The sequence below is a fragment of the Orbicella franksi genome, chromosome 9, assembly GCF_964199315.1.
Source record: "Orbicella franksi chromosome 9, jaOrbFran1.1, whole genome shotgun sequence".
Lineage (NCBI taxonomy): Eukaryota > Metazoa > Cnidaria > Anthozoa > Scleractinia > Merulinidae > Orbicella > Orbicella franksi.
Genome location: NC_138153.1, coordinates 9,383,028 through 9,525,882, shown reverse-complemented (window position 1 = coordinate 9,525,882; position 142,855 = coordinate 9,383,028). Strand labels below are relative to the sequence as shown.

At 38.5% G+C, this 142,855-nt stretch overlaps 11 protein-coding genes across 19 annotated transcripts in view; 2 read left to right on the top strand and 9 right to left on the bottom strand.

The window, feature by feature from the left end:
- The window catches only part of LOC145497129 (biotin biosynthesis bifunctional protein BioHC-like), a 9,576-nt gene extending 3,210 nt beyond the window's left edge, over positions 1-6,366 (top strand). For 2 of the 3 annotated variants that reach the window (XM_081476925.1, XM_081476923.1), the window contains one exon: positions 1,163-6,366. In XM_081476925.1, the coding sequence (XP_081333051.1) occupies positions 4,956-5,762 (807 nt within the window). In that variant the 5' untranslated portion in view covers positions 1,163-4,955 and the 3' untranslated portion in view covers positions 5,763-6,366. The remainder of the gene's footprint in view (positions 1-1,162) is intronic. The other variant, XM_081476924.1, reaches the window with a different exon arrangement.
- A 745-nt stretch (positions 6,367-7,111) lies between these two features.
- On the bottom strand, positions 7,112-10,932 carry LOC145497249 (uncharacterized). Its single transcript, XM_081477071.1, has 2 exons — positions 10,630-10,932; positions 7,112-9,221 (listed from the first exon to the last, which is right to left on the bottom strand). Exons 1-2 carry the CDS (start codon positions 10,777-10,779, stop codon positions 8,553-8,555), a joined length of 819 nt encoding a protein of 272 aa, XP_081333197.1. The 5' UTR covers positions 10,780-10,932; the 3' UTR covers positions 7,112-8,552.
- A 7,578-nt stretch (positions 10,933-18,510) lies between these two features.
- LOC145498407 (uncharacterized) lies at positions 18,511-27,622 on the bottom strand. Of its 5 annotated transcripts, none has more exons than XR_014050851.1 (6): positions 27,395-27,622; positions 25,901-25,998; positions 25,381-25,450; positions 25,133-25,197; positions 20,457-20,489; positions 18,511-19,961 (listed from the first exon to the last, which is right to left on the bottom strand). XR_014050851.1 is itself a non-coding variant. In XM_081478338.1 (6 exons), the coding sequence occupies exons 4-6, from the start codon at positions 24,818-24,820 to the stop codon at positions 19,837-19,839; spliced, it is 408 nt and encodes a 135-aa protein (XP_081334464.1). In that variant the 5' UTR covers positions 24,821-25,197; positions 25,381-25,450; positions 25,901-25,998; positions 27,395-27,622; the 3' UTR covers positions 18,511-19,836. The 5 variants fall into 5 exon arrangements, 3 of the variants coding, with proteins under 3 accessions (XP_081334464.1, XP_081334466.1, XP_081334465.1); XM_081478338.1 differs by having other exon boundaries at positions 24,571-25,197; XR_014050850.1 differs by lacking the exon at positions 20,457-20,489.
- Positions 27,623-37,487: 9,865 nt separating this feature from the next.
- LOC145497255 (uncharacterized) lies at positions 37,488-40,158 on the bottom strand. The gene has a single exon (XM_081477079.1). The coding sequence runs from the start codon at positions 39,958-39,960 to the stop codon at positions 39,142-39,144; it is 819 nt and encodes a 272-aa protein (XP_081333205.1). The 5' UTR covers positions 39,961-40,158; the 3' UTR covers positions 37,488-39,141.
- Positions 40,159-43,299: 3,141 nt separating this feature from the next.
- LOC145498363 (peroxidasin homolog) lies at positions 43,300-46,057 on the top strand. Its single transcript, XM_081478288.1, has 3 exons — positions 43,300-43,811; positions 44,193-44,480; positions 44,919-46,057. Exons 1-3 carry the CDS (start codon positions 43,691-43,693, stop codon positions 46,055-46,057), a joined length of 1,548 nt encoding a protein of 515 aa, XP_081334414.1. The 5' UTR covers positions 43,300-43,690.
- Positions 46,058-47,990: 1,933 nt separating this feature from the next.
- On the bottom strand, positions 47,991-68,729 carry LOC145498355 (gelsolin, cytoplasmic-like). The gene is made up of 27 exons (XM_081478278.1): positions 67,997-68,729; positions 65,527-65,601; positions 65,360-65,425; positions 64,735-64,812; positions 63,820-63,872; positions 63,216-63,321; positions 62,574-62,684; positions 61,876-61,942; positions 61,375-61,510; positions 60,646-60,724; positions 59,576-59,674; positions 58,988-59,141; positions 57,781-57,884; positions 57,103-57,240; positions 56,835-56,921; positions 56,087-56,158; positions 55,430-55,543; positions 54,891-54,974; positions 54,391-54,452; positions 53,740-53,833; positions 53,428-53,520; positions 53,294-53,338; positions 52,126-52,191; positions 51,322-51,447; positions 50,368-50,451; positions 49,629-49,757; positions 47,991-48,104 (listed from the first exon to the last, which is right to left on the bottom strand). Exons 1-27 carry the CDS (start codon positions 68,060-68,062, stop codon positions 47,991-47,993), a joined length of 2,502 nt encoding a protein of 833 aa, XP_081334404.1. The 5' UTR covers positions 68,063-68,729.
- A 1,578-nt stretch (positions 68,730-70,307) lies between these two features.
- LOC145496632 (transmembrane 9 superfamily member 3-like) lies at positions 70,308-85,049 on the bottom strand. The gene is made up of 16 exons (XM_081476340.1): positions 84,833-85,049; positions 82,801-82,996; positions 81,447-81,551; positions 81,102-81,119; positions 80,273-80,433; positions 79,933-80,010; positions 79,271-79,402; positions 78,901-79,067; positions 78,622-78,716; positions 77,846-77,976; positions 76,941-77,080; positions 76,012-76,080; positions 75,742-75,888; positions 75,113-75,196; positions 74,894-74,970; positions 70,308-74,068 (listed from the first exon to the last, which is right to left on the bottom strand). Exons 1-16 carry the CDS (start codon positions 84,914-84,916, stop codon positions 74,001-74,003), a joined length of 1,752 nt encoding a protein of 583 aa, XP_081332466.1. The 5' UTR covers positions 84,917-85,049; the 3' UTR covers positions 70,308-74,000.
- Positions 85,050-88,226: 3,177 nt separating this feature from the next.
- Positions 88,227-102,147, bottom strand: LOC145496839 (p21-activated protein kinase-interacting protein 1-like). The gene is made up of 12 exons (XM_081476595.1): positions 102,058-102,147; positions 101,872-101,978; positions 94,260-94,312; positions 93,940-94,060; positions 93,153-93,227; positions 92,999-93,051; positions 92,427-92,509; positions 91,804-91,866; positions 91,340-91,437; positions 90,736-90,850; positions 89,837-90,035; positions 88,227-89,554 (listed from the first exon to the last, which is right to left on the bottom strand). The coding sequence occupies exons 1-12, from the start codon at positions 102,130-102,132 to the stop codon at positions 89,337-89,339; spliced, it is 1,260 nt and encodes a 419-aa protein (XP_081332721.1). The 5' UTR covers positions 102,133-102,147; the 3' UTR covers positions 88,227-89,336.
- Positions 102,148-102,836: 689 nt separating this feature from the next.
- On the bottom strand, positions 102,837-111,507 carry LOC145497388 (paired box protein Pax-6-like). 3 transcript variants are annotated; one of them, XR_014050690.1, is made up of 5 exons: positions 110,564-111,507; positions 106,454-107,107; positions 105,618-106,108; positions 103,972-105,288; positions 102,837-103,196 (listed from the first exon to the last, which is right to left on the bottom strand). XR_014050690.1 is itself a non-coding variant. In XM_081477204.1 (5 exons), the coding sequence occupies exons 2-5, from the start codon at positions 110,574-110,576 to the stop codon at positions 105,004-105,006; spliced, it is 1,443 nt and encodes a 480-aa protein (XP_081333330.1). In that variant the 5' UTR covers positions 110,577-110,645; positions 110,726-111,507; the 3' UTR covers positions 102,837-105,003. The 3 variants fall into 3 exon arrangements, 2 of the variants coding, with proteins under 2 accessions (XP_081333330.1, XP_081333329.1); XM_081477204.1 differs by having other exon boundaries at positions 102,837-105,288; positions 110,564-110,645; positions 110,726-111,507; XM_081477203.1 differs by having other exon boundaries at positions 102,837-105,288.
- A 14,106-nt stretch (positions 111,508-125,613) lies between these two features.
- LOC145497195 (paired box protein Pax-6-like) lies at positions 125,614-135,967 on the bottom strand. Its single transcript, XM_081477004.1, has 3 exons — positions 135,454-135,967; positions 129,540-129,718; positions 125,614-128,943 (listed from the first exon to the last, which is right to left on the bottom strand). The coding sequence occupies exons 1-3, from the start codon at positions 135,599-135,601 to the stop codon at positions 128,545-128,547; spliced, it is 726 nt and encodes a 241-aa protein (XP_081333130.1). The 5' UTR covers positions 135,602-135,967; the 3' UTR covers positions 125,614-128,544.
- Positions 135,968-141,978: 6,011 nt separating this feature from the next.
- The window catches only part of LOC145497692 (uncharacterized), a 7,750-nt gene continuing 6,873 nt past the window's right edge, over positions 141,979-142,855 (bottom strand). Inside the window, exon 4 of the mRNA XM_081477523.1 lies at positions 141,979-142,855. This exon is cut by the window's right edge and continues 97 nt beyond it. Within this exon, the coding sequence (XP_081333649.1) occupies positions 142,395-142,855 (461 nt within the window). The 3' untranslated portion in view covers positions 141,979-142,394.

Sequence of the window (142,855 nt, the reverse complement as noted above, 5' to 3'; positions counted from 1 at the left end):
GTAAGCGACCACTTGACAGAAAACAAAAGAAAAAAAATGGGATAATAAGATGTTATTCTGATCAACCTATAAACATGTATATGTACATGTAGGTAGTTTATCAGAAGCAAACCATGATATTCTGAATAAATACTTAGGAAAGATGAGATATTTTTGTGGCTACTAAAATTACAAGGGTTTAGATGGGCATTGGCGCATGGGGTACATGTAAGTCCTTACTGTTAACCATAAGCTAATGAGGCAAAATGTTGACCCAATATGGTCTAAGCTCTCGTAAGCGACCACCTCCTGTAAGCAACACGTGGGCTTCAAATTTTGGATAGTTGTCGTTTACAGGAAGTTCGACTGTGTGTCAAGTTAACAAATACAGTCAAACCCATATTATGCCGCCACCTATTAAACACACCCCAATTAGGCAGCCAGTTATCAAAGTCTTGATGAGGGCTTTTCTATTGTTTTCACCTCTATTAAGTGGTCAGCCCCCTTTAAGTGGAAACTATCCATTTCCTAGAGGTTGGCTGTTTAACAGAGGTCAAAATGCAGTTGCTGTGCATCTGTCCAGTGATTTATCACACCAAAATGTGGTAAGAACAAAAACATGACACACAATGTGATAGCCGAGTGTGTCACTGATGTTCTTTCCACATTTTGTCATGTCTTGTGTGATCAATTACTGAACAGATGCACAGCAACATGGAATCTATCTGTTTTATACATGTATAATAAAGAAACCAAAAAAATGTTGATAGTGTCATCTATTCAATGTAGGTCTATTCTTACTAATTGATCATAAATAAGAATCAACTGGAATTTGACAATAATTTGAAAGATGATCTGTGAGGACACTTAATTGTATCCCTTAGCCAAACCAATATAATGGTATTGCAGCTGTCAATTAAAATGCACATTGCTCCTTGATATTCATATGCACAATATTCAGCAATTACCTAGGCAACTATTGTTAGTAAAGTACTGTACATAAACATTTGGTCTTCCATACTAATTTAGAAAATAATGGATTGTTAGACTGGCCATCTACACTGTTAAGCAGTTCGACAGCACATGCACTTGTTGTTGTGATTTACATGCATCTTTTGTTACGAATGTTGGGCATTTATGTAGTAGTGATAACTTTGCTTTCTGTCCTTTCTTTCACATGTAGAACAGAAAGAACAACATTACAAGAAATGTGGAAATACTGTCAAGCTTCAGGAGGCTATTCCATTGTTATAAATGTATATTATATTTAAATGTATGTGCATATAGTGCTGCCAAGATTAACTAATTTTATTTGATAACACTGCTTGACAATTAGATTATGAGCTTGAGATTTCTATGAGGTGATAGTTGATGAGGCCGAAGACCAAATCAACTATCACCTCATAGAAATCGAGAATTCTAACTGAAATTTGCTTCAAGTAACGATTCCAAATCTGTCTGGTCTTATATTGAACTTCACACTTTCGAGAATTCGTGCGGACTGAATTGTCAATTTGACATTTTTAGCTGGGGGCACACGCTTATCAGTTTCTTTCAAAAAATTGAAGTCTTTTTTAATTCAAGAAACTGTGAATGTCCTTCTTCAGTCTTCTCAGGAATTTAATTATCCATTTGTTCCCAAATGCTCTTTCAAAACTTTGGAGAAACGAGAAAACGTTGAAATTTTATCAACCACACCAAGCCACTGAGCACTAATGGCTGATAGTGTGCAATGATTCAGCCAATCAGATTACAGCATTTGCATTAGCATACTAGTAGAATTCTACTAGATGTTAGTAGTTAGGAATAAATCATTTAATGAATGTTTGTTGGTTAAGCCCTGGCCGGGGACATTGTGTTGTGTTCTTGGGCAAGACACTTTACTCTCACAGTGCCTCTCTCCACCCAGGTGTATAAATGGGTACCGGCGAACTTAATGCTGGGGGTAACCCTGCGATGGACTAGCATCCCATCCAGGGGGGAGTAGAAATACTCCTAGTCGCTTCATGCTACAGAAACCAGGATAAGCTTCGGCCTGATGGGCCACTTGGCTCGCATGCAGATTTTACCTTTTACCTTTTTGTTGGTTAAGCATTAAGAAAGCTCCTCTTGAGTCACTCAGATGACACAAATATTCAGCCGAATTAATTTTTTACATGTTAATTGATTCTATGCACTGTACATATGTACAATCTCGAAGCATTTTCAATTTATATTGGACCCTCCTAAATATGGAGACCATAGGGCCAGAGTTGAGTGTACATATTATGGAGGTGTCCATAATTATTGTAGAGGTACTGTTTATAGTAATTCTGGTTTTTCTGGGACCAAATAAGCTGTCTTTATTGTTGAGGTGTCCTTAGTGAGAGGTTAAAGTGTATTTTACAGTTATGCAAACATTTTTTGCATAACTGTAACTGTTTCTGACCCATGGGTTCATGTAGTTACAACCATATTTTGACCCCCTTTTGAATTGAACCCTCACACAAACCCTGTAATCAAAAGCTCTCATAAGGATCTTCTCCCTTAGCAACCATGACCACCTTTGGGAAGTACCAGCTAATCTAATTGTTTATAAGTTATTTTAAAACTCTTTCAAGCAGCCATTAAAGGAGTGCAATATTTGTATCATCCAAATAAGAGATTTGCAGTTTTTAATCTGAAACTTGTACATGTAGCTACCTTACAATGTACCTGTTAATCCAAGAATCTCTTTCATGTATCAAGGGCAATTATTTTTAGAATATAATAATTATGCAACTGCTGAGAATACTACAAATGAATATTTACATGCTCCAGGCTAACTGAATGCTAAAAGCTCACACAAGAGAGGGATCATTTACATGTACACGTCCCAGGCATTATGCTGAAAGTTCACATAAAAAACCAGGTTACATTTTTTCAATCCCTGGTTGTTTATAAGTGCTCTTTTTTGAATTCTCGTGATGGCTGCAGGGAGAGCTTTGACTGGATTATTGATTGCTGATATTGCAGATTGAATTTTTCTTATTGCTATGATAATATATCTTTAGACAAGTGTTCTGAATCAGCTATTATTAATAATGTAGTATTAACAATAGTAGTATTAGTGATGGTTTTGAACAGTACTGTAAAAAAATTAACATCAAGGTGGACTCATTAGTTTAATTTCTGACGAGCAGTTTTCAATTGAGTGTCGAATTAAGTAATCAGACAAGTACTTTGGTTTTGGTTTTGGTTTTGGTTTAACTATGGTTTGAGATTGGCTGAGCAGTCTAGTTGTGTTTGGTTTTACAACACTCAATTTAAAACTGCTCTGATATGCCTTCATTGATGGGAAGATATTACCAGGTTGCAGTGCTGTCAATTATCTTGGGAATATCTCAGGAAACAAAACTTTTCTGATGGTTAAAAAGGTCATGCCACCAGTTTGATCCAGTTTGTTTAAATATGTATCTTCTTTCCCAAGGTCCTTTCATTTGTGTCATAATTTTGATATGTGCAGCATAAATCTCAATTGTTAGTTACATAACTTTGAACTTCAGAATTTATTTGTTATTGAAAGGCACAAAGGTTATTATATTTTGTGTGTGCCTGCCACAATCCTTAGATAATGTTCTGGTTCTCGATAACTTCCTATTGATTTTACAGAGATTATGTGTACTTTTGTTTGACCTGTTGTGTAGTTTATTTGTGTACATTATACTAAGATTTTATGCAATGTTCAGTTCACTTTTTACATAGATTTTATTGAGATTATGTCTTATGGCTTTTGTACCATTTCCTTTTGTACAGGCTGATTTTACAGAGAAAATGTGGACGTTTTGCAGAGATTTATACCAATAAAATGCTTACATTTTACAGACATTATGTGTACTTTTGTGTGGCATTACGTGTAGTTTATTTGTGTAGATTTTACTAACATTTTATGACATTATTTTAGCTTAAATTTTACAGACATATTATGGAGATTTTATGCTTTCGATTTTACAGAGATTTTTTCTCCTGCCCTTTTTACAGAGAAAATGTGGAGATTTTACAAAGATTTCTTTATATGCTATAAAATCTCTGTAAATTTTACAAAAATTTACAAGAAAAATAGCTACATTTCACGGACATTTTATGCGATCTGAAAGCGAAACACGTACTGAAATTTACAGACTTTTTATAGAGATTACAAAATCTCTGTAAGTGTGCAAATTTACAGACATTGAAATTTACAAAGGAAATGTGAACATTTTACAGAGATTTAACAAACTTTCCAGAAGTCTGTAAATGGTTCAACTTTTCCAGTGATACTGATCTCCGTTGCTTTATTCTGTTTCGTGTTTCGCTTCGTTTCCTTTTAAATCAAACGTATGATCGCTTTAGCATAAGTGGTGAACCATTCGATTATTGACGGGCAAGTTGGACAACTCGCCCCCAAAACCTCGAGAAGTCGCTCATAGATGATACAAAAATATCGAAGAGTGAACAAAATCTCTGCGGAGCGGTAAGGAGGCGAGGACAGAACAAACGAGCAGCTTAAGTTTATGCAACCTCTTATAGTCTAATTTTCCACGCCAGAAGTGACACGAAAGTTTGTGCATAAAATAAATGACTGGCGGTAATGATTAAAAGCCAGAGTGGAATGTAAGATTGCTAAACACTTTATATCTTAGATTTTGAACAAAATGGACTATCAAATATCAAGCATTACTTATGACGGAGAATAGCAACGCTATATGCGTTTGTTCAATTGATTTCATGCATGCATCAATAACGGCTACGGTTGCTAAGCAGAAATGAGGCAACAAACCACCCACGCTAAAAGGTCTATTGCTCAAATTGTAAGTGCCAATTGCTATCTAACAGGTAACCGCTTTAAAACGGACACCAGGGGGTCTGTAGGTTCACTGTATAAATGTGGCCAGTAAGATCAACCAAACCCACAAAGATCGGTAGCCATACAAGAATTTGAAGCGCGTAAAAGCTCATTGTTTGATTTGGTATAAGAGATGGCAAATTCCTCTAGCAATAGTGCAGCGAAGGGATACAAACAGAGCTCGCTTTCCGTACAAAAAGTGGACGGTGAAATGTTCATTCAAACGGATGTTTGTCCTCAAGCTGGAGACACCATCTTGGATTTAGGCTGCGGTACTGGAGAGCTGTCTGCATATCTCGCTGAGCTTGTAGGACCCGAGGGAAAGGTTGTAGCTGTTGACCCTGACAAGGAGCGAATTCTCCTGGCTCAGCAGTCTTATGATGAGGTCAAAAATCTCTCATTCGTGGAAGGAAGCGCTTCAAACTTCCCAGGGATTGGTTCGGAGTCATACGACATTATTTTCAGTAATCATGTCATCCACTGGATTCCAGACAAACAAGAAGTCTTCAATATTATGTTTGCAAGTCTAAAACGTGGGGGAAAATTAGCCATTCAGTACAATGATTGTTTTCTGTCGTTTGAAATGAGCGCTTACAAGGTTCTCAATCCTGAGAACGCGCCACGTTTTCTTGAAATGTGTCAATTCGAACATAGGGCCAAGATAGAGGAATACTGCTCCACCGCAGGATTTCATATTGTTACGAGTTATGATACATTTAGCAAGCAGCTGGTTTTCGAAAGCATCGAGAGTCTTCTAAATTGGATATTTTCTTGCTCACACGGTATCTTTGATCCTACCTTGGTCACTGAAGAGCGTTTACAGAGATATTATCCGTACTCAAGCCGAGATGGTAAACAACCTTTTGACTTTAGGGGAATCAAAGAGGAATCGAGTGTGTCTCGACTGATAGCTGGAAAGCAAGTAGGAGAGGAACGATGAATACTTGCATTCATTAAGACCTTACATATAAACTTAGACTGCAGGTAGTCCCTCTTTCGCTTAGTCCGTCGTACGTGACGCGAAAGAAAACCGCGAGAAAAAAATGGCCGCGTGAAATCCTGGGGGCGAGACCTGCGTGCATCTCAACCCCAGGAGTTCGCGCGGCCATTTTTTTCTCGCGGTTTTCTTTCGCGTCACGCACGACGGACTAAGCGAAAGAGGAACTACTCGTGGTCTAATATAAACCTAGCATTGTGAACCGTGTCGAAGGTTAGAGGCTCACGTCACATGTTGCACGGTGGGACTTCCAAAACAAAGCAACTCGTACCAGTCCACTTTGACCTGCCTTTGTTTTGGAATTCCCACCGTGCAAGTTGTGTCTTAGCATGTATATTTTGTACCATGTGACCGGATCGCGCGAAGGGCCCACTAGCTGATTTGGGGTTCAGACATCGTTCAGCTATTTGCATGAGTATGCATGTTTGAATTATCATGCATGTTCAAACAAATACGTCAACACACTTGAAAATTTACAAGAAGTAAACCTCTGACTTTAGACGCTAGAAATTACACTCAGCGCCGAAAATATGACCAAGCCACAATTTGAAGTTTGAATTAAATTGCAAATGTCATAGTTGCTTTTACACACCGAAGAAATATGAGAAAAATGAGTTAAAAAATCATGGATTTATGCTTGAAATATGGTTAACAGTTGACCATATTTCGGCGTCTCGAGAAAAAAAATAAATTACAGCCATAACATCATACTGTTACCTTAGTCATCCGTGTGTGGCTTGGGCGGGTTGGCTCGGGCAAAAAAGAAAATAAGGCAATTAAATACTTACCAAAGTGTTGCAACTAACCAAAACACAAAAACTCGAGGGAACAATAGTAAATTTTCCTATACTTACGCCATTTTCACGCCATTTTCTACGTCATGAATTTCCACCAGACTCCATCATTTTCAAATATGCCCTTAGCCAATCAATGTGTTCAATACACTACACGTGACCTATAGTTTCCTATCCAGTCTCTTCTACTATCCATACTCTGTTTCAAAACGAATCCTCATGCAAAACCTAATTTCATGTAAAGACGAGTTTCATTTGCATTATATGAAAAAGAACCTTTAGGGGGATCGCTTACTTGAGCACGCCACTAATAAATCACGATATTTTGCTCAACTTCGTCGAAAAATTGTTAATTATTTTAGTCAGAGTACTTATATTTATTCCCAGTAGAGTTGTGTATATTTATCGTAGGCGACTGTGTTTCAGTAGGCTTTCATTTTATATGCGTTCAGTTCATTATCGCTCATAAATAAATAGCCCCAATAACAGATTCACGTTAGAACATTTCATTTTCTTTAATGGTAACAGTTCGTTTGACGATCTGTCTCAGTTGCACATTACCTTACTGTTTTAAAATTCGTTATTTATCTCAATTTGAAAGATAATTCAGTATTTTTAATTTCTTCGGACGACCTAATTACAACTTAACTTCAGTCCAGTTGCTAAAATTCTTTAGCTAAACATTTCTCTAAATGAGTATTTTTGTCATTTCTTTTACATTTTTTCCTTCCTTTTTATTGGCCGAGAGCTCATCATGTAACCTGCAAATAACTGCTTACAAACAATGTCTGCTCATGCGTAATACCTTTTAAAAGGCCCCATTAGGGGTTTTCAGGACACGGGATATTTGGATAAAACAATTAACTGGATACAGGATAATTTTGGGGAAAACTTATGGGATATGGGATATTTAGATCAGATAAAACGGGAAGTAAGTAGGAAAACCGTTAATTTTTTTTTTCTGCAAAATTTTGGAATTAAAGGAACACGGCATATTTAGACCAAACATTAACGGGATGTGGGACACTCAGACACTCCCCCCCCTCTTTCCCCCCCCCCCCAACTCCTAAAGGGGTCTCAAATCTGTTCAATAGATTCTGCTCATACATAATGTTAACCAAGCTCTTGTGTAAAAAAATTGGCAGATCGCCTGTCAGAGAGTGATTCAAATATCAAAACAAACTTGGTGATAGAATGTTAAAACAATTCTCGGACTCGGTTATCGCAAAATGTCGTGATTTGGGAGTGTCTCACAGATCAATTATTTGCCTCAACCGGATAACTTGACCTGCTCGCCACTGATAAATCACGATATTTGCTCAACCTGGTCTAATAATTATCTCCTTAGTTGCCTTTTACTTTCATGATCGAACCGTGGGTCAATCAGTGTGTGCAGGAGCCCATGACCAGGAGCCTTCATCTCCTATACTAACCCTTGGAGTCAATCCTTTCCCGTATTAATCTATTTTTAGAACACCGCGGGGCTCTCGTGTTCCCGCAAATTGTTTAGAATGCCCAATCAGAGGGAAGCTATTGTATACGTCACGCGCCCGTCACACGCCGCTGGTCACAGCTTACAGCGAAATAATAACAGTAATGGCGGAATGCGTGGAAAATGCGGGAAACCTGTGGGAGATCAATTCTAAAAATAAATTAATACGGGAAAGGGTTGACTCAAGGGTACAGTACGTATGGAGGCTCCTGGTCATGGGCTCCTGGTGTGTGTGATTTTAACTGAGGATGAAAACCTAGCTTGGAATATTTACATAAAAGCCATCAAGCAGTCCTCTCCTATGCTATTGTTTCTTTTCATGTTTTCACTGTATCATAAAAAATGAAATTTAGATTATCTTTTTTTTTTCAATTTTCAAATATGACGGTCTTGGCGGTGCAGGAGTTAAGACCAATATCCTTGCGAAAGCATGCAGAAAAGCATTTTCTATGGGATTATTTCACTTCCAGAACCTTTCTCACTGAAAGATTTATTAAGTACGTCATCGACTTTGCAAATGACTACGTCCCTTGCCACTTCAGACATCTTGCTTGGTACTACGTACTTAATTCCGGCCAGCTCAAATCGCGGCAAACATTTCCGTAGGTCTTTTATCAGCGACGACAGCTCTGTGACCTTAAAACAACTGGTCAGCGGATTTTTTAGAAGACTCCAGATGTGTGCATAATTGCCTTGGTTCTTGGACGATTCCTCTCCATTCACCTCCAGAATTTCGCCGATTTTGCAAATGACTAAGTCTCTTTTGATACTTTCGACGTCGGTTGGAAACTCGTATGTATGTTGCGCGTCACCCAGTTTGCATTGCTCCAGTTCAGTCAGCAATTCTTCCACTTTTCGCGGTTTCATTACATTCGTCAGCGGTTCTCTCAGCTCTTGCCACAGCTGATTGAAGGAAGCTGACTTAAACTGAGGTTCCATGCCTTCGATGTGTTTTGCAAGAACTCGAGCAATTTCAGGGATAACCTTGCTGGCAACACTCTTTCTTTTGTGGAAATAAGAAATTCTTGGAGCAACTTTCTTGCTTTTGCGTTTTGTTTCATGGAGAAGTGAGTCCACAAAGGAATTGTAAGTTGTATCTTCTGATCGCAAATCTTCCTGTTTTGAACAAAAGAAGATAGTGCAAAGTACGAGGATATCTATAATTCAGTGAAGGCTAAAGGGATTAATTGACTTATAACAAATCCTTTTCTAACCACCCTACCAGACAACCAGTGCGCCTAAAATCTTGATCGACTATTCGGTCAAGTTCATAGTTAGTAGAGGAGACTGGTTATGAAACCCGGCGAACTTCAGAGAGCGAAACAATAGATTTGTGTCTGATGTTGAGCCTGCGCATCACGTGATACTGACTCTGCACACGTTGTAAACAAAATGGAGGGCGAAGAAGACGGACTTACGATACTTGGAGATGATATGGATGCGATTTTGGATGTCTTGGAACAGGACGAATTTTTACAAGAGGAATTTTCAGCGGCAGTGAATAGTGTATGTGCAGAAAATCTGATTTTTTTACCCGAATTCGCGACCGAACAGTTTTAAAAACGTGTACGATCTCGATGACAGCGAATTGAAACCCTCTCGTCGTGCATTGTGTGCCATGTGTGATCGTGCTTGTTATGTGTATATATAGTCCGTGAAACGGCAAACAATATATAGTTTGCAAGAAAGTAGTTTGTATTAGTAGATTATCAACTGTGTTACAAATAAAAAGTTAGGAATCTGACTTAGATTGATCGCTAAACCTCGATCTTTCTGTGGTTCTCTGAGCTCGTGTTCGGCTGTAAAGCCGTCGATACAGTTTCATAGCTCTTGGTTTTCATAAGCTTGAAGTTTCTTAAGCATCCAGCGGTCCTTCAACTCTTACATACTAACTATGATCAAGTTGGTCAACCGATAAGGCGTAGCAACGCGCCTCCAACGATTGATTGGTTGAGTGATTTCTGGAGTTCAAAAAATGAAAAGATTGTGATATGTTTTTCTATTCGCTGTTGCGTGATCAAAACATCTCATGAAGCGTATACAACCGCGGCGATGTTCAAGCAAAAGCTATCTACTGTATAAGGAAATCAAAAACTCGATTGTCGTGTTTCGTTAAAATAGTGTATGGTAATTTCTCAATTTTGTGTACAACCTACAGTTCCTTTAAGAAAAATCTGAGAGTGGTATATTATTCAGCCTATTTCCACCTTTGAAATTTCGACGAAAGAAATAATTATTATTTTCTATATCACTGCTTGTCATGATTGTAATTCTGCAGTCAGTAAATTTTACACTGATCACGAAAATACTACTCTTACTAAATTTTGTAGTTTCATCCAAATTCAAAGAAAATATGTAGCGTGTATACGGTTCATGGTGATCTCGCCTCTTAGCTTTCACCATTCAGGCTGAAATTTTGGCCACTGGAACTAAAAATGACAAGTACGTTTACCCCGGGATCATTATTATAAGAAACGCCCAACTATTTCAAAACAAACAATTAGGACAAAAAGCATTTTCCTACCTCTTTTTGTTCAGTTTTGACTTTTTCTCGTTTCCAAACAGCTGAGTCTTGTATGTCCGTGGACTGTTCGTCACTAAAATTCCCCGAAACCAATTTTGCAAAAAGAAATAACATGAAAAAACGTGCCATTCCAACTTTGTTTCCATCCATTTCTGCTTCTTGAGCAGTGCTAAATGCTCCCAGAATTCAGGAGCGATTAATTTTGCTAAGATTTTCCCGAGTAACACGTTTTAAAAGTACTTATCTATTCAACCATGAAGGGCCACTTTCGTATACCTGTCATATGCCAGTAGACCATTCATTGCAAGCACCGACCTTTTTCTACATGGTCTGTAGAACACCAAACATCTCTGAAACAAATGTGACTTGATCACCTGTTTTTATTCATCAGTATGTTTAAAAAAACTCCCATAGCTTGGTTGAGACAGGCACAGGGGCGAAACGTTTAATGAAATGACCGGGATGAGACTAGAGACAAAGAAAAAGTACGATGTTATAGTAAAACAACTGAGTCGATAAATATGTGACCTGTTTGCTTAGATTCATTTTCACAAACAAAATCGATACCCTCCGGCAATCGCTTCTATCTTATTCAATCATGATACTTAACAAACAATCAAAACTCTTCTTTCCTTACACTAGCAAGTTGAATTAAAGCTGTATTCTTAATATGAATACCTATTTACCAAAGAACTCATTGTTAAGGGTGGTGATATCCACAATCAAAAGTACTGAACCCGCGTTTAAACGCTCATTGATTAACGACCCTTCAATTGTGGAATTTTCGTAATTTTTACAATATTCAAGAACTCAATCTCGAGTGGACATAGCAATGGAGCTTTTTTGAGTGGCGGAGCTTTTCAAAGCGCCTCATTCAATTCATTGCTACTGTCGTTTAAAGAGTGGATAACCGTATCTTCCGAATATTGTTGGCAAAACAAACCGTACGCTGTCCAGTGGAGAGTAATTTGTTCGATGGATAGGGTTACCCACTCCTTGAACCACGTGGCCCTGTTTGCTAGATCTTGCGTTCAGTGAATTAAGGTAAAATGAATTTCTCTTCATACTTCAAGCATGTTAACCCATAAGTGTTTAAAACTTTCTGTCTATCCTAATTCAGTCAGCGTGACGTTTCCGTTCAGATCAGTGTTCTCGGGTAACCGTATTTTCGCGATTGAACGTCAAGTCCCTTATATTAAACGTATAAAAATAGGGTTTGCATACATCATGCCCCGACTTAATTAATTTCGCGAATTGCGTAATTAACAGGCAAGATCGTCCTAAACAGGAAAATTAACGCTGGTGGGTGCACACAAAAATATCAGTTTGCGGAGAGAATTGTTAGGACAGGATTTATAATTATTTTTGTCAAAATAATAGAACTTACTGTCGTGAAAAATTTAACGCCGAAATTAACGTTCCATGAAATTAACACGAGTTAATTAGCGCGAGAATTTTTGAACTTGCGTTAATTTAATAGAGCGTTCATTTCCAATGCTACTTTCAACGCTAGGCTCAAATAAATGCTCGCTTCATGAGGTCGAGTTTTGAATTAATTACCAACCAGCGCGGTTATTTGAGAAATAAGGCTGGTATCTCGATCTTTGCATGAACCTATTCTCAGCTCAACTTGCTTCGGTAGTCCAGCAGGCTTTGTCAAACTCACTTATGTTATGTCATTAAAAAAGCTCAGGCACAGCATTTTGAGTTAATTTGACCACGTACAAAATTACCTGTAATAAACTGGAAACCTGTAAATAGTAGTTTATTAAGATAGAAAAACACCAGAGATCGTAATGAACCACGAAGGAACAAGGATGGTTAAGGATGAAGAAGATTGACACGGATTGTAAACGACGAACTTGAAAAATTTAAGCTAAACTTTTCATGATGCCGAAACCGTGACTTATCTCTTTTAAGTATCGAAATTTTTCATATCAATTGACGTTGGTATTTACAGTCAGCGAGTTTGCCTTTCTGTTAAACTTAATGTTTCGGATGTATCTTGTGGCTTATTCAACTGGAATATGCTCGATAGTTGATTGTGAACGGATCTTTTTTTTGCATTTCAGTGAACCGGTTTGCGTAACCGGACAAAGTCATCCGCCGATGTCAGTTAAAAGGCCCTAAACCAAACCAAGCACAGCACAACACCTCATTGGACAAAAGCTCTCTCCTCGGAAGAGGATCACAAGCACTCGTGGCTCCCATCCGACTCTGCGCCTGCTAACTCGCCCAGCGAATTTCTATAAGAGAGTCTCAATGTGGTAAGCCTTTAGTCCCAAGTGAGTCCCAAGATCTCTTGTCAAGACTTCTTTGTGTTGTGTCTTGCTATATTAGCAGGCTGTATTACTCTATAATTCTTGTAATAATACTTTTTTCCATCCCGAAACTGGGTCTTATACTTCATATAAAATTCAAAAAATTCCAAGATGAAGCTGGTATAACTTTATCTGAAAGTGGAACGAACAACTCTTTCTACTCCTCCATTACACCGCGTTGCGTTCCCTGTCTATTTCCAAGTGTGTTCTTCTATGCGCAATTCTGTGCGTCCCCCACTGGTTTACCCGGGGTTTCTCTGCCCACGTTACCCGTGAATAAGCCGTATGTTCTCCCAGTGGCTGTTCTTCCGTTGCAACTTGCGCTCCCTCGAGCATATTCTATCCGTGCCTTTGCGCTTCTGTCCGTTCTGGTGTACATTGCCCTATGCGTTCCCCCATAGATTACTGCATGATTAGCTCCCGAATTCACTGTGGTTTTCTCTCGGTACAAATATGAACCTAGCAAATAGCCTAGTTGATCATAAATCCTCCCTATCCAGGTGGTTTTTGTCATTTCATCCAATAAAAGCCCCTGTGCGAAGGATTTCAGGGGGGGGGGGGGGGTGGGTGGGTTCAACGTCCGTCAGCGAACTACTAGATTTTATTTTCCTTATTCCATGCTCGGGTTAAACTCATTTGTTGTTGTTGTTGTTGTTGTTGTTGCTTTTCTTTAAATTTTAATTTATTTCGTATTAAAAACAAATTTTAAGATTAGGGATCAAAGCTGAGTTACTGTAAAATTTTCCTTGAGCATATCTTTTTTGATCAAGCCCCGTTTTTTAAGCGAGTAAACAATATGCGAAGACTTTAAAAAAAGAGTGGACCACTTTATGCAAACAAGAGCACAATAAACACAAATTTCTGTAAAGATAAGAAAGAGGCAACAATGCACTTAAGAAACAAATTTTATAAAGACGTAAGGCTAATCAAAAGCCCTAGCCTGATTTTTTAATGTTTTAATTCTGGCTCACAACAAACGTCATCAACTATTAAAGCTTTTATGAAAGCTTTTCCCTGTTGAGTTCCTTCCAATCAAAGAGGTACGGTGATGGGGAAAGTAGAAGCTTTATTTTCATCAACATTGTGTGTAATTTCACCGCAAGTGCGACTCTCTAAACCTGGGACTGGCACTAGTTGCCCAAGAACTGACAATCTCACGTGACAACCTCTCATAGACGAAACACAACTAGCTGAAGCTAAATTTAAAACAACGATTTTTCGTTGAGACTCTTGCCTTGTCAATGACTTAGACAACCTTGCTTTTGGCCAGTTTTCCTGAACTCAAGTTGTACTGGGTCTTACCATGTGTGTTACGAGGACGAATAGATCGTAGGACAGAAAAAACGTGTCATGGTTAATCAGTTTTTGTATCTTTGAATGTCAAAATGATAATCCGTGATAGTCCGTTACGAAAACGGAGCTTTTCGCGATCGAAAACGCTCTACAAGCTGGAGGAATTTGAAAACGCCGGCTTTTCGTTTTCGCGCGGACGGCAAACATTTGAAAACGAAGCTTTTCGAAAACGATGTAATCACGATAATCATTTGATTGCTCTGACGTAGTTTTCCTCAAATACAAATCCAAAATGGCCGATGATTGTTGCGTTTTTATACTCCTCCGGCGTAGTGTGGACAGAAACCATTTGATGCGCTTTCATAGTGAAACCTCCGTTGTCAAATTCCTCCGGCGTATTGTGGACGGGGCATTAATTATATTTGAAAAATGACCTTTTGTGTCTGCAGTCCATACGGGCGCACGTGGGCTCCATATGAACAAAGGTAATGCAAAGTTTAGCAGAAGAAAGCGTGCAAAGGGTGTTGTCTTTAAAGATTTGTGACGTGCCGGCGTTAGCTGATTGGTCTTATGTCGCTTTCCATATTCATGATGACTATTGCTGATCTGAAGTGCTTGTTTGTCAAATTGAGATGTTTGCCGTCGGAGTAAGATGTTTACTGTTCCCTTCTACAGGAGAAGCGAATTCTTACTTTGATGAACAGATGGCGTCGACGTTTGGGGGAAAAGAAGTCGGTTGACACCCATTTCTACTAATGGTTAATATCAATTTCTTTGCATTCTACCTTCTAAGGTAATGTTTCAACCAAAAAATACCGGCTCCAAGTCATTCTGCCACCACGTGCGCTTGCCGGACTAGGTTTAGATTTCGTGTTGACCTTCAAAACAACCGTATGGCTTTAGTAAGAAAGTAAATTGTACGTTAGAGGCTAGTTCTGAACCATACGAGACGATAGGTTCTTAGTGGTCTTTTCGACGAGAATTTGGCTTTTGTTATGAAAACTACCTTTCTTTGTCAAACTTTGTCTTGTATTCGTCAACGCGCACTCGTGTTTAGCAATTCACTTTTAGTTCTTTACTCCTCGTTTACTCGTGTTTCCACACTTGTTTGTTCCTTATCCAATTTTCATTCATTTTATTTTCAGGGAGTAAACGAATGAAGGAAAGTCAGGAAAACACAAGGATTCAAGCAGGGAGGATGAAGACAAAGTTAAGAATAGCATTTGAGAACTTGGTTGAATTGAAATATCCGATAAGAAATGGCAGTCTCGAAACTAGAGAAGATTCAATGGAGTACCAAATCGTTTTCACTGATAAAAGTTTTTTTTTTCTCGGCTGAAATATTTGCTTTGGAGTGATGTTCGGGCGCGAAAAAAATCAAATTCGTTAGTGATTGTTAATGACCTCTGCCATTTTTCACGGAAAGGTTACTCAACAGCCTTAGAGCAATCATTTACTACATGTTTTCAAATTACGGGGAGTTTTATTTCTTTGCTTGAGTGATCAGCAGCTTGACTAAATTATATTTTATCGGTTCGGCATTTGCATGCTTTACTATGTGTACTTTGACAAAGTCGAGTATTGTTATTTATTTTTTTGAAAATTCCAAATTGTTTTACAATCGCTCAACTCTCCTAACCTTGAAAACTTGTTACTAGACGATGACCTTGGTAGAGTGTTTTAAGGTGGCGCTGTATGTTGAAATCAAACCGTGGTGGTAACTCTTGTTTACGTGATCATGGCAATCATTCTAGCAAATTCGTTTTTCATACAAAATGGGCAAACAATTCAACGCTGAGCATTTTTAAAAGTTGTCTTGTTCTCCAAAATCGCAACACTAATTAATATAAGTTTCTACGAAGGCGTAGCTTCAATATAAAATGTGAAATTGCAATTGTATGTCACAGGGCAATGCCCTTGCTCAAAAACAATATTAAATGACTACATGGTCGTAGAAAATTCGGTTTCAGTTGAGCTCCTTGTGTTGTCGGAGAATTATTTCTACTTTTCAAATCTTAGCATGTTCAGATACGAAATTAAAGAACTGTCTTGACCGATTCTTTGATTTGCAGTCGAATAGACGTGATCATTTATATTGTTTTCCTTATTTTCCCAGAACGTTCGCGGAAATTTATTTACCTGTGTAAATTGTGTATGTTGAAAAAGCAAATTAGAATTAATTAATGACCCAAATGATCTGAAAATGCTGCAGTTTGTACTCAAGTTAATTATAAGTGTTAAGCATGACTATCAAACAAATTACATCGTTTCTTGAAATTATGAAAGATTTCAAATTATTCCAAGAATCGTTAACGATTCATTTGTAAATCTGAATTTGTTCGCAACTTTATTCAAGTAAATGTTTGACTATTTGAAATATTTGTTGACATGATCACGGCATATTATTGAATGCTTTCTTCGTTGTTCCGTTCGTATTTGTTTTTTTTTTTTCCTTTTATGCGCTGTAGTAAAAAGCTTGACCATTTTTTGACGTTTATTGTGTATTGACATGCTGAGCCACCTTGAAAATAAATAATTCTAGAGGAGGATATTGGGTTTCTGGATTGATCTTCGTTGCCTGAAAATACTAGATTTATCGGCAGACATTATTTCATACATTCCCGTACGGAAAACGTCCGGTTTATATTTTGTTTCTTCGGAAGGGGACTAAGCGCTGGAAGGTCAACCATGAACCAAATATATCCTCTTGTTTAACTTTCAGCGAGGCTGTATTGAATTATGTCTGGTATCGAGCAACTCTGCCATTATCGCTTTTCAAAAATGCAGGTCTAATTGTCTGATTTTTCAAATTGTTTTGGCTTTCATTTGTACTTTCAGATATTTTGGGTTTCAGAAATGTAACTTCAATTGTTTGAATATTCTAAAATGTTACAAAGCTACTATTTTAACCATTTTTGTACCGAAAACGAGTATTTACGAGCAGGTTTTGCTGCTTTTCAAAACTTATAGCTCCAATTGTTTGATTGTTCTAAATGATATGACTTTCGTCCTCAACTGACAGATATATTTACTAAGAGTACTTAATATTACATCTTTGATTTTTAACACATCCAATTGTGATTCTTCTAAAATTTACCAAACATTTGCTATCAGCACTATTGCTTTTCAATGCTGTAGGTTCAATTTTCTGATTCTTGAAAATGTTATTGCTTTCGTTCGGAAAGGACAGTTTTAATAACAAATATTCAAGAGGCCATTGGATTTATAGTATAGTGATTCATTTTGAAGCTTGATAACCAGACATTAACCTTTATCACCTCGCTGGAAGTAATTTTTAGAAGATAACGAAGTAAGCCATGAACATTTCTTTCAAATTGGCCTACAATTTGTCGGGTTTTGCTTTTTCATCTCGGCTGAAAGTGACGGAAGCTCTAAATTTTATAAACGTTAAGACTTGATTGACATTTTCGCGTTTTTTTTTAATATTATTATTATTGTTTTATTATTTCGTCGGAGTAATCGAGTTCATGGCTTGCCTTAACTATCTTCTTGAAATGTATTGCATGATGGTTTCACGTTAAATAGTTAAACTGTAAATGACGGACAGCTAGAAATCTATATACAGAAATGAGACGAGCAAGTTAAAATGTCTACAAGTGCAACGTTTCTGCACAACATTGAGAACGTGGCGACGTTTTAAGGACCGCTGTAGTTAAGAAAATTTAGGTAGTTAAGGCGCAAATTACCCAGCTATGTAACTTTCTTATATATTTCGATTTACATATGCATGTAGAAATGTTTTCACCTTCTCAATGTTGTGTTAAAACGTTGCAGTTGTAGAAATTTTAACTTGCTCCTCTCAATTTTGTAAAGAAGTTTCTAGACGCTCGTTTCACGGCTGACTATTTAACAAAATATCATCATGGAATATACCATCTTGAGCACAAATAGTTATTGGAATTAAAATCTTAGTTTTTGAAAAATTCGAATGAAAATTTTTTGTTAGTTTGTGTTCAAGATGGTATATGTTGATTTTTTTTCTGGCGGGAAAAATTATAGGGGGTACCCCCTTAACATTTTTGTCAAAAAAGTTGTCAGGGGAAACGCTGTGCAAATTTTTTCCAATTTTCCCGCCAAAAGTCTTAGTATATATAGGGGAATTTTTTTGGTGACACCTTTGTAATTAATTTAATTGAATTTTAATAAAAGTAGTTAAAGAATGCTTGTGAGTTATTGATTTGTCATTGTTTAATTAAAGTTATTTGATGTCAATTAAAGAAACAAAAGAAGACAACAAGTTTGAGAATTGTATTTATTACTTTTATTATTACTTTTACTGAGTGGATGAAAAAATACTTTAATAAACAGTTAAGAGTAATAACAATACACAGTAATTAAAAATATTACCAAAAGGAAAAAAAAATTAAAAAACCGGCGCATGCGTATTTTAGGCGTCCGTATTTTTTCTAAGTTTCTTGGCGGGAAAACAAAAATTTTCAACAACGGTTGACAAAGAAATTAAGGAAAAATGGCGCATGCGTATTTTAGGCGCCGTATTTTTTCTAAGTTTTTTGGCGGGAAAATAAAAATTTTTATCAAGGGTTGACACTGAAAATAAGGGGAAAAAATGGCGCATGTGCATTTTAGGCGCCCGTATTTTTCCTAAGTTTTTTGGTGGGAAAATTAAAATTTTGACATGGGTTACCCTAAAAAATTGGGCAGTCGAGACAATTTGTAGAAAACATTTAATAAACGAGAACTATTGATTTAGTACAAAACTAACTCGACGGAACACGCTTGAAATAACTCGACAAAAACTTTTGACATTTTTGATAAATTCTGGTTGAGTGATTCGCGACAAACAAGACAATCCATTCTGAAATTGGTCCGTCGGAGAAAACTAGCAAAACGTTGCGATTCTAAACACGAAGGCTATCTATAAAAATTTGCTTCTCAAGGAAAATCAAAGACTTTCGAAGCTCACGATACGAGAACTCCCAGTCGGTGAATCATATGACAGAAACGTACGTAACCATTGAACAACAGAGCTGTTGTGTTACACGAACGACTGTTGATAAACATGTTACTAAAGTTTTGCACGGGAATTAATCAAAGTCAGGAAATGTTGCCGTATTTTAACTGCTAACTCGGAAAATAAAGAAAATAAAGTTTCCTATGGTATCCTGCTGCCTTGCCGTTTGTCTAAACAAGCCAACAAAATATCAAAACGCACTTCACAATCTTTATTTGCTAAATTAACAGTTAAATCTCCTGTTGCCATGCAGTGTATTGAAATTCCCGTACAAAGCCTTACTAACATATTCTCAACGGCCGCTAGTGTAACGCAACAACACTGATGTTCAACAGTCACGTACGCGTCAGTCACATAATCCACCAAGCTCTCGCATCGTGAACAAAGACAAAAAGATTAAAGCTGGATTAAAATTTGTAAAGCAAAGCTGACGACACGTTTCCTGCAAAACCTAACTATGAATCATTTTTCGAGTTAGTCCATTGTTATAGATAGCGTTCGTGTTTTGTTTAATTGTAAGGAAAACATGGCAGATCCTAACGTTAAGTCCAGGAAAAAATCCGAACGTTCACGTCCTGCTTTTTGGTTTGAAAAAATCTCTTACTTTTGTCTCTTGCATACTATGTCTTGTCTCAAGGGTCCTTGTCTTCTTAATAGTTCTTCCTGGCAGTGCCGTGTCTTGTCTTTACTTTTATCTGCTTCAGTCGTCTGATCACTGAGATATCCTGAAAGAAAAAAGAAACACAAATATTTATCAATATACACCATACTGAAGCTTTGTGCTGTATTTGCACTTCTTTTGCAACTACGTGAAGCTTTCTTCACCCTATCTCATATACACCGACTACGGAACTCCCGAAATACAACACGATTGGCCAAGCTGTTTGCTTGACAAATTACCGATTTTGTAGGGAGGAATTGGACTTCGATCACTGTTGTAAGCTAATGGATCAGAAAACCTCAACATTATTTGTAGACTGGGTAGCAAAACATAGAAACGTATTAAAAACGTCAGGGTGAACTTAATGATAACATGCACCTGTGACACTTTGATTCGATAACTGATTCTGCTGCCAAACTAACAAAACAAACTATCAGGTGACGAAGACAACACTTCTCAACTGACTCCAAATTTTACTGACAAATCATGCTTTTACCTCGGCATCCTTTTTACATCCAACAGATGACCTCAAATTATAAGTGAGAAATCATTTACTGACCTAAACATGTTTCTCTCATCAACTGACGGCTCACTGAAATCAGAGAAAAAGCATAGCTTTCTTTACATATTCGCAAGTGAGTAAACAGAAAGGGTTTTTTTGTATTGTGAAAGACAAACTGGTTGGCAAGTATCGGCTGAAATATGTAATCCAGGAGACAATTAGAACTAGATAAATACTGATTTAAAACGATAAAACAAGATTTCTCAATTACAATTATTTCGAGACACACATGTACAGTGGAACCTCGATTTAACGAAGTCGCTGGGGACTGGCCAAATTTGTTCGTTAAATCGAGGGTTCGTTATATCAAAAACCTCGATATAACGAATTTGAGGGGAAACGATCAAAATGTTCGTTATATCGAGGTCATAGTTAATGATTGATTTGTAACACAGGTGACTTCTGTCACGCAATTCAAAGCAATTTTCGTCACCCAGAAGTGCCGCGTTTTGAGATGCAATTCATTAAGCATGGTGGCTTTCAGTATCAATCATTTTCACTTTTGAGCAGACGCGCAGCTTTTGTTTACAAAAAAACGACACTTTCAGAGTAGCGATTTAAAAATGTTGCAACATAGAGGTTATACAGAAAATTGTCTATGTAAACAAGGAAACGGACTTTAGTGTTGTTATGATGCACTACCCAACATTTCCGGATTTCAAAGAAGATAGAGCAGAAGTTAATTGATGTCGAAATACTATAGTGCTAATGTCTATGACATATAATAAGCCGTTGACTGAAAGACTGCTGTCTCTTTACCATAACGATTACACGGATTTGTTGACTGTTGATCTGTTCAGCGTTTATCTTCTGTCGCGTGTTGACATTGTAATTCGTTATATCGAGGTAGATTTTACGTTTGGGCTTCCGGATTATGTTCGTTATATCGAAGAATTCGTTATATCGAGGTTCGTTATATCGAGGTTCTATTCCATACATTTTACTGTAACTTTGGCCGGGACATAGAATATCGTTCGTTATATCGAGGACTTCGTTAAATAGAGGTTCGTTAAATCGAGGTTCCACTGTATACAAGTTGTCAGCATGCATGTCAAGATCAAAACGGTATACGTTAAAACTTGGAGTAATCTGTCATTTAAAAATTGGTAAAAAAGGAAAGGAATTAAATGGTTGTCACTGGCTAAAAAATATGGTTATCGGACGTTTCGGCCACTACTGTTGCCTTCTTCAGCAAAAGATGGAAAATGCAAATGTTAAACGGCGTCCTGGTAAAATATGTAATAGATGTGTGATAAAACTAAATGAGCAATAGTCTCTAGAGTATTCTTAATGAGTGTAAAAATTCTTAATGCCATTGTACACGTTCGGTAGCGCTATGTGTTCGTTTATAGCGTTCCTGTCTCGCACGGAATGCCAAGCTTCAAGAATTAGTCTTTGTTTCCATACTGATGATCTGTCGACAATTTCAACGTTCTCCAAATCTATTTGGTGACCGTTGAGCATATGGTGTTTGGCCAATAAAGAGTTTTTGTCCAATGTTGCTATAGCCTTTGCGTGTTCTTTCATACGTGTTTTTAACGCGCGTGATGACTGACCAACATAAACACAGTCACAATCTTTACATTTGATCTTGTAAACAATGCCTCTGGAAGCCTCTTTCTCGATCTTGTCTTTAGGTTTTTTGAGTATGTTCGAGATGGTACGAATAGGTTTATGGGCGACCTTGATATTGAAACCTCGAAGAACGTTTGCGACTCTTTCGGAAAAACCTTTGGCGTAGGGGAGGATGACAAAACCACGATGGTCGGTATCATTCGTTTCTTGTTGTCTACTCAGTTGGCGGCCATTGTGAATGAAATTTGCAGGGTAGTTATTAGTGGCAAGGGCTTTCGTTACTCGTTTAGTTTCCCGTGAAACTTCCTCCTCCGTGGAAGGAATGTTCCTTGCGCGATCCATGAGAGTGCGCACGACCGAGTGTTTATGCTGAGGATGGTGGTGTGATTTGAAATCAAGGTAACGGTCGGTGTTAGTAGCTTTCCTGTAAACAGACACAGCGATCGAGCCATCTTCTTGTCTGGTTGTTTTTGTGTCGAGAAAGGCAATGGAACCTTCTGATTCTATCTCGATTGTAAATTTGATGTGAGGGTTGATGGAATTGAGATGTGAGTGGAATTCATCTACGTGCTCTCTTTTAATACATACGAGGCTGTCATCTACGTATCTAAACCACCATTTAGGAGGGTTAGGGGTCGATGAGAGAGCCTTTTCTTCGACACGTTCCATGACGAGATTGGCCAAGATGGCGGTGACTGGGGATCCCATCGGACAACCAAAAATTTGTTGGTAATGGTTGCCTTGGAATATGAAGAAATTGTTGTCGAGGACAAACTGTAGAAGTGTCATGATATTTTGGATAGACAAGTTGGTTCTTTCCGGTAGTGATTGGTCAAAGTCCAGTCTCTCTTTAACCACTTCGATTGCTAGGTGGGTTGGAATGCAAGTAAACAGTTTACACTCATTAAGAATACTCTAGAGACTATTGCTCATTTAGTTTTATCACACATCTATTACATATTTTACCAGGACGCCGTTTAACATTTGCATTTTCCATCTTTTGCTGAAGAAGGTAACAGTAGTGGCCGAAACGTCCGATAACCATATTTTTAGCCAGTGACAACCATTTAATTTCTTTCCTTTTTTACCAATTTTTAACATGCCTGGCTACACACCGAACATTTTTAATCTGTCATTTGTTAGTACGGATGTTGTGGTTGAGACAAGTCATCTGACAGTTGTAGACTACAATGCTGAGATCAAAACATGACTAGCCTATCAGTGACTTTCCAGTCATAAGTCAGGTCCCAGTAAGGATATGGCAAACGAAATATGAATGGTCACTTAAATTTAAATCCATCAGTGGTCAATATGGATCAGTTATGAGTAAGGATGTATAGATCAAAACAAGACTTGTCTCAGTTAAAAATTTGAAATCATCTGTCATTAAAAATTTGAAATCATCTGTCAATTATCAGTAAGGATATTGAGATCAAACATGATCGTCAGTTAAAAATTTGGAATCATCTATCACTGTTGTCAGTGGGAACGTTCAACATCAAAATATGATTTGTCAATAAAATTTGGAAGTTGTTAGTTGTCAGTATGGATACTAAGATCAAAATTTCGTTTTCACAGTTTAATTTTTGAATCATCTGTAAGTTGTCACAGATGGATAAATCATTTCACATAAATTTGGCCAGTATGATATTGAGAAACATGACCTGCCTGATAAAATTTGGAATTATCATTCAGTTTTCAATAGGGACATTGCGATCAAAACATTGTATGTCGGTTAAAATGTGGAATAGTCTGTCAGCTGTCAAGTGTTGAGATCAAAACATGATTTGCCAGAGTTAAACTTTGGAATCATCTGTGAGTGTCTAATATGGGTGCTCAAATAAAAGCATGTCCGATAAAATTTGGAATCAGAGGGGTGGTGGGGAGAGCAAGGAAATGCTTTCCTACAAACCCTCAATTTTGAAAAACTCATTTGCCCACAAGCTGGGCTCCTGATTGGTGCAGCATGGACTTGTTGATTGACAGCTGAATCAAATTTGCGTGTAATAATTGACTCCAGGAATAACTCGAGAGTGAAAGATTTTTAAATGGTCCTCGCCTCAGCAGAAATTTATTAGGCTTGAGCTCAATGGTATTGTTTTAATTATCAATAGTGCATGAGCATCAAATGTACAGGAACAAGGGAAGGAGTTCCAGGGTTTGATAGTCTTATTTGGCAACCTTGCTTACAATATAACTTATCTGAGTCGTTTTTCATGTCCAGAGAACAAGGGGCTGAAATTTAGAAGTCAACAACTGGTGATTTCCCCTCCCCCCCCCCTGCAAAAGCGAATTTACTCGGGCTGACAATTTTAATTTTCTTTTCAGCAGCAAGAGATCAAGAATAAAATAACCGCCAAGCTAGTGAATGGTAAAAGGTAAACCACAGGAAAGAGGTCTTCTTGCTGAACATTTGACTTATTGCAATACAAAGGTGTACATGTACGTGAATGTAGATACCACTATTGTGATTTTAGCAAGTTTGCTGACCAGTCAGAAGAAAAATATAATAGCAAGCGATAAGTTGTTCCATTACTTGATTTTACAAAGAGCTTGCGGTCAATCTTGTTGACACTAGGACTTAATCCAAACAGAAAGCACTTTCTTTTTTTGAACACTTGGGGTATTCTCACTTTAAGGAGGCTGGACACAGTTTCCTGCACTTTTCTAACAGCTGCATCGAGAGATGAATACTGCCACTGTTTATCAAGTGACGCTACAATAATGGTATCACACAAATGCCCAATTATCGGTAAACAAGTTGCAGACATTCTTTTATATAACATGTTACCAAAGCAACAATACAACTTGTTAAAAACACACTTAACTTTAGCTTTAAGCTCTTATACTGTAGCTCAAAACTGAGCTCAGTGAGCCCCATTTTGTTGTTATTGAATTGTGATAGGAATGATAAGATGCAACTTTTTCCACTAAACATTTCCCAAAATTTCAGTTGAAAATTCCTTGCTGGATTTCTCAAGACTGAATTTCATCCTATAGTACACTGTACCAGTTCCTCAAAATGACTAAAATTATAATTATATTGATACACTAGTCCACTACATTTACAATGAATAGAAAAACTTTGACTGGCCTACCATGTCTGATGTATTTCACTTCCTTCACTGGTCTTTTGGTGTTTAATATGCGATTCTTGTTTGCCCTATTAAGAGATAAAAACATATTCTCAAATTACTTAATACGATTTCTAACTGTTGGTATGCTTTAGTGTTGTAAACTACTGTAACTAGTGGAATTAGAATTAATAAGAGTAGTAACTATGTTATACAGGTGTAGACCTGAACATTTGCGGACAACATTACAGATACCAGAAATATAAACTGACCTGATCTAGCTGTACACTGACTCCTCCATAGCTCTTAGTTGTCCCATGTTGTTGTTTGCTTCTTGTTTGACTGATAATAAATGAAAATATTTCAATGAGAGACTTATCGGTTACTGTTTACCTTTGAAAAGAAGGAAACTATTACATCCAACATTGAAAATTGTATTAAAAGTGCTATCAATAAAAGTGATTGGTTCAACAGCAGCTTTGTTTAAATTTTTCCAGTAATCCACAATGCATATTACTAAACCCTAATCCTAAGAGCAACTTCCCACAGTTGATATTTTGCCACTAAGAACTGTCTTGGAGATTTCCAGGACTAAAGAAGCTCTTGGTTTAACCCTCTTAACACATCAACACTTAAGATAAAGGAGTACAGACAAGTCTACAATAAGATACATGTACAGTGTATTTCATGTGCAATAATGGCATCATCCCCTTCATCAATTCTCAGGAGACTGATACTACACATGGTAGCTGCTATGTAGAGTTCACAATAGCCTTATACACCAGAAATTACCTTTAAATAATACATGTAGCTGTATCTGAAGTCCACCATAAGTCTCTCTGTCAGCACTCCAATATCATCATATTATGTTCATGTGCTTCATGTTTTGCCTGATACAATGTGAGTAATACAGACACTTTGATAAGCGATTTAATATCTACTTTTTCAAGCACAATTATTAACATCATGTTCCAACAGTCACTCCAAATAACTTACTACAAACAAGCCAAATGTAAGGGATCGTCCATTGGATTATTGTTGGGGGAGGGAGAGAAATTTCAAAAAGAAAAAAAAAAACAGTCGATGAGGAAGGAAGATCAAAAAGGTACGGAAAAAATTTCCCACACAGCTAGAAGGAAAAAAAATAATATTGTGGGAGAAATTCATCTAAACCTCCTCCCCCACCCTTCCACACAATTATCAACTGGTCCATTCCTAACTGTGTTTAAAAGTCAAGAGCCCAATTACTCGGGTTACATGTATAAGCAATTTCCGATCATTTTCTGTTACCAATAAGTACTGTATCAAAAATATATAATCCTTAGATATAATTTCTGGGGCTAAAAACAAGCCTGACAGTCAAAATAAGCACACTTGTGTAGATTTAAGCTTAGCTTATAAGTTTTCCACTAAAACATACAAACTTACTGTATGGCTCTGTCAATTCCAAGCCCACTTATCCCTTCCACGAATCCCCCCCTCCCACCCTTTGGACATTTGACGAGTATTTGAGTAGTTGCTGGTCCCCACCACAGGGCATTTGTTTGCTAGGGGCTGCCTGGGGATGGGGCATTTGGCAATTTAGTCAAAAACAAAGAATTACACATTTTGTCAGTCTAAACATGGCTAGAACATCTAAAACAAATTTAACATAACCAAAAGAGAGGAACTGAGAAAATTAAATACAAATGTCAAACTCATGAATAGACTGTGAAGATATCCCATTCATGTATTGTTTTTGTCTTAATAATGTAAAGTTATTAGGATTTTGCTGAAAACATGTCACAGACATTTGCACTTTTCTCACCACCGCACCATCCAGATTTTGTATGTACCAGGTGCCCCATGGTGGGGTATTTGCCACCTTATGAAATGCAAGTCAAAATCCCGGGGGGGGGGAGGGGGTGACAGAGCAATTCTATACCACTGGACTGGTAATGATCTTATCCCAGGTAATGTGATTATGTCGAAGAATTTCGCCTTTATGTTGTTTACACGGAACACCAGTTTGAAGAAGAAAAGTTGGTAGCCATCAAATTAAGTTGACAATAGTGAAATTATGGAATTATAAACTGGAACTTTCTAAGATTTTCATTTCCTTAGTTTCTCGTGCGTTTGCAAAACTACCTCGAAACACCTCTGTCTAACATTCGATTTACCGAGCTGTAATTCACGAGATAGATGTATTTTGACTGAATAAATGTCTCAAAGCATGTTAAATCTTTTCAAACCATCAAGTACTCAAAAGTAGCAAAAACACAAAAGTTTCATTACATATGTACATACCTAGCATGGTCGAAGACAGTCGACACAATATAGCATCTTGAGGTCGCTTTGCTGCCTCAGGCATCTTCTCTAAAAGAGCGAAATTCCCTCCAGAAAGTTCCTCCAGCCGAAGTTTGTGTCTGGAACACATTTGGGAGCATTTCTTGTGGTAAAGACACGATATTAGGCAATTTCCAAGTACGACAAAGTACGACCAAGTACCTTCTATACCTCGTCCAGTGAAATATTTGTAATATTTAAGTTGAGTCCCAGGGCCTCCGGTCCTGCCGGCGGGGCCTTGGCGCGAGGAAATCGTCAGGCAACTCTGGTTTCATTCCTTGAAATCCACTTGTTGTTCTTTAACTAATTTCTACAGCTTCTTACACACGTTAACGGAGCAATGGGAGCATGTAGAATTATGTTTTTTTTGTTTTTTGTTTATGAGCTGTTATGGAGAAATTCACCACAAATCTTCCCCGTAATTCAGGCAATCAGGTAAACTTCTAGAGGGGCTGTTGTTGTTGTAATCAAACGGTTTTAGTCAGAGACCAGCCAGTGGATATTTTTGGTTCTTGGGAAGGAAACCGACGTTGAATAAGGGAAATTCATTATCCAAGAGTCTACCGAATCACCTCATTCATCCTCAGAGCCACCTTTTTCTCCCGCCAAGGCCCCGCTGGCCAAAGAAGGACAAAAATGCGGATGTTCGCGCCACTAAGGCCATTGCTATCCCGGGCAATTACTGGTTCGCTGTTACTTAAAATCTTTACTAGGTTAAGTAGTTCTCGTTTCTTTACAAACGTCACTTCATATTCGTCTTTCTTCATGCGCGACTTCCGTAAAAGAAGAGAGAATCTCGTGAGCCAAAAATTGAACGGAAATAACAGCAAATCATATTGGAACTCATCGCTCATTGATGCCAAAAATAAAATGCAAAAAAAGAGAGAAAGTTTTGAATGATAAAAGAAAGAGGGATGTAACAGGGGAGACGCTAGTGTTCGAGCCCTGGTGGGGAATGTCAAAAAGAAATAACCTAAAAAAAAAATCAGGGAGTCTGGGTAAATTAGGGATTAACAATGGGGAGGGAAAGGAATACACGGAATGTTAGGGGGGCTAGAAAGAGGGATATATCAAGGGAGAAGCTAGGAATACAGTGGAACCTCGATTTAACGATCCTCTATTTAACGAAGTCCTCGATATAACGAACGATATTCTATGTCCCGGTCAAAGTTACAGTAAAATGTAAGGAATTAAACCTAGATATAACGAACCTCGATATAACGAATTCTTCGATATAACGAACATAATCCGGAAGCCCAAACGTAAAATCTACCTCGATAAAACGAATTACAATGTCAACACAAGACAGAAGTTAAAACGCTGAACAGATCAACAGTCAACAAATCCTTGTAATCCTTATGGTAAAGAGACAGCAACCTTTCAGTCAACAGCTTATTATATGTCATAGACATTGGCACTATAGCATTTCGACATCAATTAACTTCTGCTCTATCTCCTTTGAAATCCGGAAATGTTGGGTAGTGCAACATAACAACACTAAAGCCCGTTTCCTTGTTCACACAGACAATTTTCTGTATAACCTCTATGTTGCAACATTTTTAAATCGACACTCTGAAAGTATCATTCTTTTGTAAACAAAAGCTGCGCGTCTACTCAAAAGTGAAAATAATTGATACTGAAAGCCACCATGCGTAAAAAAAACGCGGCACTTCTGGGCGACGAAAATTGCATTGAATTGTGTGACAGAAGTCACAAATCAATCATTAACTATGACCTCGATATAACGAACATTTTGGTCGTTCCCCTCAAATTCGTTATATCGACGTTTTCGATATAACGAACCCTCGATTTAACGAACACATTTGGCCGGTCCCAAGCGACTTTGTTAAATCGAGGTTCCACTGTAGTCAACACACGGAGTTCTAGAGGAACGGGGTAAAATTTGAGGATGCGAGGAAAAAGAGAAAAACAAGAAAAACAAGCAGTGAAATTCCAAAAGCAAGGAGTGGGAATGCTAGGGGAAGGGTTTTGAATTAAGAGGAAGAATAGCCTGTAAAAAGGAAAAGATGTCAGGCGCAAGACACAGTCAAAAGGGGTTTTGCAGTAGGAAGTAATCATTCTCTTCTTTATATAAAAAATAAGGACTCTACCGGGCAACATACAATAGCTACTTTTTTAACTACTCTATTTTCTTCCATATTTTTATGCGCACAACACAATATGAGAATCTCACGGAAATTTAGGCCTGCTTGGTGCCCTTCAGGTCCATCTCGGGTGAAAAAAAAAAACTTCAAAGAGAAAATTGTTCTTGCCTTCACAGTTTCGTTCGTTATAGATTAAACTTAATTGAAGTAAGACATATGATCTTTCATATATTCACTTGTATTATTTAAAGTATATTATCTATGTGTTAGCTAACCTCTTATCTTCAGACTGACTTCTAAGTCCAACTCCATTTTTAGCATCAGCTGATAAGAGAGGAATATCTCAAGTACCGTAATCTTACGTCAAATTTAATTTCCGTTTGTGACCTACATCGTAACACCACTGTGTCGCGAGTCATTTTTCTCAGCTGAATATTTATGTCTCAAAATGTATGCCTCCACTGTCAGTTTTTCACTGTTAGTAAAACATGTTCTCATCAGTTATATAATCGTGTGTGGAACAACACATCCGAGAATGGTTTTCACTCGCTCCAATTTATTTGAAACATCAACAGCGTGAAATACTATCGTTTTTCCTGTCTGGTAATAATAAAAACTACATTTCCGTTTATTTCTGTGCTAATCAGATGCTTTATCAAGGATCACGACTCTCATTTGCGCGGCTTAAACGAATTAAAGTAATGCGCTCTTAGACTGTCGACTTTTCCTTGTTTTTGACTGAAATTTGCATGTCGTTTCTCTGATATTGAATACACCCTCCTCCCATTTTTTTCCCTCGCCTTTTTTCGCGCTATTAACCAAAGGCCTGGAACAGGCTACTTATCAAATAAACGTATGTATAAACGTATGTATGTATGTGAATGGAGCAGACTTGCGGAGCAGCCCAGATCAGATTGTTCTCATCACACTAAATCTCTAGATCGGCATCGAATACTGACGAAGCTCTTTCTTTACTGAGGTCATCTCTTGATCTTCAGAGAAGCTTCTCTGGCAAAACTCCATAATTCACAGCATCTGATCGATAGGTGAAAAACATCTAAAGTACATCACACCTTTACTTAATTTTAATTTCCTTGTAGCATGAATATTTGGAGGCGCTCTCTCTGACAGTCACATTCTCCAACAATCCTCAGCTCGTCCATGCCGGTCATCATGTAAGGCATGCGTCCTTAGGCAGTCTAGCTAGCTACGCCGACCTCCGATGCTGTCAACATCTAACTCTGGTTGAAAAGAAGAAAAAAGCACTTCACCAACCGATAACCTAAGCGATAGTAAAAATATGTCTAAACGCTCGAAGATTAGTCCGGCAGAGCTGAGAACCTGTTTAAACGATATTTAACCAGCTCCCGGTAAGCCACGGCCATATACAGACTATAGGGTAATTTTCGTATTATCATGTAATGTTCCGCAGTGGTAACAACACTCCGGTGGGATTAAAATCCCCCTCTACCGTTATAAGCTATCAGAAGTACCTACCACAACGTCTTAGAATAATGTAGGTCCGTTATGCGTGCAGTGAGGGTGATCGGGTATGCATGATTTCTAGTATTATTTGTTGTTCTGTCGCAAACTTTGCCTATAACTGTCATCGTCTTCACGTATTAAATGAGTGAATATTACTTTTGGTTAACAAAAGAAGACAACCGTGATACGTGTTTCGTTGCACATCAATGTTTGGGCGCACTGGATTCTATTTATATGTACATGTACCTCCTTTATTTGATTAACTCTTCGATCGATCAGCAATTATACAACTTTCCATTGCTGCATGCCTCATTTGCCGTTTATTCGCTCCCCACCCTCGTAAAATCTATCACTCCAGTCAGAAACAACGATGTCTCCAGAAGAATTTAATTATTTGAAAACATTCTAAATTCCCTGATGCTAAAAACATTCATCTGAATTACGCATCAAGAGATTATGATAATCTCTTGCTTAAATCAAATTTAATTTCCGTTTGCCACCCTAAGAAGCCTGATCTCCACTGTATCGATCATTTTTCTTAGCAATATACATCTGTCAAAATGTATGCCTCCTTTTTCAGTTTTTGTCTGTTAGTAAACCATGTTCTCATCAGTTCCATATAACTGTTTGTGGAACAACCCACCCGATAGTGTTTTTACTCGCTCCAGTCCATTTGAAACATCAACAGCATGCAATACTATATTTTTTCCTGTCTGGTAATGATAAAAAAACCATCTCCGTTTTTTTCTATTTTAATCAGTTTAGATGCTCTATCAAGGATCAAGACTCCTGTTTGCGCGGCTTAAATGAAGTAATGCTTTCTTAGATCCTCTACTTTTACTTGTTTTTAACGGAAATTCGTCGTTTCTCTGACATTGAATAAGCACGTACAGTTCCCCAGTTTTTCTCGCGCCTTTTTTTTCGCGCTATTCCCCATCTCACCAAAGGACAGGCTACGTGTGTGGAGCAGCATTGAGGAGCAGCCTAGAACAGATTGTTCTCACAAGAAATCTCTAGATCGCGGCATCAAACATTGGCGTATCCCTTTCTTCCTTGAGGTCATCTCTTGATCTTCAGAGTAGCTTCTCTGGCGTAACTCCGTAATTGACGTCCAGCTGCATCTAATAAGTGAAGAGCATCTAAAGTACATCTTAACTTAATTTTAATTTCCGTACAGGATAAATATTTGCGGCGTTCTGTCTGATTGTCACATTTTCGAACAACCTTATCCTCATCCGATGCCCGTGCCATGAGGCATGCGTCCTTCGGCAGTCTAGCTACTGTAGCTTCGTGGACCTCCAATTCTGTTAACGTCTAACTCTAAAGAAAAACTTTGCACCAAGTAACTGCAAACCTAACCCATAGTAAATACATTTCCAAACGTTTAATGTCCCATAGTGATAACAACACTCCCGTGGAATTTAAATCCCCCTCTACGGTTATAAGCTGTCAGAAGTACCCATCACAAACGTCTTAAATATTGATTAGTAGACAACAATTTAGTTCGCTTATTATGATCTTCCTACTTGATGTTAAATAGACTAACTATATTTTCACACTTTCAAATTGTAACATAATCAATGAATGTCAATAAACGGGAGGAGCAGTTGCCCCTCTCTTTGCAAAAAAAAAAAAAAAAATAAATAATAATAATAATAATAGTAATAGTAATGATAATAATTTTGAAATAAAAACTAGCGCTAAAAAGTCACGACGTTTCGATCTCTCCGAGGTCATTCTGAAGTGAGTAAAATTTTCTAAATTAGCATAAATATGTTAAAAACAAGTTATAATAGATAAAAATGTGGCGAACGCTAAAATGTGATAAAATATGTGAAAAAGTGTTAAAAATATACAATGGAAAAATAAAATAATCTTAGCAAGAATTGTTCCGTGAACAAATAATTTGGCGCGAATTGAATCGCACTGTTTGTTTAGCATTGGTTTCAGTTCTTTGAAAAATAAGGCAGTCAAATTTGTTCTGACACTTTCTTAAGATTCGAAAACTCTGTGCGATGTCTCCTGGCTCCATACCGTGCTGCTCTCTGAGGTGGTTTCCGATTGCCGATCCTTCGTGTTCTTCAATTCGTTGGTGTAGGTGTCGGCACGTGTAGCCGACATAGCCTCCACAACACAGGCCACACTGAAATGAATACACCACGCATTGTTGACTCACAAGAGGCGGTTTGTCTTCCCTGACCTTAATTTCATCCTTGTTCTTTCTACTTGTGTAAACTGGGCTAATATCTGCGTTGGTCTTCCGACTGAGGTCAGCCAGTGTTTACGAACTACGTTTGCAGATCTTTTTATTTCAAAATCGATTTCTAAGAAACTACTTAATAATAATAATAATAATAATAATAATAATAATAATAATAATAATAATAATAATAATAATAATAATAATAATAACAAGGGGTGTTTCTTGGCCTCCCTAGGCAACTTGTTGTTGCCCGGAGCCAATGACGAAACCAGCTTCAATATCATCAATAGCTGTGCGAATCTTTAATAATAATAATAATAATAATAATAATAATAATAATAATAATAATAATAACAATAATGTAGGTCCGTTATACGTGCATACATGAAGTGCTTTCCGGCTTGGACGAGAGGCTTGATCGGCACGTAGTTCACGATAATTGCATGTAGAATGCATGGGAGTTGCGGGGCACTCTTAATTGACAGCGAACTCTCGCCAAGGCTCGAAACTGTGTGAATAATCTGTCAACTGTAGATATCTTCAGGCTTTCTTTCTTTCTGGAGATTCCTTTGCTCCTTAGTGCGAGGCGAGGGCGATGGAGCTTTGTTTGTTGTTCTGTCGCAAACTTTGCCCCTGTCATCGTCTTCACCCACGAAATGACCCTGCGTGAATATTACTTTTTCATAAAATTAAAAGAAAACAACAATGCGTGCTTCGTTGCACATCAATATTTGGGCGCACTTATAGGCTATTTATTCTTAAACATGTCCCTCCTTTATTTTCATGTAAATTATTAACTCTTCGATCGATCAGCAATTATACAACGTTATATTTCTGTATGCGCCCTTTGCTAGTAACTCACTCACCACCCTGGTAAAATCTATCATTTCAGTCGGAAACAATGACGTCTTGAGAAAAGTTCTATTTTTGAGAACATTCTAAATTTCCTGATGCCGAAAAATGTCACCCCGGCCAAAGTACACTTTTTTGGGACAAGTGCGTGGGAAGTCACGATCAAAATAATACTTTGGGTCAAGGATCATAATTATAAGCGTTCCAGATCATGGAGATCTATTCAATTCTTTTAAGAATTAGTAAAGTAGACGCTAAGCCATCTCGTTACGCTGCCTTTTTAGCCTTAGTTGGCTGATGGATTTATTGCCGGGTCTTTAGACAGGGTCGTGAATTGTTTATATTCCATTTAACGATGTTTATTCAAGTTCCACCTTACTATTATGAGTCACACTAAGCTACTCTGCAGACCATTTTTGCCATACTTGATCTAAATCGAAAAAATAATACCAAGTGTATTGTAATACTGGGACAGAAGGGAACCAGACAAATTAAGCTGGATTACAGTCTTTCTCCTGGTAATAGCCAAACTACTTTTTTTCATCATCTTTGCAATAGGCATTATTATTCTTTCAAGTACAGTATGGTGAGCGTTTCTAATTGTGAGAACCGAAATATTAGTTGGTCGAAGCTGTGCTCACCTGGTGCTTTCAGCCGTTCATCATGTATCATGGGACAACGCCGAATTCTCCGATGTCCTCACTGAGGAGTTCGATGGAGGGAAGACAGTCTGGCTTGTCAGTGATCATTCAGTGTTCTTTGCCTTGGTCTGTTCGTTCATGTCACATAGATCATGATCTTGACTCAAATCAAATTGATTACCACACGGGACCCGTTATTGAGATTCTAGTAACCGGGATGCATGGTATTAAAGAAAAATTAAAGAAGCCGCAAAGCTCTCGTGATTGAATGCTAAATAGAAAAATAACTACCCTAGGTATAATCCAGAACACTAATGATAGGCATTCGTTGTAGTTCTACTGTGAATTGTCCTCAAAAACTAATCAAGAGACGATACTACCGACAAACGCTCCATGTAGAGGTTTTTATGAACCTTCCTTTTAAGCACTATCAAAGAAATACATGTTGTCGGTACACCTTAGTTTGTCCTTCAAATTCTGATGAACGAAAAGATTTGATAATTTTCTAAATCCTCATTACCGTTTAAATGCTAAAATAATTCAAAATGGCCAGTCATGATTATTGATATTCTGATCATCTCGAGAAATTTTCAAAAGGAAAATTAATAGTAGAAAATATATCATAATTAGTGAGGAAATGCTTAGATGGTTAAATATAAATGTGATGTTACGGTAAGTCCCTCCGAAGAAGCCCCATACAAACTTATTAAATATGTATAGCAACAAATATTTTAATTGAGACCTTAATTAATAGAAAGAAAAATAACCGCATACACTGGCCACCAGAGAAACTGCGCGTAGCAATTTTCAACCCACTGTACAGCCTATTCAGAAACTAGGTCGTTGGGCTGTGACGAGTCTTTTTGACCACGGTCAAATGGCAGTTGTTGATTTGAGTCACGACCCAAAACAGGGTATAGAGGTCCACTCACGTTAACGTAAATGCGACTAATTAAATTTAACCGCTCTGTTTATCCTTGTGCCTCAAGTTTATGAAAAAAAGACACAAATTCAAGTTCAACTGAATAATCACACACTAGAGTTTACGCCACAAGGTTTGAACACCCTTGTTCTTTTATTAAAGTATGCTGTGCAGTTCAAAATACAATACATCATTTGATAGGATAAACATGCATTTACCGTCTAAATCATAGAACAATTAACGACGAACAGCACCAGATGAAAATACTATTCGGTAACTTTCTTTTGAATGACTTCACACACAACGTTTCTTGCTCAGACTGTCACGGTTTTGAAAAGCTAAGTGCTAACAAAATTTGGGCTGGATCGTTGCAGAATCCAGTCTGACCTTGTATGAAAATTAAGCCGAACAAACATACCGAGAGGGATGAGGTGATCTTCATTCAACGAACTGTTTTCCCGAGGAGTATATTATAATAGCAATTTTAAAGAGTCAAGCTACTGAATTCACTCGGTACTAAACAAGTTGATCACCTGATTGATCGAAATAATGTTTCCTCCTCTAACAGGTGCAAACGCTTGTAACTTCAGCAAGATCAGTGTCCGCCATAATTATTATAATTTCTAGCCTCTGAAATTTCACTGCTTTTGTCTTAACTTGCAAGAAGAAACTTTTCGTAAACTTTAACACACACCCACTGCGAAAATATGGGGAAAATTTGTGGAAGTGTTTGTTTGGAAGAAGGGGATTGTCATCTAGAGATATTAATGGAGCAATAATCGAGGTGGATCGCTATAAGGCAAGGTGTTGGTGGTTGCTGTCTGTCGACTCCCGTATGTCAGGAACATCACGGCCTAAGACCATGTTCAGATTAATTGCGATAACAAAGTGTAGTTTAATTTAGCTAAACTGTGCAAAAATTGATGATTAAAGAAATTAAAGCTTAACTTGCTTAAATTGCTGTGACGTGTCGTTCAGCATGGTTTGCGATGGAAATACTGAGCAGACCTAAAGCGCAAGAAATTTCACTTTTAACCACAAAAGAAGCCCAATTAATTCGAGTGCATGCTTGTATCCGTAAAATGTTTTAAAAATTAGACACTCGAATCGAGTGGTTGACTAATTAACCAATTAGTCACCTCTCAGACTTATATACCACGTTGAAAAATCGCGAATTCAGAAGGACAGGCGCAAGTGTAGGTTCTCGCACGAAGCCAAGAGTTCGGCGATTTACATGTTTGTACCCATTTGATATGTCTTGTTACGTAATCACTCCGTCTGTTCGTCTGTCTGTCTTGCGTTAATTCTAAGGAGGCTTATGGCCATGGGTGATTGACCCGCCGTTAGAAGTCTAAGACACATGAGCTGATTAAATCTCCTTTCCGGTCCTTTTTTGTTCTTTCTGATCGAAGCTGATCTCGAACAAGTGCACACTGTGATCTAGATCAGTCTGTTGTCTCCAATTAGTGAAGTACAATGGGTTCGTGTAATCCCCTTTGTGGGACCGAATGTTCTCAGCTTTACTTTTCTCCCATGATAATGAAACCGGTCTTGGAGGCAACAGATGCAAGCACTCTGTCAAGGAGTGTTCCATTTAGATTTCATCTTCCGTTGTTGACAAATCAGTCTTCAAGGATTTTCGCGTTCAAAGATGATCAATATTTACATTGCCTCAACATGTGCAGAATCCATTAAGAACGATTTCTAAATAATTTTAGCTTTTGCTAAGCCAGGGATAAAATTCAGGACTCTTTAATGTTATCACGGAACCGTAGTTGTATTGGCCGAATGGTTAATCGCACAAAAGCATGTCTTTGTCGGTCTATTGTTGTGTACCTCAGTACGGAGACTAGAGTAGCTTTCACAACAGTGATAGCGAGTGAAAAGATTAACAACCACAATGCCAATCAATCTATCCATATTCGCTAGTAATACCCGGTAGGGATTGTAATTCGACTTCAACAGTAAAGAAACATAACGATTGAAACGCTTTCTGAACGGAAGTAATACTTCACTAAGCTCATCCGAGCAGCGTGTAATTCCACTTTGTTCTTCTCTTTTTTACGACCAAATCAAGGGACTGGCCATGTAAGTTAACTTCGAAAAGAGGCCCACAGTGCAAGCCTTGACTTATAACAGCACTGATTACACACAAAATCCCCCTGGAAATAATTTGAGCAAAAAGTATGACAAGCATTCTAATCCAAAAAGTTGGCCTGTTTACTTGGGGTAACCATGCATTCTTTTCGCAAAAACAAAAATTGTGTCGGAAGAGCTTTTGCCGCAAGACTGTACTATTTATATTTTGTCACTGTCAAACTCAATTCTACTTTAAGAACTAACACCCGAAATCAACAGACAAAGTCTGACCTTGATTAATGCTTTTTTATTTGCTAATTTCCCTGCCGACCTTAATGCACAAACAACTGAGCCTAAAAGTCAATAAAGTTTCTCAATTTTGAATAAACACAAGCGTAATTATCCCAGTCATTTCTGAATCTTCTTGACGTCCTGGAGAACAAAAGATAAAAAGGTTGTTAAAGTATTCTTTTCCAGTCGCCTTTCGAGACAATACGAACAAAAACGAATTCACTCAATATGTTATTACTTGCACAAAACAGATAAAGCTAGATAACCAGACTCTTTTCACCCTGTTTCACCTTTGATGGCCGAGCCATTTAAATAGTTCAGCTGATAAAAGAATCTTGGCACAAAAGCTGCTCAACGATGAATTACTTGAATACACAAGCCTTTCACTGCTTATTCTCTGCGAAACTGAACCAAAAACGAAGGGTTGATTGGTGGAACTATACCAATGACTTGTTTCATAAGAAAGATCTATCCGTAGTTTGTTTTCCTTTCGTCCGTCTTTAATTGCGGCGCCGAGCTTTGTGTAAACAAGCTTAAAAGTGACCTTCTCTACTAAAGTTCAACGCTATTTATTGCAGTTGACATATCGCAAATATTTAGTGATTCCTTTACAGGCACGTGAGCCATTAAAGGTTGACCTTTCTGCTTGAAGCCAACTGCGCTCAAGCGTAGAATCAACCCAAGCAGGAGCTAAACGATTCCCCCGGCGGGTTTTCACAGCAGAGGTTGATTAAATGCACATTGAAAGTCTTTTAGTTCGTGTAAATCCTTTTTACTGTGCAAATAAAAGTCTCATTACCAAACCAGATGCTAATTTAACCACGCCAGGAATGTTTAGTGCGGCTTTTACAAGACAAAAGCATATCACAAGACTAAGCTATACAAATAAATCCGTGAGGCATGAGCAACGAAAAAAGAAGATTAAAAATTGACTTGTGGTCTGTTGGATACTTCATTAAAATCGTCTGATCCATCCTTTAAAATTCCAAGCGTATGTATTGGCCATGTGGGCTAAAGTTTATTTTTAGATCTACCAATACGATGAGAGATAGGGTTTTAAGTTGTGAACAATTAACACACAGCATTCTTTTGATTACAACATGGTGCAATCAATGTTCCACTTTCAGCCATCACAAACCATTTACAATCTTCTTGATTTCGGCTCCAGCTTTGATAAGGAATGATGCGCAGTCGAAATGCCCCCCGCGCACCGCGAAATCCAGCGCGGAGCACCCTTGCGAGTCCAGTAGCTCCACTTCAGCCCCGCAATCGAGCAGAAGTTGAAGGCATTCGAAACTTCCTTCAGCGGCTGCGTAATGCAACGCTGTCAGTCCAGACGGACTCTGGTGGTTCACATCGATTTCCTCTTTATGCATGAGTCTCGTTAACTCTGCCACATCGTTGTCGGCCACCGCAGTGAAGAATACAACTTCAGGAGCGAACGAGACGCTTCTGGTTCTCTTGACCCCTGCTGGGGGATCCGAGAACACTTCCTTGCTGCGCGTTGGCCTTTTCGAGTGCATCCTTGCCATTTCTTGACAATCCGGTAGAGACACAGTTCTCCTCAAGACACCCAGGTCTTTTTCGCTCGGCGGCCAGTTTATTTTATGCGTAATACTGGCCTCGGAGTATTTCCTTGCCTTGACCCGGCCGTATCTTTCATCCTTCAGCCTCTCTACAGAAGGCGCAAAACCACAAAAAGATTGTCGACGATAGCCGTTCATCGTGGAAGAGCTCTGGAAGCCCTCGTGAGCAAACACGTCAATTATAAACCACCTGAGGCGTTCGTGTAAGGCTATTTCGATTCCACTTGATCTTAGAGTTTCTTGATGACAGAAATCCTTGAGAAGGAGCTCTGAGCTACAGCAAAGTTGATTCCAGGCCAAAAATGCGGCTTGAGCTATCTCATCGTCTGATAATCGTCTGGTGGACAATATCAAAGAACACATCAACTTGCCTTTTCCTCATGCGCTCTGTCTAGTTGACATCATTTGTCAACCGCAGTATTTTAGGCTACATCAGTGGTGCGTGACGTCATTGGCGCTAAACAATACGTGTGTTCCTGGGTCAAACACTATTTATACCGCGGCCGCTTCATTAATTGGCGGGGTTTTCCCTCCCACGTGGCTTGCAAATACTTACTTAAGCTGAACATGACTGACCAATGCATTGTGAAACCGCTTTTCACCAGACTCACCAAAGTACACATAAGCGAAAAGAATAATCAGAAATATTGGCTTAAGCGGAAATCGCAGGCAAAGGCTAAATGCAGATGATTTAAGGATCATTATTTTCTACAGAAGCCGCGGATAAAAAGCGAGAGAAGTTTGTTTTTCACGGCATTTGTCTAAATCTCCCAGCCCGCGGGAGGCCGAGGGGGATCAGTATATCTGCGTTGCAATATGTAGACTAAACAGGTATGTGCCACGCTGAAAGGGTGCAGATTTTGAATGTGTAGTAGTGTGAAAATGCTGCTCAAGATTTATCTATTACTGGTATTATAATGCTTCCAGCTGAGGTGTAATATAGGGTGCAGACTACTGAGGTCTGATCTGAAGTAGGACGTGGAAAAAGATCTATTTTTGCAAAACGATCCGACAAGTTATGATGAAACACGAGCACACACCATTCCGCCTCCTCCCCACCCGATAATGAAGAACTAATCAGGAGGTTGTCTTGCTTAGCCAGTTGGCCTTTATTCTCTGACACTCACTGTCTGTCTGTCGTAACATCTTTCTGGGTACTTTGTGGTTTGATAAATAACCTCAAAATTTGTTTGGCAATCGCTGCTTGGTGAACCCTTGGTCGTAGTATACAGTTAGACTATCTACATTCATTTTTCCACACTTCCAGTGTTAATAATACTAACTAATAAATAGCTAGTTCTCCAATGTTAACTAATGTTAAGTGTTAACTAATACTCCAATAGATAAGATACAGGTTGCGTTGTTCAACCGTCACAGTAACCCGTAGATGATATCCAATGCATACATGCATGTATAAATACATAATCTCCTTTCGGGCCTAATTGACACATGAGGCCGTCACCAATACGGTCCAATGTTGCTTCCAGCTGCCCATCTCTGAATGTGGCTGTAGGTCCAGCCAGCCTCTCTCATTTCTTTTGCCACTGATCTTCTCCACGTCAGTTTCGGCCGTCCTAGTGATACCCAATAGTGTCTGATAAACATGTCGTTTCTCTTTACAATGCCAGTACGCTCTCAAGTAGACAGGTACTGACAATAAAGAATAGAGTTAATTACTAAAGGGGATTATAGTTTGGAGCTTAGCCGTACAACCTTTTCTCCTATCGTGCTTTTCTCCTTATGTGTTGCCAGCAGGATGATTTTGAGATTGACACAAAGGATGGAGATGTTATATGAGCTATTTTTGCCATTTGTAATTGTCCTAATGTAAACCTCTTAACTTTGTGATATGACTATTTCTAATAACAGATAAGGTCCAGGTTGTCTATTTAACAATTAGACTATCCGATATAGATTTCTATCGCGTGATAGTTGAAGAGGGTGCAGCTGACCCGAGTCAACTATCACGCATAGAAATCGAGAGTGAATAATCTTATTGTTTTAGCAGTTAGATCTACTAGTCGTTCAAAACTTCAAAATCCTCTTCACATGCAGACACTTCGAAAACATAAAGAAGCGGCCGCCATTTTATTAACAACCGCACACACTGGTAGTAATGATAATAAATTTAGTCTTATATAGCGCTACTTCTTCAGAATTACAAAACTATATATGAATCAACTAGATATACATGTAAACTAAAGGAACTAAAGGGACTAAATATAATCGTAATTACAGTTTATAGATACGTTTAACAAGATGCGCTTTGACTTTTGACTTAAATGAAGTGAACGAACTGCATGTCCTTAGTTGATCTGGTAGGGTATTCCACAGTCTGGGTGCAATGTGCGAAAATGCTCTATATTCATAGGATTTAGGATAGAATATAGGCTGGACGAGAAGTCCCTTATTTGCAGATCACAATGTTCTAGATGGATTGTAAGGTGCTGCTCATTATCTACAACAGAACAGATAATGAGTAGCGTAGCCAATCAGAGAGCAGAATTCGTGATAAAACCCCAGCGAGTAGCGTATAGCTAATAAGAGGACGGCATTCGTGATAGAACCCAAGTAGATTTATACTAATGCTTTTTAGATAAAATGAATCTCGCTCCAGATTTTTCTTTTCTTTGATACACCTTTTTTTTAGCTTCACACGCCATATAGTTAGCATAAAACGGTAGACGTAAACGAACGAATCCGTCCGATTCGGAATTCAGAGCGGAAAATAAGAGAATAACGTGGAAATTAATTCAATTTTTCCGTTGTATAACAAACATAGGTATTCCAGTGTCTCATTGGGACTGTAGAAATGCATCATACTTCTTCAATTCAGTGCCAGTAAAGTGTTACATAACGACAACAGCTATACTTAGAGAAGATTTCCTATTGTAATCTTGATAATGCAGGAACAAGATGTTAATCTCTCGATTGCAAATTAAAATTACTATAGGTTAATAAAAAACAAGTTAAGAATGTGCTGTGACAACAAGAATTTCTCTTCTCAAGTTTCAACTTCCTCTTCGTCCCGAGCTCAATAGAGTCTCAATACATGCCACTGCTGATAAATTTGCGCCAATTCCCCCAACAAATCATTGTTTGAAAGGATTTCGCTCCTTTCCGCGATGTCTAACAAAACAACGTTGAGTTTTTCTTGCATCCTTGGTACATCACTATCCGTCCTGTGTCTCATTGTGTTGTCGGCTTGGATAATACGAAATGAAACGAGGCACTCGGCGCTCGAGTATCGCGTCATGTCTGTAGAAACAGCTTTAGATGATCTAAGGAAGAAGCTAACTCATGTATCCGTGACAGAAGGGTTAAAAAAGAGTAAAAAAGGTAAGCATAGCATTTCTTGACTATTTCAGATCAAAAACAACGAACTGTGTAACTTTTCATCGCGATATATCTGATTATATACGTGACTTTTCATTTTTTTTATTATCGACTGTGGTCTGGCATACTGCCTGCGTTTGATTTAACACGAGGAAGTTCTTTCAGACTTAGCTTTCACAGAAGAGGGTATATATATTTAGCATTCCAAGTGGGAATGAATATAAACAGACTAAACAATTTAAAATCAGCTTTCGGCTTCACTAGCTCTTTCCTGATACGGAATCTCAGGCAATAACGAGCTGTCGGGAAATGCCTGAGACATTTTGATTGGTGTTACACAAGGTACGTTATAATTATGGTCTGCACTGTAATATGAAATGATCGAAGTTCGGCAAGTAAAGAAAAACGTTCAATATGAAGTTCGGGTAAAGAAATATTGTGACTCAGTATATTTCTGATTTTGACGCAGCTGAAATCCAAATAAAGCTTACCAGAACTGAAAACTACACTTTTTCAATTACGATATAATTATAAATTCTTGTTTACAGATGTAGGTTTCGATGACCTCAAAAGTCACCTTTTGCGTCAACGGAAAAGCTTGTCTTCACCAGCCAACGATCCTTCAGTTCAAAACGAGGTCACCACACAAATCAGAGAAGTGTTTTCAACAATAATAAACACATTCTGTGCCCGAGATGAGAAACTCTGTTTGCAGGGTCCTAAGGGCGACAATGGAACTCCTGGGCTGCCAGGACCCATGGGAGGGCCAGGGGCGAAAGGGGACAAGGGAAGGCAAGGGAACCATGGCAAACCAGGACGAATAGGTCCCAGGGGAGGTAGGGGCGAGACGGGAAGACACGGAACAAAAGGAGAAAAAGGTAAGTCAAGAGAGAAATCATATCTATAGTTACTTCAAATCCTTCTTAATCGACAACCAGCGCGGGACCAAAATTTTACCTCACCCTAACAAACAGAGATTTTAAAATATTAATGACAACTAATTTTCAATGCCCATTTAGATCTTCTAGCAATAAGAGAAAAATTGAAGATATTAGGAATTCGGAGTCTTTGTAACTTTTAGGTATTATATTAGAGAAGGGTCCAACTAGATGGGACCTTCAGTTCCCAGTAGAAGGTTATATATCCCACGGCACAACCCTCTGTGATCTTTCGTTGAGAAAATTTATAATCCTGTTTATGATGTTTTATCCTAACCATTCTGTAGAAACCCTTGATTCATTTCATTTCATTTTTCCCAGGTGACCCTGGTCAGTCGGTTTTTGCTCCCAAAATGACAACTTCACCAACCTCGTTAACAGTTCGTGAACACACGCCAGCCTCGTTTCAATGCAAGGCCGAGGGGCTTCCCACACCTGTAATAGAATGGACGCGTACTGGAGGCTTACTGACGAGTGACCGCCACGTAATTCAATCCGATGACACATTGCTGCTAACGCATGTGACGTATACGGATCACGGGACTTACACGTGCTCAGCTGTCAACGTTCTTGGCAACGACAGTGCCACAGCCTATCTAACAGTACAAGGTGAATGTTAACTACTCAAAAATAATATTTCCACGGCACTTTCAAGTTGTACCAAATTTCCAAAAGTAATAAGTACTATGTAATGTTTGTGCGAAACTTTATGGTGCCTCATCTAGGGGTATTTCAACATTTGAAAGGGTGAAAAGATGGTCAGCCCCTTTCAGTATGCAGTGATTCAACGGCAGTGTCCAGTTGGGACACCTCGTAGATAATCTGCCTAATTTCATTGTAAGAACACCCAAGTTCCAATGAAGAGGCCTGTTCCTATTTGCACATAGGAAAGAACGGCTCTCCAGTTTTTAACTAAATGGTGACATGCTCCATCTCAAAAGCTAGCCAGAAACACATTTTAATGTGTTTCAAATGTTTTAAAACATTTGGTGAAACAAACTTCGCCATTGCTCTCTGTTCACCCAACTCTATCATGGTCTTTTGCAGTTTCAGTCAAAATAACTCAAGGACCAAACTCGCAGGTGGTAGAAGAAAGCGGTAATCTACGATTAACATGTACAGCGACGGGTCATCCTCGACCGAGTATTAGCTGGGAGAGACTGGGATCCAGATTGGATACCAAGAAGTTCATTGTCGACGGCAACAACTTCATGATAAATTCCGCAAAAGTATCGGACACCGGAACGTACTCGTGTAGGGCTGAGAATGTAATTAATTTCGATACTGCTTCGGCCAGTGTCATTGTGGTTCCCAAGCTTCGTTTCACTGCAAGACCGCCAGTAAATGTCACGGTATTGACGGAAAATACACTTATTCTTCCTTGTCAGGCCGACAGTACAAATGTTCCTGTGGTGGTCACCTGGTCACGAGCAAACGATCAGCAACTGACGGCAAGGCACCGAACGCTGGCAAACGGCTCGCTCGTTATCGAGAAAGCATATCATGTCGATCAAGGTATTTATACCTGTTATGCACGAAATTTGGTAGCTGTGCGGACAATCAATGTTACCGTCCGAGTTATATTACCGGGGTCATGCAGTGACATAAGGCAAGCGGGCTTTTCAGTTAGCAAAACTTATTACATCAGCCCGGGTGGGTTGGCACCATTCGCTGTTTACTGCGACATGCGTGACAAAAATGGAGTCGGCGTGACAGCTATCAGTCACGACAGTGAGGAGCGAGCTTTGGTTAGTGGGACCGAAAGTCCAGGTAGTTTTCAACGAAAAATAAAGTACAATGGCTATAGCAAACAACAGCTGGTCAGCCTTATCGACGCGTCTACAAACTGTGAACAATTTATAAAGTACGAGTGTTATGGATCAGTGTTGTTAGACAGCAATAAAAACGATTATGGCTGGTGGGTGTCACGTGACGGCGCCAAGATGAATTACCGGGGAGGGGCACCCCCGGGAAGTCAAAAGTGTGCATGTGGAGTCAGCAAGTCTTGTTCGTCGTCAAGATATCCTTGTAACTGTGATGCGAATGAAAATGTGTGGAGAGAAGACAGCGGGATTCTGACAGATAAGTCAACTCTTCCCGTAACCGAACTCAGGTTTGGAGATACTGGGGGCAGCGGAGAAAGAGGATATTATACACTTGGTAAACTAAAATGTTACAACGCATAGTTTATCCAAAACGCGTTGTTCACCAAAGTGAAGATTCTTGAATGAATTGAATATTTACCAGGTCCTACATTGGTTTTCGGCCTTATGCGCCTACTGGCGCGTAGGGACTTGATGATGATGACAACGATAATCGCTTTTTGTGATATGGCATATTTAGATACAAAATTAGCGGGATACAGGATCATTGGGGAAAAAAATTAATGGGATATTTAGATCAGATAATACGGGATATCGAGTAGGAAAATCGTTAATTCTTGCAACTGGAATAAACGGGGTACGGGATGTTAAGGCCAAAAATTAACAAAATGTGTGATACTAGCGCGGGCTCCTTTCCTGAACAGCAGAGGCCTGTTCCATTTTAAGTGATACCTTTTAGGGGTCAAATAAAGCTTGAACCACACCCACATTGGTCTGCTTTAGGGGTTTAATTCAAATTTTTCAACGAGTATCCCAGACGTTTTTATATGCAAGACCCCCAGGGATTGGCAGCTATTCCTAGACACTCCTGGGATTTCCGAAACCGTGAGGGATCTCAAAATAACTTGAGCTGGATTTCCCTAGGAATAACGCTTATAAGGTCTCTCTTGGTAATAAGTACAAACAACTAATTAAATTAATTGAATAGACATATGAGAGATTCCAACTTGAAAAGTCTCTTGTGATCAATTGAATCCTAATTCAATCATTGGTGTAAAGGTTACATAAACTGGAATTTTACTGAATTAATGATCAAAAGTTATGTATTCAGTAACCTCATTTCGATATGTTGCTTGATAGCAAGTTATGTACTACAAGGCTCGCGGAAATTAATGTAATTTCTATTTTATTTCAAGTTCTGTTTATAAATCTAGCTTTCTGTAATTATCAGGTCAAAATGGGATTATGTAAGCATGTCAAGCAATTTGTTAAAATGCATGTCTTACTGAAATCGTTTGGTCGATATTGTAGAAAATTCAAATTGATCAGATAACCTCGATTGAATTGACTAAAAGCTGTCATTGTTCATTCAACCTAAGCCCGGGTTACCCCTCGAGGGGGCCCGCATGTAAAAAGGACGGGGGGGGGGGTGCTCTTCGTACCATTTAGGGGATACAGAAGTAGTCTTGGTACCTCTTAGGTTGTTCAGCCTCAAGAGGTCCATAGCGGGAGCTTTCGCGGTACCAACTGGATTTTAATTTTGTCTCAGAATTGGTACCTCTTAGAAGTGAAAAAAAAAAGAAAAAAAAGCCGCGCCCACAAAGCAGGATCAGGAGTTCTCTTCAAAATTTTGGTCGAGCACCCACGTCGGTTTCCCCCGAGATTATCGCGCTGAAAATTTGAAACCTCTGCAGCTATAAATGTATAAAAATGAAATGCCTACTAGCGAAAAATTTGTTAGATTAAGATACGCCAGCTTTTATATGCAAAGTTGCGTACTAAAAAAGCGATGTAGTAGCCGCATAGAAAACCTTATAAATAAATGCTAAGCAACTAATTTTCTTTTATGTGCATTCATTACTCCGATCCCTTCGTGCAATTTATCATTTCATCGGAAAGTCTTCGTAAACTAAGTGCTAATTTATGCCTGTCACTGCATTCTCTTAAACGACCATGACAAAGTTAAAGCCCCGTCCACACCACGAAGGAGGAATTGAAAATGGAAGAATTCACACTGATTCACCTGATTATCGTGACACCATCGTTTTCAAAATGTTTTCCGTCCACACGAAAACGAAAAGCCGGCGTCTTCAAATTCCTCCGGTTTCAAGAGCGTTTTCGAAAAGCTCCGTTTTCACGACGGATTAGTCTGAACGGTGGGCCTGACTGAATAAAATAAAGCTGCGTTTTCAAATTTCTCCTGCGTAGTGTGGACACTGCCTAAGACCATTTTCCTCTGAATCAGCTCAAGTGTTTTACGTCGAGCTGTACGCCTCGTGTCATTCATTAGAGCGAACTAAAACAAGCCCTTTTCCTTCTTAAGCTGCACTTGTTTCCATCTTGGTAGAGACTCGAACTCAGTCCTCTCCATGTCGAATACCAAGAAAAACTCCTCATTTGACAAGTAACGCTATAAGAAAGAGGAAAAAAAACGCAACATCGCCTTATTCGCGGTTCGGTCATTCTTATCGGCTGGAGAATTTGTACGAGTTTATTTCACAACCAACTCAGTACAGAGGGTCAATGACCAAATAAACTTAACCAATCATATTGATATATTGTCGGTCCAATTGTTTTCCAAGTATTCTGTCAAGCACTGTCGAGTTGATCCCGCAGAGCCAATGTAAATGTTTCTTGTAGTTTCATGGGCTTACTCTTCTAAAATAATTTACCTACACAAGGTACTTTTTCTCTAACTTCCAACTCAGTGTTCCGTTTTGTTTTGTTTTGTTTTGTTTTGTTTTTCTCAAAAAACTTTTATTAAATGCCTTCCATGAGTAAACGGAACCGCGCTTGAAGTTTATGGAGTCTTTCCAGTCACGCAGTTGTGGAATTTTTTCTAAACAATTTCAATTCAGCAAGCTTGCTAGGGGCTGCACCGGAAGAAATTTGGCCGTTGATCTTTTTTGTACGGACCTCGATGTACTCGGTCCATATTACCCGATATTTCCCCAGAACGACCCTCGCGCGTGATTAATATACCCTATGCAAATATGGCGGACCACTCGGTCGTCGCTCGGGACGAGTTGCGTACGTGAAAGCGAGGCCAGTTGGGCCTCGGTGTTATGTTTTGACAATGCTTCCCCAAAACAATCTTGCTTCTTCGACAATCTGCTTTGTTTTATTTCGCTATGCCTACGAGTTTTTGTGTTGCTGAATACTATCAGAAGGGAGTGAAATCTTCCACAGGAGAGAAAGTTTTTTTTTAGTTTCCCTGTTCGCCCCTGAGGGGAAAACAGACGAAGGAAAGGAGTTCACGATCGCTGAGGGAACTGTAAAAGTTTGTTTCCTACATTTCAAGCTAGAAGATCTTAGAATATGTGTCACCGATCGCATTTAGCTCCAAGTCGTTGTCATTTGGCGCAATGTTTCAATGACGGGAGCAGTTGAAGTTCATTCCCTTGGTGATTCCACCGTAATATTTGTTTCGTGCAATTCGGTCTGAGTAAAGTGGTGGCGGACGTAGACAACTAATTGTCTTCTTCTTTTGAGACAGAGAATGTATTTCAAGAGGAGCTTTTCTTTACCGTGGGGAAAGTGCTGGCCAAGCAAATCGTGTTGGAACACCACCAGACACCGCATAAGCTCGTCATTTAAACGATTTTCTAAGATCTTCCAACCTGAAAATGTAGTGAACAAACTTCACTTTCCACGGCGATCGTGAACTCACTTCCTTCGTCACAACGAATTGCATGGATCCACTATTTTTCCTTAGACTGAAGCGAACGTTGGACAATTTCTGTCCCTTCTGGTGACATTCAGGAACACAAAAACTCGAAGGCATAGCGAAATAAAACAGACCAGATCGTCGACGAGGCAAGACTTTTCTGGGGAAGCATTGTCAAAACTAGTCTCGCTTTTATGCAACTCGTCCCGGACGACGAGCGAGTGGTCCGCCATATTTGCATAGGGTGTATAAGACATGATGTAATACCTCTCTGTTTGTCTTATCGATTCCTCCAGGGAGAAGATGAGATGGCTGCGCCAAGACTTCATACGAGTAGCTAGAACCATCTGTTTCAGTGAAGTCGCCACTGTTATTGTTATTCATTGCTTTCACAGTCTACAACAAAGTAATGAAGATCAGAAAACATTAATCACTTAATAACTGGCCCTCAGTTTTTTCCCCAGAACATTGAGGTCGAGGAGAAATAAAACTCAGTTTCCCTTGGGGTCAGTCATTAAGTGTTTTGTGATATTTCCCAACTCAAAAATAGAAAAAAATCTGCAAAAAAATTTTGACTTAAGCCAGCACAAAAAAAATTGGCCGCGGTTTCAAGGTGAACGACCTGATCACGCGCCAGTCGAAAGTTCAAGTTGTTGTTTCTCTAGGGAGTTATTGAGTTTTGTTCGTTCAAGGAAGTTAGTGACCTTTGACCCACGACACGTAAAACGTTCTCCTCCATTCGGAAAATCGTATTTGAGTTGCGAGGTATAACCATTTTTTTCCCCACGATGTTAATGTTGTACAGATGAAGTCCATCAAATAGAGCGGTTTCGATGTACATACAAATTCTCGAAACCGATACTAAAAGAGGTATACGGTACTCACTGTACGAAATTGATATATTGAGTTTAGAGATTAAAAGCGTTCGGAACTGAGAGCTAATTGAACAATTTAGAAAACGAAACAAAGAAAAGAAACGGTTGTTATTTTTGCACTGCGAGCCTACCTGTGTAGTTATTCGTATCTCGGACACTTTTTTGATGCCTTCCTCTCCCATTTCTTGTTTTATCTCTTCATATGTCTTTCCTTCCTGAAAGTGGAGATGAGAAGTAGAGGACTCAATACCGCGAGGTCTCACTGAGTTAGACCAAAAATATCTACCTTGGGAACGACTGGGTTAAGTGACAAATCACCGATTCTTTCACTGACAATAATGAAAAATTCAAACAAACAAAAAAAGTTACAAATAGTGTCGACATTTTAAGCCATTTCCAGTTGTATCTTGTAATTGTTGGATTCTATTAGACCATTATCGTATTCTCGGTATTGGACTGGAACTAGCTTGAAATGGAGGCTCATGCGGGGGAATATCATGAAAAAGAGGTCAAAGTCATTTGCATTTGAAAAGACTCCCCGCATTAGCCTCAGTTGCAAGCTAGTTCCAGTCCAATACGGTCTAAGAGACCGTTTTCGTATTTTCAAAACCTTGCTAATCGCATTCACCAGAGCCCTCTGACTTCTGCATTTTTCGTGAAGTGATGTTTACCAAATGCCGTCATTCAGCGATACCGTGACGTTCCTGTCAGAGTAGATTCATTCCGAGGGGGGTGCTCTATAAATCATTGGGTAGGGTGTGCCGCTGGGACACTGACACCCTCAACCTACCCATGATCATCTTGATTTTGCAACCCTTTTGTAGACTAGGCACCAAAAACTCCTTCCCTATCCCAGACTAAATTATCTATACACCGACCACTTTTCCGCTAAATCATACTCTATACTAGACCAAAAACTGTCTGATTTCTATACCCTATCCCTGACTAAACTTCTTGAAAACCATTCCCGCTCGCTCGCTTCCTTCACAACCAATTTTGGCCAGTCGATCTAAACCTAGTCTATCTTAACTCATTATGGAGCAACTAGGCCAAAGAACAGTTTTATATAAAATAAGCATACTTACGCTCCATTTGTCTCGGTCCCAGGCCTGGAAGTGTCCAGTGAAATTCAGAGGCTCGTATCCCTGTTTAACCTGTATTATCATCGTATCATCCAAGGTTCGACCAGAAGGGTCAGATCGTACATAGTCCTTCAGAAAGAGGAAAAAAAAAAAAACAGAGGACGCTCATAAAACCATTGCATTAGCTGCTATCGCACTTCCCAAATGTTACAAAGGATATTAACGGACTGACGCAGTCGAGACATGATAAAGGGAACACTTACGAGAAATATCACCTCTATTGCCCCAATTTCACGCTCGATCGTGAAATTTCAAAGACATTTCGCACAAAACTCATCAACTGACTTTCAACTGTTCCATGAGAAGATGCAATCAATTGGGCAAACTTTATAGTTTGAACATGCGCCTAAGCGTGAAACCATCCATTTAAGACCAACCAGCGCCAGAGGCGTACCTTCGAACCTTTGACCAATCAGGGTGAGCAGAGCATTTTCAGTTGCTTTGTGAAATATATCATCAAAAACTTGATTATTGTATGATGCAATTCAAGAGTTTTCATTGGCTTAGCCATCATGGTATGTGAACGAGCAATTATGCCATGCATTACAATTACGGTAAGCGTGGGCGTAAGTTTTTGGGGCGTTTTTGTTTTTTTCATTTTAGTTTTCTTACATATTTTGCAGGCGTTTTTGATAAGACAGTTACTCCACTCGCAGTTGTTGGATATGAGATGATATAGCTAACGCCTCGTTGGCTATTTATAATCTCATATCCAACGCGCGCTCGTGGAATAATTTTTAATTTTACCATGGCCACGGTGACAGCTTCAGCTTTCTCGACTTCGTTTGCTCCATCTCCAATCCAGACGAACACCTGAGGAGAATAAAGGATCGAATCAGTAATAGACAAAACTTATTTCATGCATTTTTCAGAAAACAATTCACTTCATTTACTGCAATATCTGGCAGAAATCTCATGCGTCTGTTAGTCGCGAGAGCTATGATCCACTGATAAACGAACAAACGGTAGAAAAATGTCAACTTTTACACAGAACTTTATTTTTCTCTATAATACATATAGGACCCTGCGCGCGCTCTGATTGTTAAAAAAAACCCATGTTTTAACAGAGTATAAAACATAGAAAAAGCGTGTTATATTGTTTTTTGCCACATTACCTCTACATCATAAAGCAAATGAAGAAGCCTAAGCCATGTATTACACTATGATAAAACACTCCAGATATTTGAGAACACTCGAGAAATGTAGAGAACACTCGCCTACGGCTCGTTTTTTCTACATTTCGCTCGTGTTCTCAAATGCCCGAATTGTTTATCACAGTGTAATAGACGGCTTAGGCTTCTTTATTTGTTAAATAATCTCATTTTCCACTCAAAATTCCGCACTCAACGTTTAGACGAAAGTCAATTTCCACAGTGAAAACTGAGCTTAAACACTTTTAAATAACGAACGTGACTTCGGTATCTTCTTAGATCAAGACATGATCTACCCCTTTTTATCTGACCAGCTGACACACATCTTTTACAGTAACTGCAGAAGTTTTCGTGCGCTCATTGGCTAATTTTCATTGTTAATAAGTGGACAGACACATGAATTTATAACTTCTACCTTTTTGTTACTGTAAAAAAAAAAAAAAACAAATTGAGGTCAGTTTTTTATATGTCTGTCCTGTTACTGATCATAAATTTCGTCATACTACTATCGAAGTAGTCTGCGGATCCACTCGACTATCGCATCGTGGCCTGATCAACAGCTACTTTGACAATGTTATGACGAAATTCATGATCAATAACAGGACAGACGCATGAAAAACTGATGTTAATTTGTTGAACCCCATTACTAGAAATCTCAAACATGGTTGTTTGAAAACACGGCTTTTTTATGAAGGATAGAGGAAAGCGCCTTTTTCTGTTACCTGTTTAGACACTTTTGCACTGAACATTCTTTACTACTGTACCTCATCATAGGTGTCCAGGAACATAACATCGTCCTCAATAAGGTCCTTCAAGAAAATCATGCAACACTTATCATTAGAGCCAAGTAAATAAACGTGATATGAAATCGAAGTAAAAAACAAATCGACATGTTTACCTCTTGACAAAATTCAAATATCTCTTCCACTCTAAACGCGCCGGAAGCGTTGGAACATTGAAACAAACGAGGTGGGTAGCTGGGCTTTTCTTCCTGGGAAACGAATAAAAAGGTAAGCTCATTATTTTTATTAATGTCACTGAAAAAAAGCTTCCAAGTGAAAAAAAAGTGTACAACTTGCTGAAATAAATAATACTGATCAAACAAGAAAAAGTATTTTACGGCATATCGCGTGCACAAATGAACCACACGTCCGTATTTGGCAGGAAATCACTGTTGCATTCGAATCTACCTCTATCAGTTTGCTGTTACCTCCATACGTTTCCCTGTAGAGTATTCTTCGTATCCACCAATAGCTTCCCAAAATGTCTTCGGTTCCTTCCCTTCTCGAATTGGCTCCACCTCCCTAAAGAAGTTACAAATCGGGTGGTAATAGCTTTGTAATTAAGTTTGCGACTGACGGTTTCGGCCCGGTTCGCGATTCTAAGGACTAATATTAAGCCAATAAAGTACCAAGAGACTAAATTATAGTCTCTTAAAAGTATCAAACAAATATGCCGAATCATTTCTGAACAAGTTATAACAAGAGATGTCATGGGATAACATGAGATATCATATGGTCACATTTCTCGACCTAAAACAGTACTATTGATAGCAACAGTTTAACCTGCAAAAACCCAAATTTTTAACGCATGTCCGCTTTAAAACGAGCAGATGACTAAAAGAGCAGCTTGGCGATTCTTTTTACTGCTGAAAAATCTTTGTAGGTTACGTGCAATGAGGAACGATCTGCAACGTTGAAAAACGTAGGAAATTAGGGGCGCCTTAAAATCTGGGGGAAAAAAATGTGCTCTTGTACCTATAGCTATCCCGTAACCTGCCTTACCAACAAGCAATCAGCGAACAGTACATCGACTTAATAAAAGTGCAAAACCGTAGTTTTTCAAAAGGCTAGCATTGTACCTTCCAACCATAAGGTAATCGATTAGCTGTCTGGCATTCCTCCTTTCAGCCGCGCATGCTCCCTATAGAAAAATGAAACGAACCACTCAATCAACCGAATGGGCTGCAAAAAGTACAGTGTTGCTCAATAAAGAAACGTTCGGTAGAGTTTTCCACACTACATGGAGACCATATCAAGTAGTTTTGCCAGTATTTTTATTTTTGTTTGCTTGTTTGTTTGTTTTTGTTGTTGTTTTCACTGAGGAAATAAAAGATCAGTATCGTAAGAAATAAAAACCAGAGGCAGTTGTCTAATTCCTTGTTTACAACTCGGGTTTAAGGTGGCTTCTTCCTCTCTGCTCCTTCCACCTTGCATTTTCTGTTGCTTACTCAGAACGCAGAATTTCCACGGACGTTATAGTAAGTCCACACCATTATAACAAGGAAACATTGTTACAGCGGTAAGCTAACTAGAGGAAAATTGAAAACACTTTCAAAGAACGACTTTATAGAGTAATAACCTTTCCTCTCCACAAGAAGGCCACGAAAGGAGTCTCCAACACAAACATGTCTCCTGAATTCAGCGAGGCAGCTCTTCGAGGCACCTGAAATGTTTAGAAGCAAACACATGAAAGTAAAGGTGTAAAAGAGTTTCGTCGCTTTAATGTACGTAGCAACAATCGCCGGCTTTCTACATCTTGGAAACTCTTCGTTTTAAGTTAAGATAGTTAGAACAATAAAAATTATATTAACAAAACCACTTGCTTGTTGGAATAAGAAATGTTCCTAATCCTAAAAATAAATTAATAAGTCAATTATTACTAAAATAAGAAACTGCCTAGTTTGTTCGTCAATGTTGAGCTGATAATGGTTAAGTGACGGTCGGTGTGTCGACTGAAACAATGGACGCTCCCAGTGTTAGCCCTCGTGTAGCACGAGCTTCTAGCTTGATAATGAACTTAATGTTAGTTCCGGTACGGTTGCGCAGTTGAAAACATTTAAAGTAGAACACCAATTCAACAGATGAACTGTCAGATTTTGCGTTGGAGTTATTACAGACCTGCATTGCTTTAGCATTCATGTCCGACGAACCACGAACATGAAACATTCTCTTGCCTTCGTGGTCGTATGTATCCTCCTCTGAACCAGCACGGTATCCAGCTCCTCTGCCACCCTGTAAATTAAGTTAATCGCTATTAAATATACTGATAATGTTAAACAACTCGTGAAGCACAGCAGGTGGACACGAGGATCCTCTTTTAATGTATCGTAACGGAAATGTTCTGAAGCTACTATGATGGGAAAGGCCGTAGCCAGCCAGTATAAGGCAAACCGAGGCACTTACCTCAGCCATTTTTTTTTTCGATTTTGTTGGTGTTTTTTTTTTTTTTTAAGGGGTAAAATAAAACACTGTCAAATACCTTGGAATAGAATTTAACCATGGACATTGCATGCCTCAGTCATACTTTTTCTGGCTACGACCCTGATATGCTCTTTACATGTAACTTACTGCTTTTTGTGATAAAAGCAATAATGCAGATGTGCAATGCGTTCAATTTATTCATGACTGAACCTTGAATGGTCGTCTTTTACATCACATGAACGACCATAGTGCTAAAACCTTGAGCGACTAGCTACAAGTTACTCTCTCACATTTGCTTGTTGATCATTGATTTTTACCTTGATAAAACTTGGTAATATCTAAATGAATACTTACTTCAAGAATTATGAAACGTCCTCGAAACATTCTCAGGAAGTGTTCTGGTTCTTTGTTTTGTACAACTCGTATCTGCAACACAAAGTAAAGAGCTTTTATTATTTTGATCAGTTAGGACTGAAAATCAGTTATTATATGGCTAGCTCCGCGAGCAGTTAAGATGAACTAAATCTTGTGCTGTGATTGGCTACCGGAGAGGACTTTATGGTAACATCTTGCCCGCCATATCACGCAAGAACATGGCTTTCTTTATGCCATATAATAAATCCTTTATTGACCAAGCGTGTTCGCGGAAGATGGCTGTACATACGCCGGATTGCATCGTTCCGTCTCGGTCCATAAACACACAAAAAAACTGGCGGCTAATATCCAGCCATCTTCACCTCACGCTCGGTCAATAACCCATGAGTACTTCCCTACTTCCTTACTTCCTTACTCGTCTCCTGATCGAGCGGTCCGGGTTCGAGCCCTGGCCGGGGACATTGTGTTGTGTTCTTGGGCAAGACACTTTACTCTCACAGTGCCTCTCTCCACCCAGATGTAAAAATGGGTACCGGCGAACTTAATGCTGGGGGTAACCCTGCGATGGACTAGCATCCCATCCAGGGGGGAGTAGAAATACTCCTAGTCGCTTCATGCTACAGAAACCGGGATAAGCTCCGGCCTGATGGGCCACTTGGCTCGTATGCAGACTTTATCTTTACCTTTACCTTTACCTACTTCCTTACTTAACTCCTCCCAGGCTAACCTGTGTTGCTATTCCTCCTAGTTTTTTGTCCATTTGATCAGCTAACATTGCCGATGCTGCTTTTTCGTCAATACTGCTTTTTGTTCCCTAACAAAAGTAAGGAAAAAACGGTGGTCAGCAAAAACGAGTTTCAATAAACTTGTATCTGTTTTGTCTGGGAATCCAACTCTGGCTTCATTGCTGCTGGGCGTCGAAATGCGGCCTGTGTCCTTTACCTGTAAATTACCTTGCCTAATTTATTTATTAAACTAAATAATTAAATTACTACCTGCCAAAAGTAGATTATTATTTGCCTCTTCCAATTAGCCATGAAGCTATACTTGATGACGTAAGAGTCACCACTGAAGAACACTCCATGTAAGTTTGGCTCCAGGGGATAGAGGTCATGGTCTTCAACGCGCCAGATCTGGGAACGAGCGAAGATTGGTCAGTTAAGTAAAAGCACGTGCCGTTCCCAGATCTCCTTTTGGTAAAGAGATCTCGGAAGTATTTTAGCTGTGGTTGGTTCGCTGCTAATATTTTTACCTGTGTGGTGTCACATTGAAAGTTATAACCGTGAATGGATAGGTGGGCAGGTAGGAAGTGTAGCTAGAAGATCGGTCGGTCGGTGGGTCGGTCGAGGGGCAGGCAAGCAGGTAGGTAAGTAGGTAGGTAGGGAGGAAGAAAGGGAGGGAGAGAGAGAGAGAGAGGCTGGGGGGGGGCGAGGTAGGTAGGTAGTTAGGTAGGTATACAGAGAGAGGTAAGTAAACAAACGAAAGTAAACAAATTCAATAAGAAAATATCAATAGAGTTAAATTACTAAAATCAGTATTCAAGGCAATGATAAAAATGAGAACAATAAATGTAAAAATGTCAGCAAATGCATGAAGATCCGCCACTGAGCTGAGATCCTAAACAAAAGAAGATAAATATAAAGTATAAAAACATCAAATGAACTGGTGTCTACCTCCACGTCTCCTGTTCCATCGTCTGGCAGGATTTCTGTTTTGTGTTTCTGTTTTTCTCGATCGTGCAGCTGACTGGCATCAAACTTTTCATTGCTTTGTTTAGCTTTGCGTAAGAAAATGAATCAACCAGTAAGTAAATTGAAACTATTTTAGAGCAAATTACAAACTTGTATCAAACTTTTGTTTGAAATACGTCCGTTTCGAATTTCTTGTAAAAGATCAAGAAATTACTTTGTCGCAAATTTTGGAGTGTTTATCTGGTGTTCCTCTCGTAATCATTGAACACGTACCGTTTAGCCTAAAATCATCCTCGTCCTTTTCAACTCGTGAATTGCGATACCTGGTTACGGGTTGTTGGTGGTGTGAAGATTTTTTCCCTGCCTTAAAAGACTGCTATTTTGAGGTTCTTCTATTTATAGACAGTTTCACTACGGTTGTGTATATTCATCAATGATCTTGCGCAACCTTGCCTCACAGAATACCCGCTGGCGAATGTACTTAACCGGTGAGACCTTAGACCATGGCTAAAAGAGGACAGTTTTTCACAAGATTAAGCGTACTTGCGGATAGTTTTTTCCGAGATTAAACGTACTTCCAGATATAGTTATGTATATTTAATTATATCTGTCATGTACGGATGACAGATAACACAGGGGCGGATACAGGATTTTTCAAGGGGGAGGGGGAGGGTACCTTTGGGTTGCGGAGTCAATGTTGCATGTCACCAAAATGTAGACTTGCCATAAGTTAACCTCATGAATTTCATGGTAGAATATGTTAGGCCGCGAAGCGGCCGAGCGATCGAAGAAGTCGCGAGAGGTCCGGCGGGTACTGAATAAACAAGACGAAGGACTTTTCAGAAAGTCTAATCAAAATGTTCCAATTTGAAAACTGGAACCTAATTAAAACAATTACACTAGATATACTAGCAATGCCACAAAGGCAAAATTACGATGAGTTACCTGTCAAGAGTGTATGCCTTTATTTCTGCCATAATATTCACATCAATCTTTTTAAAAAAAAATTTTTTTTTTGACTTTTGCTTCTCCGAAAAGGGGGGTGGCTAGTCCATCAATCCCCTCCCCTCTCCCCTCCGCTCTAAATTTCTGTCCCTGATTACAAAGACAAAGCATCGAGACATTTTATCCAATATGGGATATAGAACTTCAAACTTCAAGTATTATTTAACTGTCAGGCTAAACATACCTAAGGCTCCTTGTCGGAACACTTTGCCCATTCCTACTTGCTCTCCCTCGTCCCTCCACCCTGAGAAGAATTGTTTGAAGATCGGTGTCTCCCCTCCCTCCACCACACGGGTGACTTGTGTCCACTGAGGGTAGCCTTTCTTGCTAATAAATTCCTTGGAAAAGAAAAAAAAAATGCACAAATTAAAGACCCCAAGCATGATCAGATATCGTGGGTATTTTTCCTTAGGGTTGGAATAAGAGTGTATAGATGATTATAGTCGATGGTCGATCGGAACTTTTAAATGACAAATTTTGTTTAGCTTGTCCTTAGAAAAGTCCTTAGTCGTAACTAACACACGTGCATATGTTGTCAAACTGCAAAAATGTTAATTGAGACAAATAAACCGGCAAACCTTAACAGACATATCTTATTATGATACGTGCTCTCAATCAATCACCAAATTGAAAAAAAGGCTAAACATGTCTGTTTCAATTATTACTGTTACACAGAAAAGAGACGAACACTAAAAGAGTAGCTGGAATTGAAGTACGTCAGAGAACTGTTATGGGTTTGAGTTTTGAAATTCAAACACATGTCGAGGCTTACCATCCCATTCTTCATTCCTGCTTTCTTTTCGGCATCAGTGCATTTCTTCCCAACCCAGACAAAGATTCCACTGCTACCGCAGTCCAGAATAAAACAATCCTGCAGGGAAACTGTTTATTAATACAGTGGAATCACGATTTTTCGAACCTCCAAGAGAACGAAAATTGATGTAAAAAAATCGGGGGTACAATTATAATGTTTGACTGAGGGGAGGGAAACGACGTTTAGTTCGAGTTGTCGGGAGATTTGAAAAAAGTGAGGCTTCGAGAAATCGGGACTCCACAATGTAAATATATTTTCGCTCCTCTTTTTATTTCTGTGCCCAATACATTGCTTAATACAATAGCGTCAGCATTGACTCTGAGAAAAATCAAATGACAGTCGAGGTTCAAAACAACGAAGTTGTTCTCGATCGTCTCTAGAAACAGCAAAAAAAACTTGTTCAAATCCAAAACTAATTAAAAATAACATTATTATGCTGGTTTAATGACGAGACTCAACCTCTTCATAGCCAACCAGCTATAGAGCACTAAAGCGAATTAGTGTAAATCTACTAGTGATTAATGACGAAGCCGTTCTCTTATTGGCTACGCTACTCACTATCTATTCTGTTGTAAATAGTAAGTAGCCTAGCAGTGTGTGGTTGTTAACAAAATGGCGGCCGCTTCTTTGCTTTTTCGAGATTTCTAGAGTGAAGAGGATTTAGATAAAGTTTTGAACGATTAATAGATTTATACTAAAACAATTAGATTACGTGCGCGATATTTCTATGCGTGATAATAATTGAGAACACCTAGTTATTAAAACTAGTTATAAAATTGAACTGAGGTTGTTCCAGTGGTGATCATGAACTTTAAAATGAAGCAGAATAAGGGATTTTAATTTGAAGCGGGCTTAATACTTGATCAAGGAGCGACAACAAGTAGATTACAATAGGGAGGCTTTCCTTAAGCTAGCATTAGCTTCACTAAAATACAAATCGTGGGTTTTATTTTCTTGTTTATATAATTGTCTGGCACTACCTACATCACTATGATAAAACCAAAAGTATGAAAGGCATAGCTACTAACATATGAATCCAGATGCTCTTTCTTCAGAGGCATTTCATTTACAGGTGTCATTTCCAAGGTTCCGCTTTCGTCGGATACCCTGCAAAAGATACAACAAACAGAATACGAAAATTAATCACTTGAAAGAAAGCTTTTTCCTCTTACATTCAGCGACAGAATGCACAGCGTCGTAACTTTTCAGTTACCACTGCATGCACCCTCTCTCTCCAATATACGTTTATTATATATATTGTTCACAGATGGTGAGTGAAATAAAACATGGAATGGCGACTTTGCGGAGATTCAAAAGTTTCATCATTGGGGGTGTACTATCTTCACATTATCTTCATGTATGGTGTATCTATATCTCCCTGACCACAGCAAAAAAGTAATGTCATTACGCTCCCCTTCGCGATCTCAGAGTCACCGATTTTTCAGCACCTTCAGTCACCAGTAACCTTGAATGAACTTCAGCTCCAAGTTGAGGACCTTTGCCCCGACCGTGCTGTAATTCATACCCTTGAACGTCATTGAAAATTCCGTACAAAGGACACCTCTCCCTCTCTACAACAGTCGGTTTATTCTGTCCCAGCTCAGGATCTCCCAGGGTCACTGTGGTAGAGATGTTCAATTTCAAGCGTTTTAAGAAGGCTTAATGTACCGGTAAAGTAGCAGCATCTTTTGCACTTTTTACAAAACCTCTGAGCGTGCAGTAGGTTTAATGGAAAGCATTTCTATGGCAACACGTACCTGTACAGTGTCACACTTGTTTGATTGTGCTTCTCAAATGCTACATCGTCACCTCCCTCGCTAGCGTCCTTAATGTCACCACGTGACCCGAGGGCTTCAAAAAATTTGTTTTCGTCCCGGTGATCTTTTCCTTCATCTAATGGTAAAGATTACGCGTTACAGTTTAAAAAGTGGAGTGTGGGTTATTCATGAAAAAAAAAAAACCTAACAAGTTTTTGTGGTACACGTTTTGTGTTGAGTGAGGAGGAAACGGTGTTGTTCTTCTCTTACCAACTGCAACACTCCATATCAACAAAACACATGGTTGGATTTAGCTTTTACTCAAGACATTTTTCTCGAGTTTATCAGGTCCTGAATTCCTATGGTTTTCAGCTTGAATAAATAACAATTTAGAAGAAATCAGAGGCACCACTTGAAACTCATTGAAATGTTCAGAGCTAGGGATGTTACTAGTGCAAACTTGAAATGATTAAGATCAATATGATGGCACATTTATTTTACCTATGATGACAAGTTTTGCTTTTCCTCCTCTCTCTTCGTCCCTTATTCGTCTCGCCACTTCAACTCCCTTAAAATAAAATGAATAAGTGACAAAACTGAACCTTAAATGGCCCGGCACTCCTTATCTAAAGAGAAAACAAAGGAGTGGCGTCTTACCCCCCCCCCCCCCCCGCACCCCTAGTTTCCCTTTGCTACGGTTCGATTTATTAGATTCCAAATGGGTACAAGTCTATCCAATTCAGCGTTAACGAAAAATGAGGATTTGAGGCACAATCCGATAAAAAAAATCGAGCAATTTCAGGTTTTAGTGGACGAACAATCTGGTACCAGAATAATTTTATGTATTTTACAGTCATTTTTACATGTTCTTAAAGCTAAATACATAAATAATTGCCTGAAATAACACCGAAAACAATTTCCCATGGGACCAAGAGAAAATAAGTTTCAAAGTTCAGAGAACTTGTGCAAACACAGGCAAAATTTCATCACCAGTTTCATTTCACCAATACTTCCAAGTGTTTCATACGAAGTTTAACATTCGTTTTCGACGTTTGATGTTGCTAGAAATGAGTTTTTTTGAGAAGATATTTAAACAGTCGTACAGAAGTTTGCAATACAGTGTAAATAATCTTGGTACTAGGTTTGTCCACTTCTTACTCGAACTTCTGGTGGATCCCATCTTAATAGTTTCTTTTTACCTTCATTCGCTCCGTTCTGCTGCACTGAGACCCGTTCCAACAATGGATGGTCATTCCTTCGTCCAGAATAAACACATCTCCTTTGTTAAGTGAGGTGTAATGTAGTTCAACCTACGAGAGAAAATCAACTACGCATTGCATTGATGAACCCTTCATTGTCTCCGTGCCCTGAAAGCCTTAAATGTAATCTACAATGTCATCTGTTTCAAAATAGGAGGTTAAAGCATTGCTGGAAGACTCTGAAACAATTAGCGACGGGGGTGACGGAACTCCTTATTTCAGGGGTTGTTCAATTTTTAATTAACATTCGTGTTGCTTGGGCGAAATCTACTTTCTTCCCCATGCAACAAACATTGGCAATCATTTGCCAGAGAGACGTTGATACCGGCATAACATCGAAAAGGGGAATGAGGGAGCCAAAGAATCATCCGTAGATACATTTGAAGCAGTAGAGAGAGACAAAATTTGGTAAAGTGACGTTTTATACAGTGTCTCATCAACATTTGTCGCCGATTGAGTCCTATGAATCTCAATTTGACCGGAATGAACTCCAGTGCCTGAACCACTTGGTCGCGCATGCCTAACGATAGCGTGGATGGAAATAGATTACAACAAGGAGCGAGTTGACACTCGTCCACTAACCTGTGATACTCGCACGTTTCTTTTGCCCTTGACATGAAAAAGTCGCTTCTCGTACACGCCTCGCTGGACTTTTCTGAAGCCAGAATCTACACCACCTTCCAGGTATCTACAAGTGAAGTAATAAATTGTATTACATGTAATTAATTGGCCAGTCACCACGTGGTTATAACTTCAAAACCCTTCTGTAGAATTCGCGGGTCGTTATCGGAAACTTTAATCTCATAGTGTTTCACTCCACCCAGGCGTGCAAATGAGTACTGGCGAATAGACCATTTTAAAGTTACCCCGTGCTTTTGTTTCAAAATGAGTCCTCGTGCAAAACCTTTCATGTGAAAATGAGTTTGATTCGCATGAAAAAGAACCTGCATGTAGAAGAAACACATTTTCATATGATTGGTTTTGCTCGAAGACTAGTTTTGACACAGAGGCCCACAGAGTAGTACAGGCAGCCCAAATACTATTTGGGCTGCTTGTACGACCTGTGCTAGCAACTCCCCATCAAGGGGAGAAGTTACACTCCTATTCAACGCAATGGGCAACAGATACCGCAGTTTAGTACTGCACATTGATAAATATTGTTACTATAGTTAAACAGCGCACATACCTTATTCCTTTCGGAAAATAGTTCAAAAATTTCCTTGATTCGTGATCTTGAACCTTAGTGGAAAATTAAAGAAGCGAAAGTGATTTTAATACTTTTGCGGGCATGTTAATATAGAATCCAACGGTTTGCTTTCAGCTAGACAGATTGATCTGTATATAAGTGCGAACCCGATTTTTCCAACCCTAGGTTTTTCGAACTTCTCACTTATTAAAGTTATTGGAAGCAAGTTTTTGCTCTCTTTCAAAAAAACTTTCGAGAATTTTATTGTCGAATTTTTGCTCCTCCTGAGTTCTTGTGATGGACATCCTCGCCTGTTCAATGCGTTCATTTAGTTGGAAACAGTGAAAAAAGCTACGCTCCTCTCTCCCCTCCACGCCGATTTTTGAATTGATCTCTAACTAATCTAGAACAAGTTATGGACAAGAAGATTACTCCTCGTCGTTTTCGTGCTCCAGAAATTAAGATAATTCCTGCGCGGGTTGTGTGCCACTATATGTTCCTGCTGAACATTTTACCGATTTTACGTTGATTTATATCAAACTTAACTAAAACCGTGTGGTAGGACTCTGCAGTAGTATACACTGATTAACTGCATCTCTATCAAAACGGAGTGCCGATACACCTTTCCAATTGTAACAGGTCCCAGTTGTTTCAAGGGTGGACGATGCAGTTCATCGGATAAATCACTATCCAGTGGATACTGAGGTGTTAACACTGAAATTCAACCATACTCTACTGAACAGCGATTTATCCGTTGGATACTGTATCCACCTTTTGGGCACAGTCGGACGCTTGACGAAGATCATCTTACAGTGGACAGTTAAGTCTGCTTTACACCGTGTTCTCTTAGCTAGAAAGGGTTGATTGCACAGAAGACAGAGAATACCTCTAGGTTCTCGATATCAATATTCATACCTCCCTGTACTGTACCGGTCCACCCCCGAGATGATCATCCAATTCTACTGTCTTATAAGCAGCCACACCTTGCTCGTCCTGTCAGAAAGCAGTGTTAACCAAATGAGCAGAGATGTTCTAATGTCTTGGGAAACCTCAATTCAAAGATTTTCACCCAGGTATTCACCGGCAGAAATATTTACAGTTTGGTTTTATCATAGATGAGAGATCTGTATTACACAAATGCTAAGAGAGGATAAAGAGTAAGAGAGTAAATTCTCCATATACGCATAGTCCTCATGGCAATCCCTCTCAAGTTATTTTTAGATATGCGCGGATGATGTTGTCACGTAGGTGATGGAAATGTGTCTAGAGCCGCTTGGGCTGTTCACGTAAGCAAAAGGTGGCTGTTGCAACAATTTCCCGAGTTTTTCGAAACCTGGAGTGTCGAAAAGATTACCTTAGAAATAAGGCCTATATATATGGTGATTAACTCTGTTATGTTTGTTCTCTCTAGCTCTTGACCGATGAATTCTCTCGTGTTTTCAAACTATCCATTCACTAACCACACAAAAAATATTGATAAAAGAAATATATATATAAAAGAAACTACACACAAACAACAAAAATAAAAAAAAGAAAGTACCTGGGAAGTGTTAGTACCAAGCCAGAAATGAATATCCCACTCAAGATGAGATTCAACTTTTCTGGTCTAAAAATAAACAACTGAATAAACAAATAAAAACAAACAAATAGTATAAAATAAGCCATAAAAATCATAGTAGAGGGGTACTAAATTCATATGAACCTCACCGATAGGCAAATATACGAATCTCCTGAGTAAAAGGTGCCATATGTTTTAACGTCTTGAGCGACGACTTTCAATTTCTGTGGGGAAAAAAAAGGCGGCCAAGAACGACTTTGAAGCTAAGACAACCAATTACATTATTAACAAATATTTCTGTTCATTTACAAAGATGAATGCAACCTGCAAGGCGTACGGGTTGAACGGAAATTCACGCCTGCATCTCGCGCTTATTGTTGGCTGCGCGTGCGAGAGCCTAAGGCAGCGTCCACACTAGGCCGGCGGAATTTTAAAACGTAGTTTACTACGGTTAGGCTTACCGTCCACACTAATCCGTCACGAAAATGGAACTTTTCAAACCGGAGGAATTTGAAAACGCCGGCTTTCTGTTTTAGTGTGGAGGGAAAACATTTTGAAAACGGAGCTTTTCGAAAACTATGGCGTCGCGATTATCACGTGATTTCCCTGACCGAGTTTTCCTCAAACACAAATTCAAAATGAGCAGTGATTGTTGTGTTTGTAAATTTTTCCGGCGTAGTGTAGACCGAAAAAATTTGATGTGTTTTCAGAGTGAAACTTCCGTTTTCAAATTTCTCCGGCGTAGTACAGTGTGGACGGAGCCTAAGCCATCCAAAACCACGTACCGAATAACTATGTTAGTCACGAGCTTACATGAGGCGCGGTGGCCTAATGGTAAGCGCGCTGGACTCCGGATTGAGCGGTCCGCGGGCTCAACCTCTCGCCAGGGTCGTTACGATTTGTCAGTTGTCGTACATGTTAACTGTTGGTTTTCATTGGCTCATGAGACCGAGTAGCGTCTGCATTTGTGTATTTCGCAAGAGTGTTTCTAATTAACGCCATTTGTTGGGAAATTTCCCTAACAAAGGGTGCTAGTTATCAATAACTTACTGCGTCTGTTTATGTCGGATTATGCTAATGACTCCGCGCTAGTGAAAACCAGCCTTTAAGGGGGTCACACAATGCTATCGGATTCATTGGTGAATCATTGGAGTAACAGACCGTTGCATAGCTGAGTATAAAAAGTTACATTTAAACAGTCAATTCCACTTTTCTATCACAATACCTGCTCCGCAAAGAAAATGGAAATTATGAGGTTTTCATCACTTGCTGGCAAACTGCCTCAGGTTCTTTAGGGAATTATTGTAGTTGCGGCCTGCTGCCCGAGTAAGAGCTTAACTGTGATAAATAAGCCATCATTTTGACTTTTCTGTCAGAAGTTGTCTCACTTCAAACGCGAAATAGATCTCACTGGCAGATGATATTGCAACCCTCCCTCGCATTTCAGGGTTGCTTTTCTTTTCTCGGCAAAACGCGGGTGCATGCAATTAGCTTACTTTTCTCATAGCTTCACCAAATAGATTCCGTCATTCTTTGAAAATAATCTTAAGGGTGTATCTATCCCATTGCTGTTGAAATTCGAAAACGGTTCTCTTTCATGGGAGGTATAAATATTTTATACGCAAAGGACAATGGAAGCTGGCTGTCGTTGCATCTTTAAGTATAAACAAACGGTTTCAACATTAAAACGCTTTTTCACAATGTTCTGCCAGTACCTGTTGAGCATCCCAAATAAAAGCTAACAAAACAGTTTTTCAAGTTATGCTTTGCACTTGACAACAACACGCTAAAACCTAAGATGTCAATGCATTCAAAAATTTGATCTTGCAACAATTTCCTAGCTTTAATATCAATTCTGTCATCTATACGTTGACTTCGCGTTGCAAGTTATAGGGGGTCCACGTTCAGGACAAAAATAAATGAATGATATTTATTTCCTACGTGTCGCCTTAATTTCTGCCCTCGCTTTCCGCATTCGGCACACAAAAGAGCGAAATAAAGTATTGTTTAGCTTCACTGTAAATATGTTTTCTTTTTTTGAAATCCACGAAGAGATATCCTTCGCTATGATTACAACCTTGGAGGGAGGTAAAAATAATAATAAATAATAGATTATGCCGGCGTTTCTCAGTTTTATTGCATCGAGTGGATAATGGAAATTATTGATAACTACAGTTACTGCTCGTGAAAGATATAGGCTAGATTGTAATTATGAAATAATATTTGAAAATTAGAAAACCTACGTTATTCCAAATGAGAGCCAATTTTAGGCAAAACTATATTGTTTGCAATTCTCAAAGGTTAAATTAAAATCCATACATTTATATAAGGGATATACCAGAACAAAATTATCCAGAGAGATTATTTTGTTGGCTAAACGATTTTAATGGCAACTGCAATTTGTCTGACTTTACGGGCTAGTTAGGATCGAATGCTGTATTCATATGAGGTGACTCGACAAGGAGGAAACAATGTATTTGCGTATAAAACGATAATACGAGAAGGGTTGCGACCGGGCATGCCATCTGTTGAGCCTTGAACAGGTCGATAAGCCTCACCGACGAAACCGCAAAGGAAACTATTATTTGCTGAGCATTAGCACAATTACAGCCCACTCACCTCAATCCTCCATATTTCCATTCCAGGCTTCTTCCCCGCTTCAAGAAAAGCTTCATCGACTCCCATTGAAGATTCAATTAGTAAAATAAAAACAACGGAAATAACAATAAAAAAGGAATAAAACGAAGACTCTTTGAGACCGTTAGTAGCTTATTGAGACGCGGTGTGAATAAACTAAAACGTCAACTTCCCAGCGAAAACTCTGTGTTTCCCGACGTTTAAATTTGAATATGTCCGTTGTCCAAGCGACAAACACGACATGCACCTTGTTGCAGACAGAAATTTAAATAGCTGTGTTATTGAAGAGAAGGCAAACGTAATAATTGCGAGGCAGGGATGGCTCTCATTGGAGGCTCTCGTACACGTGTCGCAAATTTTTGGCCGAGCTTAACTCTTTTGTTTTGGTATAAATTACTTAAGACGGCTCATGTTTATGTACATTTTTTATTGTTATCTTAAAGCGCGTTTAAGCTTCAATTTGCGAACGGAAATTAACGTTTAAAAAATGTATTTAGAGTCGGTTTACTAGCGTTACTTCATGAAGGACTTAAACGCGCGCGAAGGACGGCCTCTTTGTGAGAAGAAATTTTCATTGCTGGCATTTAATTAGATAATAGAATATTCATAAAATCGTTAAATTTAAATTCGCGCTGATGCCCGTCACCAGTACATTCGAGAATGAAAATTTAAATACTTCACGATTATTCTCTGGCAATAAATTTAAATGCCTTTGTTTACTTACTCACGTCAGGCATCGCAAAAAAAGGCGACGGACAGTTTTAATTGCAACAAAGTAGTCCTAGCACTTAATTTACAATTATGGCTTTCGAAGGACATGCTGTTTTGTGTTTTGTTTTTCCATATTGCTCTTTCCTGTTCGATACATCATAAATTAATTTTAATTGGCACTGTTTGAGCCCTCAGTTGGTGTAAAAATGTATAAATTATTAATTGAATGATCGCTTTCCAACTGTATGCTCTCAATAAGCGCCACACGTAGGTCGAAAAACGAAGGAAATTTTCTTACGTTTTCACGACCTGAATTTTTATCGAAATGTCTCAAATCATCATCGTGGCATAACTTTATATAATGAAGAGAGTCTTTCGCGTGTGACAGATTTGAACAAGTCTATAATGCAATGCCAAGACCGCTGACCGGTAGCTATATAACATGAATAGGGCAGAGTTTCGCGGGATTATGGACGCATGTCAATCATGATCTACTTTAATTAGAGTGAGAAGACTGGTGACGAGATTATGATTTCTAAGGGAAAATTGGAAGCATCACCGGCAAGGAAAATCAAAATTGAACGAAAATAAATATAAATTAAAAGAAAATAAGGTAAAGTAAAATAATATGAAACAAAACAAAACGGGACGTGAACGGGACTTCAATCCTTTACAGCGCCCTTATGGTCATGCTGCCTCCTAAATGATTAATGTTTGTGTGGAACGGTTGTGAATATTTGCAGCAGACCTTTCTTGTACTCCAACAAACAATGGCACCGAGTGGACAAAAAAAAAAAGGGAATGTATGAAACTGTTCACCCTTACCTCGTTCTGCTGCTTAATTGATCGTGCGCACTGACGTAAATTGCGTAGCAACGCAGCTTGTTGAAAGAACGGCACATATGACGTCCCATTTTCAACAAATTTGCATGTTGGTAACTGACGAGGTCTCTACGCCTGGGGCTTCTTAAGAACTAGAGCAAAGGTCTTACAAATTAGTTAGATATGGTAACTCCAAGGAAATCAACCAGCATTCTGACACAACTAGCTGGACAAAGCTATGTTTGATCCAGTTCGAGGAATGCAGTAGGACTTTTTTTTCTTTATAATGCTTACCGGGAAATTAAAATAAATGAATGAACAAATTAATAATGTAAGCTATATGATGCATGCGAGATGTGTATCACAAATGAATACACCTTGAACGCGGACTCTACAATTTCCGGACTCTATCCAGACTTTGGAAAATAATAGATCTGACCGATGCAAATTACAGAATTACGATAGCTAGAGTGTCAATAGCTAAAATAAGCCAATCAAAATGCTTTATCGCCGGTTTAAAATTGAGTATTTGACCAGATTCTCTCTCTGCAGCTCACTTCCAGTCAAAAGCTCACGTAACAAAACATTTAGCAACTGCGCTCGATTCTGCTGACCTAGGGACGACATTCGCCAGTATGGCCCTCGGTCAATCGTTTTCGAGTCACCTTGCCCGATCGTCTAGAATCAATTGACCGTGAAGACCTTGTCCTAACACTCACAGAGCTTGTCTCCAGCAAAAAGAAATTAAGTGAGTCACTCCTTTATGTTTGTTTTAAAATTTATTTTCATAGCGATAGTAGTGGTTCAAGGTCACAAGTTTTATTTACTAATGAAAACCAACATAGCCTAAATATCCATAAAAGCTGAAACCTGTGAATATAATTACATCTTGTACTACCCTGTAACTACATAACTCAAACAACGCATCGGTGAGTCACACCAACCTAGTCTATGCTGAAGGCATACAGCAATTTCTTGGAAATGGCGAAGTCTCGTTTCCAAGGACTACGAAGCACGAAGTACTTCGGAAGCGAAAATAGGCTTAGCTTCCATATTTGATCTCTTAACTGACTAAAGGAGAAAGCCGATTTTCCGAGACTTCTATTTTTCATGCTTATCGCCAAGTAGACCGATCGGCTGATTTGTAGTTAAAGAAATAGAAGACCATCAAGGCGGCTATCGTGAATAAGGCCAGTTTGATCGCATAATCCCCAATCTTTACATCAGTCAATTATGGAATTTCTTCCAAAGAGAACTGCAACAATTGATCAGAATCATATTTCTCCAGCCTTCACCGATAGAACAAACCAAAACAAAATCTGGGTCATGGTTATAAGTGAACTGCTCCTCTGGATACAGAATCAAATTACTTTAACTAGTTAATCAAGAAACTTACAGTGTTTTGGGAGAATTGGTGTTCACATCTCAGGTAGTTTTGCTTTATTCAGTCGTCTCGTGGTAAGGAGAAATAAGATGACAATCACTCGTTGACAGCAGCTACGAACTAAACTAAAATTTACAGGTGGCAAGTTAAAAACGTGCACAACGTTGTTCGTCTAATATTAACGAAACAAATCTTGTTTTTACTCCTCGTATGTATGGGTAATCAAATGACGATGAGTGAAATTAGGAAAGGCTATTAAATTGGAAGAGCTTTGACGAGAATACCATTTGATTACCTTTTAACATCATGGGTGACAAATTACGCTCACAATCGTGTGTTTTCGACTTGCTAAAACAATTTTGTCATTTCACACGTGAAATTATGAATTTACGCTTAAATCAGTTCGCGCCCAAATTAAGGAGTAATTTATCGCCCATACTAAAAACAATATTGAATACGCGGAAGACGAACCAAACCATCACATCACTTAATATACATGTACACAAGTGCATTACTGAACTATTTAGTAGGACACCATTTTAAAGCATCCTTAATGGGAAGAAGACCTTTTACCGTCAGCATTACTGCGACAAAGAAACTTGTGCGCTCATGTACAGTGAACCAAATACTTCTTAAAGTTTTACATGTAACATGAACCATTTCATTTTAATTTGAGAAAATTTTGGAAAAATGGAACTTCACAAATTAGTGCGGACTTAGATGATAATTTTTTATTCTTAGTCCATAGGACTCCAGGCTACAGAGCAAATGTTTGATCCCAAAGGCTAGGTCGAACGCGACTAAGAGAACAACCTTTCTACCTAAATAGCAATTCTTAAATCCAGGTGTTACATGGAAAAGGAACCAAACTTTAATTTCACAGGTCAAGAATTTTGATCAAGCGTTAAACAGCTTGATCAAACAAAATTGGTAAAAATGTTGATCTCGGATTAGTTCAGTTAACCTTGCCTTCAGAAACCTGTGAAATTCACTAACTGCAAGAAAATAAACTTATGCTACAATAAATATATAGCAAGTCACTGAAATGATAAAACCTGTAGCCAGTGATGATAACGTTTATGATAACAAATAGCTAGTCAGTTGGAACTGTAAGTTGATTCATATTTTTACAGAAAACAGCTTTGTAACATTAAACTTTATTTAGTCCGACCTCACGGAAATGTTTCCCGCTACAAGAAAAATATTAATTCGTTTCGCATTATATTACGGTGAAAAAATGTCGACGTTGCTTAACGCACTACAAAGGCGACATTAACCTACAAACGCAGATGAATGTCTGCGTGTAAGAGAAAGCAAAATACGTCTGCTAAGTTCAGCCTAAATTTTTCTAGTTCGTCATTTTTAATCCGTGTTAATCTTCTCCATCCTTAACCATTCTTGTTCCTTTATGGTTTATTGATACGTCTTTGGTGTTTTTCTATCTTAGTAAGCCACTATTTTCAGGTTTCCTTTAACTTAAGGGTAGTTTTGTACGAGGCCAAAGTAACTCAAAATACCGTGACTGAGCTACTGTAAGCAACTCACAGAAGTACAGCAATGATCGTTGCATTAAAATCCCTATTATTAAAATATTTTCATTATCACTCAAATGTTTCACTACTATAGCGAGATAATGTATCTGGACGTTTCCTTGAATTTAGAGCAATTTTGTACATAGCAAAAAAAATTATATTTTTTATCGTGATACAACTCGTTTTAGTATAAATCTACTAGCGGTCTATCGCGAATGGCGTCTCCTTATTGGCTACGCTACTCACTATCTATTCTAATATAGAAAGTGAGTAGCCCAGCAGTGTGCGGTTGTTAACAAGATGGCCGCCACTTCTTTGCGTTTTCCAAGTGTATGTGAAGAGGATAAAGATAGAGTTTTGAATGGCTAGTAGATTTATACTACAACAATTTGATTAATCGCTCTCGATTTCTGTGTGATAGTTAACTCGGGCTGCGTCCTCGTCAACTATGACGCGATAAGTCTCCACTTCATAATATAATTGTTAATAAGAACGTTACAAGATCACATTCCACAAACACCGACACATGCACACTGCTAAAGATCAATAAAATCTACTAATGAAAATCAAATGCTCAAAATACCAATATTGCTGTTCAGTTCACGTTTCAGTTCATACGGATCCTGGTCTTTTCCTCAGAGGGTTAATAATCGAGATTCAGTACAATCCTGGCCTGGCCAACCACTGGAGTTTTTCGACACCTTTGGCGGCGTTTGAACCAACTTTAAATTTTGTAGCAAGGACGATGAGGACAACAGAGTTAAAAGCAATGGTACAAGAACGAATGACGCTTCTGAAGGTTGTCGTCGCCTCCGACGTCTTCACGAGTTCAACTAACCAATCAGTAAATAGCAAGAATAACCGAAAGCTGTCAAATCAGTTTGTTGCCATGGCAACCGGACTTCGAAACTGCCTGGAGCAACTGATTCTGCAACAGTCATTAAAACTAGCCACGATTTGAAATTTTACAAACTCTATCATGTGAAAGGAAAATCTTTATTCCATCGATCTTAAACTTAATTTATTCCGTCACGCGTGACAGCCCAAATAAAGACCGAGAAGAACCGAGCATAGACTCTGATGATGGAAGACACGCACAAAGAATGAATTAAAATAAAAGAGAAGCACCCAGTAATTACACAGCTTTTTGTGAGTAACCTTCCTAAAGCAAACATCCCTCATAAACGCGTTACAAAGGATCACATATCGCAAACTCTTACACCTTTCGGACCGTATAACCCACCACAAACGGTCATTATAAGGTGGACCCACTGACAAGGATCTCTGCTTACGGAAGGTTTAGAATTAAATTCAAACGACAAGCGCCCAGACTTTTCCGAGTTACACGATCGAAAGTGTCCATCGTTTTATCGAAAAGCCGAAAACGGACAGAGGGTCGCTCCTCATTGAACGCTTTTCCTTTTCTATGTACCAAAGGAACTTTAATACCTATAAATATAAACGATTATTGTTCGGTGTTGTTTTAAAAACAGCCATCGGACCCAAAGCGACATTTTCCAGACAAGGCTCCTTTCCATCAATCTATTTTCACCGTAGAGTAAATCTTTCTGACAAAAGCACTCGCCCCAGCGTATCCAAAAGTACCTGTAAAACACAAACAAGACAGTCAAATGGCTGCCGAACTTGCCGAGCAATCTTCATCGGAACGCTAGCAGAATTTCCGAATCTTACTGACCAATCAAAAACAAGGCTGTCGCTTAGCAACTAGATTGATACACTTAGGGTTGGGTCTGATAGGAAATTACAGTGGTAAATTGCGAGAAATTCAGAATCGGATGATTTAAAAGGGAGCAAGGAAACCAGCAACCTACAGAAATTCAACGTTCTTTGCTCAACAGTGAAGATATTTAATCAAATGCTGACTGGTGTACCAATGGCAAAAAAAATTAAACAATTTGAAATAGTAGCATATTCATGATTTCCCAGTTTTGGAGCATTTTGCTAAGTGTAAAGGCTAAACCACTGCACTGACCCATTGTCGTGGAATTTCATCGCTCTAGGGAATTCCTGTTTTCGTCAAAACTGGAGGACAACTTGGTATTCAAAAATTACCGAGGGCCATAATAAATCATTCTTGGCTATTTAACAATTAGACCCGCAAGGGCTACGGGTCAATAGCCCATTCGGCTTCGCCTCATGGGCTATTGACCCGTGGCCCTTGAGCGCGAAGGGTCTAATTGTTTTAGTATCACCCAACTAGTCGGACAGAAAAGGCAATAATAAAGTTAGCAAATGCAAGTTGAAGAAATATTTATTTGGGAATAAAACGAAAGAAAGCGTCACGCTCGATTGCGCAAATTTCGCTATTCGAGGACTATTACTAATAGTCCTTTAGTGGCGTAGCCAATTAAAATGCAGGATTTGGATTAGTCCACCAGTTGGGTGATACTAATACAAAATAGCACTCACCGCACATGATTCCGAGGCCAACACTGAAAAGAGCCATGTAACCGAAATAAAATGTGGTCTGGAATAAGCCGTACATTCTGAAATCAAAACACGAATGTCAATGTTTTTTTTCCTTACATTTCTTAATTCTAATTGTTAATAAATGAAGAGCCATCTGTTAATTTAAGATCAAGAAAATGTTGCCCATTTTGTTATCATACTGATGCGAGTGACACTTACTTGGTCTTGAAAAAGAAGTAGTAAAACGAGTAAAGATACACGTAACCAGCTGTTGAGGCAGCTGAGAGGAATGCTGTCCATTGCCTACAAGAAAAACAGAAGACAGGTGGAAATCTTGATACACCAACTGAACATGGCCAACTGTACACTGCACAGTGCAAATAAAGCAGATTTCGCCATCAGTGTCGTTACTTTCAATAAACTCGTCTAGAAAGGGAGGACGACTGGTTTTCACAGGATTTCAGATTTTAGATTATTGTTTTGAACTATTTACAAAAATTGTCACTTTAACAGTATTTACAGAAATTACATTAATTAAAAAGAGAAATGAAATATAACAGTAAATAACCAAAATAAAATGTGCTCAATGACCAAAGTAGCATAGGCTTTCGTGTTGGTCACTGGCACGTACAAACACAAGGCGTTTTGAACTGAACTTTTTTTTACAAGAAAAACTTTCTGCTAGATGGTCAAAGCAGCCGAACAAAATTGTCCTCATAGCTGGTCAATTTGCCCAGTGCCTGGCCCTCAATGAAACCCTTGATTTTGTTTTTCAAAACATGCCATCAAAGAATACAGTGTTACTGACTATTTAATCATTTAAGTAGTATTGTTATTGTGTGACTCACCATCTGTAATCTTCAGCATTTAGAAGGAAATAAGTGCACACAATGGTGACACAAACAGTTACAATGGCCAGGATAAGGAACACCAGGAACATAAAACCAAACACATAGTAAATCTTGTATGCCCAGAATGACGTGAATATGAAGTACCTGCCAGGATAAAAGAACAACAAAAACAAAACAAAACAAAGCAAAACAAAACAAAACAAAAAACAATGGTTTAGAGTCAAGGAGTAAACAGTAGAGTAACCAATCTGTGCCAGTGATGCTTACATTTCAATGAATATTGATCCAAATGGCAAGACTCCTCCAAGAATTATAATCACCAGTGGCTCCATGAACCTACCACAAAACAGAAACAAGGAAAAAGGTTTAGAATCAAACTCAAATAGTCATCTCTCCACCCCTCCCCCACTAAGAAGACTAATGGAAAGTCTACAAAATATGAAGCTAGTTGCACAGCATACAGTGTAGTTCCACAACTGCTAATACAAGCGACGAAAAAGTAAGAAAACCCCCAAAAATGAATATGCTTTTACCCTTTTTATCTGAGCATCAATTATTCATCAACCACAAACATTTTAAATAAAGAATGTTGCAAAACTAATACAATGATACAGGCTGTGATTAAGGGCTGTAACCCATAACACCTGCTACAGCTGACTATGTTTGATGGGCCCTTGATACATGCACTATGGGTGAACTTGCCTGTTGTTAATACAATTCAGCCCCTCCCCCTCCCCTCCCCCAATTCAAAAAAAAAAAAATTTGCCACAGATGTGAAGATTAAGGCTATTACTGAATCAAAACTTAGGACTATCCCAGCAATGACATAGTAGTTACAGTACATTAAATGTCTGCTACATCTACAGTGCAGGGTTCATACTCTTTTTCAGAAAAAAGATTTCCAGGACTTTTCCAGAACTTCTCCAGGACTCAGAATGATTTTCCAGGACTGTAAAATTCACATTAACCCTTTCACTCCCAAGATCTCAAAGTTAATTCTCCTTACTGTCTGCCATACACATCATGTTTTTTTTTACTTGATTTAAACAGATTTCCAGAACTTTCCAGCACCATAAGCCTTTTTCAAGGACTTTCCAGTCCTGGAAAATGCCACAATAAAAATCCAGGACTTTCCAGGTTTTCCAGGACCCGTATGAATGCTGTAACTAGGGGTAAAAAGATTCCTGGCATCTTACCACTTTTTCTCTGGTATAGGTCTTGGAACTGTGTTCACTCTACATGGCACATTTGGAGCACCATTCAGATTTCTTCCCAGCACAGTTCCCACCAGGGTCAGCGGCAGAATGACAAAGATGACAATGCTTGTTACAGCAACCTGCATGGTGTGAACAAAGAGAAAATTAAACACAAAAACAAGGAGGCAACAACACTAACAAGAATTTTGACACATTTTTTAAAAGGGGCTATCTTTGAATTCAAGAACAAATAGACATTGATTCTGGACACCAACCTAAAGTTAAATACTTCCTGGGACCTGTTGCTCGAAGGTCCCAAAAATTTCACACCCGGAAAGCCATACACCTGTAGCAAAATCTTTAACTTTATGATTACAGAGCTGTTTTATCCACATATTCGTAATATGAACAGAGGCTCAGAAATTTCAGGCGTATACACTTCCCCGTTTTTAGATACAGACGAACTAAACATGGCTTTACGGCCTGAAAAGCTTCCAGGGCTTCCAAGAAGTGGTCCCAAAGTCAATGACTGGTTTTATGGCACATGTGAAGGTAAAGCATTTGCAAAGGAATCGCATCGGCCATACGTGTAGGTTTGAATTCCCTCACAGACTGAATTATTCTCTGGCTCCCTTTGCACTAGGTTACATGTTTTTGTAAGTTACTGCATTATGGTAACAATTTTTTCCCTCAATGTGTTTCCTTTATTTCAAAGGTACATGTACAGTATTGTACATTTCTGATTCATCTTACATGTATCTGCCCATTACTGCATACACTGTAACATGGGCTAAAAGTTGTACATGTACATAATTGGACACGATGAATATTCTTGTTACCTGTGTGTTTGAAAATGTATTAATGCTAAAAGCAGAAATATCTATAGTTAAACTTTTCCAACTCACCATTGTAGCAAATGGAATGGCTCTGGATGCGTGATAATAAATGGCGATAAAATTGATCATGAAAGCTGTTCCACAAACCAGGAGGGGGAACAACACAGCACTTAATGTCATCTGCTTTATCCACTGTCTCCCTGGAGAGTGAATTCGTCACAATTAATGCAAAGGAGATGTAGAGAATGTTTCACTTGTTGTGCTGTACCATTAATTTAATGGAAGTGTTCAACAGCAACAGTGACTTGCTCAAAGAGTGGATACATTGAAGCAATAAATCCCTTAACTGCTGTATACACTGTACATAATTATAATTATTATGGATGGATTTTATCTGTAAGATAGAGTACTGTACTTAAGGATTTATCTTACGGATACTGATACAGTAGTCATGGATTTACTATGGATCTACTCTTTGGAGAACTCAAGTCAGAGATACATGTAAATAATGACTGAAGATAATTTTGACACATTTTTGACCAAAGTCTATTTTGCCAAAACTTGATTTTGTGCTGGGCTGGTAGGAATCTTATCATGGTTACTCTTCTTTAATCTTTAGCAATGAAGAGACTAGGATTACTGGTGGTTTTGTTAAGGTTTTCCAATCATTTCATTTCACTGAATATCCCATTGCACTTATAGCTGAAACATCCGGATAAACAAAAGATGGCAAAAATCATCCTCAACAATTCTACAGATAGTTGAGCATGAAAGGTCAGAAACTATTTATTTTTAATTTATGGCATGATCAATAAATCCTTTTCAGAAAGAGGTAGCAAACAGACCTCCTTGTCTGGCATAAAGACTGCCTCCCATAAATCCATTGACAGGGGCTGTGGCTGCATAGACAAATATTGTCGTACTCAGGATGGAGCCACGCCTGCAATCAATAAAAAACAAGTTAGCATCCAGTACAATTTCATGTATGTTAAAAAACTCTGTTGTGCTTACATGGGCAAATACATCTTCAGTATAAAGCCAACAGAAATGAAGAAAAAGTATGCATTGCACAAGTTAATTCAGTGTATATGACAGTGTACATGCAGAGATATCAAAAGACTTACGAGGTGTAGAGGTCTCCCATGATGGTGAAGAAGATGACACAGGCAGCCACAGAAGATAAGTGATATCCTGTACCGATCAGGCTAGTAAACAACAAACGGTGTGATGCTGGTCTGAAGACATCTCCGTGAACCTGCTTCCAGCCATATTCATCACCAAGGTCCCTCTCCTGAAGATCAAGACATACATAGATGCACATTACACAACAGGTGTCACTCAACCTACAGTACATGTACTACATGCAAGGATTCATTGCACAAAAATTGGAAACAGAACTAGTTACTGACACGTAAAAATAAATCTATGACAATCACTATCATGGAAGCATTTCCATTTTGGGATTCAGACTGATAACGTTAAGAATTTCCTTACCATGTCATCAAGCTCGTCATCTTTACTGTATCTTGCATAATCTTTCCTCAGAGTTCTCATTAAAATCATGGAGACAAGACCAACAAGGAAAATAACCATCATGAATGAGTTAAAGATTGAAAACCAGTGGATCTGAAAAGAAATGGGGGGCAACATGAATGTACATTACAATAAAAAAAAATTAATAACAGCAATACATGAAAAAAGGCAAATTAATGCAGCAATTGTATACTGTTGGGCCAATCAAAAACATGCTGAACAAATACAAACACATTTAAATAATTTCGTCACAAGTAGCTGTACAAGGTGACTGAAATTGCTCAAACATGCATGTGCAATGAGCTGAAGGTCAAACAGTGCAAGGAAAGCTTGAAGCAAAAAGCTCCATTTTTCAACTACACATAGTTCCTCTTCATTTTTGTGCCATTATTTCTCATGCCGGTCTCAGTCTGTACCTCTTTATGTGTAAAGTTTCTCTCATTTATTGATCTACAGTGATTGTATTGCTTTGAGATTATTTTCAATTCAAATGTACATGTATGCACTTAGCAAAATAATGTAAAGCTAAAAACTCTAATTCCAGCCAGAAGGCTGTCACATTGAAATTCTTTTTCAGTTTGTTTCAAGCCTGGTTACTCATCAACATTTACAAAATATCTTACTCTGTGCTGAAAGAAGCTTGGATCAAGGTATTTGTCATATCTTCTTTCAAAGGGAACCTTCGATTCTGTCCATTTTACCTAACAGAAATAAGATAAGACCAATAAGACCCTGTTACAAAAACAAATTATATGTACATGTATACTAGACAAACTCCTTTTACTAAAGATAAATATTATAAACTTAAATTTCTGCATTTTTCAAAGAACAGATTTATGACAACCAAAGAGTCTACACACCCAGGTAAATGTACATGTAGATGTAACATACTGAGGGTGTGCAATGAAAATTCTCCAGTGTAACATAAAATGTTTACAGATAAATTAATGACAAATGGTTTACCTCATAGGTGAAGCTGAGTTTTGAATTAGGAACAAGCTTGGCTTTAGATTCACTTGTCAAGCTCACGTCCACAATCTGATCATTGTTATAACTGATGTCAAGCTTTTTGTGTGTCCATATGTAGTACTCGTCTTTACTCTCACCAATTTCACCAACAATACCTGCAAAACATCACAAAAAAGAATTTAAGTACAATGTACTACCCCAAAAGACAAAACCAAATGACTTTGATGAGTATACATGTAGCACAACTCAGAAAAAAATTGAATTCTATCTGGCCCTTCAGAAGCAGCTCTCACATTTTTCAGCCTAGGGCAAGTTTTAGTTTACTTTTTTTTTTATTTAGATGGCAGATGACTTGTCTCGGCCCTTGCCCATAAAGCAAGTGAGAATGAAACGTTACTTCCTGGTAGACACTCACATGTACCTATTGAAGGTATTAAACACCATAGTGTACATGAAATGTTGTTTTCTAAGATTTTAAGGGATCAGTACTTTGTACTGTGGCTAATAAAACAAAGTGTAGTTATCATTTTGTAAAAGTAACCTACATGCACATTTTAATTTGCAGCAAAATTTGCACCCTGCCTCAGAATATGTTCATTGTCTAATCACTTGAATATCCAAAGTTGTCACAAAGTTTTTAAGTGGGTGACTTAACAAATTTCGTTGGAGTACAGTAGATGGCTGATTTTCATGGTTAATAAAATGAACACAATTCTAAAACAAAAATACAGCAGGATTATCCATTAATTTGAGATAGAGAGAGGAAGGAATGGCGATAACATGTACATGTACAAAAGATTTCAATCAGTTCAGAAACACTTACCCCATATTGGCAAATCATCTGCAAATAAAAGTAAGAAAAAAAAACATCTTCAGCCATGCATTGTTACGCACACTTATTATGTAATGTACAAGCCTACAGACTGAGTCATCACGTTATTTGTGAATATTGTTGTATTTGTGGTTGTATTCAGTGACCAGCCAAATGGGTAATACATGTATGTCTGGCCAAAATAGACATTAGAAAGGACTTGCATCTACTCTGGACTGCTAGAGCTGTATGCAGACTTAACAAATTTTATTTCCAGCACCGTGCATCAATAAGTAATGGTCTGCATGTATGTGTATCCACTAAAAGATCTTCACCAGATCAAACACTCTAACATACCTATGTACATCTGGTACCAATAATGATTCTTCACAGCGTACACCAAGGCATCATGATTCTCTTGGCTTAGATCTATTTGACAGTACTCCAACGGTGGAACATTAACTGAAAACAGAATATGGCAATATTAGCTCACCAGTTTGTCTGCAGTACAGTGCACATCACATTTAGTTCAAGGAGACACTATCATGACAATTTTGTTGAATCTATAGTCAAGACACTGCAAAACTTACGACTAAATACCTGCTCTCAAAAATTATATTGTCACGTGTAATTATGCACATTTTAAGATTTTACTTTCATTTTTTGGGAATTGTTTATAGCAACCTTATTGTTTTACTTAGAAGGAAAAAAACTGACAAAAGTAGCACTCTCAAGGTACATGTACATGTATTGTGTAACCTTTTAACTCATTATATCACCCCAATAACTTCAGCATGTTTATAAATTATTGCAATTTGGCTGTACTAAAAACTAGTAAGATCATTTTTTTTTTTTTTATGGCTATCATCATAGGGTAAAAAATTGTAAATCTTTAACATTTTGACTTTTCAAAGCATGCTTGCCAAAATTGCTCCTTAAATATTGTTGTGTATGATCTACACAAAGCTGACATGGCAACTCAGTCACTTAAGCAAAATTAAAAGTGGAAATCTGACATGCCAAACTTACTCATTTGAGTGCTTTCTTTTAACAATGGCATAAAGCTCAAAAAGTTAGCTTTAATAATTGACACGTTTGTGTGTCATCTTCGTGCTGATAATCACATGTAGTTGAGTGTTTTACCTACAGTACTGAGCATTTCAGCTTCATCAGTCTGCTAGTGATGTAGCTGAATGGCATTTTCAAAAACTAATTGCTTTCTTTCATGGACTGTATAATAATTTGTTTGTGGTTTTAACAGAGAGCTTAAACACCTGTAGGCATTTTCTGACCATGAGTGTCAACTACATGTAGAAGCTAACGTTCTTGCTTTGAGCACATTTTCACGCCCAACTGAGTTGGAAATCTTTCAGTCTACCTTTTACAACTTGACCTTTTGAATGAAAAGTCCATATGTGCAAAGAAGAGGAAATTTGACTTCCAGTTCATGTCTATCCAGGGCTGTGCTCTAGAAGTACATGGGTGCCACAAGTAACCAACTTTCACCTTGGGTGACTGGAAAAACCTACTTTCTTCATACGATTCAAGCTTAAGTGCTCGGCACCCAGGATTTCATGGTTACACTGTAGGAACATTTGGGCTCCTTGTAATTTTTCTTAGACCACAGCCTTGCTACATGTATCTCTGGAAAACTCCTGTATTTATGCACCCCAATGAAGGAATAGAAATACATTGTACAGTTCAAAATTACCTTTAAAAGAAATGTCAATGCCGCTGAAGTCAAGTTCAACTCCTTGAATAGCTTCACCCAATGTTTCGTGATAATGACCGATGTCCTTCTTTGTCCCTTTACAGAACGGCAGTGAGAAGTATGTGTACGTTTCCTGTCTGTTGTGGTATGGACCCACTGTATTCATCCACAGTACCACCTCTTCACCATCTTGGTACTACAAACACAGAAAAACAGAGCCTTCAATATTATTTGAAAGAGGTGACTCTTCTGGCGCAGCAACCGTTGGAAAGTAATAAGAATGCTTGTCTTTCTCTCTAAAGGGCCAGTCAATTCTTGAGAACTGTTATTTGTAACATTACATTTTTCATCTCAGTCTCCAGTGGGTGCCAGGTCTTACTGAAAGCACTAATAGAATGGTGTGAGGGTACAATATGTTACCAAAGAAAGTTGTTAAGTGAAAAAAGATACATGCACCTGAACGATATTGTATCATCAAATGTAAGGATATGCATACAGTAATACAATTACAGGGGAATCCTGATTTTTCAGACCCTTGAATTTTTGCAAGCTGGATTATTCGATGACAATTTTTGATCTCTTGGCAAAAAAAAAAAAGGTAGCAAAAATGTACACTCTATTTTGTAACCCTACCAAATTCTCAAACCAGCTTCCATTTCCCTAGATGGTTTGAAAATCTGGAACTCCCTGTATGATAGCTGCATGAATTTAATGCAGACTCACTTGTTCCTAGTACTGTTTATGATTATATTTTATTTGATTCCCAGTCAAGATAAAGACGAAAATTAAAGAACCTTGAGAACCAGAAACAAACAAATGTATCAAAATCAACACATGTACATGTACTGCAACAATCACAACACACAGACATGACCTTTGAACCAAATAAAGTGATGTTTAGTCTTTAAGTTTAAATTTCAGAGTTTAAAACAATAATAATTCTAGTTTAAATTTCAGAGTTCAGCAATTCTGGAAAGAACAGCAAAGGTATTAACAGGTTGACTGCAACGTGGAACCGATCATAAGCTCCAAAATCGATGGTGTACACTATAGATATGCACCTGGAATAACCCAGTAAGCCAACAGAACTAAATTTAAAAATGCAAAGTGTACATAAATTGTGCCTGCAGTGACTGAACAGCCTGTGAAAGAAGTCCATGTGCTCACCAATTATTTCAAACTACCACACAATTTAAACAAACCGTAGAAATCATTCATGGACTGAAAACAATGAAAAGTCCGATTATGATTATGAATGATTGTGAAATATTTTTTGAATTTTGAAAAAGTTCACTGAATAACAACTGCAAAAGCAACTCCTTTATGTGTAATTTACATTTATGTGGGGAACTGCAATTTAGTTATTAGCTGTATGTATGTAAATGTACATCCCCACCTTTAATTTTACCTGTAATTTACTAAATGTTAACACAGTTAGATTATTGAGCTACTATGACTTGGAATATTCGTTAATTGAAATTTTAGAATGAAAGAACTAACTGACACTGATCAATGCTCATACATGAAGCTACATGTACTGTATACCTCGATCAGTTCATTCTATAGTATAAACAACTTAAAACCAACAGCGAAATGAAGACAAAGATCGCGCCCAATAATCGTAAACAAACAATGTTACCCCAACTATAGATTTCAAAACGTCATCACAGCAAAATTATTCACGTGAAATGACGCACAAGACTCAAAGCCAAATTAAGAAGCATCATCTTGCGCCTTAATGGCAATCGGACAACAACACGGAACACAAAACCTGCATCGAAGCACAACCCATAAAAGTTCAAGTCGGTGGTGATGTGTCAGCTTCTCTTTAATTTCGTGATCATTCGATGCACGACATGAACACAAAGCAGAAAATTAAGATCGATCGGATCCCAAAGAGAATCCGACGTCTTACAAAAATGAATTTGAGTGTCCTAACATAGCCCATAAACAACACGACAACGCAGAAACGGATAGGCTCGGTTGGAGAGAGATAGAAGATCAGATTTAAGTGTAACTAATATTGACCTACTTTATGTGTATGTTCGTCTCCCGTGATAGCCTCCAGACTCAAAATAACAAACAGAAATAGCACACAGTTCTTCCCAGATGTCATACTTTCAAGAAGCAGCTACATGCAGGACGAGATGGCTCTTTAGTCGCTGGATTGCAAGTAGAATCTCACCCAAGATTTAATAATGGCGGACGTCGGAATAACAGCGGCTACAAATAGGAGACTGGGCACTAAACGCCACGTCAAGGAGAAAACGAGCGCTGTGATCTCTGGGTAGAACAATCGCTTGAAATTTTTAATTAGCCAAACAGCTGATCTAACGTGATATGCTTCTGGCCAAAAACAAAAGCAAACTTCTGGTGGGAGAGGGATCGATTATGGTAAAAGAGCAGGCCGCAAGCTCAGCTGAAGGTTGGGAGGAGAATGGAAGGAGATTGTTGAGGCTAATTAGGGAGAGAGAGAGCCTTATAGTTCACTCGTCAACCTTCTTTTTCAGTTTAATTATTCTCAACCTGAGATCTTGTTCACTAGTGATTTCCATTTTAAATGTCTTCACTGTGTTTGCATTTCATTGATTATTTTTATTGCCACCCTCAGAGGTGTCTTCTTAGGATCGATCACTCTTCGGTTTTAATCTTAAATGTATCTTACCGAATTAGGGTAATCTCACAGCCTCATCTGGGCCAGCAAAGAATTTTACGGGCAAAAAATTAAATGCGGCCAACTAAACGCAGCTAGATCGCGTTTACCGTTACAAATGATGTCCCCCTGAATTGAACACTTCCAACAGTGTTTGCACAGCTGTTACGTTAAGACAACATGGAGTAAAGTTTGTGATAATGTTCAGTCTACCCAAGCGTGTGTCAGCAAAGTGAAATACATACAAGACTTTATTCAGGGGTTAATACTAGTAGTAATTAGAGATTGTGAGAGTGCGTTCGACGCTCTCACTTTAATATATAATTATATATCGAAAATAAATGATTTCACTAGCTGATTTTCAACCTTTGTCTATTGCTAAAATCAACATTTTTCAGCAGCAACCGAGGTTTTACAGTCAGATATGCATAGTGTGAAAGTCCATTCTAGTGAAGAGGTCACGATTTGTTGATACGTTGCGTGACGCTGCCAGTTTCTGTAGTCTCTCAAGTTTCATAGAATATTTTTAAATATTCTAAGCTAGCATTTGCAGTCGCGTGCTCGTTTCGCGACTAATTCGAGTATTTCCCCTGATAAATAAAGTAGTCTTATGGATCTTGCCTCAGAGTACTTTTCCACCGATTCCAAACAATAAAATTTCGACCGGATAAAGACTGAGCTATCTGTCGCGACTAGAACTAATCAACAAATGCAATCAAAATGTAGCTGTTCCCACGGTTATCATCCCAAAGCCAAGTCGTGTTAATAAACAAGGACAATTCCCTCAGATCGCGATAAATGCTGCCGTCGAAGCGTTTAAATTCGCCAAAATCTAATGCTGAGAGCACATAATAGCGAGGCGTACGGCGACTGAGGAGGGAGGCGCGGTGGCCTCATGGTTAGTGCTCTCGTCTCCGGATCGAGCGGTCCGGGTTCGAGCCCTGGCCGGGGACATTGTGTTGTGTTCTTGGGCAAGACACTTTACTCTCACAGTGCCTCTCTCCATCCAGGTGTATAAATGGGTACCGGCGAACTTAATGCTGTGGGGTAACCCTGCGATGGACTAGCATCCCATCCAGGGATACTCCTAGTCGCTTCATGCTACAGAAACCGGGATAAGCTCCGGCCTGATGGGCCACTTGGCTCGTATGCAGACTTTACCTACCTTACGGCGACTGAATGGACAGAAGTCAAAAAAAGACCAATCGGAAAGAAGAGCTCGCATGGCCTGCTCACATACTCACATGTTCGCCACATGTCTTATCACATGTCTCAGCATTAAACGGTACCAGTTTACTGGCCGTGACATGCCCCCGCAAAAATCAAGCGGGGTGGCCATTTTGGTGTCCTTACAGGAATGTGGCTTTTTTCAGTCTAGAACCGTGCACAGGGAGACCAACTCTGAAAAGCCACAGGTCAAAATTAGGTTTGCGTTCCACTTCGTCGAACGCAAAAATAAATTATTATATGGCTGTCTCACAAGGACTGAGAACTACCGAAATCACGAATTTGATTGGCTGAAATCGATATTGACCGCGGTCTAGATTTTCCCATCTTGACCGGCATCCAGACCGGTTTCATTTTGCGTTGACAAAGTAGCAAACTAAAATACAAAAATGTTCACCTTTTTCTTTTATTTTCTTCTCAATCATTTATGGAAGTGCCAAAAAGCCTGATGACAAAAAAAAAAAAAAAAAAAAAAGTAAAGAGGACGAGCAAATTTCGGCAGGTTTAAGTTAAGCTCATTACCGTTCGCAAGCAAAATGTCAGCAAACCAGTTACATTAAAAGAATTAAAGTTTTCTTCTTTGCCATATAATGAACATCTTATTAACCGAGCTAAGTCGGTCTGTATGGGAGAATCTTGACCTCGGTCAAGATTCTCCCATACAGACCTCCAGCTCGGTTAATAAGAGCTAAATACAGACACCCTGAAAGGGACTTCAAGGAGGTGGACCCTATGTAAAAAAAAAAAAAAAAAAAAAAAAAAAAAAAAATCCCTGTGTTCCACGCAAAACAACCCGTTGTATCCGACCTCTTAGGAAACTAGGGAACCATTGAAGAAGTTGGCCGCCACAGCAGATGACACAAACGCTCTTCAAACGGACCGGTTCCGCGTCTCAGAATTGTGAATGGATGTGTTAATATAAAGTGAGGATAGGGGATGGGAGAGTGAAGTTATGTGCAGGGCATTTGGAAGTCAGATTATCTCCTCTTTGGTGCCGGCGATTAAAAACATTTCATCGACAACGTCAATAAACGAGATCTTTCCAACTCACCAATAGGAGTGAACGTTCGGAAACTGAACAAGAACAACTTCCGATTACCGTACGTGAACAAAAAACGTCTGCGTTTCAGAGGAAGGTTGGTGGTGGATCCATCTTAGCCGTAAAACTTAACTTTATTTATCCTTCTTTTTTTTTCATTCTCTTTCAATCTTGTCGAAATGTGGCCATTCCTCAATCTTTACGGCTTCCGAGAAGTTTGTTTGTGTTTCTTTATCACTGTACACTTGTGTCGTCGATATTAAGATCAGAGTACAGGTTTTCACCCTAGCAAACAATCAGAAGTTTCAAAACAACTTGCAATCGTACTTCGTCATAAGGTGTCATATGAATATAACATAGCACACGTTTTTCCTGGGACTCTTGGTCAATAGTTTGTGTAGCCCCACACAGAGGTAGATGTCGCCAGTTTCAGACACGAATCTGATGTCATCATATAATTCCCCAAAATTTGATTTCCGAAATATTTTACTTGTAAACAGTTTGAAATATGTTATGTGGTAAGGGGGTCTTTCCCAGGAGATATTAGACAATGAACTTTACGAGTAGAAGGCATTCGAAGAAATCGTCTTTATTGCCATTAAAAATCATGAAAGTGTCAGTTAATGTGTTGTTTTTGAATTGGTAACTCTCAGGAGTGAAAAAAATTCAAGCCACGCCCACAAAACAGGATCTTAGAACCTCTAAGGGGTTCTTTTCAAAATCTCCGACGAGCAGCCTGGTCCTTTCTATATGGAAGGGTTCTATCATAGAGGGCAAAAAAATGAAACGATCACTGCCTGCTTACAACGATCTCTGTTTAAGTTTTCCAAATTTTCTCAGAGAAATCTTTCGTGAGGTATCTTAGCTTTTAATTTGGATATTTTTTTTTATTAACTCATTTTTCGGCCTTGTATATCAGATTTCCACATAAGGACTGTAACCTAGCGCTATATATTCAATAATATGGTTAACCAACGATCAGGCATTCTCCAGTCTATTTCATATATTGACACTAACTTGACAAGAAACTGTTTCTTTCAAAATCCACATCACGGCACTAACGATTAACGTGTTTTCCGGTGACTGTTGAGTTAACAGGCTCTGTTTTGTGCACTCCTTCTGACCGCCGCGTAATATTCGTGGCGACCGAAGTATCGCATGCAACAACGCCTGTTGCCTCAGGCTACACAGACGATAACACAGGTGTAGCCGGACTGCAAGTCAGGTTACTAATCGAAGGGAACCGAAGAAAACGGACGCTTTTCTTGGCCGTAAGAACCTTTCGCGGTTTCTGCCGCAAGCGAGATCGAGTTGCGAACTAAGTTAGGCAACTTTAAATGACAAAATAGCCACATAAGACAAAATTCTATAGTTCTCAAAAGACGTGTGTCAACACGTATTTTCGGCCTCAATCACTGGACAAAGGTTGGTAGCTTTGAGAACCGGTTCTACTTCCAGAATTGATTGAGCTGACGATCACCATTTCCTTGGTCAGCGTATATGTTTCACTTTAGTGCGTCAAGCTGAACTGATGACTTCCGCCGGAAGTACCTTCGTCTACTTTGCCACTGGACAACAACGAGTGCAAAAAACTCCTTAGATACAGCTTTTGAGTCTTCAAGAGATTTGTAACCCTGGTGTCTTTTCCTCGTCTTCTCCATCATCATTATTTTCATCGCTTTCGCCAGTGTCATTCGCCTCCATGGCTCCCGTTTCATCTTTCGTCTGTTCAGGCGTGTTGTTTGCTCCTTTCGCTGTTTTCTTGCCTGAACCGGCTCGAATTTTTGTAGACTTTTTCTTCTTTGTCCTGTTCTTTTTCTTTTTAGGTTCGTCAGCTGTGTATTGAAGGATATACAAAAAAATAGTTGTGAATCATAAGACTGCTTGTAGAGTAATTTAAAATGATATCTTTCTCTACCTTTGTGGTATATTCTACTGAGAGCGCTCCCTAAAATGAAATCTATTTTATGGATGTAAAAGAGGTAAACAACCTAACTGCCTTCTAAAATGAATCAAAACTTGCTTTAACACCCCATCGAAGAAAAAGTAACAAAATAAAACCAACGGTCCTTCGAACGTTGTACGACTCTCATAAATTCTTTTGAAACCCAAATTACCTGAAGTACTTGTGGTTCGTCTGTCAGCCTTTCCTTTCTCTTTCTTCTTTTTCTCCTTCATAGGCTCTGCAGGCTCCACAACCATTGCCTCGGCCGCAGTTTCAACCTTGGTGGGAGGCGATCTCCGACCCACGACAGTCAAACATGTTGGTCTACCAGGCACTTGATATCTGGTCACGAGCATAGCTTCTTCTTCAAACTGTCAAGTAGAAGGAACAATAGGCCTTAAATGAACAGCTTTCGGAGCAGCCTGCCGAGCTCGAAGTATCAATCCCTGTTACTGACTGTCACACATCTCTTTTAATGTTGGTTCAGATAATTTTGCAGTACATTAGGGCGGTACTCAGCCTCCTACAAACACGTTCTTATGGCTTCTCACCAAAATTGCGAGACAAGACCGACGTCTACGTATGGAGTTAAAGTATACCGTCTAAAGTTGACAATTGGTTTTGACTTTCTCGAGTAAAATGAGTAAGTAGCGCACTGGCGTTTTATTGATTTTACAATGAAAATTAGCTGTTGGGTGCAATAATTGGCTTCTGACTTAAACCAAGTTAGCAAGTATTTTCTATCGCGCTTCTCTGGACAACCTTTTTTTTTAAATTTTGCCTGCTTACTTTCACGAGCTTCATCTGTTGGTCAGCAGAATTACCCCCAAAACTTTACGGGTGATCGACCGACCCCACTGCAATTCGTAACTTGCTACCGCAATCCACGAGCTAAAAATGAACCCACGTGCTCGTTGAGTCACAAGGAAAACTTTCAAGTTATTGTTTCTGGGATTCACTTTACCGATACAAGGACAAGATATTTGGTGGTGTGTACTGCGTTTTCTGACATGTAAAAATTTCAACGCTGTATTGTTTTGGTTTTAGGATCAAAGGCTTTTTAATCCTTACGTTGTCCGGGTTGAAGGCCCAGCCTCTTAAATCTCCATCGGACGATGTTGAAAACAACAGCAAACGTCTGGTGTCCTCTTTAAGCAAATCTTCAGTCATGCAGAGATCTTTCACCCTACAAAGATGTCAGCACAAGTTCAATAACACTTGTTTTCAATCATAGCGAACAGCAATACTTTATTGAATTTCAGTGCTTATTGAGGCGGCTCTAGGTTAAGGTGGGAATGATAAATAAACAGTACATGTACCCTGCGTTTTGCTCGGATATCTGTCCGCGGACACTGCCTGTTCCGAGAAGCGAACAGTTTTCCAAGAGCAACACGCGGGATCTATTGAAAACTGGGGAATATCACTCGGATATTCCCTAGGTTTGGCTGGGGCATGTTCAATCACGTGACGCATTTAGACCAATCACGTGCGAGGGAAAATATTTGATGGATTAAAACAGTCAACAGACTCCTTGCAATTGTGTTGGTATTGTGAGAGAACTGTCGCGAAAAGGAACGGAAAAAATGACAAAGAACGAGGGAGGAAATTTAATATGAGATGCCTAATATCGGCTACTTCTTGTTACTTGCCATCTTAACCATGTTCAGCACATTACCTGCTAGCATGCCCTTTCACTGTCTGTAGACACTGCTCCTTCTCTATGTCCAGAATTCGTATCCCTTCAAATTCTCCTCCTGCAGCCAGGATGTTTTCCTGGAATGGTTGAGGAAAATACAATTCATGTAACATATCTACTGTTTAAAACTGAATGTATTAGCAGAAATAAGTATGGCATATTTTTAAAGCCTTTGAACAAGAGAGTAGAGACATTTTGTCTTCCTAAATACACTCAAGATTTTTGACTCACTCAATGGTCATTTTGTTATGATTATTTATCCTCAACATGAGCAGTTATTAAATTGTGAATGGATCAATCAGAGGGAGCAAAGAGACTGTGAAGGAGAAATGCTTTAACTTGCTAACTGATACTGTGCTGAGACTAAAATACAGAGGAGCCAGAGAAGGTGCTAAAAGTTCAAGTTCATTGGTTAACAAACTGATTTGAAACTGTTTTCTTACCGAGAGGAAATCCAATGCCAACACATATCTGGAAAACTCCATTGTAAAGGATAAGGCAGCAGTCTAATAAAAATCAACATCATACATGTATACATTACAGGGTTAGGCCTTCAAATCTCCAGGTCAATACTAACTTCTCCCACAATATTGTCAAGTTTCCTTTACATCCATTACCAGGGTCGACACACAATGCTTCTTTCTCCCACTTGCCAAGTCGGGGAGAATTACGTGGCAATCAAAATAAGGGCTGTAAAAACCCAGGTAAAAGAGTGGCATAACTAATTTCCACTTGTTGATATTGTTGTTGTTATTTGTAAACATCAAAATGGCCATTAATAATTTTTACAAGGTCCGATAAGATGTATTTATTTAGCCCCTCAACCACTACGGGTAATTGCCCCCTAACAACTGTAAAGTTACCTGTAAAAGTGAGTCCCGAGTCCTCTATGAATATTGTTTACATACAGTGTTGAAGCAGTGATAAAGTCATACTAAATTATGCAAGCTCTTGGTGTTTAGTTGTTTTTTGTTAACTAGATTTCCTTTGATATGCATTCTGAACTTACAGCGTGATAATTTACTACATGTATGCTCCATAGTGTAGATATGTGTACAGTACTTACAGCAAGTTTGTAAACTACTACTTTTGTTCCAATGGCCACAGCATAGCTATCGCCGGCAGGGGACCACTTCACAAGAAGGGCAGCTACAATCACAAAAACAAAACAACAACCAACAAGTCAGCCTAGTTTTTAACAAACTCAGACTTTTTTTGACAGTAATTTGCCCAGTACCTCCACTTTATATGGCACTCAGTGTTATATTGAAAAGTAAACTTTGATATTGTACAGTACATGCACATTAACCTAAATGAACAGGTGTGGGGGTCCTAGTGACCTAACGGCTAGTGCACTGGAAGGGATCAAGTGGTCCAGGATCATTGCATTGTGTTCTTGGGCAAGACACTTTACTCTCACAGTGCCTGCTTCACCCTGGTGTATAAATGGGTACCAGCAAATTTAATACTGGGGGGGTAACCACTATGATGGACTAGCATCCCATCTAGGGGGGAGGGACAAGAAATAGTCCTAGTCTCTCCGTGCTACAGAGACTGGAGATAAGTGCCACCCTGATGGGCAGTAGGCCAGACCACAAACTTCACGTCCATGTAGTTAGTAGTAGGAATGTATCTTACCTTCCTTGATATTGGTAACATATGCTGATTTGCCTGTCACAAGATTCCATGTTCTGTTTAGGTGACATAAACAAAAAGGTTGGCTGTAACAAGTACTCAGCACTGTACTAAGAAAAGCTGATAAAAAATTTTAGGAATTTTACAAAAAAGTCACCTTAGTGTCTTGTCCTTTGCTACAGAGAGAGCAAGTCTCCCAGATGGATGAACAGAAACTGAATTTATATGACCTCTAAAGAAACAATAAACAACAAGGCTCTCAGATATAAAGAGTATACATTATTCAAGAGAATTATATACAATACATGTAGGTAATTTTCAAAGTTGTAAATACATGTAAATCCACACCCTTCATCTTGTTCATTTCCCCTAGTAAATGTCACATATGTGGAGGGCGTTAGTAAGAAGAATAATTGTTTTGAACTCAGAGAGAAAGAAACCCAGAATCTCAGGATTACACGACTTACACAACACTCATTTTACCAAATGAGCTACAAGTATGGATGGGGTAACCTGTGGTGGAACATATATAGGTACATGTATGTAAGCAAATACCTATCTGTAAATCTGAAATTGTAGCACAGTCAGTAGAGGGAAAGTGATATAATCTGGAGGATATGGGATAATGCCCATCAAGGTCAAAATAATTTAATTTCTTTGTGTCATGTGGTGGTATGACAGGGAAAGTAATCTATTATATAAAGCATCCCCCTACCTAGACGAGAGGAGTAGCCTCATTAGAAGCTTGAGTTATCCACAGGCACCATCCACTTATTGCTGAGCCTTAATGGTGTTTTTCAAAGTGATACTTAGGATAGAGTAGGAACCAGACAACTGCACTTGATGTACAATGTACAGTGCTCAGCTAGTTACAGATCTAATCAAAACTACAAATTATCTTGATGGAACATTAATTTTATTACAAACTAATACAGTTCACATACCTATGGCCTTTTAAAGTTTTAAGGCAGTCCCATGTGCGGCACTCCCAAACACATATTGTCTTATCCTCACTACCACTTAACATGTGAGTACTGTTGTGAAATGCCAAACAAGTTATGGTACCTGTAACAAAAGATTGCAAGAAATAACAAAAATTAAAAAAAACACATGAGAATACGATTGTGGTCTACTGAGAGGTTGCTGACCAATGTTAATTCAGGAAAAAGTAATTGAAATACATGTACCTGTGGTACCATCAAAATTGCAATTACCGCTTCTGCCCTAAAGTTGCATATAGTTACAAATCTATACCTTTTCTTACCCTCATGTTGCATTAATGCACCCAACTCTCGATGGTCTTTGAGATTATATAACCTAAATAAAAAACACAGTGAAAATGCTGTGGTTTAATCTGCATTCATGACATTTTTGAAGCCCAATTTTGTTTATCTCAGGCATTGTTCTAATCTACAACAAAGAAAAATGAAACTAAACCTGGTTTATAAAAACTCTAAGCAAAACCAAATTGGAAAAAGACAAGAAAGGTGAAAATGGTTTCATGTTAGAAGCTTCTGTTATTTGAATGTACATGTACCAATAATGCAATTTATTTAGTCACTACGTTACTCAAGAAGTCTTAGCAGGCTGCTAGGACAAATCTAAAATTTAACAGAGAACTTGCATGCAATGAAAGTCACAATTCAATGTTCTTAGAGTGCCCAAAAGTAATGATGTGTGATTTACATTGTAACCAGCATGGTAAGGACATATCAATTGATACAAGTAGCAAGGCCTACATGTGGGCTAATTAATGTGGTTTATTCCAAGCCATACCATTGCAAGTGCCAGTGATGCACTTTCTTCAGTCATCCAGGAATTTTTTGCCGCATTAGAATAAATCATATAAATGCACCAAAAAACTCTCAAATAACCAAAGTCACAATGCAATGTTCCCGAAATGAACAAAAGTAATAAATAAATGTATACATGTGCAGTTGTATGTTGCAGCCAGCAGATGAGGTGGTTCATGTACATGGTAAGGATATATCAATACAAACAGCCATGCCTACACATAGACTAATTAATATGGTTTACTCTAAGCCCTACCATTTTCACGTTTTTTTTTTTTGTTTTTTTTTTTCATTTTTCTTTTATCTTTGCAAGTGCCAGTCGTGCCAAGTTACCCAAGCATTATATTTGCAGGATTACAGTAAATCAAGAATTCAACAGATAACTCTCAAAGAACCAGAGTGAAGTGAAGTGTTCCCAAAGTGCACAAAAGTATTGATGTCATAAGTTATGTTGTAGTCAGTAGATGAAGTGGTGCATGTCTATGATATAGATCCATGTACATTTCAATACAAACACTAACTAATTAATATGAATTAATATTCTAACTATACCCAAGGTCAACTCTACAAAGCAAGGTCTAAGATCCTGATGGTACCTAGCCTCGAAGATATGGAATGCAATACCAGAAACATGGAGACATGAGACTAAACTAAGTAGCTTTAAAAGACACTTGAAAAAAAAATCGATGTCACACGGCTGTATTGATCTGTAATAGTTTTATTAATTTTATTGAAATGTACATAGTTTTTATTTCATTTTATCAGTGACTGTATTCTGAGATTTTTATGTTATAACTTAATGTTTTTGTTTTATCTTTTTGTTTGTGGCAATACCTGGAAAATAGCAATACTTACATGTACAATACTGTGATGAGCTTAAGTGTATTAGACCACATTAATGAAGGTTACTTACTTACTTTTTACTTACATACTTTTAGGGCATACCATTTTCCCACAATTTTATTTTTCCTCTACATTTCCTTGCAAGTAACAGTTAGTAACATTACTGTAAATTCTTCAGTTACCCAAGAATGATTTGCAGCAATATAGAATAAATGCAACAAAACACTCTTAAACAACCAAAGTCCACAATGCAATGTTTCCAAACTCTCTAAAACTAGTGACTGATGTACATATGTTGTAGCCAGTAGCAGGATATATCAACAAGAACAGGCAGGCCTAGATAAATTAAATATTGATGGTTTACACTTGATTTCTGCTGCTCCAGTCATGCAATTTCTTTGGTTACCCAAGAATGTTTTGCCGCATTTTAGAATAAATCAAAAGTAATATGCATCAAAACACTCTCAAACAACCAAAGTCACAGTGCAATGTTCCCAAAGTGCACAAAAGTAACAACAAACTTATGTTGAGGCCAGGTAATGAAGTGGTGCATGTCTCTGGTAAGATAATTATCAATACAAACAATCAAGTCTAGAATCAGTCATATGGTTTACTATAGGCCTTATCATTTTCCCAAATAAGTAATGCAATTTCTTCAGTTACCCAAGAATTGTTTGCAGCATAGTGCTGTTCCATAAAAATAAGCAGTCTCCCCCTACAGAAGGGGTTGGAATTTCCTAAGGGTGGGGGACGGGTTTCTGTAAGAACAAAAAAAGTAAAGAAATGTATGAAGCTTACACTGTAATAGGAATTTTCAGAGGGGTGGGGAGGTCTTAGAAAAAAATGGAGGAGGCATGGGTATTTCCTGGAACAAAAAACCCAAAAGACTCTGAAATAACCAAAACCACAACGCAATGTTCCCAAACTCTTTAAAACTTATTATACATACATGCATGCATGCATGCATGCATGCATACTTTATTGCAATTCCCTGCAAGGGTTTTTTAGTTACAAGACTACATAACTATCATATTAAAATAACTAAATAAATAACCAAATAACTAAGGCAATAAAATTAATATGCATTTAAAAAATTAGTGAAATACAATGGATTGGATTTTCTATTTACAAATTCATAGATTAATCAGAAAAAAGTAGGTCAACAATGTTAACAATTATGTACAGTGTACATGTACATATGTTATAGCCAGCAACAGGATATATCAACAAGAACAGTCAGGCCTACATGTAGATCAAATAAATATGGTTTACTCTTGATTTCTGCTACTCCAGTCATGCAATTTCTTCAGTTACCCAAGAATGCTTTGCGGCGTGAGAATAAATCAAATATGCAACAAAACACTCTTAAACAACCAAAGTCACAATACAATGTTTCTGAAATGCACAAATTAAAGAAATGATGTTCGTATGCTGTAGTGAGCAAATAAAGTGCTTCATGTACATGGTAAGGATATATCAATACAAATGGTATGCTAGGCAGCTCTTGACTAGTTAACCTGGTTCATTCTAAGCCATACCATTTTCTCATACCATTATTTTCATTTACTTTTTATTTAAGTACCAGTGAATCAATTTCTTCAGTTACCCAAAAGTTTCTTTGCCACTTTATAGAATAAATCAAATGTGCAACAAACACTCTCAAATAACCAAAGTCACAAATTATGCAATGTTGCCAAAGTACACTGTCAACAGTAATGATGTGCGTAACTAACAAAGTGGTTCATGTATATGGTAAGCCAGATATATCAATAGTAAGGTGGCCAAAGGCTTACATGTGTTAACATGGTTTATTCTAAGGCATATCATTATTTTCATTTACTTTTTATTGCAAGTACTACTAATGCAATTTCTTCAGTTACCTAGGAGTTTTTTGCTGCTTTCTAGAATAAATCAAATATGCACCAAAAAACTCTCAAATCACCAAAGTCACAATGCAATGTTATCAAAGTGCACAAAAGTAGCGACAAAGGTATGTTGTAGCCAGGTAATGATGTGGCACATGTCTTTGGTGAGGATATAGTCAGTAAAGCTAGACTAATTAATATGGTTTACTCCAGGCCTTATTATTTTCCCAAATCATCGAGTAAGTTTTTTTTTCTTCCATTTACATTTTTTACAAGCAGTAGAAATGTAATTTTGTCAGTTATCCAAGAGTCTTTACCAGTCTAGAATAAGAATCCAACAAAAAACAACCAAAGTCACAATGCAATGTTACCAAAGTGCACAAAAGTAATGATGTACATGTACGAATGTTGTAGCCAGCTAATGAAGTGGCACATGTCTACATGTTCATGGTAAGTATATATCAATACAAAATAATGGTGAAGCCTAAAATACTGTTAACTTTATGCTAGTCCATTTTCCCATTTGTTTATCACCCTTTGGTAACTCCAAATTCTTCAGCCACTCAAAAATTATTAACCGCATGGCCATGGGCCGAGCGCGGTTCATGGTTTACCCATGGTTTTTTTTTTTTCGCAGTTTTGTCTGCGACCAGACCCAAGGTTCCACTCGGCCAAATTTTGAGTCACGCAACCTGTGATGTTTACTCGCCAAAAGCTGTTGAAACATTAATAAATCTCATCTCCGATACTGACTTTCGCGGGAAAAAATTAAAAACCCAGCGTTCGTCAAAAATTATATTTTTTCAGCAGAAATTTAGCTCGGAACATATACATATTTATATTCCTTTGAATCGTCGATGAAATGACCTTTTCCGGATATTTTTTCCTTCGGGGTCAACAAAAACCTCCGATTACAAAATCACGCCGAACCCACACGTTGCAAAAAAATCTCTTCAAAACCCTGACTTCGAAGCGATATAACACTTCAGCGTTAATAGCTACCACACATCGGCAGGCAATAAATCTATTTGTTAACAATCCAGCCTTATCGTGTTAAAATTTCAGCGAGATCGAACAAAACCAGAATTAATTAGAATTTTTTTGTGACCTCACTCCCCAGACTTGACCTAACAAAGGAAGCAACGGTCGCCCATAGCAACCGAAAAACACCAACATAACAAAGCCGAACATTTCGGCCAAAAATCTCCAGAATTATTGCCTGAGAGCTTAAACTTGAATGGGAACATCTTTTTCGAACTTTTTTCAACTGATTTAGACGAAAGACTGGCCTCGGCGGGCTACAAGAAACACCAAGAGAAAAACAGAACAAGACAGCAGAACAAGCCGATAACATTTCATCGCATGGCTTTCGGCATGAAAACGAAAATACAGCTTACTTCTGGATAAATTCAGCCTTAGAAGCCAGCAACCGGCCCCAAATTACTTTCTGTATCCTTACAAATGTCCTGATTTCCATCTCCGAAAGATTTTGCCCCAATTTTGAGCAAATAAACGTTTCGTCAACGGTGACCGCCATTACGGTGGCTTGCATACTAAATTAGCTAACTTGACAAAATTCTCCCGAGGGGGGGATATGATGAAAAGAGCTGAAAGATGGCCTATAATTGGCTAATGATGAGATCATCGAAAGTAACGCCAATTTTCTGTCACGTTTTCAATCTGTGATCACTGGAGTGACCAAAATCGATACATCGGTCGGGATAGAGTTTTATTATTAGATTATATGACTTGTGTGACTACTTTGCTAGCCCTTTACTCGTGGAAAACACCAATTAAATTTAATCATGACTTTTAAGAAAGAAAGCTGTTGTTAATAGTGTTATTATCGTGTCATTCATATCGCTCATGCCCATACATATCCCGAAGAAAGTTCTACAAAGATTAAGACCATTAGGTCATCGGAGATTTGTCAATGGCTACCACTGATGGTGCAATAATACAGTTTGTGTTGATCAAGTGATGTGATGTCTACAGTAAGAAAAGAATCATCAATAACTGCTTTGGAATGTGCACTGCGTTCCGACGGTAGTGCTAAGCAAACAATTAAATTTTAAAAGCGCGGTTATAAGATCTAACAGATCTTCTTGTTTTTTTTCGACTTCTGTGCGAGCAGACCCAAGCTTCCACTCGGCCAAATTTTGAGTCACGCAACCTGGGATGTTTACTCGCCAAAAGCTGTTGAAACATTAATAAATCTCATCTTTCGTGGGAAAAAATTAAAAACCCAGCGCTCGTCAAAAATTATATTTTTTCACCAGAAATTTAGCTCGGAACATATACATATTTATATTTGTTTGAATCGTCGATGAAATGACCTTCTCCGGATATTTTTTCCTTCGGGGTCAACCGAAACCTCCGATCACAAAATCACGCCGAACCTAGACGTTGCAAAAAAATCTCTTCAAAACCCTGACTTCGAAGCAATATAACACTTCAGCGTCAATAGCTACCACACATTGGCAGACGGTAAATCTATTCCTTAACAATCCAGCTTTATCGTGTTAAAATTTCAGCGAAATCGAACAAAACCAGAATTAATTAGAATTTTTTTGTGACCTCACTCCCCAGACTTGACCTAACAAAGGAAGCAACGGTCGCCCATAGTAACCGAAAAACACCAACATAACAAAGCCGACGTTTCGGCCAAAAAACTCCAGAATTATCGCCTGAGAGCTTAAACTTGACTGGGAACATCTTTTTCGAACTTTTTTCAACTGATTTAGACGAAAGACTGGCCTCGGCGGGCTACAAAAAACACCAAGAGAAAAACAGAACAAGACAGCAGAACAAGCCGATAATATTTCATCGCATGGCTTTCGGCATGAAAACGAAAATACAGCTTACTTCTGGATAAATTCAGCCTTAGAAGCCAGCAACTGGTCCCAAATTACTTTCTGTATCCTTACAAATGTCCTGACTTCCATCTCCGAAAGATTTTGCCCCAATTTTGAACAAATAAACACTTCGTCGAGGGTGACCGCCATTACGGTGGCTTGCATACTAAATTAGCTAACTTGACAAAATTCTCCCGTGGGGGGGATATGACAAATTTGGTGAGAATCAAAAGTAACGCTAATTTTCTGTCACGTTTTCAATCTGTGGTCACTGGAGTGACCAAAATCGATACATTGGTCGGGATAGGGTTTTTTTTATATGACTTGTGTGACTACTTTGCTAGCCCTTTACTCATAGAAAACACCAATTAAATTTAATCATGACTTTAAAGAAAGAAAGCTGTTGTTAATAGTGTTATTATTGTGTCGTTCATATTGTTCATGCCCATACATATCCCGAAGAAAGTTCTAGATTAAGACCATTACGTCATCGGAGATTTGTCAACGGCTACCACTGATGGTGCAATAATACAGTTTGTGTTGATCAAGTGATGTGATGTCTACAGTAAGAAAAGAATCATCAATGACTGCTTTGGAAGGTGCACTGCGTACCGACGCTAGTGCTAAGCAAACCGTTAAATTTTTAAAGCGCGGTTATAAGATCTAACAGATCTTCTTGTTTGCAGGTTTCTTCAGGTAGAATACATCTACAACCCTATGAAACACTCTCTCAAATGTAAAGTTTACGTCCAAGCATTAAAGAAAGCTACAGATAACTCCATCTGAGTTTCTAAGTTAAAATATAGAGCATCAAATGATAAATGGTTTGTCTACTATAATAAAATTATTGTCCAGATAAGTGCTAACTAATTAATTTTCAGATGGGTTAAACATCTTGACATCTTTAGATTAATGCAGGGGAAATTAAAACACTGACCTTTTTACTACTGATGAAACAAAAATCAGCCACCCACATTTCCAGTGGTAAGTGGGTTGTTACAATATATTAGTCCTTTTGTCTCAGGTACAATTTGATGTAATTCACCTCTTCAAGATGGTGGTGGGGTAGTGGTGGTTGGGGGGAGAGGGGGGGGGGGGGAGAGAGAGAAAGAGCTGAGAGGAGACTGAACAATGCATTACAATATGCAAATTAGCCACTTTTGTAAGTGGCGACATGCATAATTCCCCGGTCAATGATTGTTTTGCTTAGCTATTTGTCACAGTAACGAAACCGAGGCGAAGATCTGTTTGTTAGCTTGTTAAGTATTTTACCAAACGTGACACAAATTAAATGCAAAATTTAGTAAGCGCAGTCAGTTATGGACCTTTTTACCCCTAACAGTTTAGACCCCAACCAGAAGTGGAAAACACTCTATTTCTCGTTCTTTACGCGTGAATTCGAGGGTGAATGGGGGCTAACTGGCTACTTGTGGCTAACTGGCTACTTTTATAACAATACATCAAACATATTATTTCCACCTCTTTCGTTTCTTAAGTTAACAATACGACAATTTCCTCACCTTATAGTTTCATCTGAACTACCAGTTGCAAGATATTCACCGCTGTTGGCCGCACATTTGATGCAACCAGCGTGTTCTTTTTCAGCGAATTTCGGTTTAAGCCTATACTGCTCGAAGAAACACAGAAAAGTGTCACACTATTAGCAAAGAAAAATTTAGGTTAAATTTCACAAGTTCATAAACTACCTCAAGCTCATCTTCACCAAAGAGGACGTCAAAACCAACGAGAACTTGTTCATATGTACCAGCAATGACTTCCATGTTGGATTTGCCATGTGACTTGGGAACCGCGCAATTTAATCACGCGAGCGTACTGCGTGAGTATCTCGTTGTACTACCCAGATCTCCTACTAAGCCAGATTGACAAGGCATGGTGAGAAAACTGGATGCGAAAGAATGAACAGATTGGTAGGGACGGGAAGAACGGGTCAACCGACCGACCGACCGACAATGGGGTTAGAACATTTGTCTCGGAGCTCGTAGGTTTGACTCGTATCCCTTTCTGTTAAATGACAGCCTCTAAACTCCCTAAACTGTGCACACATGGAAGTGGTTCTAGCGATTATTCTCTCAGAAAGCGATTAGGGCGTTCAGAAGCTACAGATCGTTTGTGTGTGTGTGGAGTTGTCTTGCAATTGACGTTAAATTCTTGACCAAGACTAGAAATTAATAAGGCTATCCGATTTCACAGTTAAGAAAAATTGGCCATTTAACCCGATGACGAAAAATTGTCTAAAATTGGTCTGTGGCCTAAGAAACGAAGTTTCAAGGACGATGGACAATTTAGAAATCGGGCCCTTTACAACATGGCAGGAAGTTAGTGATGGAATAATACTGCGTTTCAATTATAACACCCAAGTGTTTTTCCTTTCCAATTTTTTTTTTTTTTTGTTAATAAAGCCATGAATGGTTGGCTCCTGACTTTGAACAAGACACTTTACTTTCCATTCATTTAATAGCAATGAATGAGGCCCTCATTTCTTTGTCAGTGTAGCTTCCGTAAGCTGGTCTTTAATATCAGCGTATCAAAAGGGGTACAATAAAACGTACAATTCCAAAGAACCGTGCAAGGCACGTTGAAGAACTGTTTGGTAATACGGTCCAAACTGCAAAAACAAAAACTCGCTGCCTTCAAAAACGTCCCACGTGCGATACCCTGGGGAAATGTCACGTGACACTACAAACCCGGATGTGACAAACCGGATGTGACAAACGGTAGCCACAGTCAGGGCATGATCAGTATAAAATAGGCCGGATTATCGCACGATAACTGTGTTTGTTAGGGGTATAGCATGCGATCTGTTTTACAAAAGGATTTAAAGTGCCTATGAAGTAAAAAATAATTGCTGCTTATTTGAAAGGCTTTTCAAAGTAAAGAAGAATGGCGTTTCCCTTTTTGGAATATCTTTTTTCGTTCTAGAGATATTTACGTTTTTGTATTATGCAAATGAGCGAAGTGGTGACGTATAGGTGGTTCCACTTGAACAGTAAAACACTGAATCAAGAATATCTCTAGAAATATTGGAGCAGTGTTCTTCAAACTTGGCACCACAAATGTGCATCACAAAAGAAACAGAATGACACCTTCTGTGTTGTTGCCATGGCAACACTTTTGGCTCCAGTCTCTTTCTGTGAAAAACCAAATATGCCAATTTGCAACCCTTCGAAAAGGGACAGAAGGTCTTGCTCGGAACACACATGATTCCCATATTGTCTTAACTCTTCCCATTAGATTGTTGGGAGTGGATGATCCTTGTTAAAGATAAAATCTGGTAGGGTTAGTTTTAATTAAAACAGGACCAGCAGCGTAACTGTTGCCATGGCGACGGCACGACGGGTGTCATTTTGTTTCTTTTGTAATGTACATTTCTGTTGCCAAGTTCAAAGAACACTGCTCTAATATTTCCAGAGATATTCTTGATTGAGTGTTGAACTGTTTTAGTGGAGCCACCTATGACGTCATCACTTTTAATACAAAAACGTGAATATCTCTAAAACGAAAAAAGATATTCCAAAAAGGAAAACGGCATTCTTCTTTACTTTGAAAAGCCTTTCAAATCAGCAGCAATTATTTTTTACTCCATAGGCACTTTAAAGTACCGATGGAATACCTTTTGAACATTTGGCGTATTTTGAGAATCATAGCCAAACACCACTCACTTGTAGCACAAACACCGCTATTTGCACGAAGGCAGAATGCAACAACATCATTTATATGGCACGACCCACCTCTCTCTCCACACCCCACCCCAATCCTTCTCTCTTTCTCACCACCCCATCCCGCGCCATCCTGTTTATCTCAATCAATAAAAATAGACTACACTTCACAACGTTTTTTTGGAGAGCAGTACGCAGGAGCACCAGTTATGAAGCACGACCCACCTCTCTAACCACCACAACCATCTTTTTTCTTCCCCATCCCCACTCTGCTTATCACAATCAATAAAACAAATTACACTCCAAGAAATGTATCATAAATCAGGCCTTAAATTTATTACATACATGTCTATACAATGCGAAAGGCGAGATTTCCGCTTTCAATCTTTTCATTAACTCCAGAATAACTATGTACACTTATTGAATAACTATTTTACTAAAATTCCTGCCTGTTCCAAATAAGCGAAATGCGACGCCAGAGAAGAGAGAGAAGAGAGATTTGTCTTAGCCTCTTTTCACGTTCCCGCCATATTCTAGAAATTATTCAATTCATCTCATTAAAATCTCCTAACAATGCTACAAAACCCACAATACTATATACAAAATTTTTCCATGAGCACTATCATAAGCATGATTTCGAAAAGTCAAAACCCGCTGCGCATATTTCCATTGATTGAAACCAAAATAAAGTGGTCCACTTTTGTTAAAAGTCGCTGTTTAAATGCGCTGAAGCCGTAAAGAGAGCAAAATACTTTTGCTGTCGTGGCTTGAAAAAATTACTCTAAGCCAATTACAACTTGCTCTCTCTTTCAAAATTCTCTTAATATTTTCATCTTGGTGTTTAACGCATATCATGTACGAGCGAAGGTACTCTGTAATAATTTTTGCACTGCTCGTGAAGTAAGATTGCCTTCAGGTAGTGCTCTTCTTGATACTAGACTATTTTACATTAAATTGAAACCCTCTTCATGTGGTTTAAACTCTTGAACAAGTGCAATCTTGGGGAGAACAAGATCTTGCAGTTCCACCTCCTAATATTGAAGTGGACGACGAGCCTATTCTGTCAGCGTTCGGCGACAGAAGGCTAAGAGAGTTCAGGGGTGGACTGTAAGGGCCTGGCATCAAGGAACACTGTTGATCAGCCATGTCACATTCGGTGCACATAGGGTAACACCCTCCTAGTAGTGAGTGACGTATATGTGGTAGGCTGTTTATTTTCTGGTGGCGACGCCATTTTGCCCGGCGATTAGAGAACCAAACCTGTGGAACAATGAAAACATTAATTTCCGTTTCCCTAGTTACAGAAGCTAGGGACATATATGCTTATTTTAGCACCTATATTATGATTACGATACTTTTAGGTAAACCAATCTTTGATTCCAATCGCCAGACGAATTACTGAAATGAGTATCTGAGATTACTTTTGCCAACATGCGTGTTCTATAAACAAACCTTGCTTTTTTTATTGTTTATAGTTTAAAATCATTCTTGAATTAATATCAAAGTGGGTACCCCTCACAATTACAAACAAGTAGTCAGCACTGAATTAATAAATCCTTCTTAACAGATGTTATTATGGGGCCTCTCACCTGTACTCGGGCCTCTGACATGTCAATCTTATTCGCAAGCTCCTCCCTCGTGGCTACATCCGGGTAATGAGATTTTCCGAATTCTGTTTCAAGCATCTCCAATTGTTCAGGGGAAAATGTCGTTCTGTTTCGCCTTATTTTTCTCTTCTGGTTTCCTTGAGAATCACTTCCTTCCTTCCCGCTTTCACTGCCACTGTTGTAACCGGCGTTTTCAGAATTCTTATTGAAATTTTTGTTGTCTGTGTCAAAGGTGTTGTTGTTGTTGTTGTTGTTGCTGTTGTTGTTGTTTCTGTTATCGCAGGTGTCATCGCCGTGTTGGCTAGTTTCGTGCATGTCAACTTCTAATTCTTCCATCTGTTCGCTTTCGTCGTGCTCGGTATCGATACTTTGAACGTGAACAGGTTTTTGTTGTTCCGGTATTGTGATCTCCTTGTCTGGTGTTTCGCACTGCCTTTGGCGTTGCTCCTCGTCATCTTCTCCTTTGAGTCTCACTAAATAAAATGAACCAAAAAATTCAAAAACGAGTAAGATGAGTGTGAAAATAGTCCAGTGAGAGAGGATGCTTTAAATCTTCTGCAGCAGAACCCTTGGGGAAATGGGAGGAGGCCGCTCCAGTCTAGAAGTTACGTACTCATGAATTAGCACGAGGCTTGTTAGAAACGTCAATTTATTCCAATACAAACAATGTTTGAAGGCTCGCTATTACTGTTGCACACAATAAAGCCTATCCGGTTGTATTAACGAGGCATTTGCTGCGAGTATGTTATCCTTCTCTTAAAATTACGATCAGTTTAGGCTTTTATAATATAGAGGAGCAATTAAACAGATTATTTTACCGGGAAAATTCCCTTCGCGGTGTTCTTGGTGGCTGTTGACAGTCTGAGATGATGGAATGATTGACAACTCTGGAGGTGGTTCCAGACCCCTCCTCTCGTAGTCTTGAGGTGGAAAGTCCTCATGCTGCGGCATCGTGTGGCATGACCAGGGCATAGTAGGCTCGCAAACAGCAGACCAAGGATGGAAGCCATACATGCTGGCTAAATGTTGTCTTTCCCGCTCAATCATTGCATACTGGGCGGCTCTTTCGGCAGCTTTGTTCCGGAGAATTCGATTGATGGAACTGACGCTTGGAGTGTTTTCCCGATCACAAACGCCTTCCTCGACGAGGCGATCGCGAATCTCCCACGCAAAGATGGTGGGGTTCTGCTGCTTGTATTGCACAATTTTGGTCACAACTGGAGGCGTGGCAACCTTTGGCTTGCTCCCGCCTATCGATCCAGGACGAATAGATCCTGTTTCGTAGAACCTGCCCAGGATTTTGCTGACGCAGCCGTGTGACACCAGAAGTCGCCGAGAAATTTCGCACGGTCGGACACCACATGCGGCAAGTTGCACGATTCGATGACGAATGTAATCCGGGAGGGGCCGACCGTTCACGAAAGGTCCTCCGAGTTGATTTATCCCACCGTGACTTTGGAATAGAAAAGGCGCTGTCAAACAAACAGACAAAGAGAATTGGAATTAGTTATTAAATCTCTTCTGCGCAGTTTTATTAAAAGTTTTTACATTGACGAAAACTGAGCCCTTGCAGAATGGGTTCATACAATTCCGGACTCGGCCTGGTGTCGAGTGACTACTTTTGGCGCGAAAATCAGTGACGTTTGCCATCCCGTGCTTCCCGCGGCGAGTCGGCGACCCAGCAAAACAGTTGAGCTTTGAGCTGTAGAATCGAGTGTGCTAGCGAACTCTTCGCTCAAACTTATTTTAAATGCTTTACAGTCAAGGATAATACGATACAACAGGAACCATATAAAGGTGGATTTGTAATCCAGGATAAAAAGGCAAGGAAAAAAGGTTTGTGTCGGTTTCTCAAGCATAATCAATCGTCATGAAATGTTTTGTGAACTGACGAGCGGCGAAAGATTTGAATTTACCTTCTACGGTTTTTAGTTTAAGTTAATTTTCTACTGCTTTTTGCATTCTAGGGACAGCTTGAAGTGTGTAGTTTAGCAGCATAGCAATTGGCGACGAAGAAATGCTACATCAAACACAGGCTGGAAAATGTAACAATTTCATTCAAGAAGTCGAAACGCCTCGGAGAAACGCAATAAACTCGCTGATAATTGAGAAGTCACAATCTCATGTTTCACCGACTACTTTCTCTGGTAAGTATTATGCGAATATTCCTTTTAGTCTCTATTTCCTTTCGGCGAATGAGCTCTCCAAACGGGTAGATCTAGAAACCTCATACAGAATGCAGAATCAGGCGTAACTATAGAAGGCCGAGGTCAGCGAAGTTTGACAACAACGGAGGTCACGTAGAATCATTTGTTTTCTGATGTGGGTAGGGGGGACAGTGGTGTATTGGCAAGTTTACTTTTGGGCTTGCCCTGAGAGAATTTTGGTAAAGTTTTCATTAAATCTTAGTTAACCAATCACTACAACAACAGTACTTCCCCTGCCATATTTAAATCAAATTATCAATGTTGTAAATCAAAGAGATCCCAGAGCTCGTCAATGTTGTTTCTATATCTATTGCTATAAATAGTAATTTTACAAATAGGAGTTTGAGAGAAGTAATGGAAGTTAAGCCAGAGGTCGACAAAGCATGTAAATACATAGATAAACAAATAAATATCTATATCAATAAATTAATGCATTTTAAATACGTAAATAAAGCATATCAATAATTAGGTGCAACTGTAATCTAAACCGTTTTAAAAATGTGCCATGTATTACAACATAATTTTCTACCTTAGTTTTATGTCTACATTAATGATCATGAGTTGAAATTTGCATAGTAAAAATTATCATAGTTGCTGTTTTGGTTGTTCCCTAAGAGATGTTTAATGTAGTCTGTAATTTGAATTTAACTTGCCACTTGTTAAGTTTCAAGTTTACTAGCCAGAACCATTGATGGGGTTTCAGAATTTATGGGATACGAACGAGTGGTTGACAAATCAAATCTTGAAACATTAAAAAAGATAAATGGGTTCCCATTTTGCGGTTTTGAAATTTGTATTTGTTATTTTCATATTTACTGATCTGTCGGTGGGTACATAAAGAAGTGTAAGCTTTTTAACATAGCAATCAGATTGATCAACTGCTTAAACAAAATATCCCGTGTAAGACACCGGCGGTTAATTGGATCGAAAGGAACTCGCATTGAGCTTTGGCACGACGGTTAACAAAACTCAGTTCTCTATCACTGAATTATAAAATGGTTGTACGTATTCTGCATAAATTCGTACAAAACAGGAACTTGCTTGCACCAAACAGTGACGAATGTTTGCTCTAACATGTTAAAATGAATAAAAATGAATTTGTAATTTGCCAGATTTCTGCCCGTATTTACTAATAAATGTTGTTACATTTTGTTTCGATTTGAAGAAGACGTCGAGAGGCCATTTCAGCGTTTGTATTTCTCTCCTGTTTCTCTCGTGCTGGTGACAGGGGATGCGAGAAAAGGTTTTAGTCTACAGCGAAGCAAACACCTTCGAATACAAATCGTACATCGTACGGAGCAAGATATTTTTCAAGTTCACATATTCTACCTGCTTAACTGTTTGGTTTCTTCCTGTTTCTATTGGATTCTTCAGGCGTTCAGTTAAATTGCTTTTCGTTTGATTTTTATTCTCTCACGCAATGCTCGGTTAATTAGTTTTCTCAACAATTAAGGCTACTATAAATCATTTTTGATGGCCCGTGGTCAATTAAAAGTACAAATGGGCATAATAAAAAAGAGCAGAAACATACAAACATAACAACAGCCCGCCAAAACACGGCCAGCAAACTGAAAGTGTTAAACGCAAGTTCGAGCTTAATGATGATTTAACCATCATCACTATTTTATAATACCAGGACGGTTGCAAGATTCTAGGAAAAAAGTCGGTGTGAAGTTCGATTTACAACCATATTAAAAGGCTCAGCCACCCAGCAAGGCGAAACCCGTGAACCTCCACGCGAATTTAAATCATTAGAGGAAGGTAAGCTTGTCCTTTTATTGCTTTTCAGTTGTGTTTCATTCTTAATTTTTTGACGCTTCGATTTCCCACTAAATTAAGTTACCTCTTACTGTGAGAGCAATATACCGATTTTTATGCATACTAAGATAGCAAGGCTGTTTAATGAATCAATCTGGCTATCAATGTAAGTCAAATTCACCTGAATTTCATCTTTCTAATCTCCTTAAATTCAATGTTTTCGTCAAAAGTTGTGATTTGTATCCGTATCATCGTCGCATAGAAACGCCGTCATTCTGGAAAACTCCATTCAAGTAAAGTTGAATTAAAGTGAAAGATTTAAACAAAATACGTTTATTTAACTATACACACTTATTGAAGAGGGAGAATGCTTCTATTGAAAAGGCGTGACGACATATATTTCGAGAATGAAGGCGCTTTTCCGCAAGCGGGTAGTGTAAAAGACTTGTACAAACAACACAGCAGAATCCTTCAAGGAGAACGCAATGTGCTAGAATTTGAAATGGCCATTTTTTAAATTACATTTATGTGTACGGATATTTATGTTTTCTAGACAATGCTTAGGTTTTGAGACCACGCTGAGGTTAACAAAAGTCGAAGAAACGTTTGTGTACAACACACGAGGACCCACAAGAAAAGATCAAGACTTTTTCGGTCGCAGAAACTCGGCTTAAATCGATACAACTTGAGAACGAACGCTACTAAACGGAGAACATACATCAACACTTTCTTGTCAGTGCGATAAAAGCAGCGAACGTAGCTCAAGTGGGCTCCAAAACCTCGGTTCATTTTACTTTTGATTTCCATGTTATTCTACTTAACTAACAAATTGAGTCACAGCGTCTGAAAACAACCCCAGGTTGACCCAAGCTTGTAACTTTAAATACAAAGGGAAGGCGAAGCTTTACTACTGAGCCGAACTGAGGCTTCGGGTTGCATTTTAAGGGTAACAAATTTACCTACCTAGGTGTGCCATTTTCGTCGAGATAGGGCTTCGTTTGCTCGTCCTGTTTTACACTTTCGAAAGGTGAAGTCGTAGAATAACCTAAAACAGTTGGGTGTTTTGATAGATTAGCACTACTGTGTTTAAAACAAATTGCGCTGTTCGATCTGAAGTTTTCATACCTTGTGGTCAGAAGTTTCGACAGCAATTATCTTGCGGTCAAGTTTTTTCGAATGCGACTTGATGCTTGCTCGCTCCGAGTGATCACCCTTCAATGACTGTTTAAATTCTCTTGTTCACTCAGAATTTATACCCATTTAAATCTTTTTAAAATCAAATTAAATCAGCAGCATTTTTTTCTCTCAGCACCACAGCTGTGTATTTAGGTTGTTAATAGAGACACATTGCAAATCAAGGCTAAGCAATGGGGCCAAGTGGAGAGAATACAACAAAATCGTACCGAACCGCAGCGCTCGTCTTTGTGGACACTTTCACATGGGATTCAAGCATGCACTTGCCATCTGTCGTTTATGGCTAATAGAATACTAAATAGTCAACAGATGGTGGCTAAATTGTTCAACCCACGTGAGGCTCAAGGTAGGTCTGCCTTAATCTAATTACCCCTCCTGTACCAATTTCTGATACACCCCTAAATTTCACACCCCCTTTCGCCGGTTTCGTGTCTTATACTGCCACCTAGATCGTCTATCTTGCCCTTGGTGGCAGCCTCTGTCACAGCTTGCTGTCCAAGCGATTGTTGTTAGCGTACCTTACGCTCGACGTGTGATTCGGCTTTCTGCACTTGAACGAAATGTACCATTTTCTGGATGATGTATTGAATATAAACAGCACCTTTACTCCTTTATTGTTGGCACAAAAGATTTAGGCGTTTTATGTAATTTTCTATATTAACTTTTCTTTTATGGGAGAAATGCTATCATCTGCTGCAGATTTTAGTTTTCCACGCCAGATGAAAGAGCAAAAGATCAAAACAGAGCGAGCCGAGTAGATACTCTTTTTTCTCAGGGTAGGCCATCACCTTCATTTATTATGCAAGGAACACAAGACAGACTTGTTTTGTGAAGGCGAACAAGAGAAAATGCATACTTCGACTCAATAATGTGAGCATAGAATTATAGTTTGATGTACCGACTCAAAGCCATGTAATTAATTTGATGGAAGTGCGAATAGAAGCTTTGAAATCCCCTTAACACTCGTTACTGCCTAATGAAAAGATGGGCCAAATGTTAACTCAATTTTGTTTGTGCAATTCAAATTGGATACAATATGTCACCCATTTTTTTCTAGTCAAAATAATGGTATTTTCTATTTTCTTCGTTGATCATTTATTCAACAGTGTTTTTGAACCGAACCTGTTTAAACAAAAAATAATCAGATCCAAAAAAAATAAAATTCATTCACACTAGCAAAAAAAAGCAGTTTGTCTTTATGGCAGATAAGGCAGAAAAATACCTTTTCTAAATAACAAATGAGCTGATATCTTATCTTTTTTTCATCTTGATACATGTGAAAAAAAATAGAAAAATAGAAAAACTCTGAGAAAATTTTTACCGTGATGAAACAACATTTGCATGCATGGCATACCCCTTCTAAGAAGAAAACATTTTCTTTGGGGGAGTTTCTCATTAAAATGCCAAATGATCATTCAACTCTCAAAAATTAATTTTTCCGTGGTAAATTGCGTTGTTTGCTTTACAGACGGCAGCGAAATCTCGAAATTGTTACTCAATCTCGAAATTCTTAAAAATCCTTTGTTGAGCCCCTTGCCACTATGGTAAATTATCTGATTGCTACATAATAAAAAGTAATTAACTACTGTTAATCTATTTATCAAGCTACAATCCCTTCTCGGCACAGCACGTATCCGTCCAGCAAAATTACCAATTTATCTGTCCAACACGAAATTAAAAACTTCCTTGTGATCGACCTTTGATTTGATTCACATTGGTCAAACTCACATCGGGTCCTTAACCGCCGGAAATTGCTGCATTTTAGATTTCGCTCCCATCAACGCAATATTTTTTTATGTCGGTAAACGGATGAATAAAAGTTTAATTTTGAGTACAACATTGTCAAAACAGAATTGTTCTCGAGAAATTAAAGACGGCGAAATATTTCATTGAGCGGTAATACTTGTGTTCCCAAATGCCAAAGACGGAGGATTTTTTTAATGTGAATCGTGTCGCATTTAAATGTATCACGTAAGCCGTTTCATTTCCGAAAGCGGACAAAAGCGAGACCGATTTGTTATTTTTGTTTTGGCATCGCACGTTACATATGCATGCACGTATTATAAAAGCACATCTCCGAAACTTCTCCTTCCTTTGATCCGGTTTTGCAAGTTTAACGACATAACAAAACTGCATTTTCTTATCAATGTTTTTTCTTCTGTTATCTTCACCCTGGTATTTGACACAGTTTGATGGGGAGGATAGGTGTTGTTATCTTTGGATGTTTTGACGGTTTAAGGGTAATGTGTGGGACGACAAATGAGCACACCAGATGCAGCACGAATAAACCCAAAACTAGCGATGCATTTGCGCATGCGCGTCTCGTCGCGTTTGTCATGAAGCAGCGTGTCGTGCTAGGTGAATATAAAACTTTTACAGTGAAAATACATCTAGCTTATTTCGGTATTAATGAAGCTGTAAAATGTCGATGGAATATAGGTTGTTAAAACGGCACAATCTTTTTCCTATACGTAACTCGTTTACAACATAACGAATTCTTGTACCTTTTTAAAGATAGGCATTACTTCGATAAATAAATTAAAAGAAAGGTAAAATAAAAATAAAACAGACAGAACTGTCTTGAACCATTTTATAGTGAAATATAATTTAGTGATGAAAATGTTAACGTTTAAATGAAAATGGCCTAGTAAAAGTCGTTAGGTCCTAATTACTTAACACGCTACGTTTTTGCCATTGCTATCTTTTTAATTGTTGTGGAAGGACTGTCGATGAACACGGCTAGAAAAGTTCAAATTCCTCTTTTCCTCTTGGTTTTCCGTAAATGATTTTGCTTAGCAAATACCAAAACTTGAACGATTCTTCAGTTGAGTGAATGAATATTAAGCTTGGGCGGATCAGATTTGGAAAATTAATTTTGGTTTATCCTTGGCATCATTAAATTCCCAGGAGAAAGATATTTGTTTCAGAAATCCATTAGCACATTTTCTCCCATCAGAAAGTCGGAAATTGGATTTTCAATTTCCATTCCGAAATATGATCTATCAAAGAGAACAATCTTCATTGATGAGGGATACGTGAAATGTAAAGAGCAATTAAGGGGGATTTATACTTCATTTCCGCCAACGAACTTAATTTCTCAATCTCAGGGGCGTGTGTGTATGGTGTTAATGAATTCGTAGCTTGGAAATCTGTTGATATCCCATGGAACTGAGAAGTGTTATTTGACCGAGAGAGGAGTTCATTTCCTATCAAAGTGCAAGTGAAAAAAGTAAACTTAAAACGCTCTTGCGCAAGGCCTTTGCTTCGTCCCCTCCCCCTTTACAGTGAAGTAACAAATAGACACTTGAAACGTACAATACAAACCGAGTGAACGTACGCAAGAGAAACGTGTTTCTCGCTGCTCGCTCGGAAATATCGCAAAGGTTTGAGATCTATTAGGTTCTGTGATATTGCGTTGTTCTTGCATCCATCTTCAACTGTGCATAGGCCAGTTGTATTATTTTCTAATCTATATTATTTGCATTGTACGGCATCGTTCTAAAACAAAGGTTAGATAAGCTAGATCAGATCTATGGACAGAACTCAGACAGTCCGGGTAAAACGCAATAAATTAGGGTTCCTTAGTGTTCCACTCTGTCAATAATATAATATTTCTTTCAATCCTCCTTTCAATGTTTCATGTTCTATGCGGAAGAAACATTCTAACCGTTTGGGTATCGTTCTTATCTGCTATTGATTATTCATGCCACTCAGTACTGGAGGTTGCTTTGGAACCTTTATTGACTTCTAATATCTTAACTAAATTTATTATTTTTATTTCGTTTTCGTAGAGTTTGGTGTCGAGACGTATTTACGTGGCTTGGAGATTTTGCCTTAAAACAGAGCAGAAATTCGGTATTTCCGAAACGAATTTTGTGCTCATGTTTTCATCGAGCTTTTATGATTTTGCGCTTTATAATCTGCCTATTTGAAAACTAGTGAATACCGGCTTAAAGTTTACCTGAAGGTCGCTTTTTTCTGGAAGAAAAATATATTCATTATCTGCCTAGATTACATCTGGACTGAATATAAATCTGATGTCAGCTTTTTTTAAATCCTTGAAGTATAACATTGGAAGAATGCAACCAGAGAAACTACCGTTTTAAAAATTCGTTAAAGCGTAGTATATTCCGTATGGGTCAGTTTGTACACTCACTTTTAAAATTGTGAAAGTATAGCGAAGAATAATACAACTACAAATATGAGGCTGTTTGTCCAAACTGTCAATTTTTGCAAACACCAAATTACGTATGTAGCTATGAAGTCAATCGAACTTAAAATTCTTGAAACAAGCAGAAATTACGAACGAGTTCAAGAGTGCCCTATGATTGCGTCTTAATCTTAAATTGTCCTATTTTGAAAAGATGGTTATATTAGTGAATGATACTGGGCATAACGCGTAGTTACCAAAAAAAGAAGTATCTCACACATAGATTATCAGTTTCTTATTTCATCTTTGGAAAATGGCTTAGCAATATCAGTTCAAGTGCGAGGGCTTTCCCGCAACTCAACCTTTTTCAAAAGATTTGTATGCCTTTTCCCTAAATTACTGAAGATAACATTGGGCTCATGGGAATATCACGAGGACTCGCAACGCCTCTTGCATAGAAAACAACGGCGGGACACTTAGCATGTTCTTTCTGATTTCCTCATTAATGATGATGGGAAGAAGCTTTAAGTTGCGATAAGAAGAAGACGGTTTTAAGCGACTCAAAACGAATTGCAGCAGATTTTTCCCTCATGCGTCACTGGGCTCTTTTAATTTGGCAATGGATTGAGCCTCTGAAGGACGTGAATGCCTGCTTGTTTTGAAAGCTGAGAGATGTTTTTGAACTGAAAATCGCGGCGTTTGTGTTTTGCCAAGATGTGTAACCAGAACTATTAAAAGCCCTGATTCATTAGACTTCAAAGAGGTTACGAACACTACTTTATTAGTTCAAGGATACATATCGTTCCTATCTTTTCACTTCACCTGTAAAACCAACAAACCAAACCGGTCGGGGAAAACACATTTTCCCAGTTTTAAAATAAGAAAGTTCTTCAGTCACTCAGGTTATATGCTGCGGTACAGTGAATACGACTTGCGAGTAAAATTTTAAGCGTCTTTTATTATTGGGAACGGTATTCAAACGCGCAGAATACCGTTTGTCAAGTCGTTTCCTATATTTTGCGGCTTCGTAGTGTTAATCCCTTTAGTTAAGTAATATTCCTTCGTTTTCTGCGGGTAGTTAGCGGAGATTATTAGACCGGGAAACAATACTGGTTGCGGAAACAAAAGAGGTCGTCTTTCAATACAACCGTCAAAATTATCACAATCTCTTGTAACAGTTATTGACTTAGCGTAAAGACACGGGCCAACAAAACGTCTGAAAACATGGAAGTTTAACTTTGTTACCTGACATAGTAAGTCATCTTATGGCATAAACGTGCTTGTTTTGATTCACGCCATAATCATAAGCGTAAAAGCATACACTTTTTTTTCTGTTCAAACGTAAATAATTTCACAACCAATATATGCGTTTGAAAGGGAAGTTCAGTGAAAAAATAACAACTCGGACAGATTTTATTCCGCTTACTAAGTCAATTTTATCTAACTTGAGCAAACAAACTCGAATTTGTTTTTTATCTTCTAAGCATTCCAGGTGACGTGTTCCCAGAGCCCGTCATCTCATCGTCTAAAATTCAATGTTTTGGTACTTTTCTCATTATGTATAGCATTTAAGTAGCTTTTTTCCCAATCAACGCCCGTTTTTTTAATTACAGTTTTAGTTAACATCGACTGTTCAGTTTTGCCTTTACCTTGTAACAATTTTTTTCAATGTAAATAAAACTATGTAGGTTTTCAGACGTATTCCTATTTCCTAATCTGTACCCGCTGTAAACGAACAGCACAACTTAAGAAATCAGTGATATTCCCTGCTAAAAAGAGAAAGATCGCCGTTTAGTCTGAACAGTTTTGCCGTACCTTCTGCATATTGCTATTGAAATTCTTGGCTTCCAACAGCACAAAAGTTGACCTGGTGGCCGCGACACTTTGATTCAACTTTAAAGCTCTTTTTGCAACCTGAGAAGAATAGCTAAGCCTTTAACAAAGCTGTGAACTCTTTCATTTTTTTTTTTTTTTGATACATTCAGTTTGTATCACGGACTTTGACAATTACCTGTCATTCGCCCAAATTGTACGTCGCTGCCTCACGTATTCCTAAAACGTTTTTGCGTTGAGTGATTCGCAAGATGTTCCTTCGTGTTTTCGTCGTCCAGACTAGGCAAGAGGTACAGTAACTCACGTTCAAACCAGAGTATGTATGATACTTTCTTTAATTTCGATTTTACGCACCTTGCGCATTGGCAGTTGTGTAGAGACTTTTGCTTCGCGTCTAGGAAAAAGTACCAATACTATTAAAATTATAGATTAAATTTAAATGTAATATTTAACCGGTTGCCATTGAGCTATCTTTGTAACGTCATTCTCAAAAAGGGCCGTTTGATAGAAATTAGGACGACTTAACTGAACTTAGTCCGAAAATCATACAGATTGATTCGATTTACTTGTGAGAAAATATTGAAGTGAAATCCCCTGTCATATTCTAGCATGACCAACATGAAAACATCGTTTATCGAACCTTGATTGTTGAGTCTGTTTTTAAACAGAGCTTTTGCGGTACATTACCGATTTCATTATCATTTTCATTTCAGTGGCGACAAAGAAATAAAATGGCGTGTTAAGTTCTGTATATTTCTGCTTTTAATTCACTTTTGTAATATCCAGGTCTTTTTGTTAAAATAACATAAGGTTATCATGACGCTCATTTCTTTATATAAAAGAGTCTTTTTTTGTTGTAAATGACGATACATTTTCCTACCTGAAATTATTTCATTTTCTACTTACTATGAACGCTACCCACTCAATTTAACGTGCTACAATTTCTGCAGGTGTCACTTGGGTGAAATTTGAGCAACTGCGTACAAAAATAGCACGGTGGTGATAATTTCCCATTCGATTGTCCGGCTGTGTGCTGCACTTTACGATTGGCATTTTTCTGTTTCACTTCTTTCTACAATGTTTATGTTAAGTTTCTGAGAATTGAAGAATGGATATTATAGCAGCTTTTACTAGAGTAGGAGACGTTTTTGAGCTTGTTCATGCCCACATTGTAATGTATGATCCGTGATGCACCGTTTTTGACTCGTCAACCTGAGAACCTGGAGTTAGAACCTGAAATCCAAAGCTCAGTTGTTTTTTAAAGCTCCAAAGAGTTTCTAGCCAAGGATGTATAAGATCCTAAACATCTACAGCAGTGGTCTTCGCCAATGAATAATCTTGTAGATTTTTTTTTACTGTAAGTGATTTAGTTAACAGCATTCTCCCAGGATCATTTTGTTGTGGTTTTTGTCTGCTCTAGCGACCAAAGATCTAAAGATACATCGAGCCTGTGAAATTATGTTTGAGAAAGATGTTTTTATGCGTGTTAGAAAAAAGTCCGAAGTACCGGGACGAATGAGGCTTGAGGAGTATGCTGTACTCGATTTGAGACATCGGGGACTCGTGCAACTAGCTGTCGGCGTCTGGAATCTCGGAATAGGTCAGGTCTAACGATTTACTATGGAACTGACTTCAAAAAAAACTTTTGTTTGTGTGTGAAGTCAAATTTCTCAACCATGAACTCCAAAAAAAAAAAAAAAAGAAAAAGAAAAAAAAATCGAGCTTACATTTTGGTCAAAGCTTTTAGAAAGAAATTTGCATCACAAACAGTGTTTGTATACTTTGTGGCTCTAAATCGAGATAAAACGGCTCTTTTCTGACACCAGTGCACTCTACAGATAATATCTTTAAGATAGCTGCCCATTGTCCTCCTTGTCCGCACGTTGCAGGACAATGAGAACTTGTTTTAACTAAATAGCCCAATAACAATTAGAAAGTGATTAATGCTGGGTAAATTGAATATCACTTTTGAAGACTTTTAAGTCTTTCGAACCCCAGACATGGAATAAATATCGGTTTTCATTGAACAAAGTAATTAAAATCATAACCAGGTGATGCCAACATTAAAAGTCGCACGGACGTTGTTTGGAAAACTCAAGAAAAACGAGACTCAATCTATCATTCAGCAAAGGTTTAAGCCGACATTGGACGGAAGCCTTAGAATAATTAACAATTTATGTATGTTTCAATCAAACGCTATTTATGTATGACACTTTCTGGTTTGAAGAAATTGAAAATGAGTAAAACATGTCACATATAATGGAGAGCAATTTCCGTCATTCTACTCCCGGTCACGTTTGTTGACTTTTTTTTGGTAATTTCCATTCTTTTGTAAACTACAGTGTATGTGTTGATCTGGTGTGCTAATGAGAGACCATTTTTTGTCGTGTTTGATCGAACGTAAAGCAAGCGAGTGCAGTCAAAGCCTTGTACACTTTTTCCTGCTTAGCAGTGAGATCGATGTTTAGCCTTCATGCAAGCTGTAAATATAACGCATGTTATCTCGACTTTTCATCTAAGAGAACCTGCTCCTTGTTATTACACTCTTGAAATATCTTTAAAAATATCGCCTATTTGGATATAATTCCTGTTGTGATAATTATCAACGTTGATGCTGTTTTCTTTGTTACAAGACATTTTACGGCCGATGGCAATTGCAAGCAGAGAGCCATATAGTTCGTCGATACTACCCGCCGGCAAGAGCTCTGCCCTGTACTATAAATAATGTCTTTCTCTGCATGATGTAAAAATATTGGAGTGAAGACAATTTGCCAGGTACTGCCGCGCACATTGAGCTGTTACTTAAAGCCCTCAAAAAATATCCCATTTGATAATGCTCTTCAGACTTGCCCCAGGTCGACCTTGGACGCTTAATCAAGTTATTGAATAAAAATGAAATGAAAAGAATGTTAGAACAGACTCTTTGAAAGTCTAAATATTTTCACGCGTTAATTTCTGTGTATTTTGCATGCATGTCTTAATAAATAAATATTATAAATGTACCTCGAACGTCTTTAATGACTATACTGGCTGGTCTTAAAATTATGCTATATTTTCCTTTTGGACACAAGAAAACTGAGTAAGGTAAAACTCCGTTGGGTGACAAATGTACGGAAGAAGAATCACTTTCAAGGAAATTATGATGAGCTGTTAATTACAAATTTTCGTTTCAAATATTCTCGCTAATTCTTGTTTATCTGCCTGGTTTAATTGATACATATGAAAATGTACTTTATCCTTTTCTTACTGTGTTTTCATTCGCTTTAAAATATATTTTACTTCCCTTTTTCGAAGAGCACACCAATGAAATAAAGTGGGTGGATATTTCTCTGTACAGTAACTTCGGAGTGAATAAAATCTGCTAGCATTAGTGATTCAAAAATCCCAAGTGATAATATTCTCGCTAAATCTTGTGTATTGTGTATTGCCAAGTTTTCTTTCGCTTGGAAAGATACATTAATTTCCTCTCTAGTACACGAAGAAATTTACTGAGTTACGTTGGACTTCTCTCTTGGCAATAAAAGTGGAGTGAGGAAAATCTGCCGGTTCAGTCATTCCGGCTGATAGCGAAATTATAATAGGCTCTTCCTTGTATTTCATGATATTTTCGCTAATTATTTTGTATTTTACATTACTTTTCATGATCATAATTTCATTCGCTTTTTATTATTATTATTATTATTATTGTTATTATTACTATTATCATTATTCTCTTTCCTCAGTGGATACCGCGTAAACCATGTACGGCGACCCTCCATTGTAACCGAAAGAACTTTCATTTTACTTTTCAGGAGCGGATCCATGCACTAATATAATCTGTGGCTTTACTAAAAGAGTACGAATAAAGTGAAACCATTTTAAAGAAGATTTGTATGGTTGGATAACTTTGTACGACGGTCGTGTTAACTTAACTTCAGTTTTACTTCACCCTCATTGTTGTTTTAAAGGGAACTTTGAAAGTAACCGATAATTGCACAGACAATCGATTACTTCTCCTCGTCGAGGCTTTTACGCTACATTTAGAGACTAACTATTTTTAGTGGCTATTCAATTAAGCGAATTTAGCATTTCATTTAAAAAACCGCAAGTTCAAGTGCTCGTAAATTTAAACTTCACTTGACTAAATTTTCTCTAGCTGGATTATTTTTAACAAAGCTTAAAAAAGAACAAAACAAAACAAAACAAAACAAAACCAGTGTGCTGGTTATGGCTGATGGCTGTAAGGCTGCACAGTTGCATTTACGGAAACAACGTCCTTAAGCAAACTAACAGCGTTCAAAACTGTTCTTGTTGAGACCTAAAATAGGAGTAATGTAAATTCAATATAACAAGAATTGTTAGCCAAAAAATTTGAGAAATGGCTGATTAAATTGTCGCGCAAGCTTTTTAGAATGAAAGGGTTTTATCATTTACCCTAAAAGTGCCGTAAATTTATTTTGGTCGGGAATCAACGTTTGGGAAGAATATGTTCCTGCATTCGAAGTTAACCCGTTGATGTTGGTTGAGGCGCGAAGCCGCGAAAACTGAAACGCTCCTAACTGGTGCAAACGAAAACGGTAAATGCAGCACGAATTTCCATGACTCGGAACGGTCCAATTAGGAAAGAAATAAGAATAAGGTGAAGAATCCCATGGAAATCGTGGAATAAAGTGTCACTGATGTCAACGCTCAAAGCAAAAAATTTCGAAACTAATGAAAGTTAAAAGAAGTGTTTAGAAAGCTGAATGATGGTTGAAAAACGTTAAAAGAAAAAAAAAAAAAAAAGAAATCAAACGGTTTGTACTCAATTGAGCTATCTTGGAGTTGAATTTTTTTTCAAACCTACTATTGAATCATTACGCCTACAGCGATCCGGTGAAAAGATTCCAGATTCATTTCCAACCTTGAGGACAAAGCATTAATAGATCGCGCGCGGTCTACAAAGGGAGATGGTCCCGTGGTATTGATTGTACTGGTGAAACTATGAGAAATTTAGAAGTCCAAATTTTTAAGTACCCAAACCCTTTAACTGAATCGCCTAATGCATAAAGGTCGCAGGACGCAAAGTCTGAATTGTCCCGGCCAAGACTGTTCTTATTTGTCGCTATTTATGGGAGAAGCACGAGAGAGACTGGCACGCAACGAAAGGGACAACGGGAGTCCTCGCTTAACATTTACAGAGACATAAGAGAGGGCTGGAGACGAGTCAGCAAGCAAACTGGATAACGAGGCCTCGAGGCACAAACAAAAGAAATGAATAAAATTGCTCATTCAGTTTCCTTCGTTTGTTTCGTTTAGGCCTCGCTGCCAAGCTGAATTTTGATATATTGAAACAGTCTTTTGGTCCGCCATGTTGTTGCATATTTGGGGTGGGGAAGGAAGGGGTAGTCAGTTGGCTAGTCAGAAGTCCGTCCGGGATAATTCCGTCCTCGGAGAGCTAGGGGAAGATTTTCAGGTCAGGAGGAAGTGAAACGAGCGAAAACTGTGAGAACGAAAGTTTACCAGAATGGACAAGAAAACCCTTCGGAAGCTGCTCTTAACGAACCGGTTGGCTAAGAGTAGCTTGCCAGGGTATCCACTCCCATAACTATTTGCATTTATGTAATAATTCAAATTAGTCTCGCATTTTGATTGGCTCTTAAAGAGCAGGGTTCGCCTTATCAGGCGGTAAGCGGTAAAATTTACCGCTTGTAAGAGCACTTATTACCGCCTGGAAACGCTCAGAAGTCTTAAAAAAATACGCATTTACGGTGAGCTAATCTGATAAGAAAGTAATAGATGAAAAAAGAAACAGTGCATTGCTATAGATCTACGTGTGCTTTATTTAGTTAACACTGACCAGTACCTTTCGAATTTCGAAGCAAGAGTGACTTTTCGCGGGCTTTCTACTGAACCTCATGACATTCGTCAGTTCTCTGCACGTGCAAATGTTGTCACGAAGTCACGAAGAGTAGCAGGTAAGCGTTACAATCATTTTAGGGCTAAACAAAACAAAACTTACGCACTAGCGATGAAAAAACAGCCGATTGCCAGAAATAACCGCCTTGACAGCTCTACATTTGCCGGCTTTATAGCGAACATGTGGGGACAAAGCCAGTCTTCATCGTGAAATTCTACTTGAAATGTATTCCAGACAATGGTTTGAAAGAAGCCTTGAAAATGAAATCCTTTGACAGCGTAAAAGTTCTGAATTTGAGATGATTGGAACATGAATTCAGCAATTCGAAGTGATGCGATTTCGTAGCGATGCGATTCGAAGCGGACACCGTAACCTAGCGAATTTTCCAGTGATATGCTATGTAAGTGACGCCAAAGATATCACAAGAACCATTTTACGTTATAAGCAGTTTGGAAAGGGCACAGTCAGAATAAAATGCTTTTAAACAAAATTTTACTTTGTTTTATTCAACCTCTGAACCTAAAGGTGGATTGTTCACATGAATTTTTCGATGGAGAATTTTTGATAGGTGCGATGTACTGTATATGTTTTAGGAAATGACCAAGTTGAGAATGACCAGCCGTCTGAAGTTGCAAATGTGCCTTTGCGATCAACAGAAGAGCGAGTGATAACTGAACCACCCTCGACCGATAAATCAGTAGAAACGTCCGAGTCAGTCAGCGCATCACCTCCGGAAGATAACAACCAATTACCACCCAAAGAGACGACACCGTCAAAATTGCCATTGGAAGTAGCATCAATTAAAAACAGTTAAACCCTCTCGTATTTCAGAAAAGCAGCATTTACGCATTCTTGAAGACGCTTTTGGTAGCCAACCCCATGTTTTACACCATCATATATTATGTGCAAAATACAGCCGAAGATGCTATCTTCCAATGAAATAAGCAGGCAGTTGCCATCAAAGCCCCATGTTTTCAAGCATGACTGGATCGATAATGACATTGTATTCTGCTGTAAAAGTAGTGTACGGTGGCTGACATTTACATGTAAAGAGGGCGACGGAATGTTTTGTTGTCTTTGTAAAAAAAAAAGCATATTAAAACAGGCAAAAATGTGAAATATGCCACTGCGCCCGGTACACGTTACAGGAAGGCCGCAATATCAGAGCATGGCAATTCAGAAGAACACAAGCAGGCAGTAAGGCTAGAGAGAGAAAAAAGAAAACTTGATTGTGTGAAGGTCATTTTTATACTTAGAGGGACAGCGCTGACGTTAGCTCAACCAACGTGGTGCATAAGTTCAAATTGTCGCTTATCCTTTGCAGAACGTCCAACATTAACCAAATGCTTTACCGGTTTGAAAAAGGTTCCTTACCTGTTGTGCTGGAAACTAGAGAGAACCCTGCTCTGGAGGACAGACGCATAGATGACGTCATTAACATGTTTTTTTTTTTTCTTTCTTTATCATTATATAAAAAATTAGATTTCATGTTACCGTGCGTCTGTTCAGTAATAGATCAGTAATAGTTCAGCGATACACTCGCCTACCGGCTCGTGTGCCTCTGTTTTGGTCTTACCACATTTCGACCTCATTATGATTTATTACTGAACGGCACGGCAACATGGAATCTATTTGTTAATTGCAGTATCTGTTTTTTTTTCTTTTTTTTAATCAGGCAGCCCCTCCTCAACCCTCCCTATTTCTGTTCCCTCTTATAGATTGAATTCCAGGTTTCCTCCCCCTAGGATAGAACACACAAACGAACCGACGGACGGACAAGTGAAGGTTCACAATTTGAAACAATGACTAAGGAACGTATATGCAGATTTAATTAAATGGGCGAAAATATTGATTACACTTGTCCCGTGAGTTAAGTTTAATGCGAAGTTATCAGTACACATTTTCACACTAAGTCAAATAGCTTGATTTTCAGACCACCAGAAATGGTTTGTCAATTTGGACATCCCGTAAGACCCTTTCTCTTTTCTAATTATTTACGTTTTCGATTGAGTTTCATTTATATCCTGTTCTGGCTAAACGCCGTCCATTTCACAAAAGTCGGTTTACGATGTTGACTTCTTATCAAATTGTTCTCCAAAGCCGAATAACTTAACAGGGACGAGTGTGGAGGGTAAGTAAGGATCAAGCCGAGACCTTCAACTTCTTAGCAGAACAATGGTTCGGCGCAAGTAGTGGTCTATTGTAAATTGCAAACTTATGATTGGCACCATGCCGAAGCTAACTACTCGATGATTTTAACTAAATCATCACTTCTTTCTGGCGATTTCGTTAACAGTGTGTAGACTAATGCTTTACATGAACCCTTACGTTTCATCACGATACTGCAAAAGGGAAGTTATTATAGTCTGATTTCAGCAGAACAATCAACTTGTTTATCCTAGAATACTGGCGTTTATCGTTACGAAATAAAACGCCTACAACTGGAATTTGCTTTATACCTACCTTGAATATTGGCAGATTTTATCCATGGCTTACAAGAAAGAAATCCATCTTCTCGTCTTCGAGTTTGCATCGTGTCCTCATTGAAGAATGACCATGATTGCTTAACCAGAAAATGATTTCATTGTGCAAGTTAATTGTTTATCATGAACCATGACCGTCATGTGTTCTTGTTCAGATCGTTATTGGAAGAAACAAAATTAATTAAGATCTTCAAAGGGATTGTTTTCGACGAGTAAAAGGTGGCTGATTTATGAGATGATAAGATAAATCCACAAAGTTGACGAAATGAAAAGAAAAGAAATATCTTACAGTTATCAATATGCCAATTTAAATGGTAAACATAACTTGGCAAAGTAAACTATTAGCAGTAAACTACATATCAAGAAGGTTAAGTAAAATCAGTACTTTTAATAACTAACTCACTGTTCGAAATATTTACTTCCCTCCTACGGTTAATGAATATTGTATGTATCTGACTTAAAAGACTCCCACTGGGTCAAAACACGTTCTTCTTTGAAGCTTGCCTAGTTATCTAAATGAAAATTCTCATCATTCAATCTAAGTACGAAGTATCCTATTTGAAAAACATTATTCTTGAAACTTTTTGTAAGCTGGCAGCCTCTTGAAGTTATATATCTCGTTAATCAATCACAGGAGCACTACAGCAGAGACTGAGTTCGTACAGAAACACGAAATGCTGTTATTCTCCTTGCACTCTTCCGAGGAAGCTTGGTTGATAAGATATTTATTACACAACTATATATAAGATTGAAACATTACAGTCAGTAGATGCTTTAGCCGGTCAAATACTCACATAATTGGACCAGCAATGGAACATTCTCATTGGCTGTTATTAGTTATTGGTCCTCAGTTGTCAGTCAAGTGTAAAATCAAATTATGGCACAAACCGGCGCCTCAGGGCATGAGTCAGTGTTTACAGCCTCCGTTCCAATTAACTTCACCAAAACAAAACCGTGGGTAGTTTCAATTCTTTGTGTGTGTATAAATAAATTAAATTATCGTCACAGCACCTGTTGTTTGTGTGTTATTGACACCAACACTCTAACAAACGAAGGTAATAAAACTTTGCCGAACTGGTCTGCGTGCTTCTGAGAAAACATCATCGACAAAGTAAAAGAAAAATGACAATGCAAATTTGTTTTATTGTTCTTTCTAGCAGGCGGGTAAAGATGCTTTAAACTTGTCAAAAATTCCGAAATTATTTCGTTTCCATTTGATCTAGGATGTCACCTGGTCTATTAAGCTCAAGTGAAGAGTTTCATGTCGATGGTTTTAAGACCAAGCTTCTCAAGTTTTACGAAAAATGCATAATCGCTTCTCCAGAAACAAACTTCGTTTTGGGTAATTATGAAATTTCTTGACAATTTTAAACTGAATTCTGCCGTGCGGTCTACACTACTCGATAGAACTACTTGTTCTTCACTTAATTTTATTCGCCAAATATTTTGTTTTGATCATAAATCGATGCCTGAAACCATGTGAAACACACCAAGCACAGCAGATCAACATCAGAAGTCTTTAAGGACGCTGTACAACAGGCACAGTTATATCTCTTTATACCCGGTCAGAGCTTAAAAGGTTGGCATAAAATTCGTATTTTACATCAATCAAATAATCTAATCGCAATATACTAATAGCTATGACTTAATTTGCCAAAGTGCGATGGATCACATTGAATAATTGTTAAATAACTCAATAGACTCAAACGGTAACAGTATTTTTAATCAGCCAAGTTTTGAAACTCTTGTTTTTACACGGTAATCGAAATCTATGGAATCGATCATCGTATAAATAGTTATATATATATTGAATAAATTTAACTATAAAATACTGTATATTGAAAGTACACAACGCATGAACCGTAAATACAGACTACGAAAAAAGTAACATAAGCGTGTTCAAAGCACGTCTGAATAATGAGAATTTTCCTTGTAGCACAGTAATTATGAGATATAGGTGTAATAAAAATTTGATTAATATTATCTTTCCAAAAATATCAATAATATACAGAGTCCTTGATCAAAATTAAAGTACAAAGTGGCTAAGCGTATTTTGAGTATATTAAAGGGGGCTAGGTCATGATCAAGCCGAAAGGAGCGCGGTTGGGTGGGATGTCGAGAAATTCTACTGTAATAGTGGCTGGAAAGTCTGACTGAAATTTTCAACAAAAATTTAAAATGAACCCTTACGTAAAATAGCAGAATCCATGTTGGGACAAATAGACAAAATAGACAAAATAGATTCTGAAATGTTGATATGATTTCTTTTCTTTTCTTTCTCAACTAGTTCCTCTTTTATTCACAACTTACTTTGAAAACGTACTTTATGCTTGAAGTAACGTATTATGTAGCACTTGTGAAACACTAAAAGTGGTTCGATTTTCAAGCAAGCTGAGCAACCTTCTCAGGGCCACACAGACAGTCCCTCACATCAGGGATCAAGGTAATATTTTCTGGGTGCAAAACTTGAGCAAGAATTGATAACATGGTGTGGATGGTTGGGATGATCATCTGATTTAATTTTAATTTAGAACTATTTTTTGGGACCTTGCCGAATAAATTGTTCTAAAACGGTCTTTTCTTGTTGCCATAAGTCGGGGAAACATGCTTTCCTTGAAATATCGTTATGAATCAATCGACTGAAGGGGTTGAATTGTACTTCGTGCGCAGTGTCAGTATGATTATAAACCCACACTAATGTTTTTTTTTTTCCGCTCTAGAGCTAAGCTGAGCTACAATGGGCGCGGCTGTAATTGCTACACTGGGCTCTTTTGTTTCTAAACAATGGTTGTTGGTTTTAAACAGAAAAATGAGCCCCTCGGCTCCATAAATAAATTAACCAGATGGCGCGCTGATAGTAAATAATGAATAGTTTCAATAACAGCAGTAGATTTATGGCATATTTTAAAACCACATTTCTTGACCAGGCTAGTCTTGACGCTTCTTTCGATTTATAAAGAGCTGCAGAAAATGACCCCGAAATGCTCATTAGATCTTAGCTACGTGTGAACAAGGATTATTTCCGAGCAACAGAGGCCGTATGATTCTATAAAAATGTTTGTAACAGGCAGTTAGATATTGGGACATTTTGCCAAGTTCAATAAATTCAACCTTGTCCACTTTTGACCACCCGTATCTTTTTTTGGCTTGTTAATGATTCTTTTTTGTGTCTTTTTCTAATTGTTTCAGGTAAAAGTAGACCTCAAGACTAGTTTAAATTAACTTTTGAATGTAGCCATAAATCAAGGTTTCTTTTGTATTTATTATCTCTGAAATTGTGGTTAGAGTAAATAAACTGGAATCGAACAGACAGACTCACCATAGGTAGTGCGACCTAACCTCCTTAGTTAAATACTAAACACCGCTAAGTCATATGGATACCATTCGTATCCTTTTTCAGTTTGTTTTAATTGTAACCAAAAGGAGGCACGTCCGTGAAGTGCCTGAGGGTGTACGTCGGAAATGGTTGTCGATGCGATTCAGGTGTGCAAGGTAATGAGTGAAAAGTTGTGGGTATCATGTTATGAGGAAGGATTTCACGAACCGGCGGAAGGAGAGTAGACACGCTTGGAAGGTGGTGTGTGTGATCGCGTAGTCGGTCCATGTTTGGATTTCTTGGAACCGGTGACAAAACTGGACTTGTTGGAGTTTGAAAGAAGGAGCGATTAGGGAGCGGTGAGCTTCCACACGTCATCCTTCCTGAGCTGTCAGGTCTGAGGAATGAGGGAAGGCTTGTTTTTGAAACCATCTCTACTCCAGACTTTTCGTATTTTCGATACTTTGCCCTGCGGTTCTTGAACCATACCTTAAGAAAGCCACAAGATTTGTAACAGGATTAGAGAGCCGCAAGAAAGCCTACGTATACTTATGATCGGCCTTTTATGTTACAACGAATGCTAAACCTAAGGTTTTGTAAATGTCACAAAATTATTAGAAGTCTGAAATGCACCTCATCTGTAAACACTTGTTCACAAGATTAGTCAGTTTCCAAGGACATTGTTGAAGCCCAGTTATAGCTCTTTTTGTTAATTTTGAATTTCTGTGTTAATTTCATTTACGTGATGGAATATATTGCCCAATTGTAATTTACAATAGACACCCGACCTGAAGGCAGTGGAACCCAGTTACCAATCTTTAGTAATTAGATCATAATTTTGTTAAAATAGTTCTTTTTTAGTTTGGTACAAATAAACTGCTGTTGTTTTTGTCATCAATTAAGCACGATTTCTCGAGGTAGCTCTTTTCTCCTGCTCCCCACAGGCTAATGATTACGCCTATGTTTGCAGTATTTCTCAGTCCCTGGTGTTGTTTAAGACACTTTAAACAGTTGTAATACAGTTTTTTTTTTCCAGAGTCTACTTTGTTATTTTACTTCTGTCTGATTATTAGCGTCTCGGATACCTGTATTCTTGATTCTGGCAGATTGGTAAAGTTAGCCAACTGTTCCCTCAATAGTACATCTGGATAATGCGTCTTGGCAAATGTTTGCTCCAATACTTGAAGTTGTCGAGGCGTGAAACATGTGCGCATGCGCCTTGGCTTGCGTCTTCCTTTCTCCTCTTGACTTTCCAGAATCACATCTGTGTTAATTAACAAATTGACATCAGTTTTTCATGCGTCTGCCCTTTTATTGATCATGAATTTCGTCATAACATTGTCAAAGTAACTGTGGATCCACGAGGCGATAGCTCTCTCCCGCTCTCGCTCGTTGACGCATCGCATTTTAAATTGTAAATTCATGTGTCTGTCCGCTTATTGACAATAAAAAATTAGCCAATGAGCGCGCGAGAATTTCTGCAGTTATCTAGTTTACATTACAGTTACATTATAGTGCTCTTAACAAATGACCCCCAAGGTTATTCCCAAGGTTATTCATAAGTTGTTTGTTGTTTCTACTTATTTTTGTTTCATTTTACCGCATTACTTTGGTCGCTGGGCATTTTTGCTGCGGGGTTTGCCTACTCTTACATAGCTCAGCCGATTGCATTTACCTCGGCTAAACATTGCCACGGCATAAAAGTGACAAATGCTTGTTAACTATCAACTTGGGAAAAGAAGAAGAACACGGGAAAACATGCCTCTGGAATTCTCTTAAATAACCACTATTAAAAACTTATGCACAAAATCTTCAAAAAGTCAGAGTTACGTTACAACACAGTAAGCATCAACTCTTGGCATCTCTTGTTGTGGGTGATTGTACTTTTCAAATGTGGTATACAACTCATAGCAATATAAAGACTGGCTATTCCAACATCGTCAGGGAAGCATTCAGTGAAATCAACTTGTATGGTCAGAAAATGAAGTTGTCATTTAAAATCCAACGACAGCCACTCTTTCTGTTGAATCCTAGCCTATGCAATATTTTGGAAGTAGTACGGTACCTTTTGGCGGTAGCTTTTTTGGCGGCTTAATATAACTTTTTTTTTTTACCGAAAAGACAGCAAAAACAGGTATCGTCTTTATCTCGCCTCGCTCTTAAAAGAATTGTTTATCATACTTGACTATAGACAATGGAGAATATGGGTCGGAAAGCTTTTAAGAATGATCTTTACTTTCACTTTTCTCACTGTTTTTATTGACAAGTATTTTCTGAGGCAACAACGTTATGAAGATCTTGTCCAACACAGAGTAGTTTACAGTAGTCTACCTGTATGGCTCTAATAATACGCAACTAGTGCATCTTACTCACGTATGTCAAAGGTTCTCAAGGAGCCTATCGTAATATGTGGGTCCAAGCCATTAACACAGACTTTACAAGACCTGTTATATCACAGAGACATGTAAAAATCAAGCGGTTTTCTGTCTTCCCACTGATCTCGCCTGTCTGATATCAGTGGACCTGAAGTGATACGCGACCTCATGATTCGTTTTGAAGCACTTAGCCATGGCCCAGTAATTGGTGCCATTTCCGCTAAGAAGGCTTCTCTCCAATGTAATTAATCATTTTACAACTGTAGGCACACTATTAGGGCACGTAAATACGTCGAATTTTACTCGGCGCCTTATTTGTTAACCTAATCGCATCGCCGACAGGCAACTGTCGTTTTTCTGACAAATTGTTTTTCATGTAGGATTTGATGGAATTAGTACCCTGCCTATGTTTATGGTAGTCACAAAGTATTGCGCTTCCTGTCCTTTCTTCCTACATGTAACTTTAGCACGAATCGTTTTGTGAAATGTATTCAGTGACTTTGCAAAACTGAACAATGCTTTTTCAACCTGTTTTCATTTTTGTAACTCGTGTTTCAACGTACAGAACTCCCAAGAGTCAGTAACAGAAGAACGACCTTCATCCTTGCAAGGTTAACAAAATGATAAAAAAGAGTTTCAGCTGAGAGAAAAAAAAGTGGAAATCTAATTGAGTTTGTAAAGAAGAAAAAGTACATTTCTGCACGGCCTACAAATCATACTCGACATCGAGATCGCACTGAGTTGTTTAAGTCCATTGCCAGGCCTTTCTTGCCGTGTAGATTTTTGATTAAATTAACTGAATATCTCGAGATCTAAGAGAGTATGTGTTTTACCGTTCCGTACCTGTTTGCCGCTGCTGCCAATAGTTTATTGTACAAAAAACTATAAAAACAAAATTTTCCACAAGAGCACCTCATAGGTAACGTCAACGGCGAGACATGAAAGCGAAGCATTGATTTATGTTGTTCACCTTCTCGTGTCACAAATGTATGACGAAAAAAGAATTTCCATTTGTAAAGATGTGTTCACCTTTTCACTATAAAACAATGCAGAATTACCATTTGAATGGATGTGGCATAGTTCTTTTCCCTTTACCCAAGGAATAGCGACTTCCGTGCAAGTACCTCGCCACGTACTAACTTCCATGGGACGTTTTCATAAAAGAATGTAACTTAAGAGTCCAACTACTGAAGTTAGTTGAGTGATGATGATCAGTGGATTGATTCCCCTTGTCTATCTGGGAGGTTCTATCCAAGGTTACCTTCACTGAATGTCACCTCTCGGAGACCACGAATAACCATCGAGTGAGAGTCTGCTGTTTAAAGTTATCTACGTGTTTTCGCCTGAGGGCCTACATCCTACATGTACGCTGTTTGCAGTCAGGGGGTCATATTATTGACTTACCGCCCATATGCCGACTGTCAGTGGAATTTTACAGGGATGATCCAAGCAAGAAAACATTATGCAAGCAGACACTTTTTGAAAGGTATAAATCGCTTTTGGAACAATTTTGTATCGGCTAGCTTTGCTGAAGTTGCGATCCTTTAGAGGTTTTGTAACTACATTTGCCCTAAAAAATCCGTTCGTGTTAGCCCAGTGTGCTGGATCCAATTAAAGTAAATGCACTGCATTGAAAACCATACCCGTGAGTCATTCTAATAGCTTGGCCATTGTTAACGATTAAATTACTGTTGATTTATGATTTCTTCTGGGTACAAAAAGCAGAAGTGGAAATAGAGTAAATTTGCAAACAAGGCGATGAAGGCAAAGTATGTAAGCCTCGCTATTCGGTGGGCAAAAGCGTTCTCAGTATAATTATGAACTTTATACCCCTTGAGAAGATATACATTTTCTCCCTCTCTTACGCACAGTACTGTTAGACAGATGTCGCTTGGAGACAACTAAAGCCGGGCTAAAGACTTCACGCAGTTGTTGTTTCAATTTACTCTTCCGTCTAGTAATACTTAGTGAAAAGGTCAGACCAAAAAGAAATATATGAAGATTAACATTGTGACCCGTAAAGTAGAAATCGTTTTGCGATGAAGTAATTCGAATTAGTATTAACAGATGCTGCCCTAATTAACATGACGTTGCCGCCCTTTCACAATTCAATACCGGATCCCAGAAACCTCTCGTTTACTCGGGGAATTTAGCAATGCTCTCCTTTTATCAGTGATAGGAAGAACTAATTTCTTGTGGAATAAGGCTAACAAAATCAAACGACCACCCAAAATACTGTGGCGAGTAAACAAGGCGCCTGTACATGTCATCGCAGATTAACTCTTCACGACTTTTGGAGCCTCGGAAGACAGCTCTTGTGGAATGCCAAGTTGTTAAGTCGTAAATGGGGAGCAAAACACTCATGAAAAACACACACACAAATTTGCAGCTTAACACCTTGCGCCCTAATGGACGAGAAGAGCGTTTTTTCCCCCTTAATTAAGCGGAGAGCACTTGCAACTATACTTGCCCGCATAGCCTGCGGACGTGGAGTAACTCTTAATTTGTACGCCAGCGAAACAAAATAAATTCATGTCGACTCTGCGTGTTACAGTTTCTTACTACAAGGAAAAACGATATGAATTTGTTTGACTCATGAATAGTCCCAACGAGTGTGCTACTCACACTACATTGTAATTGTTGAATTTAAGAAACGGAAATTTTAATACACACAAATCTTGAAAAAGTTGTAAAACTATAACACTTCCGACAAGTACAACAAATATACATTTCGCCGATAAAATTAAAATATAAAACTTTAAGGTAGAAAGCTGTTAAAATTACGAGTCTAAACGTTTTCGATCTGTTTGATCATCATCAGAGTGACTCTGATGATGATCAAACAGACCGAAAACGTTTAGACTCATAATTTTAACAGCTTTTTACCTTAAAGTTTTACATTTGTACAACAAAGTGGTAAATTTCCAATGTACTGTATATTCTTTTTACACCGAAATGAAGTTGAATCTACAAAATGTTCTACAAGTTGAGTTATAAATTAGTACGTTTAAGAGACCTTTGCTCTACTGAAAGATACATGGTATTAAAACAGTGTCTTGCCTGCCAAGTTTAATTTCGTCGAGTGAAAGGCAGCGCCGTTATATTTGCATTTTATCACGGTAATCATTTTGGCCCTCTCCAAAGCAAATGATCAGTAGCACGGAGACAGTAATTTACCGAAAAAATATAATTTTACATTAAGAATACCAAACATAATTTTCCTTGAGTAAATTTACTATCGAGTCGCTCGTTGTAAACAAACGTCTGATGCTCGAACTATATACTCTTTTCTTCAAGGCCAGAGGCACATAACACTTATTATCTTGTGAACAAAACAACGTGAACATTTGTTTATTATATAGTACGTGTACCGTACGATATTTCATGTTGCATATTCGTATCACATTGACTACACTCAAGAAAGAAACAACTGAATGAAAATGATGAGCAAAAGCACGACAGTTTGCCTCTGACACATTTCCGTAACGCACAGTGTAAGAAGTTCCTTAGGCACCTCGGACGAATTTAAACATGTTCAATCGTACAAGAGTCAAGAAAAAGAGTGAAGTTTTGCGTATGGTATAAGAAGCAGCGAAAAAGTAAAGACTTGTTCAATTCTATTCACTGTCGAAGATATAGGACAGGTTTCCTCTACTGATAACCTCGTTGACTGCGTCGAACAGGATGTCGAAAAATTTGTAAGTTGTGCTCCCTTACTGTTACAAAAAAATAACTCTACTTCTTTGAGCCTTTAGCCAGTGTTGTCAGAGAAGTAAAGCTAGCGAATTACGAGTCTAATCTTTAGGGAACTTACACTGCTGGAAACTAATTTAGAGTAGTAACACTTATCAGTCGATTATGAGGTTCTAAACTAACAATTATCATACCGCAAAAAGTGTTTATTAGCTGCAAACACTGAAATTTGCACTGTTCATGCTCTCGAGCAGTTATGATACTTGTTATTTTGTCTGTTTTGAGCTCTAGACCGTCACAAAGAAACATCATGTGCCCGAAGTGGTTCATGCAAGACTCGAGTTCCACAAATGAAGACGAAAGTTACGCAAACATGGCGTCTATGTTGTCGGAGCGGATACTTGTGCTGCACGAAAACTGATGCAAACTTAAAGACCAGCCTTTTTCTAAAAGAGAGAACTTACCGTTAAAAAGCTCTATAGTGCGTCGGAATTCATGTGTCGTAGCCCTCGTATTGAATAAAGCCACATGGCGGATATGGCGCTGTAAACGTCTAAGAGAATTGACAGTGATTCCTCTATTTCGCAAATTACTAGTTACCAAAGCTTTGCAAAGACGTAGCTTGTAGATCAAAACGCAAATTTCTCAAAAAGGAAGGATTAGGCCAGTATCACTATAGCTAAAACATCACCAGTTCACGATCAAGACACCCGAGAAGACAAAAATGTCGCTGGGCGTTCTCTTGCCCGCGTCTAAATGACAACAAACCCATCATTGTCGTCGCGTTTGCGCATTTCTCTTTTAACAAGGCACAGGTCAATAAAAAGTGACCCTGTCGCCTTCAGAAATGAAGCTTAAAGCTTGCAAGCAAACAATAACATTGACGCGGAAAAAACTCTGAGGAAACATAAAAAAGGGGAAGACGACAAACCTGCTAAGCGCTCGGCCAACGACATTGGTGCTGGTGTAAATGGTACGGGTTCGTGTATATTGACACTCCTGAAGTGACCTTGATTAGAAGCGCAACTATCGTGCCGTAGGATATTCGTAATGTTAAATGGTGAATATTTCGTTTCCATGCCAGCTGACTACCAAATTAAGAAAAGGAACCCTGGAGGAAGGATCAGGAACCGCAAATGAGACTACACTGAAATGTGCCGTCAATTTCAACGGTCTGGAATTCTTTTATCTTCCGAAACTGGGAGGGTCCTGTTGTTTATCAGGAAGTAGATATAATCGACCTCGAAGCCCATTCATCTCGCGTTATACTCACTTACAATCACAAGTGTCTCATAATAATCTTCGCACCATTCTTTATTGCATCCCACGACTGATGCGATCTCTTCTTTGTATCGTGAAAGACGAGGAACACGGCCAAAGTGGAACCTTTTTTCATTTTTGTTAATGTGTTATGTATGTCAACTCTGTGGAGTGATGTGCCTTTGCTTTTGTATTACCCGGCTCATTTGCGATATTTATAGTCCTTGACACAAAGTTTGTAAACTATTTTGGTTTCCGCCATGATGCCAGAATTTGGCGCATATTCAAGTACAGTGTCCTGATTCCTATGAAATCACAACAGCTGTCAGTTTCCTTTTAGCAGCTTATAAATCTCTAAATCTTTAAGAGTTATTCAGGTAGCCCATTTTATCCGAGTAAGTTTCCCATTTACCTTTTTTTCCAGGAAAAGCAACTTTCTGAAGGTCATATAACAGTTTCATCTGTTTGTTTATTGAGCCTATTTGGAGAGAAGTTGGTTCAAGTAACTTGTACGAGCACGGAGGTGTCATTGATGGATGGTAAGATAATTTCTATAATTGTTGCCCCACCTAAAGGTGCTGAGTGGCTATGTTCTTTTTTCTGAAAAGTGCCGAAGAAAATTCACTTGTTTTCTTTCGTTGAGTGAGTAGGTTGGCAGCTGGAGACCGCGCAGGGCTGGAAAAGATGATGTACGCCCTGGGATGAACATGTACGGCCTGTTTTACACATATTACCCAATTACCCTGGATATATTATTGCCGGCGCCGGCTGGGATCGCTCGTGGAAGACCTTTGTGGTCCGCTTGGCCTTAAAGATGATGATAAAAGGTTGAGTCATGGGCCATTTCGGAAAGGATAGGTCATTATAATTTAGCTCTTTCCGAAAGACCTTGTGCAACCTTTCGTTTTCCATCAATAAGGGTGCAATCTGATCTCTCGCTCTTCACTTGAGTAGTCGAGCTTTCGCAATTCTTCTAAACTTAAAAATGCTATTTCTAGTTGGGAAAGAAAATAATTTTTGCTGTAACTAGATCAAGCCAGTTAAGCTTACCGACAGCGAACATGTTTTAGCATTTTGTCGTCGCTAATTGCTTTCTTGTTCAACTGAAATGTAGCCATGATATTGACAGTGACAGCTAACGAAAATTAATTACTGTCAATTATAAGGGCTGAGGCTTCCTGTAAATATTTTCCTTGGTTTTTTGATTATACTTGCGGTTCAAAGAGGCACGAACTTTCAAAAATAGGATTAGGAAATTGTACATTCATCTTTGAGTCATGTAACAGCTTTATGAATCCTCTTTGAAGACAACTTGCTAAACACATAACAATCAATTAATCAAATCTGGGCAAAATTCCTCAGCGTTCTCAAGCAATCTTCACGTTGATGCGTATGTATCTGTTTGACTTGACTAAACACCACATTTGACTACAAAATGGGTGAAATGACAACATTTATTTGTCATATTGTTTCATTTTCAAACTCCTTATACAACTCCTTGGTATGGATGTACATTTGTCAACTAAGATTAGGAAAAGATCTCTGCAAGCCTTCATCTGATTCGCAAAATTCCTGCTAATCCTTCCGTTCAACACGACTTTCGTGAGATCATGCAACAAATTTCAAGTTAATAGGATTAGGATATGGCTTCCATTTGTCACATGTTCATAGGGGTCAAAACGATCTACAGGCTCTTTTCTCAAGGTCGTAATCAAGGTACATGAAATTATACACCTGTGTTCAGCAACAGATTAAATTTGATTTATTATTTATTTGTCAGTAAAACAAGCAACCCTGGGTTCCATAGTTATTGTTTATCATTGGTCGCATTGCGTTGACTGATCCGTCAATCGTCATGAGTTAGGGTTCCCCCACACTCCGCTAAAGACGGAGAGAGTTCGTCTTTGGTGTAACCCAAACTTCTTTTAACAACCTATTTTAGTAATTTTGTGTTTTTTTTTTTTTGTCTTTTTGTTTTCTCATAAGGCAGCAATCCTCAAAGGGATAAGTGTGGAGCTGTGATGAATACAAGTTAGTTGAAACGAAAATCCAATTTCTGTTGGCCGACAATAAGCAATAGTCCTGAAGTAAGATTGGTTTTTTCTTGGTCAGGATTTTGCCATACGGACCGTCTCACATGGAAACGGTCATAAGCCATGTTTTTGTTTTTGTTGTCGAGTGCCATATAGGTCGACATCAGGAGCCCATAATGGGCTCCTGGTGGACATATATTGAACTATTTACTAACCTTGCTCGCTAGAGCCTTACAGGGGAATATTGGCCCTCGGGCGTTTTTGTACGGACCGAGCACGGCGAGGTCTTTACTGCCATGACCCTGGGACATTATTCCCCTGCGCGGCCCTTGCGCTCGAGTAGGAAAAGTTTACAATTTTATAATACGACCTACAGCCTTCAGAAGTTTTGTTTGCAAACACCGCGGATGTAAAATTCTAAGAATAAATTCTATATCGCATTAACTCTTTCAGAGAGTTAACATTGTTAACTATATAGTCAATTAACCATTAATCCACGAGCGCGCTTTGGATATGAGATGATAGATAGCCAGCCAGGTGCTTAGCGCCTAGCTGGCTATAATCTTCTCATATCCAACAAGCGCGAGTAGAATAATTGTTTTATTAAAAACGCCCTCAAAATATAGAAAACTAAACTAAAATTAATTAAAAACGCCCTAAAAAATCACGCGTACGCGGCTTACCATATTTGTAGAGCATGGTATAATGGCTCATAACCCATGATAGCTAAGCCAATCAAAACTCTCGAATTGCATTATCTAATGATCCAGTTTTTAATAAAAACGTTTCTCGTGTTTGATGTATTAAGTATAATTGTATGTATGTTCTTTGACGCACACAGTGACACTTTTGCTTTGCACATGTTAATTTCAAATGAAACGATCTCGTTAATCCAACGTGATCATATCTTCAGGCCATTGTCATTTGCATCTTAGGAACGTGGAATTCCATCCGACAATTTCGGGCTGTCTCGTGATGATATATATCGGGATCTCATTAGATCAGATTATACCTCAGCATGCATCTTTAACCTGAGCTTGTTCATATAGCATCATAAGCTAATATAAAAGATACTCTACTGACTTTACACCACACACTGCAGTGCACATTTTATAAGGTAATGGGCTATTGACCCGTAGCCTGCATGAGGCGAAGCCGAATGGGCTATTGACCCGTGGCTCTTGAGGGCGAAGGGTCTAATTGTTTTATTGTCATCCAACTAGTCGGACAGAAAAGGCAATAATAAAGTTAGCAAATGCAAGTTGAAGAAATATTTACTTGTGAATAAAACGAAAGAAAGCGTCACGCTCGATTGCGCCAATTAAAATGTAGGAGTTGCATTAGTCCACTAGTTGGGTGATGCTAAACATCGATAGCTATTAATTTGTTTAGTTTGTGCCCGCTGAAAAGAACAGGCTTCTTCTGCCCTCGGCATTATAATAAATCAATAAATAAAACCCTTGTGACTCTTGTAGGCCTTAAAAAATAGTACTTTAGTGAAACGCGAGGTAGCTGCATATAGTTTTGTTAATTGTAAAGAGAGCCGAGTTCTTCTCCAAAAGCACAGATCTGAAAGGTAAGTAGCCTTGATAGGGCACTTGCAGGCTGTATCGAAAATGCGTTGACTAATTTACTAGTACAGCAAAGTGCATGATCACCGCCCTGTTATTTACTGCTCTCATGGCAAGATCAGTGATCCACCTGATTTAACACAGTATGAATGAGCAGTGTGCAATTCTCCGCCCTTTTTGGTTAATTACACAGTAATGAACTCTCCCACATCTGACTATAACCTGCTACGCAGACTTCCCGGATCAAACGAAGGCCTGCATGAGATTAAAATGTGCCCCCGGCACTGTATTCCTCGCATACGGAGTGTATCGGTTTCTTACCGTCAAGGGAGTTAAGCTGCTAATCAGGCAGTCTCTCTTATTTTGATTAATATAGTCATGATACTTTTGTACTTAAACTCTGTTTTTATTTTTATAAGAATACATCCTATAAGATTCTAGAGCGGTCTGTACGATGCCAATAACAGAATGACAATAACATTCTGTGTGCCATTTCAGGCTTTATTGCGTGCAATCTGACTCCAAATTAACTTGAATGTCACGCTATGGTTTATAAAAATTCACAAGGATATTTTCAGCCTAAAATCAGAAGAAAAATAGAAAAATAAGAAAATTCAGTGTGGTCTGAAAAAAAAAAACTATTTTCATACGAAGAAGAGTGTATTAGATGATCTTTATTGAGAACTTGGAATTTTTAGCGGTAGTCGCTTGTGCGTTAGTGTACTTAGCTATCATTGCAGAGAGGCCTTCACGAAGACAGTTCAGACAGTTGTCCGTGATCGTAGCCGAAGATCAAGCTCGCTAATGGGAAAGGCACCAATGTCCGATGATAAACGAATTTAGTCCTTTTCCGTACGTTAAAGATCTTTGTTGACAACTTTTAGAAGTAATTACTTCTGCCTTATTGTACCGAGGCATCGTTACAGAGAAGCTTGCGTGTGATTTCGAGGGTTCAGTTGACTAGCTGCAATACTCAGGAGTATCCGACGGAGCCGCTCGACAGAAAACCCGCTCGACAGGCTGCAATTACACTGGCTGGGAAATATTAGCATTAGATCATTTGCTGGCTGGGATTCTCGTTCAGCGTCTGGCTTGCTAAAAACTTATTTAAAACACTGTCCCTAACTGGAAAAAACGTGACTTGTTTGTTTTTCCTGGCTCTGACTTTTTCGAAAAAGCAATCAATCCCGTCCTGGGGCATAAAAAACGCGCGAGTGAGCTCTAAAGTCTAAAGTCTTCCGCCGTGAGACGATAAACCGCAAGCGGTCGTATGAATACTATTGACGAGATTGTAGTTTCGTGAACGTCGCCTGTGATCAAACTTTCTAATGGGAAAATCACCGAGGTCCGATAATTAATGAATGTAGCACTTTGCCAGGGTTGATTCATCGATGGGCTTTGTCTGTTCATGGATATGTTTCGTCTAGTTGTGGTTTTCTCAACAGCAGGGTACCAGGAAGATGCGTGGCATTAATTTTAGCTAATCAGATGCAGAGCCTTCCCATAAATGTTATGTTATGTGCAGAGCGGGGAGCTTAGGCCTTCGGCACGAAAGAGATGTCCTCAGAAATTACATTTTAACCACAACTCAGCATGTGACCTTCGAAGACACACGACCCTACTTTTGAATAAAGATCTTCTCTCTAACATTTCAAGACTTGATCAAATTCATATGGGTTGGGGAAGACATTTGTTCTTCATTAATTTTGTGTTCCTCTTAGCGACGCAAAAACTATTAAAATAACTCCATTCCCCGTGTATATTTCTTTTTTCTGTTTGAAGTCCGAGTGTTCACCGGCCTCTTTTCCCATCTTGCGGCAGTTTAAGAATTCAGCTTTCAACATTCAGTATGCGTTTCACCCTTTCGCTTCTAATGTCTAGCTCGTATCAAATAATGGCGCTTGTAGCTTTTAGATATGTGGATGAACACAAGCCAATGATCATTCGAGAGAAAAATATTTTTGAGCAGCACTTTCACCATTTTTTCTTTTTTAAACATTTACGCTAAATGAAATTATGAATTTCGTGTTGCAGCCGAGGAAAGTACGTAATGTGATAAATTAACACTTTCAGTTCCATCTCAGACTTCCTAAGTTTCCCTTTCTGTTTATTCTGCAATTTTCAAGACCGATAATTTCTAACTTGAACTTAGTAAAACTTAGTTTATTTCATTTTTCTCTCAGCATTTTCTCAAAGACATTTTCTCCGGGTTTTTATCGAGGTGTAGTGACACCTGTGAAAGTTTAGGATATTTCCAAAAAGATGTGGAAACACTAGCTCGAGGCTGTTGTTCCCATATGTTGTATTTTTCTTTCTCCCAAACTTTTACTCGTTTCCATAACTCGATAGAAACACAAAAAGTTTTCTATTTTTATCCTTAATGCTTGCTATGGGGGTAATACATAAAAAAAGGTGCAACAGTTACTGTCTAAAGAAAGTTGTATTTCTGTAGGACTAAATGTTGAACAGAACTCGAAATTGTTTTACAAAAATTGGTGAAATTATTGTTATGAGTGAAATTAATGAAATTAATTATGAAATTAATATACTCAGTTAATGACGCTGCAATTTATACTTCAAATATTTCTACCGTATCTTTATTCTTAAATTTTCAACAGGGTCCCAAACAGAGCTGTTACACTAAACGAACGTGTAACTCTGTATCAATATCATACACTGTTCAAATGGAAAGCGATGTTTCAGTTCAATGGTCACACTGACGTAACTGGTGAGTCTAAACAAAACTAATCAACTCACTAAAGATGTAAGCATTGTTTCTATAACTCTTATTCAGTTAAGCAGTGAACTTTCATAAATGGACTTAACTCTTATTTTTGAGGTTTATATTTCTGATTCTAATCTTAGTTTTGTCGTCTCCTCTTCTTAAGTTGAGCTAATAAAATTTCAAAAAGCGATATTCTTAAAAAAATAAATATACAAAAGAACACAACAGACTTAACGAAGCGTGCAAATAGAAGACAGCTTCCTTTTTGGTATATGAGAAGAGTTCAGTACAGTGTGGATCCAACAGGAGCTGTCCATTGATTGTTGCCGTTTTGCAACCCTGCTTGAAAACGCCACAAATCAACACTGGACGAGGTTGGTTTGCGTATACAGAATAAATTTGATAAGTTTCGACCACGACAGGCTTCGAAGTCGCCAACTGGGCAACCGAGGGTCGAGCTGTCACGTGTTGAAACAACCAAATTGTGGGTGCGTGGATTGGTGCATTGCCATGAAGTATCGTACTGGCTGTCCGGGTATTTGTTAGAAGTGTACGGTTGTCCTTGATGGAAAAATATCTGACTGGTGTTGTTGGAAGTCCTTCCAGTACTCGGTCTTGATCCATGCTCAGTCGTTACTACTTTAGTTTCTGCTGTCAATTTTTCTTCCGGAATAGTAATACTTGGTGGAACAGGTAGTGGCGTTTGGTTGGTTGTCTGATGAATGTGGTTTTCGACACTGGTTT

Coding starts and splice junctions, on each gene's coding strand:
- LOC145497249 (XM_081477071.1), bottom strand. CDS start 10,779: ATGGATGGAAACAAAGTTGGAATGGCACGTTTTTTCATGTTATTTCTT. Junction 9,222..10,629: donor TCAAAACTGAACAAAAAGAG/GTAGGAAAATGC, acceptor TGTTCAAAACAG/GAAGATTTGCGATCAGAAGA.
- LOC145498407 (XM_081478338.1), bottom strand. CDS start 24,820: ATGTTATATAAAAGAATGTCTGCAACTTGTTTACCGATAATTGGGCAT. Junction 20,490..24,570: donor CAAGCTCTTTGTAAAATCAA/GTAATGGAACAA, acceptor CTCTGATTTCAG/TGAGCCGTCAGTTGATGAGA. Junction 19,962..20,456: donor GATGAGAGAAACATGTTTAG/GTCAGTAAATGA, acceptor TTTTTCTTTCAG/GATATCTCAGTGATCAGACG.
- LOC145497255 (XM_081477079.1), bottom strand. CDS start 39,960: ATGTGTTCTTTGATATTGTCCACCAGACGATTATCAGACGATGAGATA.
- LOC145498363 (XM_081478288.1), top strand. CDS start 43,691: ATGGGAGGGCCAGGGGCGAAAGGGGACAAGGGAAGGCAAGGGAACCAT. Junction 43,812..44,192: donor CGGAACAAAAGGAGAAAAAG/GTAAGTCAAGAG, acceptor CATTTTTCCCAG/GTGACCCTGGTCAGTCGGTT. Junction 44,481..44,918: donor AGCCTATCTAACAGTACAAG/GTGAATGTTAAC, acceptor GGTCTTTTGCAG/TTTCAGTCAAAATAACTCAA.
- LOC145498355 (XM_081478278.1), bottom strand. CDS start 68,062: ATGGGAGTCGATGAAGCTTTTCTTGAAGCGGGGAAGAAGCCTGGAATG. Junction 56,159..56,834: donor TAGGAGGAATAGCAACACAG/GTTAGCCTGGGA, acceptor TTTGTGTTGCAG/ATACGAGTTGTACAAAACAA. Junction 53,834..54,390: donor GATTACCTTATGGTTGGAAG/GTACAATGCTAG, acceptor TAACTTCTTTAG/GGAGGTGGAGCCAATTCGAG.
- LOC145496632 (XM_081476340.1), bottom strand. CDS start 84,916: ATGACATCTGGGAAGAACTGTGTGCTATTTCTGTTTGTTATTTTGAGT. Junction 77,081..77,845: donor CCATTCCATTTGCTACAATG/GTGAGTTGGAAA, acceptor CACACCATGCAG/GTTGCTGTAACAAGCATTGT. Junction 75,197..75,741: donor AATGCTGAAGATTACAGATG/GTGAGTCACACA, acceptor TTTTTCTTGTAG/GCAATGGACAGCATTCCTCT.
- LOC145496839 (XM_081476595.1), bottom strand. CDS start 102,132: ATGGAAGTCATTGCTGGTACATATGAACAAGTTCTCGTTGGTTTTGAC. Junction 94,313..101,871: donor AGTTCAGATGAAACTATAAG/GTGAGGAAATTG, acceptor TTTTTTATTTAG/GTTATATAATCTCAAAGACC. Junction 93,228..93,939: donor AAAACTTTAAAAGGCCATAG/GTATGTGAACTG, acceptor TTGTTTCTTTAG/AGGTCATATAAATTCAGTTT.
- LOC145497388 (XM_081477203.1), bottom strand. Junction 106,109..106,453: donor CCGCGAAGGGAATTTTCCCG/GTAAAATAATCT, acceptor CATTTTATTTAG/TGAGACTCAAAGGAGAAGAT. Junction 105,289..105,617: donor TGTCAGAGGCCCGAGTACAG/GTGAGAGGCCCC, acceptor ATTGTTCCACAG/GTTTGGTTCTCTAATCGCCG.
- LOC145497195 (XM_081477004.1), bottom strand. CDS start 135,601: ATGGAAACGAAATATTCACCATTTAACATTACGAATATCCTACGGCAC. Junction 129,719..135,453: donor GTTGGCCGAGCGCTTAGCAG/GTTTGTCGTCTT, acceptor TAATTAACACAG/ATGTGATTCTGGAAAGTCAA. Junction 128,944..129,539: donor TGCCAGAATCAAGAATACAG/GTATCCGAGACG, acceptor GGCTTTCTTAAG/GTATGGTTCAAGAACCGCAG.